The 144,179-nt window shown below is 43.4% G+C and overlaps 2 protein-coding genes and 2 pseudogenes across 8 annotated transcripts in view; 2 read left to right on the top strand and 2 right to left on the bottom strand.

The window, feature by feature from the left end:
* Positions 1 to 42,272: 42,272 nt before the first annotated feature.
* On the top strand, positions 42,273 to 107,093 carry AK4 (adenylate kinase 4; the record flags this gene model as incomplete). Of its 4 annotated transcripts, none has more annotated exons than XM_084871388.1 (6): positions 42,273 to 42,680; positions 43,216 to 43,492; positions 76,665 to 76,784; positions 97,612 to 97,784; positions 100,005 to 100,123; positions 101,882 to 107,093. In XM_084871388.1, the coding sequence occupies exons 2-6, from the start codon at positions 43,348 to 43,350 to the stop codon at positions 101,994 to 101,996; spliced, it is 672 nt and encodes a 223-aa protein (XP_084727514.1). In that variant the 5' UTR covers positions 42,273 to 42,680; positions 43,216 to 43,347. The 4 variants fall into 4 exon arrangements, with proteins under 4 accessions (XP_084727514.1, XP_084727513.1, XP_084727512.1 ...); XM_084871387.1 differs by having other exon boundaries at positions 42,273 to 42,915; XM_084871385.1 differs by lacking the exon at positions 42,273 to 42,680 and having other exon boundaries at positions 42,956 to 43,492.
* Positions 58,205 to 58,769, bottom strand: LOC311617877 (large ribosomal subunit protein uL11-like; annotated as a pseudogene). The gene has a single exon. The product of its transcript is annotated as a large ribosomal subunit protein uL11-like (transcript).
* A 4,929-nt stretch (positions 107,094 to 112,022) lies between the features above and the next one.
* Positions 112,023 to 113,144, bottom strand: LOC311618048 (small ribosomal subunit protein eS6-like; annotated as a pseudogene). Its single transcript has one exon. The product of its transcript is annotated as a small ribosomal subunit protein eS6-like (transcript).
* Positions 113,145 to 127,712: 14,568 nt separating this feature from the next.
* The window catches only part of DNAJC6 (DnaJ heat shock protein family (Hsp40) member C6), a 128,379-nt gene continuing 111,912 nt past the window's right edge, over positions 127,713 to 144,179 (top strand). The window contains exon 1 of one of the 2 annotated variants that reach the window (XM_084871363.1): positions 127,713 to 127,929. In XM_084871363.1, coding sequence (XP_084727489.1) covers positions 127,815 to 127,929 — 115 coding nt within the window. In that variant the 5' untranslated portion in view covers positions 127,713 to 127,814. Of the gene's footprint in view, positions 127,930 to 139,675; positions 139,835 to 144,179 lie in introns of those variants that run through there. The other variant, XM_084871364.1, reaches the window with a different exon arrangement.

Raw genomic sequence — 144,179 nt, 5'->3', positions numbered from 1 at the left:
TCATGCATGGGTGGGGTCTGGCCAGCCTGGCCAGGGGGAGGGGACATGGACTGTTGGCCAGCCTGCCTGCTGATCGAATTCCTGGTCAAGGGGACAATTTGCATATTAGCCTCTTATTATATAGGACATAAGCTGAGTGGCAAGATTATTATGCGTTCAGAGATCATAATAATCTGGCCACTCAGTGTCTATAAAAACAAACAAACAATAGTGCCCTGAGCCAGAGTTATGATGCTAGAGGTTTGTGGCAGATAATAACTATAAAACATAAAAAGGGTAAGAAGCAGGATTCCCCACCTGGTGAAAGAATTAGACCTACAAGTCCAGGAAGTGCACAGAACCCCAAACAAAAGGAATCCAAAGAGGACCACATCAAGACACATCATAATTAAAATTCCAAGAGCAAAAGACAAAGAGAGAATATTAAAAGCAGCAAGAGAAAAACAGGTAGTTTCCTATAAAGGAGTACCCATATGATTGTCAGCTGATTTCTCAACAGAAACCATGCAGGCCAGAAGGGAATGGCAAGAAATATTCAAGGTGATGAATAGTAAGAACCTACAGCCAAAGATAATCTACCCAGCAAAGCTATCACTCAGAATCGAAGGCCAGATAAAGAGCTTCACTAATAAAAAAAAGCTAAAGGAGTTCATCACCGCCAAACCAGAATTATATGAATTGCTGAAGGGGGTTCTTTCAGAAGAGAAAGAAAATAAAGATAAAATTATAAACAACAAATACGTAACTATCAACAAGTGAATCTAAAAACCAAGGGAATTAAAAAAAAATCTGATGAACAATATTAACTGTTGAATATAATAGAATCAGAGGTATGGAAGGAGAGTGAACTGACGATTCTTGGGGAAAAGGGGAGTGGGGAAGAGACTGAACACAAACTGTGCACCTATGGATGAGGACAATGGGGGGTGAGGAAAGGGCAGAGGGTGGGGTGGGAACCTGGTGGAGGGGAGCAATGGAGGGGGCGGGGAATGAGGAACATTTGTAATAATATGAACAATAAAGATTTATTTTTTTTAAAAAGGTAAGTAAAAAAAAAAAAAGAAGAAGAAGAAGAAGCAGGATTGTGCAGGAAGAGCCTCAGACTATGATGTAGATCTGAAAAGTCTTGGATGACCCACTGGGAAGCTCTGGAACAAGATCACCCATCAGAAAAGTCCCATACTGAGCAAAAACAGCCAGGCCCTAGTAGTCCTACCATGCTTAGTTGTTGGCTGGAAGCTGAAAAGCTATAGCTAACTGCAAGGTCTCAGCTAACTGCACTTCTTGAAGTGGAGCAGCAACTTTTTCCTTGAAGGGAGATCTGAGTGATGCTCCTTTGTGGTAGCCACAACTCCCATAACACCAATTCAGAGATGAGGCAACTGACCCTGCCTTCCACTTCCTGAGACATGTCCCCACCTTTCCTCTGAGGAGGTGCATAGGAAGACAGATAGCTCCATTTTTTCAAAGGGTGCCTAGTGTTGACAACATGAGGCTCAGCTAACTAGAATTGTCTGCAAATTGCTGCTGTTATCCATCCCCAGTAGGAAGTGCCAAACCACAGCCAGGCAGGGACAGATGTGGATGGCAATCAACAACCCCAAAATTCCCGCTGGCTGGCTGCTCTGGCTTGGCCTTGTCATTTCAGTAATCTCACAATACCAAGACCTCACATTTTTATGCAATTAAATTTATGGTCCCTAGAGTACTATAATGGGGCTTTATTTTCTTCCTAACACAAGTCTTTATTTTATTTTTTTTAAATATATTTTATTGATTTTTTACAGAGAGGAAGAGAGAGGGATAAAGAGTTAGAAACATCGATGAGAATCATCGATCAGCTGCCTCTTGCACACCCCCTACTGGGGATGTGCCCGCAACCAAGGCACATGCCCTTGACTGGAATCAAACCTGGGACCTTTCAGTCCGCAGGCCGATATTCTATCCACTGAGCCAAACCGGTACTGGCAAGTCTTTATTTTTATTTTTTTAAAATATATATTTTATTGATTTTTCTTACAGAGAGGAAGGGAGAGAGATAGAGAGCTAGAAACGTTGATGAGAGAGAAACATAGACCAGCTGCCCCCTGCACAACCCCTTCCAGGGATGTGCCTGCAACCAATGTACATGCCCTTGACCAGAATCGAACCCGGGACCTTTTAGTCCACAGACCGACGCTCTACCGCTGAGCCAAACCAGTTTCGGCAAGTCTTTATTTTTAATTATACAAGTCAAACAAGCTCTTTGTAGGAAATTTAGACAATGCAACCTAGTCTACAGAATAAATAAAAATCATCCACAGTATCACCTCCCAGAAATAATTAATAGCACCTTTGTGTTTTCTCTCTCAGTCAAGTACATAATGAAATATCTGCCTCCTCTCCACCCCCCACCTTTTATCAAGTGTCACATGCATTTACCAAAGATAGACCATTCTTGTTTATTCTCTATTGCAGCCTGAGACCTGGGTTGGCAGGTTCCTAGTGCTAGGGTCAGATGGCAGAGTGACTTGGAGAGGGGGGAGTGGAATAGTTAGCTTCCAAATCTGTGTTGGGTTAGGGCACTCTCTGAGGGTAGATCTGAGGGTCCTGGGGCCTCATGATAAAAGGACTTCTTTCCTCTATTTGGCTTGGAGTCAGGCTAAGCTTGTAGATATTGAGCCTGGGAAAACCACAAGGTGAAGGCAAATCTACTCCTTGGGTCCATTCATGTGTATGACTGCCACCCCTACAACCGTACAGAATCGCAGCCTGACTCATCCAGGTGAGTACCTACTAGGTATGAAACATTTTTCTTGCCTTCAGGAATATAAAGTCTAATGAGGGAGAGAGAGAAACTGACCATTAAAATACATTCTGATAGCCTGGCTGGTGTGGCTCTGTGGTTGAGCATTGAGCTATGAACCATGAGGTCACGGTTGGATTCCCGGTCAGGGCACATGCCCAGATTTCAGGCTCGATCCCCATAGGGGGTGTGCAGGAGATAGCCTATCAGATCAGTGATTCTCTTTTCCCTCCCTCCCTCCCTCCCTCCTTCCTTCTTTCCTTCCTTCCCTTTTTTCTTTCTTTCTTTCTTTCTTTCTTTCTTTCTTTCTTTCTTTCTTTCTTTCTTTCTTTCTTTCTCTCTTTCTCTCTTCTTTCTTTCATTGATTTCAGAGAGAAAGAGAGAGGGAGAGAGAGATAGAAACATCAATGATGAGAGAGAATCATTGATTGGCTGCCTACTAGGGATCAAACTCACAAACCAGGCAAGTACCCTGACCAGGAATTGAACCTCCCCATTCATAGGTTGATCCTCAATCAGTTGGCCATGCCAGCTGGGCTCATCATTGATGTTTCTATCTCTCTCTCCCTCTCCCTTCCTCTCTGAAATCAATAAAAAATATTCAAAAAATAAAATAAAATACATTCTGTTATTCACTAAATAGTGAATTGAGAGAATAAAGGAGGGAGTGTTTATCTGTGATATACATCAGGTTTCAATGACTTTTTGGGGAAGGGACAGTCAAGGATGAAACAACACCATGTGTAAAGAAACACAAAAAATGAGAAATATGCTTGGGGAAGAGAATGGTTTTCAGTGAGACTGCAAATGGGGTATGGAAGGGACAGGGCTTTGGGGTGGTTGATTTCATTGCATTAAATAAAAGCAACAATTGATTGCTTGTTAGATGTTGGGCTGGGGATACAAAGTTAAATAAGATGGAATTATTATTTAATAACAAGGTCACAATCTTGCTAAGAATGAACCTAGAAACGTTGATTGAGAACTCGAAGCAGCCATAATTCTGGGAGTCCTAGTATGGCAGTTCATAATGTCCATATCAAGCCAGTGACACTTTTAGTAATATTAAATTCTTAGTCTTCCCACCAAAGAGAATTTATATATGAAATATAAGGATTAACCAAACAATTTAATTTATAGTAAATACCTCTTTAGCAAACACTTTCCAGAATGTATAGTTTTAATACATATCTAATGCACACATATTGTAATTGATGGAATTGTGTCTCCTCCCAAAATTTATATATTGAAACCTTAACCCCCAGTACCTCAGATTGTGACTGTATTTGGAGATAAAGCCCTTAACAATGTGATTAAACTAAAGTAGGCCATTGGAGTGGGCTCTACTCCAATCTGACTGGTGTCCTCATAAGAAGAGAAAATTGGATACACAAAGGGACACCAAGGACATGCGTGCACAAAGGAAGAAGCATGTCAGGACACAGTGAGAAGGCAGCCATCTGCAAGCAAGGGAGAGAAGCCTCAGGAGAAACCAACCCTGCCAACACCTTGCACTTCCAGCTCCAAACCTATGAGCAAGTAAATTTTTGTTTTTGAAGGCACCCAGTCTGTGACTCTTTTGTTATGGCAGCCCTGGTAAACTCACACACATCCGATCTGGCCAGATGCATATAGGCATTTAAAAATATTCACTTGTTTTCTCCTTAGTAAGAAGTCTGTACTTGATCCTGTAGAAACTGGCAACCGTGTAGAATTTTTGAGCAGAGCAATGACAAGATCAGATCTGTGTCCTCGAAAGAGAATTATGATGGCAACAGGAAGTGGAATTGAAAAGAGGCTGGAAATCCAATGAGGAGGCAGCTATCCTCAAGCGGAGGCACTAATCCTCTGCCTAAAGTTCCAGAAACATCTGGAGAAGAATGCCGAGGGCAAAAATGCATAAGCGAGTTTGCTATGGGGAACACAGGTTTGCCTGATTTCACCCTTAGGCCTGAATTTTAAACTTCCATCACCGGCTACACTAGCCTGGGTGGCGAAGCATTCCAGGGGAAGCTGTCTTCACTTGTCCACCAGGTCCCTGAGTGTTGGATGCCAGTCTCTTACAGAAAGTCTGGGTATTTTTTTCAAATGTTCACTGTTCTTTACTTTGTGACTTGCCAACTGAGCTATCTGCTTATTGTTTAAAAATAAACAAGTGTGGCTCAGTGGTTGAATGTCTGCCCATGAACCAGGAGGCCGTGTTTCAATTCTTGGTCAAGGCACATGCCCAGGTTTTGGGCTCAATCCCCAGTAAGGGGCTTGCAGGAGGCAGCAGATCAATGATTCTCTCTCGTCATTGATTTTTTTTTCCTCTCTCTTTCTCTCCCTTCCCTTCTCTGAAATCAATAAAAATACATTTAAAAAATAATTACTTCCTTAGTGGGTAGTTAGATTTATAAATCTAGCATGGGGGGAAAATAAATCATTTTGGACTTGAAACCAAGACATCAGGGGTAATAAATACAATGAAATACTATTCAGCCTTGCCCTAGTTGGTTTGGCTCAGTGGATAGAGTGTACAGACTAAAGGGTCCCAGGTTTGATTCTGGTCAAAGGTGCATGCTGGGTTGTGGGCTCCATCCCCAGTAGGCGGCATGCAGGAGGCAGCCCATCAATGATTCTCATCATCGATGTTTCTATCTCTCCTCCCATTCCCTCTCTGAAATCAGTAAAAATATATTTAAAAAAGAAGAAGAAATACTATTGAGCCTTAAAAAAGCAGGAAATCCTGCAATATGTGACAATGTGGATGAAACATGAGAATATTCTATTAAGTGAAAAAAGTCCATGAAAGACAAATAAATACTGCATGCTTCCACTTATATGGATATCTAAAATAGTCAAATTCATAGAATCAAAGGGTGAAATAGTGGTTGCCAGGGGCTGGGGATGGGGGTTGACATGGGTAGCTGCTCATCAGTGGGCATAAAGTTTAAGTTGTGCAAGATGAATGAGTTCTAAAGATATGTTGTACAACACTGCCTAGAATCAACAATAATATAGTGTACACTTAGATATCTTGTTAAGTGTTGTTATCACAATAAAATAAAACATGGTTGTTTTTTAAAAATATATTTTATTGGTTTTTTTACAGAGAAGAAGGGAAAAGAGAGAGATAGAGAGCTAGAAACATTGATGAGAGAGAGACATCGACCAACTGCCTCCTCCACACTCCACACCAGGGATGTGTTTGCAACCAATGTACATGCCCTTGACTGGAATCGAACCGGGGACCTTTCAGTCCTCAGATCAATGCTCTATCCACGGAGCCAAACCGGTTTTGGCTAAAACATAGTTTTTAAAGACATCAGGGTTCAAACTTGTTTTAAAAACTGGTGATTTGATATTGCTTAGAGCTTTCAGAAAGCTGGTGTATTTCTTTTTCAAATGTTTGCTCATCTGGGACTTGATTTGCTCACCTGTGACATGAAAACTAATAGTATTTCAGTCTTCTTATGTCCAAGGCCCTTGCTATCCTATTTAATACTTAGAATATGTCTGTGAACTAATACTGTCCTCATTTGACAGATAGGAAACCTCAGTTTATCCAAGGAGGTGGGATTCAAACTTAGGTCTAAAGCTCCAAATTCCAGGATTTTAAAGGCTCCTTCCAATTCCCAAATGCTGTCTGGCTGAATAACACTAAGGACTAATCAAGCTACAGTAATAAAGACAATAAGTTCTCTGGTGATTAGTAAGAGGCTACGAAGTACCACTTACCCTGCAGGGAAACATGACGAAGTACCACTTACCCGACCCTCGTAGGGAGGAGCTGAATAAAGCTTGTCTGCACCACCCGAGACTCTGCCCCATCCAAGCGGAGCACAGAAGCCCTTCCAGTGGCTAGCTTTCTCATTCGCAGTGAATGGGACTCTCTTAGGGAGTGACAGACAGGAATCTAAAGCTTGTCTGCGCCTATACCAAAGAGGTGTGCACGCCTGCAACCAATTGTGCAGGATTCAACAAAGCTTGTTTGTGCCACCCCGAGACTCTGCCCCATTCAAGCGGAATACAGAAACCCTCCTAGCTGAGACACTTCTGATCCTCATAGCCAATTGGCTTGGAGATCAATGCTTCCCAGTGATACCAACAACAAGCAAGGCTTAACAACAAGATTGCACACACAGCCCACAAAGGGCTACACCAAGACTGTCCACCTCAGGTAACTGGGAGGCTGACTCACTGAACCATATAGGACACCTTTGCACACAAAGCCACCCTACCAACTCAGGGAAGCTGTGAAAATGCCAAGACAAGGAAACAGATCACAAACAAAAGAAATGGAAGAAAAGAAGTGACTGGATATAGAGTTCAAAACCATGCTTATAAGGTTTTTCAAGAATTTCCTAGAAAAGGCCAATAAAATAAATGAGACCTATGAGGATATGAAAAGGGATCAACTAGAAATAAAAAATACATTGTCTGAAATAAAAAATATTATACAGAGTCCTAAAAACAGAATGGAAGATCGCAAGAATCAAGTCAAAGATTTGGAACACAAAGAGCCAGAGGACACTCCACAGAAGCAAGAAGATAAGAGAATCCAGAAAGTTGAAGATAGTGTAAGAAACCTCTGGAACAATTTCAAATAAACCAACATCAGAACTATGGGGGTCCCAGAAGATGAGAGAGAGCAAGATATCGAAAGAATACTGGAAGAAATAGTGACAGAAAACTTCCTCCACCTGGTGAAAGAATTAGACTTACAAGTCCAGAAAGTGCACAGAACGCCAACAAAAGGAATCCAAAGAGGACCACACCAAGACATATGATAATTAAAATGCCAAGAGCAAAAGACAAAGAGAGAATATTAAAAGCAGCAAGAGAAAAGCAGGTAATTACCTATAAAGGAGCACCCATACAATTGTCAGCTGATTTCTCAACAGAAACCATGCAGGCCAGATGGGAATGGCAAGAAATATTCAAGGTGATGAATAGCAAGAACCTACAGCCAAAAGTACTCTACCCACCAAAGCTATCACTCAGAATCGAAGGCCAGATAAAGAACTTCACCAATAAAAAAAAGCTAAAGGAGTTCATCACCGCCAAACCAGAATTATATGAATTGCTGAAAGGAGTTCTTTAGGAAGAAGAAGATATAGATAAAAATTATGATCAACAAATACATAACTATCAACAAGTGAAACTAAAAGCCAAGGGAATTAAAAAACCTGATGAACAATATTAACTGTTGAATATAATAGAATCAGAGGTATGGAAGGGGAGTGAACTGACGATTCTTGGGGAAAAGGGGAGAGGGGGATGTGGGAAGAGACTGAACATAAACTGTGCACCTATGGATGAGGACAATGGGGGGCGGGGAAAGGGCAGAGGGTGGGGTGGGAACCTGGTGGAGGAGAGCAATGGAGGGGGAAAAATGAGGAACATTTGTAATAATATGAACAATAAAGATTTATTTAAAAAAATAAAAATTTATAACATTAAAAAAATAAAGAAATAACTACTTTAAAATGGAGTCTATATAATATGCCCTAATCCAATATGACCAGTGTCATTTTATGAAGAGATTAGGACACAGACACAATAAACAGAGGGACAACCATGTGAAGACACAAGAAGGTGGCTATCTGCAAACCAAGGAGGCCTCAGAAGAAATCAGCTCAAGACGCCTTGATCTTGATCTCAAAATTCCAGCCTCCTGAATTTTGAAAAAATAAATGTCTGTAACTTAATCCACCCAGTATTTTGTAATGGCAGCCCCAACAGAATAATGCAGAGTTTTAATAATGCACTGCTAGAGTTTCCCTTTTGGTGGGTGAGACAAGGAAGGCAGCAAGCAACAGAGGGGAGCTCTGGAAACCATGGGCTTCCAGAAGTAGGCATCTGTGCAGACTGCAGAGGGTGGTAGTCAGGAAAGAACTCCTGGAAGAAGTGTCCCTGGAGGGGAGGACTGAAGGACTGGTAGAAGATTAGCCAACAGGAGCAGAGGCAGAGAGACAGAAGCATGGAGACAAGAAAGAACGCAGCACCTGCAGGGACTAGCCAGTCATTTGAAATTCAAGGGTGATTGAAAATGGAAGTGCTATGGTGTAGCTCTGTCATAAGCACATTAGTTCTGAGAAAGGAGACACGATGAACAACAACAATGATGATATCTTATTATTATAGCACTTTCCAGTCTGACAAAACACTTTTTCCCAGCTTATCTCTCAATGTCCACAGGAGAGTCGAACTATTGTACACACAAGGCAAATGAGGGTCAAGAGGCTAGATGGCCTGGCCAGGTCCCTAAAGGAAGTTAGTGGCAGACTAGTCTAAAGCTTGGGGTCATTCCTTCTCCATTGCGTGTGGGGAGGAGTGTCAGAGGGCCCTGTGCCAAGCACAGCTGTTTCCTTGCCTCTGACTTTGCTCCCGGAGCTGCATGAGGGGCAGCCTGGGGACAGAGTGGTTCAGGTGTGGTCGGTCCTAACAGACAGGAAGGAGCCAGAGGGTAGAGAGCAGAGGGATAACTAGACCATAACACGCTAAACACACCTCTGGGAGGGGGAAAGAGCTCTGGCCTCTGCTTATCTTCTCATTCAGTTCTGTCCCTGATTAAAGGGGGTTTAAGGTCTCTTCATTTGTCAAGTGGAGTCACAACACCTTTCAGGCAGGACATTCTGTAACTCAGAAACCCCCTCCGGGGATGGACATTGGCCCATCAGGGAGATGTGCAGCCTCACAGGGATATCCCCTCAGGGTTGAGGTGACAGGAAAGTGAAAGAAGCCCAGCTGGCACTGTTCAGTGGTGGAGCACCATCCTACGAACCAGGATTCAATTCTCGATCAGGGCACGTGCTGGTGTTGCAAGCTCCATCCCCAATAGGGGTCGTGCAGGAGGCAGCTGGTCAATGATTCACATCATTGATTTATTTATTTATTTATTTATTTATTTATTTATTTATTTATTTTTAATCAATCTTTATTGTTCATATTATTACAAAGGTTCCTCATTTCTTCCCCCCTCCACCAGGTTCCCACCCCACCCTCTGCCCCCTCCCCATCCCCCATTGTCCTCATCCATAGGTGCACAGTTTATGTTCAGTCTCTTCCTCCCTCCCTTTCCCCGATAGTAAATCCCTTTTCAGATAGTAAATCTGTTACTTAGCATTTTCTCATATCAATAATACCTCCACATGCCCAATGATACACTTCACACAAAAGACATTTCCAAATAGGTCAACCAGCCTCATCCAGGCCCCACCCAAGGCACTCACAGATCAACACCCCAGCGCTTTACTAACTCAACACATCCAGATATAAGCCTTCATCACTTGATTCAGCAGACCCTCAAGTTCCCGCAAAAGTTTCCAGCCATGTCTGAGAGGCAGCCGTGGGCAGGGACAGGCGAGGAGCGAGCTGTTTCGGGCCTGGCTGCTCCGGGCCTGGCCTCTGTTGCTCTGGTTCGTTCCACAACCAGCTGCTCCGGGTCTGGTCACTGCCGCTCCCGACCTAGTTGCTCTGGACTTGGCTGTTGCTGCTACAGGTCTGGCCGCACCTGACCCGGCTGCTCTGGGCCCGGTTGCTCCGGTCCCGACTGCTCCGGGCCTGGCCGCTCCCAGCCTGGCAGCCGCTGCTCCGAGCCTGGCCGCTCCCAGCCTGGCAGCCACTGCTCCGGGCCTGGCCACACCAGACCCGGCTGCTCCGGGCCTGGCCGCTCCCAGCCTGGATGCTCCGTGCTTGGCTACTGCTGTTCTGGGCCTGGTTGCTCCCAACCTGGCTGCTCTGGGCCCGGCTTCTCCGGGCCCGGCCACTCCGTGTCTGGGTGTTCCTGGACTGGCCACCCTGGGCTTGGCCGCCTCTGCCTCAGGCCTGGCTGCCACTGCCCCAGGTCTGGCTGCTCCAGTGCTGGCCGTTGATGCTCTTGTTCTGGCTGCTGCTGCTCTGGGGCCTGGCCACTGCTGCTCCGGGCCCAGCTGCCACTGCCTTGTGCCTGGCCACTCTAGATGGCCAACATTCTGTCCCTTTTTTCTTTTTTTTTCTTTTTTAAAAAAAAAACACAAACGCATTTATGTTGCAATGTTGGCTGGTGAGTTGAGTTCTGACTTAGTCTTTGATTTTTCAAGATCTTCTTTGTATTCTTTCTTAAGTAATTTTACTATCATTTGCTCTCACTTGATTTCTTCACATTGAGAACTTCTTTGGTTTCTTTCTCCTTGTCCTGGGAGCTCAGCAGGTTGGCCTGTGGCACCCCTTTGTTCTCCGCAGGCTCCTGCGCTGCTTCAGCCTGTTACCGGGGTCGGCGCCGCCCAGGAAGCAGCCCCCGTCCTTGGCTCCGTTGCCCGCGCTCAGCAGTTGAAGGCTCAGGGGCACCCCCCCTCCTGGGGGCCCCGTTGCCTGGCTCCTTACTGGCGTCCGGCTGGCCGGTGTCTGGCAGGGGCTCCTGCTCCTCGTCGCGTTCCTCCAGTCTGGAGCTTTCTTTCTCCCTCCCACTAGGGGAGTCCAGGATCAGAGTCAACAGACTGTCCTCTGTGCACAGTGTGCGCGACTCCGGGGGCTCAGGCTTTCGTCGCGCTCCCAGGACTCCACCTCACAGCTCCGTCTCCCCCTGCCCGAGCCTGGGTCCCCAGGGACTGGCCCAGACCTGGGGTTCAGAGCAGTCCAGACTGAGGCTCAACGCCGCCGCCGGAGGCTTTGTTTCTTCCGGCTAGGGTAATCCAGCATCAGAGTCAACATTCAGTCCTCTGTGCGCCATGTGCGCGCTACTCCGGGGGCCCCGCCTTTCGCCGTCCCCCAGGATTCCGCCTCAAAGCCTGGTCTCCCCCTGCCGGAGCCTGGGTCCCCAGGGTCTGGCCCATAACTTGGGGCTCAGCGCTGCCGGTTCGGGGGTTCAGCCCAGGCTGGGGGTTCTATTTCCTTCCTGCTAGGGAACGCCAGGCAGCACCCAGCCCTCTCCTCCTCTCCGGCTGCGACCTCTCCGTGCGCGCGCGAGCGCGCAGCATGTCTCTGTACCTTAGGCTTTTTTTCAGCTCCTCTGATTTTCCTTCTGGTTTCTCCCTCCTTCCTATTGTAGAGTTTTCAGTCAGTCGACTACCTGTGGCTCTGGGCAATGTCCACTCTACATTTTAGTTGTATTCCATTGAAATTGTTGTGAGCTGCTGCGGCTAGGTGTCTAACTGAGCAGCCATCTTGGATCCTCTCTCCACATCATTGATGTTTCTCTCTCTCTGAAATCGATAAAAATATATACTTTTTAAAACAAGAAGAAAAGAGCCAAAACCGGTTTGGCTCAGTGGTAGAGCGTTGGTCTGTGGACTAAAAGGTCCCAGGTTCAATTCCGGTTAAGGGCAGGTACCTTAGTTGCGGCCACATCCCCAGTAGGGGGTGTGCAAGAGGCAGCTGGTCGATGTTTCTCTCTCATCGATGTTTCTAGCTCTCTATCTCTCTCCCTTCCTCCTCTCTGTAAAATATCAATAAAATATATATTAAAAAAAAAAAAAAACAAGAAGAAAAGAAAAGTGAAAGAAGAATTAAAAAAACGCAAGGTGTTTTACAAATGTAAGGTAGTTCTTTCATCTACTTGAGACGGGTTTCATTTAGGACCTGGGGACGGGGAGAAAGGAAAGGTCTCCAGCAGCCCTGTCTCCCTCACTCCCCTCTGTGTCCCCGCAGCAGATGCTATAGGTGCCCTGCCATGTTCCTTGACCTTAACCACATCCCTGGTTTCTGATCTGAATATCAACTGCCAGGGCCCAGGCCTCTTTGCCAGAGGACATTCTCTCGATGTCAGCGACCGCTATGCCCTCACTAGCTGACGGCTGGAACTCCCATGTAGGTAATACTCCCAAGGAGCAGCTCTCAGCCATAGTCTAATAGGATTTGGTGGATGAGTACCCCAGCTCCTTCCTCTCTTGTCAGGCAATTACATTGGCTCCTAACAGTTCTCCAGTTGAATTAAGCAAGACAAACACTATGGCTGTCCATTGTGGTGACTTGCTTAATAGTACAACTTTTATTGGTATCTGTTACTTTCTTAGCTCACTTCTCCACTCCTAAATGTTTCCTAGAGCAGCTCCCAAAGAGGCAACTTGCACTCCAATTCTTGACCCACCCACACTTTGCTTTGGGGAATCCCAAATTAGGATAACCCTCCCTGTCCAAAGAGTTATTTATTGCTTTGGACATTGTGAAAGGGCACAGAGAGGAGAAAGGAGAGAGATCCAGAGATGTAATTCATTCTCTCAGCAAATACTTATTGTCTATGCCAAGGACCATGCTGGGGACCAGCTAGAAATCTCAAGTCCTAGGGCTCTGAGGAACCATTCATCATTTCAATCACAGCTCACACATGGTAGCCAGGACAACCTGGATTGGAGGTGGGAGGGAGAGAGTGTTATGAAAGGATGCTTAATGGGAAGGAGGAGTGTCTCTAAAAGGGAAGGAGAAGCCTGGCCAGACAGGCGTGGCTCTATGATTGGGTGTCAACGCGGTTTGATTCCGGGTCAGGGCACATGCCCGGGTTGTGGGCTCAATCCCCAGTGTGTGGCATGCAGATAGCCAATCAGTGATCCTCTTTCATCATTGATATTTCTTTTTTTTTTTTTTAAATATATTTTATTGATTTTGTACAGAGAGGAAGGGAGAGAGATAGAGAGTTAGAAACATCCATGAGAGAGAGTCATCAATCAGCTGCCTCTTGCACACCCCCTACTGGGGATATGCCCGCAACCAAGGTACATGCCCTTGACCGGAATCGAACCCAGGTCCCTTCAGTCCCCAAGCCGACGCTCTATCCATTGAGCCAAACCGGTCTCGGCCATCATTGATATTTCTATCTCTCTCTCTCCCTCTCCCTTCCTTTCTGAGATCAATAACAATAAAATAAAAAGGGAGGAGAAGTGTAGGGGAGGTGAATGGCAAGAGTCAATAAAGGCCAGTGGGTGGGAAGGAAATTCACATATGAAAAGAGCAAAGGCTACCTGTCATCACTCAGTTATTGGGGGCATCAACTGTCAGAGCTGAAAAGGGCCTCAGAGACTACGGGCATCTCCTTCATTTTACTCCTGTGGAGACTTATGACCAAAAGAAAAAAACAACATGACTTCCATAACCCTTTATGCTGAGAGTGCTCTTTCTCTTGTGGGAAATAAGGCTCGATCATTATTTCTTAAACTCTTTTTCATTATTGGTCAGGAACCTTTTATAGACATTTTCCCCCCCAATTATCCACTCCAATGAAATCTTAATATCACAGACATATTGTATGTCTGTTATATACTATAGATCTGTTTATGTTCTATAGCCATGAAGAGTAATATTCCCCCCCCCCCCAATATTGCTCTTATTGAGAATGCATGGAACAGAGGGACCAAAAGTGCCAGGTTACAGAGGTCTTGAAATTCAGGCACAAAAACTGAATTTGGTGCAGTTAGCAATAGGAAGCCACATAGGTTTTTGAGCAGGGGATACACTGAGGAAAGAAGTGAAGAGCCTATGCCATTAAACACTATGTGCCAGCTACGCGGACTGGGCTAGAAGATTCTTATTTTTATTTTATTTTATTTTATTTTATTTTAAAATATACTTTATTGAGTTTTTTTTTTTTTTTTTTTTTTTTTTTTTTTTTTTTTTTTTTGCCTGTTTGACTGTAAAATTCATGATTCCATGATTCCAGCCCTGGCCAGTTTGGGCTCAATCCCCAGTGTGGGACATGTAGGAGGCAGCTGATCAGTGATTCTCTCTCATCATGGGTGTTTCTATCTGTCTCTCTCCCTCTCCCTTTCTCTCTGAAATCAATTAAAAGAAAACATTAAAAAAATAAAATAAAATTCATGATTCCAATAAAAAAAATTTTTTTAATCCTCACCTGAGGATATTTTTCAATAGATTTTTAGAGAGGTTGGAAGAGAGAGGAAAAGACAGAAATATCAATGGGAGAGAAACATTGATTGGTTGCCTCCTGCATGCACCCAGACCAGGGTCCGGTTGGGAGGAGCCTTGCAACCAAGGCACATAATTTATTTATTTATTTATTTATTTATTAATTTTTAAAGTATCTATTTAGGTCTGTTGTCCATTTTTTAAAATATACATTTTATTGATTTTTTTTTACAGAGAGGAAGAGAGAGGGATAGAGAGTTAGAAACATCGATGAGAGAGAAACATCGATGAGAGAGAAACATCGACCAGTTGCCTCCTGCACACCCCCAACTGGGGATGTGCCCGCAACCAAGGTACATGACCTTGACCAGAATCAAACCTGGGACCTTTCATTCCGCAGGCTGATGCTCTATCCACTGAGCCAAATCGGTTTCAGCAAGGTACACTTTTTTTAAAAAAAAGTCACTTAATGCCTTTCACTCAAATTTTGAAACAGAGACTTGATGACAAACAATTAGGATAGTTATATTTATTTTTATTTAATAGGTGTATAGTGCTTATTGTGAAGCAGATATTGTTCTGAGTACTTTTACAAATATTAGGCCATTGAATCTTATGAGGTAGATATTATTGCTCTTCCCCACTTTTCAACAAGGAAACTTAGCCATATAGATGTGGTAGGCAGTTGGAGAGATATGAGCAGAACTAGGACGATGGGCCAGAGACAGAAGTTCATCAAGGTGGAAAGCCCCAGGTGCCTAGCAATTGGCAATCAATTGTAGGGTGGCACCTCACCCCAGGGTGACTTTTCCTCCCCTATCACATTCCTGGCCATGCAGTTTGGACTCCCTGACCTTTCCTCCCTAGAGATACTATCTAGGCCTCTGTTGTATTTCAGCTCCAGGCTCAGATAAGCAACAAAACCAGCCTCAAGACCAGCTGCCCTGCCTTTCCCTTTCTTATTTTCCCCCTCCTTCTCTCCTTCTGGGGTCCTGGGCACCTTACCTTTAGCTTCCTTACTGCCAAACTCCTAGAATTCTTCTAGAATTACTCCTTCTACCTTTGTGATTTGTCCAATAAATGTTCTCTTACAGTTTGAGTCTTGACTCTGAATTCTTTCCTACCCAGAACCCAAGTCACTGAATCCAAGTTTGGTCTGACTTCACGACACCTGTCACACAGAGAGCTTAGGCCAAACCTTAAGAAACATGTAGTTCAGTCAAAACCATTTGGCTCAGTGGATAGAACGTCAACCTGCGAACTGAAGGGTCCCGGGTTTGATTCCGGTCAAGGGCATGTACCTTGGTTGCAGGCACATCCCCAGTCTGGGGTGTGCAGGAGGCAGCTGGTCGATGTTTCTCTCTTATCGATGTTTCTAACTTTCTATCCCTCTTCCTTCCGCTTTGTAAAAAATCAATTTTATATATATATATATATATATATATATATATATATATATATATATATATATATATATGTAGTTCAGTTGGGAAAATAAGTTCCATAGAGGTGAAAATATTTGTGCAGAGTCCAAGGGAAGCAGGAAGAGATTAGAGTTCCCGTTCGCCTGAGCCTCAGCTCACTACATTTTCTTTTCCCCTTGAGAATATTTATGTTCCTATCTTCCAGACTAGACTTCAGGCTGCTGGGTAGCAGCATGTGCATCTTTCTCCTTCCTGCTTGGGCAGCAGCTGAGCACAGCATCTGGCTTATACAGGCCATTCTATAATGTTTATTGAATAAGTGCATGGATTAACACCCCCACACTCCCCACCCAAACCCACCTTGATTCTTTCCTGCCTACAGGTGTGTTGTTGTCTTGGATTTGTCTTTCTGACACCATGGAAGCCTGGCCCAGAGGCATTGCAATGTCACCTGTCCTACCTGATGGCTCTCTGTGCCCCCAACATTCCATAACTGCAGACTGCATGTCGTTTGTTCTGGGCCTGGCACTATGCCAGGGAGACATCTGACTGAGTGGCTTTTTGCAGAACAGCCTTGATTTGTTTTTCTAGTTGTTTTAGTTCCAAGATTTTGTTTTCTTCACATAAACACCAGGAGTTTTCTATGTTCTTTCTCTCTGCTTTTTCAGATTGAATGCAATGTTCTTGAGCGATTAAGCAGCACATATAGGGTGGGGCAAAAGTAGGTCTACAGTTGTTTCTATGGAAAATAATAAAGAAGTAATAAAGAAGTAATAACAAGAATAAACAGTGTCTCATGTCCTCACAACTGTAGACCTACTTTTGTCCCACCCTGTATAGTATAAGAACTTAAGATAGAAATTTATGTTGAGTAAATTGACAATTTGTGAAGTATTTAGATTTTATGGTGGGCACCTTGTATCTATTATTTCACTTAATCCTCAAGAAATTTCTGTGAAAGAAACATTATTATCTCCATTTTACAGAAGCTGAAAATGGAGGCTCAGAGGGAGTAAGTCAGTGTTTCCCAAAGTGTGGTACACGTACCCCCAAGGGTACGGGAAGAGTTTGGTGGGGGTATGCGTTGCACCGGAGTTTGGTGGGGATATGCACTGCACCGTGCTTAGCTGCGCCTAATTCTACGTTCTCATCAGTACGAGGGGTACTCAGCGTTACTAAACTTATAGAAGGGGTACACATATTTCAAAAGTTTGGGAAACAGCCGAAGCCCGTTTGGCTCAGTGGTAGAGCGTCGGTCTGCAGACTGAAAGGTCCCAGGTTCGATTCCGGTCAAGGGCATGTACATTGGTTGCGGGCACATCCCTGGTAGGGGGTATGCAAGAGGCAGCTGGTCGATGTTGCTCTCTCATTGACGTTTCTAGCTCTCTATCTATCTCCCTTCCTCTCTGTAAAAAAATCAATAAAATATATTAAAAAAAAAAAAAAGTTTGGGAAACACTGGAGTAAGTGATTGATCGAAGGTTATGCAGCCAGTGAATAGTAAAGCCTGGATATGCATGTATGTGGCCAAAGATTATGCTCTTTCCACTACAGCACACTTTCTCTAGGGGCAATAAATTAAAACAAGTCTATTTTACACACACACACACACACACACACACACACACAAAACAAACAAACAAACAAACAAACCCAAAACAAAAACAAAAAACAACAACACAGTTTTGGGAAGGCCTGCCTGGCTCTGGGTCCGTATTTTAGAGAGATCCTTAGTGATTGGGGTGACAGCGAACTCGGGGTATGTTGTCAGTGTCGAGGTGGAAGAGCTGCCAGTGAAGGTGGCAGAGAGCTAGACTGCATTAGCTAACTTCGCAAGCATCCGGAATGAGACAAGAGTCTGGCTCTATTTGGGGAACAAGACAGATACATTCCCTCCCATCATGGAGCTTACAATTGGGTATTGTTTGCAGTTTTGGCTGTGCAGTTAAGTCGAAAAGCTGACAAACAGGAGAGTGTACAGAGAAGTAGGACCAGAAATGGTGAGAAACAAAAAGAAACAGTTAAAAGAATTAAGGACAGATCACAGAGATCTAGAGATTAGATATATTCTGGTTGGCACTCCAAGGTATAAAACTGGCTGAACTGAAGACAGCCAGCATTAAAAAAAGAAAAAGAAAAATGTTCTTAGTTAGCAATGAATTGCCTCTAAGCATAGTGAGCCGCCCATTACTGTCCAAGCAGAGACTGTGATCACTTTACAGTGACAGAACGCGCGGCGGGGGACCTGAGCAGAGGCGAAATCGGTTTACTGCCTGTGTGACCTCGGAGAGTGACTTAGCCTGTTTCTTAGTCTAAGCTAAGAAAACGAAGCCCCTGCATCTGAGGGCTACTATGGGGATTGTATGAAGTGTCAGGGCACCTGGCTGATAGTAAGCCTTCAGGAAATGGAGTCCAGTATTATTAGTATATCAGTAGAAATTGGAGTAGACGAGTCCCTTCCAAGCAGACAATTCTATGGCTCCACGCCTACCACTGAATTTGCTTGCAAGTGAAAATTTTTAAAAATATATATTTTATTGATTTTTTTACAGACAGGAAAAGAGAGGGATAGAGAGTTAGAAACGTCGATGAGAGAGAAACATTGACCAGCTGCCTCTTGCACACCCCCTACTGGGGATATGCCCGCAACCAAGGTATAGGCCCTTGACCGGAATCGAACCTGGGACCTTTCAGTCAGCAGGCTTACGCTCTATCCACTGAGCCAAACCGGTTTGGGCATTGTAAGTGAAATTTTACAAAACTGGCTTCTGAATGTCCATAATTCCTGTTCCAGTGCCCTGGCTGGGAGAGAGAGGGAGAGGAGGTCGAGAGGAGCTCCCTCTTGTGGGCCCTCAAGTCCCCCCAAACTGGTGGTGCAGTTTGTTTTACGAAGTAAAAGAGAGAAAAGTATGATTCTTTTGGAGGATGTAACTATCCTTGCTAAACCAATAGTTCTTTACGTTTGTTTGTCCTGACTTCCTTGTGTACTTAGTCTAATAATGGTCACACAGGCTCTTCTCTGGGGCTCTTCTCTAGTTTTGTTTTGGGAAGAAACACCTTCAAACTTGAAGGCAAAAAGAAAGATAGAGATGAGAGAGAGAGAGAGAGAGAGAGAGAGAGAGAGAGAGAGAGAGAGAGAGAGAGAGAGAGGGGAATAGAGAGAGAGAGAGAGAGAGAGAGAGAGAGAGGAATAGAGAGAGAGAGAGGAATAGAGAGAGAGAGAGAGAGAGTGAGAGAGAGAGAGAGAGAGAGAGAAAGGAAGAGAGAAAGAAAAGATTTATAATAGTAAAAATCAAGGATGACCCAATGAACATGCTCCTGTTATGAGCAGCAAGGGCCCCCAAGATCTTCCTGAATAAACAGGGTTCTGCCTGTAGGAAATGTGACCTGATTTTTCCTCTTCCTTTGCCATGGAAAATTCCACTCCCACCACTTGCACTCCTTTGGCTCAGAGCCAAGAGGCAATCAAAGTGTCTTTTCCTACTTTTCTCCTTCCCTAGAACACAGAGTTTGGGTGGGCTATTCCAGAGCATGGGCTTCTACAACTTTCAGCGCTTTCACTCTGCAGGCTCATCAGTTTAAGAAAAGATTTATGGAGCCCAGCCACAGGGTTTAGCTTCAGTTTCCCTCTTTTTCTCCAGGTGTGTGTGTGTGTGTGTGTGTGTGTGTGTGTGTGTGTGTGTGAAATTTGTATTTTCATTTTGAAATACAAAACTAATGCCAGCTTGAGGCAAAAATATAAAACCATTGTGCCAATCAGTCAACAATATCTCCCTCTTCTGTTTAATCTGCCCCCCTTACAAATGTAAATATTTTGGGCTATAATCTCTTCACACCCTTATCTATGTGTATGTGTGTGTATCTATATATACATATTATATATGTGGTATATGCATACCTCTCTCTCTCTCTCTATATATATATATATGCCATATACCTGTGTGTAATATATTAACATATTTAAAAATTTTTATGCCAAAACCGGTTTGGCTCAGTGGATAGAGCATCAGCCTGCGGACTGAAAGGTCCCAGGTTCAATTCCGGTCAAGGGCATATACCTTGGTTGTGGGCACATCCCAGTAAGGGGTGTGCAAGAGGCAGCTGATCAATGATTCTCATCGATGTTTCTAATTCTCTATCCTTCTCTCTTCCTCTCTGTAAAAAATCAATAAAATATATTTTTTAAAAAAGATTTTTGTCATACTCTTGTTAAATGGGACTTATAAACTCATTTAAAAATAACTTGTTTTTTTTAATAGTTCATTCAAACCATATATATATATATATATATATATATATATATAACTTATTTTATGCATAATATCCATAGTTTATATATAGAATTATTTATGTATTCCCCTATAATACATATCCAAGTAGTTTCTAGTGTTTTTGTCTTTTGCCACTTCAAATCATATTCCATAAAAGGGTTATGCATCTATGTTCTTATTTATTCATAATTTTAGTTTAGTGAAGAGATTTCCCAGAGTCTAATTTCTGGGTTCACCGGAGGATTTTAGATATTACCAGAGAGAAAGATTCAGTGCCTAGCATAACACACAGTCCTTTGCCAATAGCTTTTTCCTCTTTGTTGGGAAGAAGGCCTGGAAAAATACTGTCCCATTCTTTTCCTTCCCTACACCATTATTCTCCTGCAGCAGAATGGGCAGGGATAATATATCCTGTGTAATTCAGCAAGGACGAAGAATCCCCAGTTTGCTGGGTCATTAGAGGATACAAGAGAGACCCAAATTAAACAACTAAGTATTCCTTCAGTAAGTCTTTTGTCCCCCCCCCCCCCTTTTTTTTTCTTCCATGAAAATGCATATAATAAAGAAGTCAAATAAAGAGAGGTTGTGCATTGCTGGGCTTTAATAGGTAATTAAATAATGGCACCTGTAAAATCTCTGGCTTATTCCTCATTCAGGATCTGAACATAGTTTTCTTTCTGCAGACCAGAGAAAAAAAGGGAGCAAGATGAATGAGATGAATCACACCAAATGTCTGCTCTCATTATGATTTTTGAGTTTTCTCATCCCAGAGACTCATAGCTTAAGGTTGGAAGCAAACTTAAGACATCTGGTCTGTTTTCTGTGTCTGGCCTCTTGTTCCTACTCTCTGCATTCCTCCTTAACACAGTATGTTTGGTTATTTCTTTCTTCCCTCCATGCCTTCCAAAGAACATTTATTGAAAAGCTTTCTGTGTGTCAGACCCCAAGCTAAACTCTGGGAGTAAAGAGGAAAGACACAGGCCTGTGCCTGAAAGAGCTTACAAATAAGGGGGAGAAAAATCAGTAGACTTAAAATTAGAAGAGGACAGAAATGTGAGTATTCAGGAAACACAGAACACAGAGGAGAAGCACCTATCACAGCTACACCTGGGAGTGTGAGAAGAGGCTAGTGAGATTAGGCTGTGACTTTAAGATAGAGTAGATTTTTGCCAATACTGACTATGCAGAAGGTATAGCCAGTACTGGCAAAGTACTAACTATACAAAAGCCTGCGGCGGATGTGAGGGCGATCTGGCTGCGACATCTGTCACCCCATTGATCGCCAGGGTTGATTCGGCTGATCTGGCTGGCTAGGCAGGTGTCCCCCTCCTCCCTCACCGATCCATGTGCGTCCCTCCCGAAGCTGCGTGCTCGGTCGAAGAGGACGACTTTCCCCCAAGAGGAGAGGACCGGTCTTCGGTCAAGGGTATACCAGTAGCTGCGCTCCCCTGCTAGAACCTCCAAACAAGCTCTCAAAAGCCTGCGGCATATGCAAAGCATATATAAAACCCTGGAGATCAGTGAGAACACCAAATATTAAAGCTGTGATTGTAATTAAATTAGAGAGGAGTGGAGGAATATGAGCTTGGAGAGGTAGGTAGGAGCCAGATCTTGAAAAACCATATGTTCCTCGATAAGGAGTTTGTGTTTTATCCTAATGCAAATGGGGAACCTTTTAAGTGTTGAGTGACAAGATTAGTTACACATTTCATAAAGACCTTTTGAGAGTCAGCGCAGGAAATAAGATCAGGGAACATGAAAGAAGAGTTTGCTAGTTTAAGGGAAGTTGGTAAGAGAGGAATGGACAGATCTGGAGGCAAGTTGGATGTATAGTTGATTGTGTGCAGGCTTTAATAAAGAATTAAGAAATTAGCCAAGACCGGTTTGGCTCAATGGATAGAGCGTCGGCTTGGGGACTGAAGGGTCTCGGGTTCGATTCCGGTTAAGGGCATGTACCTTGGTTGCGGGCATATCCCCTGTAGGGGGTGTGCAAGAGGCAGCTGATCGATGACTCTCTCTCATCGATGTTTCTCTCTATCTCTCTCCCTTCCTCTCTGTACAAAATCAATAAAATATATTTTAAAAAAATAATTAAGAAATTAAAGACCCAAAATGAGCCTTCTAGTTCTGGTTCATACAGTTACACTGAAATTCAGTTGTGGATATACATTGAACATATAAACCTGAGGTTCATAGATAGGAGTCCATGAGGAATTTGGGGATTTTTAGCATAGGAATTAATACCTTAGGAATTAATACTATGAAACAAAAACCCAAACAGACTAGACAGGGAGACCAGCGGGGAAGCTGGCAAGTCAGTAAGAAATGGTGGGGAAGGATCTGCCTTAGGCAGTGGCATTGGGCATGGAAAACTAGATAGCAGATAGAATAGACTGGCCCTGTGACTCTTTAGACATAGAGGGAAAGAGAGTGGGAGTGAAACCAGATAACCAATGGGTCTGGATTGCTTGTCACTACTTGAGGCAATTAAGCAGAGACATGGTTGAATCATCTATGAGTTTTGATTCCAATAATGCTGGCAGTATGGGAGAGCAGCAGGTCATCCATGGAAATCTGCTCTGTACTCCCAACCCCCTAAGCTAGCTGCCTGTATTGGGTAGGACAAAGATTATATGGAGAAGTAGGCAAAGGAATAAAAATAGGTACACAAAATGGGTACAGGTATGGGGAGTAGGCAATGAAGGCGGGGTTGGGACTCTGTTTTTTGGGCAGCAAAGTGCTAAGCTTCCCAGGATAATAGACAATTCTTGAATGAGAATGGACCACATTCCAAGGTTGATCCCCAGGTCCAAGGGGTGTACAACTCGAAGCCAGGTTAGAATGTGCTTCCTTTAATTAGAACAAAACAAGGTTAATAGCATGATTAATATTTCTTACTAGAAGCTCTGTGCATAAGATTCCTGCACTCAGGGGGCAGAAGGGTTCCTCAGCCCAACCTGTGCCCTCTCACAGTCCAGGAGCCCTCAGGGGATGTCCGTCTGCCGGCTTAGGACATCATTAGCACTGCCTAAGTCGGCAGTCAGACATTCCTAAATTGGACGTCCTTAGCACTGTCACCAAGGCGGGAGAGGCTCCTGCCACCACCGCTGTGCTCACCAGCTGTGAGCCTGGCTTCTGGCTGAGAGGTGCTCCCCCTGTGGGAGCACACTGACCACCAGGAAGGCAGCTCCTGCTTTGAAAGTCTGCCCCCTGGTGGTCAGTGCGTGTCATTTGCATATTACCCTTTTATTATATAGGATAGCTATAGCTAGTCCCCGATATCCTATTTCTTTTCCTAATAGGAGGAATCCCAGAGGTTTCTGGTTTAGGCAACTCGCATTCATTTTGGATAGGGAATACTACACAAGAAGTTGCTCTAAGAAAGATGATGAACTCATCTGTAGACAGAATGAGTTCGAAGTTCCTGGGCTATACCCAAATAGAGGTAGGCATAACAATTAGCTATATGAGTCTGGAGTTTAGAAAAGAAGTATGGGTTAGAAATATAAACCTTGGTTTCAACATGTCAGCGGTAGTTGAAGCCAAAACTATGGCTGAGATCACTCAGTGAGAGACTACAGAGTGATAGAAAAGCATGTCAGAGACAAAGCTATAGGAAAATACTTTTCATATATAAGAATTAGGTGCCATTTTGACCACATGGATGAATCTGGAGGGCATTATCCTACGTGAAATAAGCCAGACAGAGACAGACAAAAAAATGTATGGTATAATTTTTCTGTGAAATCTTAAAAAAAAAAAAAAAAAAAAAAAAAAAAAGCCAATTTCATGGAAACAAATAATAGAATGGTGGTTGCTTGAGGCTGTGGGGAGGGAAAAGTGGGATGATGCAGATCAAAGTGTTAGGGGCAAAAATAGAATATTGGGGACTAGCTATGGTTATAGGAAATATAAATTATACTCTATTTTTTTAATATATATATATTTTTTATTGATTTGTTACAGAGAAGAAGGGAGAGAGATAGAGAGCTAGAAACGTCGATGAGAGAGAAACACAGACCAGCTGCCCCTTGCACACCCCCTACCGGGGATGTGCCCGCAACCAACATACATGCCCCTGACCAGAATTGAACCTGGGACCTTTCAGTCCGCAGACCGACACTCTACCACTGAGCCAAACCGGTTTCGGCTAAATTATACTCTATTAACCATGATTGTTGTGTACTGGTTAAAGAAAGGACATTCTAATGTGGCTGGAGTTGTATGCCCTTGGACCTGGGAGTCAACCTTGGACTTGGGAATCAACCTTGGAATGTGGTCCATTCTCATTCAAGAACTTCCTATTATCATAGCAAGAATAACAACCCTGCTGCCTAAACAATGGAGTCACACCCCAGCCAGCATTGCCTACTTTCCCATGCCTGAAATTCCTACTTCCCCATATAATCTTTGTCCTACCCTATGTAAACTGGCTTGTGGTGGGCTGCAGAGGAGATTTTGAGAATGGCCTGCTGCTCTCACATACTGCTGGCAGAATTGGAGTTAACACTCATACATGATTCGACCCTGTCTCTGCTGAATTGGTAGCGAAGACCCATGGATTACCTGGTTACAAAAGGGTACACATTTTCAGATATAAAAATAACAAGTTCTGAGGGTCTGATGTGCAGTGTGGTGACTACAGTTAATAATATGGTATAGTGTACTTGAAAGTTGCTCAGAATAGATCTTAAGCATTTTTCCCACACCAAAGGAAGGGTTAACTATGTGAGGTGTTGGATGTGTTAATAATCTTGATCTTGGTAATCACTCCACGACATTTATCAAGTCATAACGTTGTACATTTTAAATATATGCAATCATATTTGTCAATTATTTCTCAATAAAGTTAAAAAATTAGGTAGAAGATGAGGTGCTTAAGAATACAAGTGAAGTGGGATGAACAGATAAAAGACAGGAAAACTAGAGGAAAATGACATGGTAGATGCCAACAGAAAAAGAATTTTCAAGATGGAGGGAAAAGTCAATAGTTGGTGCATGTTGCAGTGAGTCAAGTAAGGTTAATATTGAGAAATGTTATTTGATTGGATTTAAGAAGTAGGAGTCCCTCTTCCTTTCTCATTTGTCTCTGCCTCAGGATCTTTGCACTTGCTATTCTCCTTTCTTTTTTTTTTTTTTAAATTTTTTAAAAATTCTCCTTTCTTAAACTCCTTTTATTTGCATGTCTTACATCCTAATTTTGGTCAGATTTCTGCCTCACGCATTACCTTTCAAAGAGGTTTTTTTCTGAGCACTTTATCTTATCTAGCATCCCTGTCCCACTTCAGCCCCTTATCCAGTTTAGTATAGCACTTAGCTCTACTTGACATTAGAATATTTATTAGTTAATTGTTTGTTATCCCTACTAGAATGGGAAATATGTAAGTACAGGGATTTTTTTGTTTGTTTGTTTGTGGCTGTATTCCCAGTGCCTGGTCTAGAGTAGGCCTTGAGAGAGAAGTGATTGACGGGTCATCTTGATAAGAGGAATTTCAGTGAGGTGTTTGAGACAGAAGTCAGACTGACAAAGGCTAAGGCAGATAAGGACGAGGAGCTATGGAATGAAAACTTCTTTCTGAAAGGGAAAGAGAAACAGCGAGGGAAGAAGAGAAGCCTCAAGATATGAGCGGCTTGAGGAAAGGGTGCAGCACTGGGGTAAGGAGGCTTAGAGGCTGTTTGTCAGTTGTGTGTCTTTGAGCCAGTCACTTGACCTCTCTCAGTTTGGTTTCCTCCTCTGTGTACGCCATCGTTAAGATGGATTTAATAATAGCACACACTTCATGGGGGAGGATTAAGCAAGATAAGACACATAAAGGAGCCTGAAATATGGTTAATGCTAAATAGTACTTCCTTTCTCCTTACAACAATGCTGCAAGAAGGTATTGATTGATTCACTCAACAGCAATTTTTAGCATCCAGTTCCTATTCCAGCATCTGGAAATACAGGCTGTATAAAGCAAGCAAGGTCACTTGGACACGGAGAAGAGTAGGCTCTTCTAGATTTGAATCTGCTCTTCACTAGCTGCATAATCATTGACAACTCACTTACTGTACCTCGGTTTCAATCCCAGTAAAACAGGGATGATAATAGCACCTTGAAGGGTCCGGTTGTTAAATTGTAAAGGAGTTAGCAATGTGCCTGGCACATGGTAAGCACTCAGTAAATGTTAGCTAATGAAGTATTTTTTCCTGAAGCTTGCAGTCTAATGTGGAGAGAAGAGGGCAATGATATTTGCCTGATTTTATAAGTAAAAAACCCTGAGGTCCAGAGAGGTTATAAGGAAACTGCCTAAGTCAAATAGATAGTAGGGATGAAGGTGAAACTTCAAAGCCTACACACTCTGGCTAGCCCTGCGGACTCTTTCATGGGAGTCTTCTCTAGGGCATTCCCTACTATGAATTCCATGGGTTTTGAAGAGTTTGCAGTGGAGGACTTAGAAAAATCCAAGAAAACCATTTATAAGCCCCCAGAACCCTTCATATCTTGGGTCTGTCCACTGCAAAGTCTAGCCTCTGTCTCTTTGGGTAAGATAGTGCATCCCTCAAACCAGTGGTCAACAAACGCATTAGTCAACAGAGCCAAATATTACCAGTACAATGATTGAAATTTGAGAGCCAAATTTTTTTTAAACTTAAACTTCTTCTAACGCTACTTCTTCAAAATAGACTCTCCCAGGCATGGTATTCTTTGGAAGAGTCATACACAAAGGGCCAAAGAACCACAGATGGCTCTAGAGCCGCAGTTTGCCGACCATGGCCTCAAATCATCAAACAAGTGACCTGGAAGGAACTCAGAATGAGTCTCAGGAAACATGCCATTCTTGGAGGTGGTGACTGCCATTGACTCACTATAATATCAATTGGCCCTTTGCTTGTTTGTTTGAAATTTTGAAACTGTGTCATGATCTAGGCCATTGGTTGACAAACTGCGGCTCGTGAGCCACTTGCGGCTCTTTGGCCCCTTGAGTTTTTAAGCAAAGGCCAGCTTAGAAGCACCTTAATTAAGTTAATAACAATGTACTTACCTATATAGTTTAAGTTTTAAAAATTTGGCTCTCAAAAGAAATTTCAAGCATTGTACTGTTGACATTTGGCTCTGTTGACTGATGAGTTTGCTGACCACTGATCTAGGCACTTTCGTATGTAATGAGATTATCAGGTCAAACACAACGGTCCCTGACTCTTCACAGTGAAATCAGAAACTCTAGCACAATGTGTTATATCCCATGATAAGTGTGATATAAAAAAACCAGCACTAGGAGTTCTGAGGAGGACGTTCTTAGTTAAGAGCTATAAGGGTGAGATTCCAGAGGAGGAGATGGGTAAACTGACTCTGAGGCATGAGTAGGCACCCTCTCGTCGGATAAAGGGTAGCATATTCTGGTCCTGAACAAAAAATCCTGAAGTCTGGGAGGGAAGGAGAGTTAGATGGAAGGGGCTGGAACACACCATTTAGGGGAAAATTCTGTGGCCAGGCAAAAGGTGGTGCGCCATGAGAGAAGGGACTTCCTTTACTTGTCCCGATGTCTAAAATGGTGTCTGACACGGAGTTGGTACTCATTCATTACTGGTTGGTTAGTGCAAAGCTAAAATATTGTATCTGCTCCCAGAGATTCAGACTCAGTGGATCTGGGGTAGGGACAGGGTGCTGGTGTGGTTTAAAAAACTCTCCAGGTGATTCTCATGTACTTCCAGGCTTGGTACCATTAGAGCCACCCGTGGTTCTTTGGCCCCTTGAGTGTGGCTCTTCCACAAAATACCACAGCCTGGGTGAGTCTATTTTGAAGAAGTGGCATTAGAAGAAGTTTAAGTTTAAAAAATTTGGCTCTCAAAAGAAATTTCAATTGTTGTACTGGTGATATTTGGCTCTGTTGACTAATGAGTTTGCCAACCATTGCATTAGACTAATTGAATGGGCTCAACCAGTGGAGATGAGAAAAATGTGTATTTATAGTTTTCTGTGGGTCAGAAAGCTAAATCTTTGGAAATACCTAAATGAAAGTACAGTGGGATCTTATTTATTTATTTATTTAATTTATTTTTTTTAAGTGACAACTTCCTTTTTTTTTCTTCTTTATATTTTATTGATTTTTTTTTTTTTTTTTTTTTTTTAACAGAGAGGAAGGGAGAGGAATAGAGAGTCAGAAACATCGATGAGAAAGAAGCATCGATCAGCTGCCTCCTGCACACACCCCACTGGGGATGTACCCACAACCAAGGTACATGCCCTTGGCCAGAATCAAACCTGGGACTCTTTTTTTTAAAATATAGTTTATTGATTTTTTTACAGAGAGGAGCAGAGAAGGATAGAGAGCTAGAAATGTCGATGAGAGAGAAACATCGACCAGCTGCCTCATGCACACTCCCTACCGGGGATGTGCCCGCAACCCATGTACATGCTCTTGACCGGAATCGAACCCTGGACCCTTCAGTCCGCAGACCGATGCTCTACCACTGAGCCAAACCGGTTTCGGCAAACCTGGGACTCTTGAGTCCACAGGCTGATGCTTTATCCATTGAGCCAAACCAGCTAGGGCAGAACACAGTGGGATTTTAAAAAAGCCTGGCAGATATGGTGAAATATTAATGGTAGCATCTAGGTGATGTGTTTACAGGTAGGTAAATAACTTAAAAAATTTAGATGTATTTTAAAAGATTTTTTAATTTATTTTTTTTAATGTTGGAGAAAGAAATAGCTTGAGCCAGAGATAAAACAGGAATTGAGTCTCACTGAAAAATGGAGAGACATCATTTTAGTTCAGCCTTCTTTGAAGAGGCAGAGAGGAGAAGCAGAAGCCTTCCGGTGCAGAGGCAGAGAGTGCTGGGCTTGTGTGGCATTCTGCTTGGCTGCCGCAGAGGCCGGCTGCTCTGCGGAAAGAACCCAGGATGTCCATTCAACTGGGGTCAAGGACTGTTGTTAATTGGGTAATGCCTGTGCACCTTCGTTTCTTTACCTGCTTACATGAGAGTCATGTTAATAGCCGTTTTACGTACAGAACTCACAGAGCAGCTGTGGAGATCAAATGGTGCAAATGGCATGGATCAAATGGTTTTCAAAGACTTTCCAAGAGGTAGGACCGCAGAGAGCATTTTAGAGGAATCAGTTCTTGGATCTTGTTTTCCAAATGTAATTTTGCTAGAAAAGATTTCTCCGAGAAGACGCTGCGTGTTGAGGTGTTATGCCAGTTTTCTTTCTCAATTCCACTTTCAGAACAGCCATATCCCACTTGATAAAATAAAAAGGTTTACTTGTCCCCATCCTATTATGTACCTTGCACAAAGACCCAAAGAGACCATTCAAAACACTGGGCGAGGCTAACGCTTTTCTGGTCCAGACAAGCATGCACCCAAAGCAGGGCTTGTGTTTTTTCCCTGGCTTGTCCACATGCTGTGAAGAATGAAAGGCAGCATCTGGAATGGTCTATTTTGCCCCCGTTGGGATGTTTTGAATCCAGTTACACAATTTTTATTTAACTACCTCAGCCTTTCCATCCCCTGACGGTTGTCAAAGAATCTATCACTTCTGACAGAGAGTCTTGTGACAGCAGAAACACACACACAAACAAAAACCCCTAAACAAAAGGGGGGCATTGATTAAAAAAATATTCAACAGAATTATATTTTATATATTCTGTTTCATTCGGGAACAAATTCTCTGCAGGGTTCTCCTCACTCTCCTTTTCTCTCTCTCTCTCTTTGAATTCAGAAGTGAGATGGTTGTCATGGGGATGTGTCTTAACATGTTTATTTGAATAGAAAAATTTAGTCAGATCTTTTCTGACACAGAAAAATATCTGATTTGGCCAGCTGGTTTGACAGTGAGGGCTGACTTTGGCAGTTAGGTGGTAGGTGAATATTTTCCATAAATCAAATGAGCTGAAAATACAGCACCAAGATTTTTGAATAAATTATATTTAAACTACACAATTTAAGCGAGAAAAATTCCTTGCCAAAATTGTTACTAAGGTATTTTGCAATTAATAATATTTTTCATTTGCTAATCCTTTCTAAACATATCTGGTTAATCAAAAAGGCTACATGTGGAAAAGTAACAAGTATGATTTAATAATCATTTGAAAATTCTTGAGAAAGTTTTTTTGATGAACCTCCCAGAAATCCAAAAAGGTGAATGACTGGATCACAAATCCTTTTTCATGACTGGGTAACAAAGACTTTTGCAAGTAAGGTGCTTGTAGTCATTTTTTGCAACATAATTAAAGGAAGAATCAAGTTTCAGCTAGTAGTTGACTAAAAAATGCACATTAATGATAGGTCACTCCATGATTTTTGGAATATAATTTGGAAGGTGTTCAAAAAATTGAATCGGAGAAGCGGCTGCCAGGCTGGGAGCGGCCAGGCCCGGAGCAGCCTGGTCTGGTGCGGCCAGGCCCGGAGCAGCGGCTGCCAGGCTGGGAGCGGCCAGGCCCGGAGCAGCCGGGTCTGGTGCGGCCAGGCCAGGAGCAGCGGCTGCCAGGCTGGGAGCGGCCAGGCCAGGAGCAGCGGCTGCCAGGCTGGGAGCGGCCAGGCCCGGAGCAGCAGCTGCCGGGCTGGGAGCGGCCAGGCCCGGAGCAGCCGGGTCTTGTGCGGCCAGGCCCGGAGCAGTGGCTGCCAGGCTGGGAGCGGCCAGGCCCGGAGCAGCAGCTGCCGGGCTGGGAGCGGCCAGGCCCGGAGCAGCCGGGTTTGATGCGGCCAGGCCCGGAGCAGCGGCTGCCAGGCTGGGAGCGGCCAGGCCCGGAGCAGCCAGGACCGGAGCAACCGGGCCCAGAGCAGCTGGGTCGGGTGCGGCCAGGCCTGTAGCAGCAACAGCCAAGTCCAGAGCAACTAGGTCGGGAGCGGCAGTGACCAGACCCGGAGCAGCTGGTTGTGGAACGAACCAGAGCAACAGAGGCCAGGCCCGGAGCAGCCAGGCCCGAAACAGCTCGCTTCTCGCCTGTACCTGCCCACGGCTGCCTCTCAGACATGGCTGGAAACTTTTGCGGGAACTTGAGGGTCTGCTGAATCAAGTGATGAAGGCTTAGATCTGGATGTGTTGAGTTAGTATAGCGCTGGGGTGTTGATCTGTGAGTGCCTTGGGTGGGGCCTGGATGAGGCTGGTTGACCTATTTGAAAATGTCTTTTGTGTGAAGTGTATCATTGGGCATGTGGAGGTATTATTGATATGAGAAAATGCTAAGTAACAGATTTACTATCTGAAAAGGGATTTACTATCGGGGAAAGGGAGGGAGGAAGAGACTGAACATAAACTGTGCACCTATGGATGAGGACAATGGGGGATGAGGAGGGGGCAGAGGGTGGGGTGGGAACCTGGTGGAGGGGGGAAGAAATGAGGAACCTTTGTAATAATATGAACAATAAAGATTGATTTAAAAAAAAAAACAAAAACAAAAAAAAACCAAAAAACAAAAAATTGAATGATATTGCTACGACAAAACTCCTCTTCCCAACCTCTAATTTATGTGAACAAATTTTCTCAACATATATTTATAAAAGGATATATTCTGCTGTTCAGTTGATACTATGCAAATCGATTGAACAGCAGAACGACCAGTCGTTATGATGCACACTAACCACTAGGGGGCAGATTCTCAATGCATGAGCTTCCCCCTGGTGGTCAGTGCGCTCCCACCGCAGGAGCGCTAAGCGGAACCGCTAAGGAGCAGCGAGCAGGGAGGTGGTAAGGAGCGAGAGGTCCTGGACTGCCAGAGGGCACAGGCCAGGCTGAGTGACCCCCCCCCTCTCAGTGCACAAATTCCATGCACCAGGCCTCTAGTCAATGATAAGAGAGAATCATTGATAAGCTTCCTCCTGCACATCTCCCAAGGCATGTGCCCAGACTAGGAACCAAACCTGTGGCCTCTCAGTGCATGGAACAATGCTCAACTAGCTGAGTCACACCAGCTAGGCAGGGAGTATAATTTAAAAGGTGTACCTAGCCGGGACCGGTTTGGCTCAGTGGATAGAACGTCGGCCTGCGGACTGAAAGGTCCCGGGTTCGATTCCGGTCAAGGGCATGTACCATGGTTGCGGGCACATCTCCAGTAGGGGTGTGCAAGAGGCAGCTGATCGATGATTCCCTCTCATCGATGTTTCTAACTCTCTATCCCTCTCTCTTCCTCTCTGTGAAAAATCAATAAAAAATATATTTAAAAAAATAAATAAATAAAAGGTGTAACTTGTTGGAGAGTCCAGTATCAGGACTGTCTTCTGAGAGTGCTCATGTTATTTGTTTGTACAATTTGTCTTTCACATACTTTCATATTTTTGAAAACAGACATCTTGTCCCACATAGAACTTCTCTTCTTTGTGCTGAATATTCTGAATTACTTACTCAGGCATTCCTTAAGTAATATGGTATTTTACTAGAACTAGCACAATCGTGTATATTTTGCTGCATGAGTAAGAAAGAGCATAAAGTTCTCCTGTTCATCCTCAAAAGATTTATAAATAGATAACATATAAAAAGATGTTTTTCTTCTTAATGAAATATAATAACTAGAGGCCCTATCAATGAATTCGTGCACAGGAAGGATCCGAACCCGCCCGCCTGATCGGGTGATCGGGGGCAGAGCTGGCCAGGGGGAGAGGCATGGACTGTTGGCCGGTGGCCCTGCCCCCTGGTCAAACTCCTGGTCAAGGGAACAATTTGCATATTAGCCTTTTATTATATAGGATAAGAGCTAATATGTATAATAATAAATATTATTATGCTATATACTAGACTTCATTTTGAACTACACAAATCTCTAGGAGTTCTTGAATGATCCATCAAGGATCCCCAAAGAGGATGATACAGAACTTTCTACATAGTAGATTCTACTTCTGTCCGTGAAATATTCTGATTTTCCTCATGAAATAGCCCTCTCCATCCTGTTATCTCAGGAGTAGCCATGTGACTTACTTTAGCAATTGAAAGTAGAAGCTTTAAGAGCCAGAGTTCCCCATGTCCCTTTCTACTTTGCCACCATGGTCAGCAAATGACTTGAATCCCAAAGAAAGGTGACTCCACCTACATAGAAAAAACTGAACCATGATGGACATGTAACATGAACAAGATATATATTTTTATTGTTGTAAGCCACCAAGATTGAGGTCATTTGTTATCACAGAACAAGCTAGCTTGTCTTTTTTTTTTTGTTTGTTTTGTTTATTTTTATTAATTTCAATGAGGAAGAGAGAGGGAGAGAGAAACATCAATGATGAGAGAAAATCATTGATTGACTGCCTCTTGCATATAACTCTTTTATTACATAGGATGTTTCTATGTCTCTCTCCCTCTCACTTCCTCTCTGAAATCAATAAAAATATATTTTTAAAAATAATAAATGAATAAAAACTCAGGGCAGAGACAAATCACTGTGGCATGCCAATGAAGACCTTCCCTTAAGTTCCTTGTGATCAGCAATTTAGGAAGGTACAGGCAGGTACACATTGACTTATTTGTGCATCCTTTCCCTCTGCTATAAAATGTTTCTATTTCATTGATGTTTCTATTTCTCTCTCCCTCTCCCTTCCTTTCTCTCTAAAAAATCAATTAAAAATTATTATATTCCCTTTCTACCCTTTAAAAAAATGTTTTTATTTTAGAAAGAGAGAAAGAGAGAGAGAGAGAGAGAGAGAGAGACAGAAATATCCATGAGAGAGAGAAACATTGATCGGCTGCCTCCTGCACCCTCCCTCCCTGCCCCCCACCATGGGCATGTGCCTGCAACCTGGGCATGTGCCTGATCGGGAATAGAACTGGTGACCTTTTAGTTCATAAGCCAATGATCAGGGATTGAGCCACATCAGCCGGGCCCTTTCTACCCTTTTGATTTGTCTCTCAAAATGACTTGCCCATAATAAGCCCTCAGGTAAGTGGAATCTATAACCTGGGCTGGGAATGTGGAGCCAAGTTTGGGACTGGTGTGGTAGACAGGTGGTGATGGCAGTGGAGGAAGACAGCTGAACTTGACCCTAGCATTTGTAGGTTGGCCTGTAGTCATGGAGTAAAAGACAAAGTGGGAATGCCAGTTGACAGCCAGAGCAACAGTGAGCCAAGTCAAAGCGGTCTGGAGGCAAGACCAAAACCTGGGACACAGCAATAATTTGGCAGGAGAAGGCTGACAGATGAACTGGCAAGTTCAGGAGGAAAGATGTAAGTTAAAACCTGTGGAGATTCTGGAAAGAGGGACTAGTGGGAAGAACCTAGCTGTTGACATGAGTGGCTTTCTCCTTCCTTTTAGTATTTCTCTATATAATCTGGTGTAAAAATCTCCTGACAGTCTTAGAATCCTCTTTACTCAAGTACTAAGGAGACTGGGAAGAGTGGAGTGGTTATGTGCCTTGACCCTGATGCGTGGAATCAAATCCCAGCTCTGCTTACTAACTGGCCAATGACAATGGTGGATAAGTCACCTAACCTCTTAGTGGTTTAGTTTCTTTATCAATGGAATACAGAAATAACAGTGTTACTCCAAAGGTTTCTGAATCAACATAGCACAGTGATTAAAGAGCATGGACTCTGGAGTCAGAATGCTTGGTTTATGTCCTTAATCTTCCACTTATGCCTATGGGGTTCAGGCAAGTTACCAGATGTCTTGCTTCAGTTAATAATCTATAAAGTGTTCACACACAATTCTCAGCTATCTATGGTATAGTACAGTGGTTGGTAAACCTCAGCTCGTGAGCCACATGTGGCTCTTTGGCCCCTTGAATGTTCTAAGGCCACTTCTTAAAATAGACTTGCCCAGGCCGAAAACCGACTTCTGCGCATGGGCCACAAAGTTTCAATCGCACTGTACGTGCGGGCCTGCATGTGGTATTTTGTGGAAGAGTTGCAGTCAAGGGGCCAAAGAGCCGCATGTGGTTCGAGAGCCACGGTTTGTTGATCACTGGTATAGTACTATATAATAACATATGTTCACACAATTATAGGCTACGTATGGCATAATACTATATAATCACACACACACACACACACACACACACACACACACACACACACACACATATATGGCCTGGTGCCTGAAATTCATGTGGGGGGGGGGCGAGGGGTGTCCCTCAGCCCGGCCTGCACCCTTTACAATCTGGGACTGCTGGCTCCTAACTGCTAGCCTTAGTGCCTGCTTGATCTCCCCTAACCACCTCTGCCTGCCTGTCTGATTGCCCCTAACTGCTCTCCTGCTGGCCTGATCACCCCAACTGCCTCTGCCTCACCCTGCACCTAGGACCTGGGCTTCCTTCCCTCTGGCTGGCAGTAGGCACCAAGGACCAGGGCCAGCTTTGCTTGGGCCGGCCACAGCCATAGGGGACCATCGGCAGGCTGCTTCACCTGGGCTGCAGCCACAGGTGCCCAAGATTGCAGGGCGGGCAGCTTGTCCCTCTCCTGGGCAGCGGGTGCAGGTGTTGGTGCCCGGGACCACAGGGTGAGAAGCTTGTCCCTCTCCCAGCCCACAGGTGCAGATGCAGCCGCTGATACCTGGGACTGCGGGGTGGGAGGCTTGTCCCTCTCCTGGGCCGCAGTGCAGCTGCTGTCACCTGGGACCATGGAGACTTCCTGGGTCAGGCTTCAGGCACAGACGCAGCTGCTGGTATCTGGGACTTCGGGGAAGGCAGCTTGTCCCTCTCCCGGGCTGCAGCCTGGCTGGTTTCCATCCCTCTCTCCCCAGTGTTGAGTGAGCCATTAAGGCATGCATGATGACCATTTGCATATTAGCTCTTTATTATACAGTAGGTCCTCGGTTACGTGGGAGATCCATTCCTACTATGTCACATGGAGCATATACACAGCAGTAATGAAATGAAGTAGTAAAAAAATTTAAAAGAAAGATAACTTTCTGATCTTAACTTGTGGTAAATAAATAATAAAAAACATAAAGCATATACATACATACATACATACCTACATAGGTCAAAATGACAGAACTTTTTTTTTTAATAAATAAATGGGAGATAGCGACGTAACCACGAAATGAAATGATGTATATCTGAGTCCAAGGTAACCCAAGGACCGCCTGTAAAAAATTTGGAGAGAGAGAGAGAGAGGGGAAAAAAGAGAGAGAGATAGAGAGAGAGAGAGAAAGAGAGAGAGAGGGAGGGAGAGAGAGAGAGAGAAACTGGCTGGCCTGTAGCATAGCAAACACTCAATAAATGTTAATTATAAACTTTACTGCCCTTATTAGAAGACCAAACTTAGAAGACTTCCACAAGTGGGATCCTCTCTACCCACCCCACCTTGATGAGCTAGACTTGAGCAGGATAAACTCAATATTCGGTTCCTTTATTCAATTGGAGCAGAAAGTTGCACTTTTTCCTTTTGCACAGAGGAAAGACACACCCAAAGGCATCTGATCTCCAGACATGCCTACTAACCCCAAGGCAAGGTCTAGAAGGAATTCTGCTCATGGTTGTGGTTAGAAAGGTGAGATGAAGGGAGGGAAAGGTGAGACACAGCTCTATTCATCCCTCTACGTGATGTACAAACCAGAGCAAAGATACCATCATGCTATCATTATATTTGGAGGAGAGAACATAATGGATTGTTACTTAGCACCTCCATCATAAACTCTTATGCAGGAGCGATTTGTAAATAGTCTGTTGCTCATGAAGCATAAGGAGGCATGACAGGTAAACACAAAGAATGTTGATTTCTTTCCTCCAGTTCTTTTTGTAACTCCTCGGGAACTTGTTTGAGAGAGCAGGCTTGTAAAATAAATGCTGCTGCCTCTTTTCAATAACGGTTAAGAATTTATAGGTTAATAACCATGTGGGTTAGTAAAATGTGGAGATAAAATGATTCTTTCACTTGTAAGAACAGACTATGATCACAAATAATGCCATGTTAGTTCTTTATCCATATCCATTTATTTCCTCAACCATTTGGCTTCTTGAGTATTTAATGATTGCCTTCAGGCAGAAAGGAGCTAGGTATACTCAGGACTGAAGTCTTATTTCTTTTCCTGTTATTTTCAGCTTTCTTTTTGAATCTTGGCATATCCAAGTCACTAGCCTTTCTTCTGTATATCCAGAGAAGCTTCACAGAGACAAAGAGAGAAATAACCATCCACTAATTTGGTCATCAGTGACTCAGTCATTCAATGATATTTTATCTCCATGTCTGAACTCCATACCTAGCTGTGTAGAGGCCATGATGAAAAGATGAAGCCACGATATTCAAACATTCTACTGTTCTCACCAAATACAACAGAAATATGCCTAAAATTATTATGAAAAGTGACCAAGAGGTGATAGCTAGAAGAATTGGGTTTACTTTTTGAAGGAGGATCAGTGTCCTATCTGAACTGTGGTTGGGATGGTCGATCATTTAAAAAATGCCAGTGAGCCGAAACTGGTTTGGCTCAGTGGATAGAACATCAGTCTGTGGACTGAAAGGTCCCAGGTTCGATTCTGGTCAAAGGCATGTTCCTTTGTTGTGGGCACATCCCCAGTAGGGGGTGTGCAAGAGGCAGCTAATCGATGTTTCTAATTCTCTATCCCTCTCCCTTCTTTTCTGTAAAAAAATCAATAAAATATATTTTTTAAAAATGCTGGTGAGTTATATTAAATTACATTTCAAAGGTATAATTTGAGGTACAGTAGGGTATGTGACCTATATCCCTGGTGATGTAAGAGATAATTTGATATAGTATTAGAGATAGTTGTAGGTGGTACATGTGTGGTAGGTAGTTAGACGGATGTGAGCAGAGCAAGGACGATGGACCAGGTATAGAAGGTCACCAGGGTGGAAAGCTGTAGAGAGCCGCCTGAGAAGGCACATGGACATTCTTTTAATTCTTATCAGCTGAGCCCGAGGGCACTGGCAGAATCCTGTTATCAGTACTGATTTCTTATTTTTATCCATGTGCTTGGAATGAGGAACAAATAAGACCTTGACTCACCCAGGTATTGATATGCTAAATCTTGTACCAAAAAATAAGGAGCTTCCCCAGATTTTGATGAATAGGATCTGGGCACACCCGAAACTCCTTTTGACCTTAAACTCCCCATTGGAAGCCAATAAATATGCTGTGTTGTCTGTGGTGAGTGTGACTGTCTCTCCATCAGAGAGATGGCACCCACCTAGCTCCCAGCTTTATGAATCTATTTCTGCCTCTTGTCTCTTTCTTTCTCTAATTTCTTAATCCCCAGCTCCTCCCCTCAGGAACCTGTCTTTTTTTTCCCGTGTGGGATGTGGAAAAAGGAGAAACACCACAGAAAGCCTCAGAGGCCTAGCAATGGACTATCAATCCTAGGGTGACTTTCCCCACCCTAGCATATCGCTGGTCATGACCTTTCCTCCCTAGAGATAACACCCGTGCCTCGACGTATTTCAGCTCTAGGCCTGGATAATTAATAAAATCAGCGTTGGCTGACATCAGAATCAGCTGCATTGAATAGTGACCCCTACCTTGGTGCTGGCCAATCAATCAGTGGAGACCATAGCCCTAAAAGGACACACCTGGAAAACTGAAGAATATTCTAGAAGACCTTCTCCTGGGATCTCCCCTAAAATCTCCACCCTTAAAACCTTGAGGCTGGAGGACCCAGTGTGCTCTCCTTCCTAGGAATACGTCCCTGCCTTCCCTTCCCTACTCCTCCCACCTCCCCCGCCTCCTCTGTGGCCCCAGTCACCTTACCATTGCCTTCCTCCCTCCCAAGCTCCAAAGGCCCATCTATTCTACCTCTGTGATTTACCAAATAAATGTTCTGGTACAATTTGGATCTTGGCTCTGAATTCTTTCCTAGCCAGAACCCAAGTACCAACTTGGTTGAACCCAGTTATTTTCTGACCCCACTGGTCAGACACCTGGCGCTGTTCCCACTGCCTACAGCACTTGGATCTGGCTTTGGATAATATTAAACTGAATATTTAAAAGATGTTCCATTTCTAATTTCATTTTGAGTTACACAATCACAGATAAACAAAGTCTCATTTAGATGCTATATGTCTTAAATACCTCTCTAACACTTGGTAAACAACCCACTTCCTTTATGTTTTAAATAAATTTTAAACTCAAACTCAATGGGTAGTCGGTCAATAGAGTCCAGTTGGAATATGGTCCCCTATTTTATTTTTCTTGTGTCCATTTTAGTTTATCTTTTTATTTATGGTTTGTGAGTTATATATAGTTTCTTTTTCAAATAAATTATTTAAGCAAATTGAGTCGATCTAAAGAAACAGGATAAGCAGATCAGAGCCGAGGTGAAGCAAGGTCATGGGAAGATTATGAAGGTAGAATAGAAATGGCTGAAGTTTAACAAACAAGAATGCTATACTTGAAAGGAGAAAATCTGGGATTGAGTCCTGCTCCACCACCTGCTAGCTGTGACCTGGGGCAGTTTACCTAACCTCTTAGAACCTTTCCCATCTGTAAAATAGGAGCAAGAACATTACCTTCTTTGCAAGCTTGTGAGAACTGATGAAGGAACGTGTCAATGTAGTGATGTTGCAGAGAGGCTATACCACTTAAGGTGAAGTGTGTTGGTAGGAGGAGGGAGACTTGCCAACATTAGCAGAATACTTATTACAGGCAAAGTACAGGAGAGGATAATGAATAAAACTTGGCCACCATCCTTAGAGTTTAGTTTTTCTATAGAGGAGACAAACACAGAGATGTACATTATTTTGCAGACTGTGATAACTTATAAATGGGAATAAAACTATAGGTAAAGGAAATAGGGAGAAGTTGATTGCATGACTATATGTGATAATAGCTGCCATTTCCTAAGGCCAGGAAGCCTGCTAGGTTCTTTGCCACATTAGCTCATTTGTTTCTAACAATTTGGGAACTGAGATTGAGGAGGCTAAATAATTATCCCATTTTTAATAATGGTGATAGTATTTATGATGGAAACTTATGATATGCCCAGCACTGTGGTACATCCTTCATGTGCATTCTCTCATTTCAGCCTTACCCCCAGTCTATGGGATAAGTCTGTCTCTCTTTTACAGAAAAACAAACTAAGGATCGCAGAGCTCAAGAGCTTGCAGATTTAGTAAATGGTGCTGTTGCAGTCTAATCCCAGGGGTGTTTCACTCCAAAACCCATTTCGTCTGATTCTCCTGCTTTCAGTCAGCAGCTGAGCTTTGGGGCCCTGATGTGACTATGCACAGGGAAAGTCCTTTGAGTGCTCTGTTGTTAAATGCTAGGTTCCATTCCGGGCTGAGTTTCTCTACTAAGTTGACCTATGTCACTACTCCTCTTTCTGTTTCACAATATAATCTCCTAAAGCAGTGTTTCCCAACCTTCTCTCATGATGAGAATCACCTGGTGGAGTTGTTAAAACACAGATTCCTGAATCACAACTAAGAAGTGCTAAACTAGAATTTTTGGGAACATACAGGTAAAATTGCATACCTAACTTAGTGCTCTGTATATAACATCTGTGTTAGAGCACTAGTTAAGTATACAATTTTACCTGTATGTTCCCAAAAATTCTAGTTTAGCACTTCTTAGTTGGGATTCAGGAATCTGTGTTTTAACAACTCCACCAGGTGATTCTCATCATGAGAGAAGGTTGGGAAACACTGTCCTAAAGTACAAAGTCCTAGGACCATATGAGTGGCAAACACCGCTCCACTATAAGGTGATGTTGGTAAGACATTTCAAAGGCAGGCAAAAGAACTGAGTGATGACAGGTTAAGGTTTTGGGGGGGGCTGGAAGCTGTATTTTCTGTAGGAACTCACAGAATTAATTTTTGATAGATACAAAGGGCCTAACATCCCACAGCAGGCAGAGGAATCAAGAGACCACACGTCTCCCATGTCTCTCAATGCTTATTTCACCAGAGCAGTGGTTTTTAAAGTGTGGTCTCCAGAATCACCAGCTGCAGCATTACCTGGGAACTTATTAGAAATGTCCACCTTCGACCCACAGAATCAGGAACTGGGATGGCACTCAACAATCTGTTTTAATAAGCCCACGGAGTGATTGAGACAGGCTCAGGTTTGCAAACCAGCACATAGTATCTACTATGGATGATAAGGCACGTGGCAGGAAGAAGAGGGGAGATGTAACCCATCCTTCTCCCTGCCTCAGCTCCTCTTTGATCCAGGTGAAGGGGTCTACAGCAGCTCTGATACATTAGAGAGAATTAATGCTGCCCTGGACTGGTCGTTCTTGTGTGCTCCCAGGTAGCCAGGCGCTAGGTGCCGCCTGGCTGTAGGTGTGTGAGGAGAACAAGGGCTGCTGCCAGGGGCAGGAAGAATAGGTGCTAGGCTCTTCCCCCACCCCAACCTCCCAACAGCCGCCAGTTCTCCAGGAACCCAGAGGAGGCTCCTCTCCACACTGTCCCTCCCTATCTGTGCGCCATGGTTGGTGGCTCAGAACCTTGCAATGGATTCTCAAAGGCAGGAAGCCTGTGGAAGGAGAAAATGGGAGTTGGTGGAATGCAAATATACATGGAAGGCACCTGTTTTTCTCTGCCGGCTATTTTTACTTTATCCTGAAGGGACCAAATACCAGCGGTGGGGAAATAATAGAAATTCATTTGCACTTTAGCAATATCTCTGGCAGCTGTGAGGATGGATTGACAGAAGCCAGAGACCAATGGGCAGGCAGTTAACACACTAGTCCCAGCGGGCAATAAAGGCTGTGCGGGTGGGAGCTGATTTAAGATGCTATGAATTTGGATATGCATGGAGAGGAGGGGAGGAGAGGGAGAAGATAGCACCCATTTGGACTTGATTAGTTGTAAGTATAGTGTCAACAGCTGGGCCCTGAAGTCCTGGAATCAGCTGCCAATAGGATCCTGAGCGCACGTGAGTGCTGGCCCCACCTCCTTCCTCCTGCCCCCGAAGCCTTTGGCTTTGGAATCAGGCAGACAAGGGTTCAAAACACCCGCCGGAACGTGGCTTCCACGAGAGCGAAATTCCGTCTCTGGTTTTTCAGCTGTAGGCTAGGCGCCTGTGTCTGGCACACCCTGTGTCTGGCACACAGTAGGCGCTCCATAAACGTTTGTTGAATGAATACACGAATGAAAAGTGAATGGCCACACGCCAGGCCTCCTTTCCTCACCTGTGCATACCCGACCAGGCAAGGTCCTTGCCTAAGGAAAGCACCTGGCCCCCAACTTGACGCACCGTCGGCCGCTCAACAAGTTGTGTTATTTCCCCTCCACAGTAGGTCGTGCGCCTAGGCGACCCCAAGAAAGCGCTTTCTGTCTCTCGTGTCTTCCCACCTCCCTTCGCCCCTGCAGCCCCTACTGGGTTTTAGGGAGAACGTGGGCCGAGAAGGCGGGGTGGCGGCGCGGTGGGCAGGGGGGCGGCCGCTGGCTCCCGGGCTTACGTGAGGCGCGGGCCCTGCGCGAACGCCGGGACCGAAGTGGGGGCGGCGGGCGGAGGCGGCCCCGCCCGGCGGGCTCCGGGCTGCGAGCGGTGGGGGCGCCGCGTCCCGGCCGTGGTGTGTGTCTCTGTGGCTGCTCCGGCCGGAGAGGCGCCGGCTCCGGCTCCGCGCGGCGGGGAGCGCATCCGTCCACCCGCGGCGGAGGCGGGCGCAGCGCTGTCAGTGCCGGCGGCGGGCGCAGCGGCCACCGCGACTCCCGGGGATGTGACAGCCGCGGGGAGGGCCGGGGCGCGGGCTAAACGCCGCCCACGTGCGAGGACCCGGGCAAGGGGCTCAGCGCCCAGGCCGCCCGGTGCGAGGGGCGACGGGGGAGAGGGTGTGGGACTGGCTGGAGGGGGCCGGGCTGTCCGGCCCCTAACTCGGATGCGGGGTGGGGAGCGAGATGGAGGGATCAAGGTGGGGCTGCTCCGGCCCACTTCGGAGCCCCCCAAGGCTGATGGATGGTGCCTGGGGCGGGGACGGGGGACTTCTCCCCGCTCCCGGCTTGGGGCGCGGAGGGCGGGGAGGTGCGGCGTGGCGCCTCACTCCGCCTTCCAGCCGCCCCGCCGCGGGTTGGAGGGAGGGGCTGCCTTATAACTCTCCTTCCCCGCAGGGCGGCCGCCCAGTCCCCCGCGAGCGGAGCCGAGCGTGTCCGGAGCCGCCGGCGCAGGAGAAGCAAAGTTCCCGGCGCGTCCCCGAGGCCGCCGTCCGGCCTGCGCGCGGCTGCCCGCTCCCCGCGGAGGCGATGGCTTCCAAACTCCTGCGCGCCGTCATCCTCGGGCCGCCCGGCTCCGGCAAGGGCACCGTGTGCCAGCGCATCGCCCAGAACTTCGGCCTGCAGCATCTCTCCAGCGGCCGCTTCTTGCGGGAGAACATCAAAGCCAACACCGGTGAGGGAGGGAGGGAGGGAGGTTCGGGGGGCGAGGGGCTGGGGTGAGCCCAAGCGGGTTAGGCTTAGGCCGGGGAGGCTACACGGCTGATCGGAGAGGGGTTGGGGCTCCCTGGGCCCCGGGCGCCCTCCCCCCGCCCGCGTGTGGTCGCGCAGCCTCCTACGTGCCGGGCCGCATGCAGCCGGTGGCCCGCGGCGGTGCGCCCGCGGAGAAGGCCGGCGCCCGCGGGGAGGCGGGTGGGCGGTGCGCGCCGCTGCTCCGCGCCCGGGCTCCTCCTGCCTTGGGGAGAAGCCGGGAACCACCGAGCTGTGGGAGCCGACAACGCCAAGCTCCTTCTCTGGCCCCGATCCCTTAAGGCAAAGCCGACCCCACTCCCCGGCGCCTCGCGTGGACCCGGGAGCCCACTCCGCTGGCCCGGGCCCCCGCGCCCCCCGCGCCCCGCCGCGCGCCGCCCACCTGTGGGAGTCCGCCGTGCGCGCTGGGAACCTGTGGCGCCGCGGTGCCCGGAGCCGCTCGCTGTGCCAGCCCCTCCGTGTGGCCTCAAGTCTCCGGGCAGAGCCCAGGGTGGCTCTGAAAGGCCTGTCTGTTCCGTGGCCATTTGCTAAGGTAAATTCTCACCACGAGCTCCCCCCTTCTCCAAGTCTGGGCCTGGCCGCGAGGAGACTAGATCTGATACATTACATATTGAATCCAAGCCTGGGCCTGGCCATGAGGAGACTAGATCTGATACATTACACATTGAATCCAGATTGCAAAGAGCTGGCTTTTCTGAGAATGCCTCCCGTGGCTTGCGTGATGATTTGGGGGATAAAGATCGCCTGATCTCCCAGGCTTTCAGGACGGCCCTCCTCCTTTTCCTTCCACCCCACCTTCACACGAGTTAACTGGCATTGAAAGGCGAGAGGTAGCTGTTGTGCTGCCAGCGAGGTATGTAACCCTCCTGGGATGCAGATGCTTATAATTAGCAACTTCTTTATGAAAAGTTATTGCAAATGGGATACTTGACAATCGCTTCTCTTCCCAATGTCCAAGGTGGTTATTATCCAGGGATCTTTTTTATTTTGTTTTATTGATTTCAGAGAAAAAGGGAGAGGGAGATAGAAACATCAGTGATGAGAATTATTCATTGATCGGCTGTCAACTGCACGCCCCCTACTGGGGATAGAGCCCTCAACCTGGGCTTGTACCCTTGACCAGAAGTGAAGCCGGGACCCTTCAGTCCGCAGGCGGGTGCTCTATCCACTGAGCAAAACATCCAGGGATCTTGATTACAGAAGCATATAGTGGTTTGCAAAATTAGGAATTAACCTATCTCAAAGACAGAGTTTATTATGTCAAGCTGGTAGTATTTTCAAGAATACTCCTGTTCCCTCCCCGCCAACCTCCCCTCCCCTATCCATCTCTTGAAAGGAAGAGCCCTGGTTACACCTGGAATTTTCTCAGGGAGGTATAGTTATTTAAATTAGGTCTATTTTAATTTTAATACCACATTCAAATGCATCTTATTTCAGAGTTTGGGGTAGTTCTTTCTGTTTTGGGGGAGAGGAGTGTGAGGGAAGGCTGGCTTTCAAGGGTTTTGTGATGAGGTCCCTTGTCCATGATAGGTAGATGAAGGCATAGTGAGGGGAGGAAATGCTAGAGTGGGATTGAGCCTATTTCTTAGCGTTCTCTATATCTGACATTGACTAGTTTCCTTCTGGCATGAAGCACTTCACACCTTTCCTCCTGGGGCTGGCTTATAGGCCCTTTCCTAACCCTTTCCTTATTTATTTATTTATAAAATGTTTTCAGTAATTTTTTATTTTTTTAATATATTTTATTGACTTTTTACAGAGAGGAAAGGAGAGGGATAGATAGCTAGAAACACCAATGAGAGAGAATCATTGACCAGCTGCCTCCTGCACACCCCCTACCGGGGTGTGCCCGCAACCAATGTACATGCCCTTGACAGGAATCGAACCTGGGACCCTTCAGTCTGCAGACCGAGGCTCTATCCACTGAGCCAAACCGGTTTCAGCTGTTTTCAGTAATTTTTTAGAGAGGAAGGAAGGGAGAGTTGGCTGCCTCCCCTTCCCCCCACACCAAGAATCAAACCGGTGACCTATTGGTGCACAGGATAGTGCTGAACCAACTGAGACACACCAGGCAGGGCTCTTTCCATTTTTAAAGAAAATGTGATGGGAAAGGGCATATTTCTGCTTTCTTAGAGGTTTTGAAAAATTTCCACTTGCTCTTTTCCTTATTCTCATTTGCTTTTTCATCTAACTTTCCTTTTCTCTGAATTTTGAATTTCAGTTGTTATTCTCTTTCAAATACTTTTCCCTCCCCCGTTTCTCCTTGGAATAAGAAGTGACTATGAAATGTTTAGATTACCTTTCCTTTTTTTCTGTTGGGAATCAAACAATTTTTGTATGAACCCTTTTAGAGAAGAAAAATAAAGGACAACAATTTGTAAAGTGGCTTATTTCTAGTAGATTTGGACACTGTTTTTGGATTATATTTCTCAGAAGGTCTAAGAGTCTTACTGCCTAGTAAATAAAACATTCCACAGTATTTATTTTTGGTTACCTGCTGTTTTCTTTTAGCTCATTTCCTGGTAGAGAAGCACAACAACCCCTGAGTATGTACCCCCTTTATGGTTGAATGTTTGAAGGAGATGATGAAACAACAAACCCCCAGGAAATCAAACCTTGGGAGGAATTTGAATTGGAAAGGAGCTCCGCCATCTGCTCCGGCTTCCATTAGGGCACATCCCTGTCCACATGGCTTTCTGGCAGCCTCTGCCTGGTGAAAAGCTGCTCCTTCAGGGAAGAGCTGCTCTTTGCTTCTGGGAAACCTTCCTTCCTCCACCTACCCTGGCAGAATTGGTCTCTTTTCTGCACATATCTTGGTTCGGTTGCTGAGGTCACAAACAGTTATAACAAAGTGCAACCTGTGCCAGCGTTTCATCCTATAGATACTTACTGAATACCTGCTATGTGTCAAACAGTGCTCTAGTGTTACCGGGGAGAAGCGGAGATAAGGATGAAATAGGACAAACAGTGGGTCTGGGCTGCCTGTCACTACTTGAGCCAATTAAGCAGAAGCAGAGTTGACTCATCCATGGCATTTATTCCAATAATGCTGGCAGTATGGGAGAGCAGCAGGTCATCCCCCAAAATCTACTGTGCATCCCTCCTCGGTGAAGCAGACAAAAGAAATAAGAATTGTTATGCAAAATGGCTATTACTGGCAATGTGGGCTGGGGCGGGACTTGATTGGGCTACAAGGTTGTTAATCCTTAATAATAGGAGAATGGACTTCATTCCAAGGTTGACTCCCAGGGCCCAGGGGCATACAACCCCAGGTTAGAATGTACTTTCTTTTATTAGAACAATCAAGGTTAACAGCAAGATTTCTTATGTCTGTAGCTAGTCCCCAATATTTTATTTCTGCCCCTAACAAGAAGACCTCTGTTCTTGTCTTCCTGAAGGAAAGATTTCAATCAAGAGACAAAGTGTAGAAAAGTAAGCAAGAATTTATTGACCACAGCAAAAACATACTTAGGAGAATGAGACAAGGAAGAGCATAGGAGAAGCAGCAGGAGAGCCTAGGTTGGGCTGCTTAGCTCACCAGGAAGTCAGAATAGGGGACCTTGGAGACAAGGTTCAGGGAGTTAAGTTAGTCTGGGATAAGTTGTCTCTCCCCATTGCTCCCCTGGTTGTAAGCCTCATGGGGTCCCTTAGAGATTAGGAGATATTTTTTTTATTTCCAGGATTTATTTTATTTGGGGACTTAGGGGAAGGCTTAGGGTGAGTTAATAGAATATATTATTGATTTCAGGGAGAGGGAGAGAGATAGAAACGTCAGTGATGAGAGAGAATCACTGATTAGCTGCCTGTTGTCTCTCTGAGTAGTGTGGTTTAAGCTATTTACCCTCTGGTTGGGGAAAAGTGCAAACCACTTATTCTTTTTCTTAAAAAATATACTTTTATTGATTTCAGAGAGGAAGGGAAAGGGAGAGATAGAAACATCAATGATGAGAGAGAATCTTTGATCAGCAGCCTCCTGCACATCCCCTATTGGGGATCGAGCCTGCAATGTGAGCGTGTGCCCCTGACTAGAATCAAACATAGGACCTTTCAGTCCATAGCCTGAAGATCTATCCATTGAGCCAAACAACTAGGGCTCATTTATTCTTAAGTATCCTTGGTTTAGGAAAGATAGGAATTAATAGGTGGCTGCAAACTGCTCTTTAACGCTTTCTTAGTTTCCCTATTCCACTTGTCCTGGAATTTTACTAGCTTCTTGCTATTCTATGGCACCAGGTTCTGGGGGCTATAGCAATATTTGAGATGATTTTGTGCCCCTTGTCCTTTCTACTTTCACCATGTTTCAGTTCCCACTGGTAGAGGGATTTGCAAGCAAACAAACATAAAAGGAGTTCAACAATGGGTCAGGAATTCTATGGACACTTTCCCCAGAAGGAGTCAAACAGCCTCCAGCTAGCAAATCAATTCTGTTAATTAGCTCCGATTATTGGTAAAAGTTTGTACTTGCTATGGGTCGGCAACTAAGTAATTGCGGATTTCACACACATATGCCTTCAGTTGAATTTTTAGGTTTGCAGACGTAGTACAAATGTAAAACACATTTTGTATTTGATAGTTGGCTATTCAGCTGTTAATCAGTAAAAAAAGTTTTTTGATCTGTTTTGTAGTTTTTGTTTGGCGTTCGTTGAAAAATGGAAAATCAAAAGGAACATTTTCGTCATATTTTGCTTTTTTATTTCCGCAAAGGGAAAAACGCATCGCAAGCTCATAAAAAGTTATGTGCTGTTTATGGTGACGAAACCTTAAAAGAACGGTAGTGTCAAAATTGGTTTGCCAAATTTCGTTCTGGTGATTTTTCACTCAAAGATGAAAGACGCTCTGGTCGTCCAGTTGAAGTTGATGACGCCCTAATCAAAGCAATAATCAATTCGGACTGTCACAGTACAACACGTGAGATTGCAGAGAAGCTTCATGTATCACATACATGCATTGAAAATCACTTAAAACAACTTGGCTATGTTCAAAAACTCGATACATGGGTTCCTCACGAACTGAAAGAATCACAGTTAACGCAACGCATTAGCAGCTGCGATTTGCTAAAGAAACGTAATGAAAATGATCCATTTTTAAAACGACTGATAACTGGCAATGAAAAATGGGTTGTTTACAACAATATCAAGCGGAAAAGATCGTGGAGCAGGCCAGGTGAACCAACTCAAACAACATCAAAAGCTGATATTCATCAAAAGAAGGTTTTGTTATCAGTTTGGTGGGATTACAAAGGAATTGTCTACTTTGAACTCTTACTACCCAACCGAACGATCAATTCTGATGTCTACATTGAACAACTAACGAAATTAAACAATGCAGTTGAAGAAAAGCGGCCCGAATTGACAAATCGAAAAGGTGTTGTATTCCATCATGACAATGCAAGGCCACACACATCTTTGGTCACTCGGCAAAAATTAATGGAGCTTGGTTGGGATGTTTTGCCACATCCACCATATAGTCCTGACCTTGCACCATCTGATTACTTTTTGTTTCGATCTTTACAAAACTCCTTGAATGGTAAAAATTTCAATAATGATGATGATGTCAAATCGTACCTGATTCAGTTTTTTGCTAATAAAAACCAGAAGTTTTTTGAACGTGGGATTATGATGCTGCCTGAAAGATGGCAAAAGGTCATTGATCAAAATGGGCAATACATTACAGAATAAAGTTATTTAGTTCCATGAAAAAATTGTCTTTGATTTTCTTGAAAAAATCCGCAATTACTTAGCTGCCGACCCAATATTTTGAGGGAGGAAATTTTTTCTTCTATCCTTTGTTAGAACATAGAATTGGCTTTATTAAGTACTAGAGGCCTGGCACATGGACTTGTGCATGAGTGGGGTCCTGCCGCCTACCCTGAAGGGGCCCATCAGGCTGGGCCAGCCAGGGGGAGGGATTGGGGTAGGTTGATTGGCAGGCCCTACCTCCTGGTTGAACTTCTAGTAGAAATCCCTGTGGAGGGGACAATTTGCATATTAGCTTTTTAATATATAGGATTCATGAAGGGGCAACATCCCATGTAGCAACCAGAAGGGCATTCAGAAGGATTGGCTAAGGGAGCCATTAACAAAAGAAAACAGATTTATGTTTTCTTTGGAAGGGATTGGGGGTGGGGATCATGGAAAGGGTTTTCATCATGCACATTGTTTTTTATTTCTATATTAGAGGCCCAGTGCATGGCATTTGTAGGGTCCCTAGCTGCTGCCAGCTGCTGGTCGGTGCCTTTTTTCTGTGTTGACCCCTGGACACTTTGCATATTAGGCATATATATATATATGTAAATATAAATATATTGGTCTTTATTTAAATAAAAAATTTATCTTCCAATTACAGTTGACATGCAATATTCTATTAGTTTCAGGTGCACAACCTAGTGATTAGACATTCATATATCTTACGAACTGATCACCCCATAACTCTAGTACCTATCTAACACCATACATAGTTGTGCAGTGTTACTGACTGTATTGCCTATGCTGTACTTTATATCTCCATGACTCTTTTTTTTTTTTTTTAACATTTATTATTGATTTCAGAGAGGAAGAGAGAACAGAGAGAGATAGAAACATCAATGATAAGAGGGAATCATTGATTGACCGCCTCCTGCATCCCCCTCACTGGGTATCGAGTCCACAATCCGGGCATGTATCCTTCAGTCTGCAGGCTGAAGGATACATGCCCGGTCTATCCACTGAGTCAAACCAGCCAGGGCTCTGTGACTTTTTATAATTGAGGCTAGAAGGCCACTGCCTGAAAATTCATGCACTGTAGGAGGCGGGAACAATAACATGTGTCTGACCTGTGTGCTCAGACCAAACCTGGGTTCAGTAGCCTCGGTACAACCCTTAAAAATGTAAATATGCTTTACAAAGGCTAACTTATATTTATTTTTCAGAGCTCCTCACATGTCTGTTCTTTTTAAAATATATTTTATTGATTTTTAACAGAGAGGAGGGGAGAGAGGGATAGAAACATCAATGATGAGAGAGAATCATTGATCAGCTGCCTCCTGTGTGCCCCACAGTGGGGATTGAACCCACAACCTGAGCATGTGCCCTGTGACTGGTAACCGAACTGTGACCTCCTGGTTCATAGGTTGACACTCAACCACTGAGCACACATGCTGGCCGGGCTTATGTCTGCTGTTCTTAAAATTAATCAGCCTAAAATAATATCCCAAAGAGTCATATTTTGGTGTGACAAACTCTGCTTCCCTTCACTGTAGACTTGAGATTAGCCTTGTTAGCTGTCACACATTAGCTTTGCCTCATCTGCCTGGAGCTATGCAGGCTGAGACTTATCAAATACCTTACTTGAAGACTCACCCCAAATTTTTGGCTCACTGCATAAGTAAATAGAAAAGGGAGTTCTCTTAGATTGATAGGAGCTGGGCCCTCAGTCATAAGGAATATTAACGTGTGTGTGTGTGTGTGTGTGTGTGTGTATAGGATTGTATGAGTGCATGTGCACACGTGGACTCAGTTCCATTAACACTTTTTATGTGTAGTGAGAGCTTCCTTTGTTCAGTGATGGTTGACTGCAACCTTCCTCTGAAGGATGTGAGAATCCTGTGCTAAGATTTGTACAAATAGTGGTGTATTGAAAATCACATTATCCTGGACTGGATCTATCTTAAGTGCAGGAAAGTTAGCGAATTTTTTTATTTTAAGGCATCCTGGATTTGGCTGAGGGAAAAGATGCTCAAGAGTAAGCCTGTTTCTGCTTTTACTTATTAGCTGCAGCTCTTGCTGGGGTTTGCAGATGGGACTAGCATTTTAAATTAGACTATGGTCTGAGTCTCTCTTCTCTGAAAAGATGACCTACTTCAGAGGGCTCAGGGTTTAGGGTATTTTTAAGGGGTACTTATTAAATATAAGTGTATCTAGGAAGTGCCCGGCTAGCTCAGTTGGTAGAGCATGAGACTCTTAAATATCAGTGTATCTTTCTGTGTAAGTGAAAACTTATATTTAAAAGATATATTGAAGGTTAGAGAAGCTGTGTTAGACTCGAGAGACAGATTTTAACAATATACCTAAAACATATGGTTAGCCTTTGTGTAGATCCTACAGGGTTCTTGGCTTATTATAGGATTTATAGAATAAGCTACTATATTCTATTTTTTTTCTCCAGCTTGGTGAGAGCAGGGATGTAACCTATGCCAAGGAGTCTGACCAATTTTGAAGCATCTTGTCAGTCTGCAGGTCCACTCCACACCCCCTTACCTTCTAGTTCCTTTGAGAGTTTTCATATATTGTAGAGAACAATTTGTGACTTGAATGAATGGTTCCATGACAGTAGGTCTCATCCACAGGAGCTGCTGAATCTTAGCATTCTTTCAGGGCTGTCATTTTTTAAAATATATTTTATTGAATTTTTATAGAGAGGAAGAGAGAGAGATAGAGAGCTAGAAACGTCAATGAGAGAGAAACATCGACCAGCTGCCTCTTGCACACCCTCTACCGGGGATGTGCCCACAACCAAGGTACATGCCCTTGACCGGAATCGAACCTGGGATGTTTCAGTCTGCAGACGGACGCTTCACTGCTGAGCCAAACTGGTTTCGGCAGGGCTGTCATTTTTTTAAAGTGGCTTTTTCTGAACAAAGCCATGCCTTTTAGAAGAATTAGTAAATGTGAAAATGGAAGTAAATGAAGAGGCAATAAAAACTATCCATAATACTAGTACCCTGACACCTGAAAATTGTTATTTTTTTCTTTCCTGTGTCTACCCCAAACAAACTAACTTGGGGTTATATTATTTGATAACTTTTGCCCTCCCACTTAGATAGATGTAATTTTTAAAAATATATATTTTATTGCTTTTTTTACAGAGAGGAAGGGAGAGGGATAGAGAGAAACATTGACAAAAGAGAAACATCAATCAGCTGCCTTCTGCACACTCCCTTGCTGGGGATGTGCCCGCAACCAAGGTACAGAATCAAACTTGGGACCAGAATCAAACCTGGGACCTTTCAGTCCACAGGCTAACACTCTATCCACTGAGCCAAACTGGTTGGGGCTTTTTCAAAAAAAAATTTTTAAATGGATTTTCTTTTATAAAAAGAAGGGAGAAGAAGAGAGGAACATCAATGAGAGAGAAACATTGATCCGTTGCTTTCTGCAAAAATCTTCCCCTGCCCTCCTCCCCCACTGGGATTGAGCCTGCAACCCAGGCATGTGCCCTGACTGGGAATCATCTGGTGACCTCTTGGTACTTGGAATGATGCTCAACCAACTGAGCCACACTGGCCAGGGCTTTTCTGTGTTTTTAAATCTTCTTAAAGCATTAAAAAAAAAAATCCTTACCCAAGGATATGTTTTTAACTGACTTTAGAGGGAGAGAGGAAGGGAGGGAGGCAGGAAGAGAGAGATGTGAGAGAGAAGCATTGATCAGTTGTTGCCTCCCATACACATTCTGACTGAGGATCACACCTGCAACTTAGGTATGTGCCTTGACCAGGAATCAGCCTACAACCTTTTGGTGTACAGGATGATATTCCAACCAATTGAGCCATATGGCTAGAGCTCTTCAAAAGCATTCTTAATTTCTGTTATTCCATTTATTCAGCAGATATTTAAAAAAAAATATATATATATATATATTATTGATTTTTTTACAAAGAGGAAGAGAGAGAAAGAGGGACAGAGAGCTAGAAACATCGATGAGAGAGAAACATCAATCAGTTGCTTCTTGCACACCCCCTACTGGGGATGCGCCTGCAACCAAGGTACATGCTCTTGACCGGAATCAAACCTGGGACCTTTCAGTCCACAGCCCGACGCTCTACCCACTGAGCCAAACCAGTTTCGGCTGTGTGCATTTTATCTTTTAGTCATCACACAAATTTACAGAGCTATTGTTACTATGTCACTTTGAAAATAAAGAAATGGCCTCAGAGGTTGAGTTACTTGCCGTAGGTCAAACGGCCAGTTGATAGAGAAGCTTGCATTCCAACTTGGGACTCTGTAGCTAGGGATAAAACTTCCCATGCTACCACTCAGGTACTCCAATAACCAGTGAAATGTCCACTTCATGTCTCATACATGCCACTCTCGGACAGTGGACGGCAGGGAATTACTGCAGCCAGGTTATCCGCAGGTGCACAGAGATTCAGCAGGTTCTTTAAGGGTAGGCTAGAGGTACGTGGTTTGTTGTTGTTCTGTCCCCAAAACATTAAAAATCTAAAAAAGGAAACATCAGCTTCCTTCTCCCTCCCCCGAAAAGGACTAAAAAAGGTCTAACAGAGAAACCATATGTTACTGTGTGGAGGTAGAAGTTGCTTTTTATCATAATGGTGAGAGTTGTGGAATAATACCTGACTTTGGTATTTCATTAGTCAAGTGACAGGCCTTTCTGTGCCCACATTAGGTGTAGGGAGCCAATGAAAAATAAAACATGGGCTCTCACCCACAAGACAATTACAATCTAGGGTTCAAGTTCTAGGTTCTGTATTATGTTCTCATGAGTCATGGTGAGATATATGTGTGTGAGTGAAATGTTAAAATCATGGACCAGAAGGGGAGGGCATTGTCCAGATGTTACCTTTCTCCAGTAATGCCTTTCACACTTACTCATCTCTTCAAGTCCCTTTTCCATTCATCACCTCCGTGAGGCTTTTTCCACAGCTGTTGCAGCCTACATGTCATTTTGTTTTCTTTCTTTTTTTAAAAAAAATATATGTTTTATTGATTTTTTATAGAGAAGAAGAAAGAGGGATAAAGAGTTAAAAACATCGATGAGAGAATCATCGATCAGCTGCCTCTTGAACACCCGCTACTGGGGATGTGCCCGCAACCAAGGTACATGCCCTTGACTGGAATCGAACCCGGGACCTCTCAGTCTGCAGGCCGACGCTCTATCCACTGAGCCAAACCGGTTTCAGCCATTTTCTTCTCTGACATTTCTTTTTATTACTAATCTGCACTTATAATATGGTATTCATCATCAGCTCCCTGTAAGATGATCTGTTTCATAACTTTAGTTATAGTCTGTTGCCATCTGAATAGGAAATCCATTAGTGGCAGATCAGTTCAACAAATTGTTTTAGCAGGAGGGAAGATGTGCTATATACAAGGGAAAATAATCAAGATAACCTTGTATTTCTTATGTCTTAGACCTTATATCTTGTGAAAGTACTACCAAGAAAACATAACAGTGCAATGCCGTATAAGTACAACCAATGGACACAAAACTCTGGGGAGGGAGGGGATGTGTGGGAGGGAGGGTGGGGGGCAAAAAAAAAATCAATAAAATATATTAAAAAATAAATAAATAAATAAATAAATAAATAAAACAGGAAAAAAAAAAAAAAAAAACAGTGCAATGCCGGATAGTGCCTGGGGAAGGTTGCTTTAGACTGAGGAGCTGAGGAAGGTCTCCCCGAGGTGATGTGGAAGCTGAGCACTGAATGAGGGCAGGAGCCAGATGTGTGAAGATTTGGGGACAGAGGGAACAGCAGGTGGAAAGAGCCTGAGGTAGGAGTGAGCTTTCCATCAGTGGAGAGAAGAAGAAGCCGGTGTCTGGAGCCCTGAGGGAGGAGACGGTAGAAGATTTTTAATTCTCATTACTTCAGTGGCTTAGTAATTAAAATAAAAAAATCAAGAATCTCAGCTTGGAATAAAATAAAAGCATAAGACCTCCTTTCCAGTAAGCTTATGGCTTTGTTTCAGTTTTCTAGGGTTTTTAGGAACTAAACAGTATGCATAACAATGAATGTGTTAAGTTTAATTATTTGTTCCATTGCTTAATGTCTTAGAGTTGGAAGGGATTTTAAGTCCTTCTGTCCAAGTGGCCCTTCTGTGCTGGGTCCTTTGGATCGTTTCTATAGCAGCTGACAGCCAACTTGCCTCCTCTGGATCAGGCTCTTTCATTGCTGGACAGGTCTAATTGTTGGGAGATTTTCGCCTTGTACTGAGATGAAAGCCAACTTCTTGAGACTGCTACCCATAAACTGTCATCCACTTGTCCAACGTAAGTCTCTTGGAGCCACATAAATTCAATCCATTAGTTCTTTAGATAATTGAAAATAGTTGCTAGGCACCACCTCCCTGACTTTTCGGTTGTTTCCACCCCATCCTCTCTCCCACAAGAAAAGTAGTCCTAGTTCCCTCAACCATTCTTCCCACGATATCATTTCCAGATTCTTTTTTATTTTTTTGTATTTTTTATTTTTAAAAAAATATATTTTATTGATTTTGTACAGACAGGTAGGGAGAGAGATAGAGAGTTAGAAACATCGATGAGAGAGAATCATCAATCAGCTGCCTCTTGCACACCCCCTACTGTGGATATGCCCGCAACCAAGGTACATGCCCTTGTTTGGAATCGAACCTGGGACCTCTCAGTCCCCACACCGACGCTCTATCCATTGAGCCAAACCGGTCTCGGCCAGATTCTTTTTTTAATTTTTATTAATTTTAAAAATTTTTAAATTGATTAAGGTATCACATATTTGTCCTCATCCCCCCATTCCCATCTCCAGATTCTTTTTCAGTTTGTTTCATTGACCCCCCCCCCTTTTTTTTTTTTTAAGTTTCTTTATTTTTTATTTTATTTTTTAATATATTTTATTGATTTTTTTACAGAGAGGAAGGGAAAGGGACAGAGAGTTGGAAACATCAATGAGAGAGAAACATCGATCAGCCGCCTCCTATACTCCCCCAGAGGGGATATGCCCGCAACCAAGGTACATGCTCTTGACCGGAATCGAACCCGGGACCCTTCAGTGCACAGGCCAACATTCTATCCACTGAGCCAAACCGGTTTTGGCTAAATTTCTTTATTGATTAAGATATCACATATTTGTCTTCAACCCTCCATTCTAATCCCCCTACCACTCCCCACTTATGCCCCCACCCCCTATTGTCCTTGACCACTGGTTAAGCTCATATGTATGCACACAAGTCCTTTGGTTGATCTCTCCCTTTTATCCCCACCCTTCCTCTGAGGTCCTATAGTCTGACCCATGGCTCCTTATCTCTGGGTCTGTTCTTGTTCATCAGTCTATGTTGTTCATCATTTCCCCTAGATGAGTGAGATCATGTCCTACTGGAAATATACTAATAAGAATAAAAAATGAAACAAACAATAATGGTTATGCTGAAAGGCAAATGAATCAGTTTGTAATGAGTTTCTTTCTGGGCCAACAGCTCTTTTGAGACCCAATTTCAATGTCAAACAGTTCCTTATGTGTATATGTCAGGAAAGATATTTCAATTCTGGATGGTGGATCACTGACCCTTTTTGATGGCAATGTCCATCACCACTGACATCTGCCTAAATGTGATGAGACCATTGTAGCTGAAGTGGATTTATTTTTAAATTTTACCCTCTTTGTAAATGAACACATTATTTGGGAGTTTTTGTGAACATTGCCCTGCAATGCACACTGTAGATCAATTAGCCTCCTAATACTGATAGTATTTGAGGGAATGTACCAGGGTCATCTCAGAACCTAATTACTGGCACCAGCTACTTTAGGCCACTCAAATCTGTAGTCATGTCCTCTCTTTTTTTAAACTATCACTTTATTTTTAAAAATATTTTTATTGATTTCAGAGAAGAAAGGCTAGGGAATGAGAGAGAGGGAAGTGAGAGAATTGTTGATTTGGCTGCCTCCTACACGTCCCCTACTGGAGATCGAGCCCATATTATGGGTATGTGCTCTGATCAGGAATTAAATTTACGAACCTCCTTGTTTATAGGTTGACGCTCAACCACTGAGCCACACTGGCTGGGCTGTGTAATCTTGGCCTTTTAAGTGAGGATCCAGACATACCTTCTCTCCTTGGCTCATTCCAAAAGTTGGCTAAAGATTTAAGGGTTAAATTAGAAAAATTCCAGGAGTTTGGTGGGATTAACTCAGTGTAAACATTGCAGGGCATTGTTTGGAGATGAATAAGTCAAGACTAAATTTGCCCAAATTGTCATTAATTATAGTTTATTTGGATTGTTTTCCACATATTAAAATTAAGGCCTGTATAGATTTATGCTGAATGCCTTAGTGATACAAAGCTCTGAGAGGCAGTATGGTGTCTTTAGAGCATAGGCTCTGAGCCACATAGCTGAGTTTGGAATATGACTTGGCTACCCTAGCTCTGTGGTCTTAGGCAAAGTAGTTGTTTTTGTTTACTCACTTACAAATGAGAGTAACTGTAGAGCTACTTCATAGGGTTTCCTGTGAGTAGTAAGTTAATACAAGGTGGCAGGGCTGAGGCAGGGTGTGGGCAGTCTTCTTGAATGAAAAATTTAAGGGGGCACCAAAAAAAAAAAAAAAAAATCTAATAATGAAGAAATAGTTTGAAGCAATTAAATGGAAAAACAAAACAAAACAAAAAACAAAAAAACAACCCACCAATATTTTACCTTTTTTTTCTTTTCTTTTCAAATGATCTTTATTATTTAAAAAAATATATATATTTTATTGATTTTGTACAGAGAGGAAGGGTGAGGGATAGAGAGTTAGAAACATCGATGGGAGAGTCATCGATCAGCTGCCTCTTGCACACCCCCTACTGTGGATATGCCCGCAACCAAGGTACATGCCCTTGACCGGAATCGAACCTGGGACCCTTCAGTCCCCAAGCCGACGCTCTATCCATTGAGCCAAACTGGTTTCGGCTCAAATGATCTTTAATTGAATCCTTTTCCTTTGTAGTTCTTAACTAGCCAGACATTCCACTGCACTACTGTTATTATCATCTATGATGTCATGAGGGTGGTGGCCATCAACATGGCACCCCACAAGACTGGGCAGTCCCCAGGATCTCTTTAATGGTTCCAGAGAGTTCTCTAGCCGCATCTGTCGAGCAATGCTGATAATCTCATCGAAAGTGATACTTCCACTGTGCTTAATTTTTTTTTGCTTCTTTCTCTTAGTGGTTCTTTGAGGGCTTTGATGATCAGGCCAGAGGCAGAAGGAACTACTTCAATCTGGGCCTGTCTGTTCTGAATGGTCAGTTTCACTGTAATCCTCAGACCCTCCCAATCGCCTGTTGCTTTGAAGATGTCCTCACCTACCTTTTTTGGAGACAGGCCCACGGGTCTGATCTTGGGGGCCAGGGCAGACATGGCACCCACTTCCCCACCGGTGCACCTCAGGCATATGACTTTGATCTTGTTGGGGTCGAACTTGGGCGGCATGGTGGAGGCAGCTGGTGTCGGATGAATCTGGATTAGGGACGACCGAAGAAAGTTGCACCTGAGTCTCCTAGCCGAAAGCCGAAAGCAATATTTTACTTTTTATTTGCTGTTTTTTAAATTTTAATTTAATTTTTAATTTTTATTGAATTTATTTGAGAGACATTGGTTAATAAAATTACATAGGTTTAAGATGTACAGCTCTATAATACATGATCCATATATTGTATTGTGTGACCCCCTACCCCATGTCAAGTCTCCTTCCATAACCATTTATTCCCCTTACCCTCTTCTATTTCTATAATAACAACCCCTTTTGTTTTGTTCATGCTAAATCCCTTAATCTTTTTCATCCAGCCCCCCATTCCCCTTCCCTCTGACAGCTTTCAGTCTGTTCTCTGTATCTGAATCTGTTTGTTTTATTCTGAGTATTAGATTCCACATATGAGTGAAATCATATGGTGTTTATCTTCCTCTGACTGGCTTATTTCACTTAGTATAATATTATCCAGATCCATCCATGAGGGTGAGATTCCCTTCCTTTTAAAAAAAAAAATTTTTTTTATGGCCAAGTAGTATTCTATTGTGTAAATGTACCACAGTTTTTAATATCAATATTTTAAATAAATACTAGATTCAGTAGGACTGAGTAGGGTATAGTCAGTGAGTTGTACAAGAGCAGGGTTGGATCCTGTCTTTATTTAAAGTTTTTCATAGCCTTTCACCATGGTTATTTTGTATTAATTTTGATATTTTAAAATATTGCAGCAAAATGTTGTTTTGATTACTGGATGTGTCCCTGCCTCCCCCCGCTTCAATTTTTTCCCCCCAGGTGAGTGCCTCACTCATCTCACCCAAGTAGCAGGTTGGTGCGTTGGTGTTTGTTGATGGTAGTGGGCTTCCAGCTGCCCTCTATGTCCTTCTGGCTGGACTAACTCAGGCTAACATGAGACAGATTAACAAGGCAAGGAACCAGATTTATTGCATATGTACATATGGGGGTTCCTAAGAATAGGGGACCCAAGAACAGATGGGGCAGTTAAAAGCTTTTATGCCTTCAAGAGCTAAGGAGAAGGGGGAGGAGTTGTTTTTTTTTTTTTTTTTTTTTTTTTTTAAATATATTTTATTGATTTTGTACAGAGAGGAAGGGAGAGAGATAGAGAGTTAGAAACATCGATGAGAGAGAGTCATCGATCAGCTGCCTCTTGCACACCCCCTACTGGGGATATGCCCACAACCAAGATACATGCCCTTGACCGGAATCGAACCCGGGACCCTTCAGTCCCCAAGCCGACGCTCCATCCACTGAGCCAAACCGGTCTTGGCTTTTTTTTTTTTTTTTTTTTTTTTAAATATATTTTATTGATTTTACACAGAGAGGAATTGAGAGGGACAGAGAGAAACGTCGATGAGAGAGAAACACCGACCAGCTGCCTCTTGCACACACCCCACTGGGGATGTGCCCGCAACCAAGGTACATGCCCTTGACCGGAATCGAACCCGGGACCTTTCAGTCCGCAGGCCGACGCTCTATCCACTGAGCCAAACCGGTCCCGGCAGGAGTTGTGATTTGGGACTTAAAAGGGCCAGAAGGCAATTCACATGGAGATTGAAAAGCAAATATTTGATAAATAAGTGTTTGCTGGGTCATCTTGACCATGGGAACTGGGAGGACTTGTTAGGTTCCTCACTATCACACTTTGTTTGTATTAAGCTATAGTTATCTCTGATAATAATTCCTTCTTGGAGTAGGTCCTCTCTCTAAATTTCTTTTAGACAGAGGGAAGGTCAATGGTTTTTATCGAGTTTGTTTCTTAAAAATAGCCAGCTTAAAATGATCAATATCTCAAAAGGCATATATATATTTTTAAATATTTTATTGGTTTTTTTGTTTTGTTTTGTTTTTTACAGAGAGGAAGGTAGAGGGACAGAGAGTTAATAACATCAATGAGAGAAACATCAATCAGCTGCCTCCTGCACACCCCCTACTGCAACCAACATACATGCCCTTGACTGGAATCGAGCCCAGGACCCTTGAGTCACCAGGCCAATGCTCTATCCACTGAGCCAAACTGGTTAGGGCTCAAAAGGCATTTTTTGGGGTGGCAGATGTTGTTTTATGTTAATTGCAATGATATTTTGTAGAGGAAATGAATTCTAAGAGCCCAGTGGAAGGATTAATTTTCTCCCAACATGTTATTTCTATTGTCTCAGTGCCAGTCTAAATCTTATAATCAAGGTCAGTTTTAGGTTCTGAATGTCATGTTTCAAACTCTGCTGGAGCTCAAACCCCCAAGAATAAAAAATGGGAACACTTAGCTTATGTCTGGAGGAACCTAGCCAAGCCAAACAGCACTGAAATATTGCTTGTCCTTGATGGCCAGGGTTGTGAAAGACAGCCACAGATGGTGGCTGAGCCATAGCTGGAACTACTGTTAGTCTGTTCGAGATGCTCTCAGTGATAGGAGCCAGGAATCCACCCACCAGGGCTGGGGGAGATGGGTGGGAAGTGGCGTTTCTAGAAGTTAAATTATAATGATAGAAATCTTTCTATAAATCTGGATCTATTCCAATTTGCTTTCAGTTATATAGACCTGATTATAAACATGTCTTAGAAATCTGTTTCATAATTAGTGGCTCTTAAAAGGCAGAAAAAAAAAAGTTGCAGAAACCATTTTTTAAAGCTTTAATTTTGGTAGTCCAAGTGTTACACAAAGGCAGGGCAGCTATTATCTGTTGGGGCATCATCCCTATTGCCGTGGTCTCTCCCTCCTTCCCTACAGTTCTCTCTCTGATCCTTTTTTTCCTTTTTTCCCTTTTTGACAGATTTATTCAATGATACTTTTCTGCACAAAATAGTAGAAATAGTTGCTCTTATATGAACTAGATATTGTTGATGCTTTGTATAAAGTAGGTAGAGGTGAATAAACTAATAATCATTGTAGCTGCTATCATTGGCTTTGGTTTAAATTTATCTGAATCTTCTTTATTTTTTGTTTATTTTTAAAATATATTTTTATTTCAGAGAGGAAGGAAGAGGTAGAGAGAGATAGAAACATCAATGATCAGAGAGAATCATTGATTGGCTGCTTCCTGCACACCCCCTACTAGGCACTGAGTCTGCAACCCGGGTATGTGCCCTTGACCAGAATCAAACCCGGGACCCTTCAGTCCATAGGCTGATGCTCTGGCCACTGAGCCAACCAGCTAGGGCTATCCTTTTGTTTTTAGATTTCAAAGAATGCACTTGAGAATTGGAATGAGTTTAAAACACAACTTTATTTTGTTGGCTGCTGCCAGATATTGCTGCCTTGCTGTGGCGAGCTGACTCAACTGCATAAGTTTATTTTCCCTTAAATCTTTTTATTGATTGAGAGAGAGAGAGAGAGAGAGAGAGAGAGAGAGAGAGATGTGAGAGCAGAACATCCATCTGCTGCCTTCTGCACGCCCCTACCTAGGATCAAACCCGAAATCTTGGCATAGCCAAGATAGCCACACCAGATTTCTCACATCAGGTCAGAGTGAGTTTGATTATTTTTAGAGACTCCAGGTATCTTCTGGCTTTGCATTAAAAACAACAACAGGGTTGGGAAATTCTTGTCTCAAAAAGAATGTATGTCACCTTCTTTGTACCAATTTTTAGAGCACAGCTGTGGCAGCTGAGCTACTTATGCCTGCTTTGTTTTCCTTCTGTCATTGGGCAGGTGGAGAATGAGTGAAAGTTTTAAAGTGAGTCTAAAATTAGTATATCTGGTGCAGCCTTCAGTTTCCCATATATGCTATTTGGAATAGCAATATGTAGTAGAAGAGGACACAGATTTGAGTACAGAAGAAACTTAGAGGTTGAAATCCAGGGGCCAGTGCAGTTTGATTCATGAAGGCAATATTCTCAGACATCTAGGAACTCATGGAATAGAAGCCATTGTGCAAATATATTGTCTTACCCGCAAAGTGATCCTTGGTTTGATGGGCAGGGTTTAATGTTTCCTATTGAGTAATGTAGCAGCTCATCTCGAGATTAGTGAGTGAAGTAGGACTTCCTAAGTTGCAAAATGAAATCCAATGCTTTCTCTTCTTTCCCACTACTACTGCTCTGGGGCCGATGTGCTCTTAGAGTGGGAATGACTGGTGACACTGGTTAACGGTCGGTGCCATTTGGCTGGCCCTCCAGCATTAACTCTTGCATTAGTAAGATTTGGATCCCCATCACCTGCTTGGAAAGCATGTAGTATTTTACTCCACTCCACTGTCTATGCGCCTCTCCCTAATCACCTCTTTCTCAGATTTCATGCTTCTGGAATTCTTCACTTCTGCTTGCAAGTCTCTTGTAAGGGCTGCCCTTTTCTGCACTCCTTCACCTGTGTTGGATACTACCTTTATTTTCCTCTCCTAAAGGACCCCCATATAAAGTACTTGTATGGAGGGTTTGTGGGTGATAAGGATTCGACTCTGGCATATGTGAATGTCCCACGTGGTTGAGGGTTTGGGCTCTGGAAGAGGGCCTACATGCAAATGAAAAAGACAAGACGAAATGATTTGAAAACTGTGTGTGTGTGTGTGGGGGGGGGGTTAGCAGGCTGGAGCCCAGATCTAGAGGACTCCACTTGGGCATTGACCTCATCCTTTTATTCATTTTGGGATCCACCTATAGCCCTTCGGCAGGCAATTTCCAGTAATAGGCAGACTATCTTATCAGTAAGGATTTACATGACAGTCTGGTGGGGAAGTTGCTTCAGCTACCTTTGTCTGGACTAAACAATGGGTGTACAGTCTGACTTTAGCAGGAGCTCAAAGGACAACAGCCTCTCGGGTTCGTTTTCCATACCTCTCCGTTAGTGAAGACAATGGGCGGCTTCCCACATGTGTAGGCAGCCTCTTGACCTGTCTTATTAAACACCTCTGCCCTATGACCTGTCAGTCATTCCCTATACATTTTTCTAGCTCTGCCCCTCTCTCCCCTAACTTAGAGTTCAATTTGTTACCTTCTTGCACTTTTCCTTTCTGGAGAATTTGTTCTTTTTCTGATTCCCAGATTTCAATCCAATACTTTCTTATCCAGAATAGTTCACATCTTCACTACTAACCCCTCAGTTGCATGCTCCATTCCCAGCCCTGGTTGGCGGGCTAGGGAGGGGTAGGGGAAGTACTTTGAGGAAACCAATCGATGTGTCTTTCATATCAATACTTCTCTGTCTCTCCCTCTCTTGTCCACTTTCTAAAATTCAATGGAAAAATAACCTTGGATGAGGATTAACAACAACAAAAAAAGACTGTTTCCCTTTGTCTTGGATAGACCCTCACGTTCAATGTTTATTACTTTTTTTTCTTGCAACGTTTTATTTTGCTTTTCTTTTAAAGAAACAAAAAGAACAACCCATCTTTATTAATTTATTCAACTTAAAAATGATTGAAGGTTTCCTTAGCTCCCCGAGGCTTAGTGTAAGTCACTCAGGTGAACAAGACATGCTCTATGGTATTTAGAAGGGGAGGAGGTGATTGGTGGAACAGAGGATTCCAGTGTGGGAGTAATTGGGAGGAAGAGACTAATTAATTGCTTGAGGAAATGGAGGAATGCTTTGGAGGCTGGGCCTGGGAAGACACCCGCTGTAGGCCTATGTAAGAATGCAGCCTCTGGGATTGCACTGTCTGGGCAGCTGGCCAGCTAGTTGCTCAAGCACTACATATCTCCATTTCTTCCACTACCACCAGCAACAATAATGGCACTGCCCTCTCAGTGTTGTTTTAAGAATTAAATGAGGTAATGCATACAAGGGAGTAGAGTAAGGCTTGGCCCAGTGTTTCTGTTTGTTTTGTTTTTTGGTGTGTTTGTTTTAATTTTTTAAAATGTGACTAGTAATAATGTTGAAATACATTTTTCTCTTGGCCCAAGATGGAACCACATCACCACACTGAGACTTAGATAACTTTCATGTTCTGTAAATACTCTGCTTGATACCTTGGCTATTGTCAATATCTTGACTGCAAGGAACATGGGGGTGCATATATCTTTTTGACTTAATGTTTTCATTTTCTTTGGACAAATACCCAGAAGTACTTCCATTTAAAAAAAAATTTTTTTTTGGGGGGGGGAACTTTGATGTTGTTATTCTTGCTGGGTGTTAAAGGATGATAACATCTCACCCTACCCAGTGGACCTTATGACCCCACTGGGAGCCCAGTCAGAAAAGAATGTTAGCATCAGCTTTATGTCTCCTTCTCTTTCTCTTTGTTTGCAGGAAGGTCTGCTGCCAGCTCTGGTAGGCTGGTGAGCATGGCACATCTTTGGCGTCCTTGTAGTTCTCCACCAGAGCACTGCTGGAGAGCTATGACTGAGTGAGGGAGGAGGGAGGGAGAAAGGGAGAGTGAGAGAGAGAGAGATGGAGGCCAGTCCCTCATGGCAGCAGTAGCAGCCCATCATCTGAGCAGATGGCACTGGAGGAAACAGCAGTTTCCCTGATCTGCAGCCAAGAACCTGCATGGAGAGGCAGCTGAAAAAGGTGTCTGGCAGAGCCAGACCCCACACCCTAGGCCTTCTGCAATGGGAAGGAATTTCTTTTTATGTTGCTTTAAAAGTGAAATTCCTCCCTGCCCTCTGAATGGGACTGGTAATGGGTTTGTGATAAGGTTATAGGGGAGGCAGAGAAAATCTAGAGAGCTCAAGAGATTTGAAGTATGGCCCTCCTCCTCAGGATTGAAAGTGCCTGGTGGACATCAAAGCAGACTAGCAGAATGTGGGCTTGAGGAGATGCTTAAACATTTTGGGTCTAAAACTCATCTGTAATTTTGGCAGACCTTTCAGATGACTTGCCATTTCCCACTTGTTCCCTTGCCCAGCGTCTGTTGCCTCCATCCCAATCTGCTTTTTCTTCTTTGCTGCTTATATAAGGCGGCACATGGTCCTACACCAGATGTTCATGGTGTACTTATGAATGTTCCTATCCTCGGCCAAGAAAATACTCCTGATGTAGGACATCCAATATTTTTCAGCTTATGTAACCCCAACTCTTTCATGATTTATTTAACAGCTTAAAATGGGATTACTGCACTGTTTTATTCTTTGAATCTGTGTGGAGGGTCAAATAGTAACGGACCTGCTAAAGGAATGAGAAAGCTTACGGAAGAAGAATCTGCTGGATAGGCTTTGTGCTTCGATATTGTGTCACTGTCGTTCTCAGTAATGCTAGCCGCTTCCTTACCCATGCATATTTTTATCTTGGCTATTATAGAAACACACCCACTGCCAACACGTTTCTGGACCTAAAGTTACAAAATTAGATGGAGTGTAAATAACCAGTCTGGCTAGAGAGAAAAGAGCAAAGAGGCATCACAAAGCATTGGCCCTTATTCCAGAAAGTCTTCCAGGCAAGGAATGAGAGAATGCTGACAGATGATTCAGGTTGGAGTTCTGGTCCGGACTCCACTCCTCACATCTAGAATGGGTTTAATTATCCATGCCTTGGCTTCTCGTGAAAGCAAGGAGAGTTCTTAACCTCTAAGGTCCCTTATATCACTGCAAAGGTGAATCTCATGATTAAGAGGACACGAGTGTGTACCCTGGCTGGTGTGCTCAGTGGTTAGAGTGTCACCCCATTGATTGCAGGTCAAGGGCATGTACCTGGGTTGCAGGTTCAATCACTGGTCCTCAGGGCGTGTTGGGGAAGCAACCAATCAGATGTGTCTCTCTCACATTGATGTTTCTCTCTCCCTCTTTCCCTCCACCTTCTACTCTCTTTAAAAATCAATGGAAAATATATCCTCAGGTGAGGGATTAGCAACAAACAAATAAATAAAAGGGCACCAGTGTAGTTTGAGGCACACAGGGAAAGCTAGTCCACTTACCTTCCCACCTGCCCACAAAGTCAGGGATAGGAAATTGGAATTCACCTCTGAGAGGAGAGAGGTAGAGGGGTCCAGCTCTCTTGTGCAGAAGAGGAAGCTTGAGAGCACAATAAGTGAAGCACACTGATGTGTGCAGTCATGCAGAAGCAGAATTGAGAGCCAAGATTCTTGATTCCCAGTCTGATGTAATTCCTTGTATCATGCTGACTCTGCCTCATGATGAAGCCATTTCAGTGTTTTTAAAGAGGTTTTTCCCATGATCAAAAGGCAGATAACAAGAATAAATCAAGTAAAATGGTACTTTCTATGTGGTACTGTATTTAAAAAACAAAACAAAAGACTTAGCTGGTTTGCTCTGTGGATAGAGCATCAGCCTGCGGACTGAAAGGTCCCGAGTTCCATTCTGATCAAGGGCACATGCCAGGGTTGCAGACTCGATCCCCAGTAGGAGGCGTGCAGGAGGCAGCTGATCAATTATTCTCTCTCATCATTGATATTTCTATCTTTCCTTCTCTCTTTCTCTCTGAAATCAATAAAAATATATGTTAAAAACAACAAAAATACCAGGCTCATAAATACAGAGAACAGATTGATGGTTGCCAGAGGAGCGTAATGATGAGGGTGGGCAAAATGAGTCAAGTGGGTTAAAAGGTACCAACTTCCAGTTATAAAGTAAATAAATCATGAGGTGTAATATACAGCATGGTGACTATAGTTAATAATACTGTATTGCATATTTAAAAGTTGCTAAGAGTAGATCTTAAGAGTTCTCATCACAAAAAAATAATTTAACTGTATGATGACACATATTAACTTTACCTATTGTGTTGAATATTCTGCATTTAATATACAAATAAATCATTATGTTGTATTCCTGAAACTAATTTAATATTTTGTCAAGTGTACCTTTATAAAAAAAAATCACATAATTTTTTTAAATCTTACAGTTAGTGGAAAAGAGATACACATTTGTACTTTACATAAATTTGGGTTCAAATCTAGGTTAAAAAATTTTTTTTTCTATTAACCTTCTTTTGACATAGGAAACGATTAATTACATAGGTCATAGATTCAAATAATTTGAGCTACAGTTTCCTTGGGTTAATATTCCGTATGATAGGCTAAATATTGTCCCCTAAGATTAATAGCAACAGAAAGGTGTTGAAGACAGGTGTACTCTGTTTGCAGTCACTGTTCCTCCCGAGAGACATATGATCACTGACTTGGGGATCTTAGTCTGATGTGCAAAGGAACAAAGAATGAATAGGATTCAAGTCTTGATTTATAGTTTACCAGGAGCCCAGCGCGTGATTTGAAATCACATGGCGCTGCCCACCCTCGAGTTGCTGGTCTGGCCCTGCCTTGCTCCCCGGACCCCACAGCAGCCATGGCCGCTGCTGATCAGAACCTCCTCCAGTGCAGGCATGTGGAGGCCCCTGTCACCCTCTCCCCGACCACTAATGCTGCATGCACAACCTCCTCCTGTCTGGTCGGCCTATTACAGCGTCCGGGTTAATTAACATATATCTCTATTTTTATATTTATTTTATAGTATTATTTTGTATTAAATAAATTATAAGCCTATCCTTCTTACCTCCTTTAGAAATAGTTTACAATCCCTAATGTCTTGTGATTTATCACCCAGACACCCAGTAGGAGAGTCAAAGACAGGCAGCATGGGATTTGGGTGGTCTAGTTTAGTATAAATCCTCACTGGGGGTGATAAACTTCCTGTTTCTTTTGTTAAAGAATATTTTGGAGTTGTAAGGTAAGACATCTTTAAAAGTTGACTCATACACATTTTGTGGGCGTTTAAAAATGTCAGATAGCTCCAGGAGGAGCAAGCGTCTCTTGTAGGAACAGATCTTTCTTGTTAGGAGGTCAGGCTTGGGATCCAAATGCAACCTGTGGAAATGCTCTTTCTGCACCAGCTTGAATAGGCTGAAGCAATCGTGAGAACTGTTCATGTATGTAGACTGATCAGATAACAGAGTGTTGCTTAATTCAATACATTTATTTTACTCAGTTGTTTAAGGCCTGCCTGGCAAAAATTAAGGTCATAAGATAACATTTAAAGGAAACAGTGAGGCTCATAATCCTCATTGTGTGGTTGGGACGATTTTTCTAAGTTTTTATTGCCTTAAAAGTCACCACTATGATTGTCATGACTGTTGAACAATACAGTAGATACAAGAAACGACAGGAGATGCAGTGAAAAGAGTTTCGTCTAATAATTTGTTGGACCTTGGGTACAGGAAAACAGAGCCCAAAGATAATGATAGTATCTTCAAATAGTATCTCAAGTAGAATGGCCCTTATTGATCCTTAAAATAGTCTCTGCCCTCAAGGGGATTATAATCTGGTATGGAGGATATGTAAACTATCTCCACTTACAAAGAAGAGTGAGATGTAGGTACAGGTACAACCACATAAGGTTGTACAGAGATGTGGCAGGGCACCTGGCTAAGGGGTGTGTATGGGGCCTGCAGTCCAGCTTGGTTCTGTCCACCAAGCTGTTTCCTGGCACACAGTCGAGTCAGCCTGGGGAAGTGGGTGTCTTCCCAAAGATGCATCTTTTGTCTAATCTGTGCAGATCATTTATAGACTAGCTTCAGTCCAGGTTCTGGTAGACTGTAGAAGAAGGGATTACTACTCTGAAGGAAGTAGAAAATTCATGGCTCTGAGGTGATTGGCACATGTAGTACTTGAAGGGGTGCCTCGTTCAGCCAACTTTTGCTAACCCTTCAAATTCTAGCCCTAGGGTGGGAAGCTTTCCTTGGGTCTGAGTATGGATCGAGGTGTCCACCTCTGTATCCCTGTCCTGGGCACATAACATCAGAGCACTGTCTCCCTCCCAACCTGCCTTTCCTCCATGAGACTGTACTCTGCCTGAGGGAAGGGAGCACAGCTTTTCTCAGCTTATGCCTGGCGCAGCGAAAGGGTCTGGGATAAAGGAACTCTGTGGTGGGAGGTGAGGCTTGTGGAGTAGTGCTTCCAGGCCAGATGGGAGTGATTCTGAATGCTAGCCTAAGGAGTTTCCATGCCATCCTGTAGGCCAGGGAATGCATTGCTGGTGTTGGAGGAGGAAGTGACCTGCACTGACTTGTGAGTTGGGAAAGTTCCTCTGGAAGTTGTGTGGAGGATGGATTAGGTGAGGGAGAGCGCCCTGGGGAGAGGTTGACTAATTGGTCAGGTACAGGATTGCAGGGTACTTAGAGTTTGGTAGGAAGTAGCTGCAAAGAAATGCAGGCTGTCAATTTATTTATTTAGTTGAAGCTATAGTGCCTAAGAGAGCAAAGTGGTTGCACAGGGCAGGACAAGGTATTTCCCCACAGGGCATACTATCACTGAGTAGGTAAGTTTTGCCAGAGAAACTCACTTCTCGCTATACTCTTGTCCCTTTAGACAGGTGCTTCACTATTCCAGAAGGTTAAAAGGTTCTGCACCCAACTTCCAACATTGGTGTGTGTGTAGAGGGGGCTGGGGTGGGGGGAGGGGGAAGAGGGGGTGGCACAGGGGGGGGGGAGGGGGGGAGAGAGTTTGCATATCACCAAGTAATTCTCCAGTACCAGCCAGATGTCTTTTTTATTTTTTTTATTTTTTTATTAATATATTTTATTGATTTTTTACAGAGAGGAAGGGAGAGAGATAGAGAGCCAGAAACGTCGATGAGAGAGAAACATGGACCAGCAGCCTCCTGTACATCCCTCACCAGGGATGTGCCCGCAACCAACGTACATGCCCTTGACCGGAATTGAACCTGGGACCTTTCAGTCCGCAGACCAACGCTCTACCACTGAGCCAAACCGGTTTTGGCTCAGCCAGGTGTCTTACATTTCAACTCAATCCTGACATTGTCTGGAGTGAGGGTCAGATTTCATAGGTTAAAGCAGTGGTCGGCAAACTCATTAGTCAGCAGAGCCTAATATCAACAGTACAACGATTGAAATTTCTTTTGAGAGGCAAATTTTTTAAACTTAAACTTCTTATAACTCCCTTTCTTCAAAATAGACTCACCCAGGCTGTGGTATTTTGTGGAAGAGCCACATTCAAAGGGCCAAAGAGCCACATATGGCTCTTCGAGCTGCAGTTTGCCTACCACGTGGTTAAAGGGTTCAGTCTTGTAAGTTCACCCTCTCATTCAGATTGTCAGGCCAGTTGGTCATCTGTGCTTCTGACCTGACTATAAATCAGAAGTTCCCATGACTTCTGCCTTGGGTTTTGCTGCGAGACCAGCTCACAGAATTAAGGAAATCCATTCACCTACGAGATTATCAGTTTATTACAGAATATATTAAAGGATACAAATCAGCAGCAAGGTGAAGAGATACAGAGAGTAAGGTGCTGAACAAAGGAGCTTTTGTCCTCATGGAGTTTGGGGTTTGGCATGTTGAAGTGTTGTTCCCCAGCCAGAAGCTCTCTGAACCCCCTCTTTTTTTTAATTTTTTATTATTTATTTATTTATTTATTTATTTATTTATTTATTTATTTAATGAAGGCATATTGCATAGGCATTACTCATTCATTCATTGGCCTCTGATGATTGAGTCAACTTCCAGCCCCTCTCCCCTTCCAGGAAGTCAGGGGGTAGGAGTGAAAGTATGCCCCACTATTCATGGTTGTTCCTCTGGCAACCAGTGCCCACCCTTAGGTGCTTTCCAATAGTCACCCCATTATTATAGACCCAATTGTGGGAATGGGGCTTATTATGAATAACAAGACATAATAATTTGTGGGACCTTGGATACAGGAAATAATTTGAGATACTATTTGAAGATACTATCCTATCCTATCATATCATATCATATCATATCATATCATGTTTCCCATTTCACTTTTAGGGCTCCAGAACATTTTCAGGAATTAAGGACAAGAGATCAAATATTATAATGAAAGATGCTCCCATTGCTCTTACTACTCAGGAAATTCCAAGGCATTGGGAAGCTCTGGGCCTCACTTTGGACCATATATATTTCTTATAAATCACAAATTACACATGTACTCTACCATTCAAAGTGCTTGTGTTCAAGGAGATGCTCACAAACATTCAGAGATAAAGAAAAGGAACTCTGGTACCAGCCTGCTTGAGTTTGAGTTCTGGCTCCATCATTTATTAGCTGAATTACTTTGGGCAAGTTATTTAACCTCTGTGCTTCTGTTGATTTATGAAATGGGAAAATAAAAATTTAATCCTAGATGTTAGGATTAAATGAATTCATGTATATAAACTACTGAGAATAACACCTGCCACATAAGAGCAAAATACTATCTCCATATTTTTGAATGAAATTTGCAAAAGGGTATTATTCCAAGTCCTTTACCACATATTAGCCACATACAACTTTTAAAACAATCGTAGGTGACGGTATTACCTATTTACAGATAAAGAAACTGAAGCAAGAACACACAATGTGACTAGTCTTAAAAAGCCTTTAATGTAAAAAAAAAAAAAAAAAAAGCCTTTAATGGCAGTGTCAGAATTTGAACCCAGGAAGTATGACTCAGAATGTTCTTCATACCTACCAATAGCAAGTGTCACGGAATGATTAAAGACCATGTCTTTTTGTCGTGAAGGAAAAGAAAGCATGCTTTTAAGCAAGGCCAACTGAAGGGTGGATACTGGACGTCGGAAATGAGTCATTGAGTTAAGTGCCTCCCTCCTCCTAAAATTAGGAGTTTCTTCCATAATTCTCACCTCTAAAGGTCTTTGGTATTAATCTCTAAACCAAGATTTTTTTAAAAGCTTATTATTATTTTTAACCCAAAGACATTCCTCAAAATGATCTCAAGGATAAATAGTTTAGAGAATGAAGTTTTTCTTTGTTTTATTAATCTTTTTAAAGTAACTACTTCAGTGTCAAAATATTCTTAAGAGTGGGGGGATAAAGAACTTGTAGCTGGCAGAATCACAAAGCGATAGTTCATTTTGACCACTCCTCAGATGGTGTGTGTGTGTGCTTTGGCATTTTCAATGACCTTTTGAAGAAGGGCTGACACTGGGAGTGGCAGTGATTTCTCCTGGTTCTAGGCAGCTTTCTGAAGAAATCAGGCTGTTTTTACAGGGTTCTTTTATTCTCAGTGTTTTCTGGCATGGACAATTAAAAGGACATTGAGCCCAGCTGCCGTGGCTCAGTGGTTGAGCGTCGACAGGGCACATGCCCAGGTTGCGGGTTCGATCTCCAGTGTGGGGCTTACGGGAGGAGCCAATCAGTGATTCAGTGATTCTCTTTCATCAATGATGTTTCTGTCTCTCTCTCCCTTCCTCTGAAATAAATAAAAATACTTAGAAAATAAAAGGACATTGAGTTGTTATCTGTTTCTGGTGATCTGGCTAGTCATCTTGGGGAATTTGCTGCTTTGTGTACACTTGTCCAGTTCTGTCCAGTTTTCCCTTAATTTATAGGTGATCAGAACAAAAAAGACAATGTGTGCTTGTCTGCAGACTTTCTTTAGAATTTTACTTGAAAAATTGGAGCAGCCATGTGTTGTATCCAAATGTGCTAGCATTAGCATTTTAAAATATTGCTTTTCTTCCCAGCAAACTGACCTGGGAGGTGAAGGTCATGTTTCCCGGAATGGGCCTTTATCTTCTGACCATCGTTGTATTACTGTTTGCTGTTGAGCAAGGTCTTCATTTAGATGTAGATCTATTAAATCCATTTTGCTCTGGCTGTTGACCTTTGCAGGTTTGCGTGGCGGGGATTGAGAGATGTGGTGGAAGTTTGATTTTGGAATCAGATTGAGGACATGCCTATTCTGTCCGAGAGAGCCAAGGATGCCCAAAATAGTTGGAAAACCATGTTGCCCAATCCGAGCCCAGTTGTCAGAACCCCTCTACAGTATCCCTTCCTAGGTGGTGTTTGAGTCTCCATTCAGACATTTCCTTAGGCAACTTTATTGAACCACTTGTAATTCCCACTACTAGTCCTAATTCTAAATCCTAGGCTTTGAATAAAACAATGCCCTTCCCATGTATCAAGTATCGGGTCATGGGTAAAGTGTTATCTCCTTCTCTGGGTCTTCTCTTTTCCAAAGAACCTGCTATCTACTCTTTCCTCTTGGGATGTCTGGTGCCATTTCACATCTTGGTCTCTCACCTTGGAAGATGTGTACTTGTTTATATCTACCTTAAGGTTTGTTGGATGTGACTAAGAATAGGGCTCTGTGGCTGGTTGGCTTGACCATTGCAGAGTAGGACAGCACCAAACTTGTCAGATATTCCAAGCCTACTATGAAAGTGATTTTTTTTCAGATACAGAACATACATACCCTACAGCAGTGATCGGCAAACCGCAGCTCGGGAGCCACATGTGACTCTTTGGCCCCTTGAGTGTGGCTCTTCCACAAAATGCCACGTGAGGGTGCTCACGTAGAGTGTGATTGAAACTTCATGGCCCATGCACAGAAGTCTGTTTTCTGCCTGGGCGAGTCTATAGTGAAGAAGTGGCATTAGAACACTCAAGGGGCCAAAGAGCTTCATGTGGCTCGCGAACTGTGGTTTGCCAACCACTGCCCTACAAGTATTACTTAAGAGAACTGAAAGCATATGTTCAGACCAAGACTTGTGCATGAATGTTCACTGCCGCATTATTCATCATAGCCCTGAAGTGGAAACAAACAACCCAAATGTTCCTCAATGAACAAATAGCTAAACAAAATATGTTCTATCAGTACAATGGAATACAGTATTTGGCCATAAAGATGAATAAAGTACTGATACATGCTACACCATGAGTGAACCTTGAAATCATTCTGCTAAGTGAAAGAAACCAGACACAGAGTGCCACATGTTGTGTGATTCTGTTTATATGAGATGTGCAGGATAGGCCAATCTTTAAAGACAGAATGCAGGTTAGTAGTTGCCACATGCTATCAGGAGGAGGAGGAGATGGGGAGTGACTGCTAATGGGTTGATAAAAATGTTCTGGAATTAGGTAGTGGTGATGATTGCACAACACTAAGAATGTATTAAAAACCACTGAGCTATACATTATAAAATGGTCAATGTTGTGGTGTATGTTATGTCTCAAAAAGCTGTCATAAAAAATGACTGTTACCTTATATGAGGATGAAATGAAATGCCACATATGATACTTAAAGGCGCATAGTATATATTAATGATCGCTAGTATTGCTCTTAAGGAAATTAATACTGCTTAAATATCAGTACTTTTCTTTATTGTCACCTCTCTAGAATATTACCTGTTACGTAGTATGCAATCAATCAATATTTTCCCACTCATGTTCAGCCACATTCAAGAATGTGCTTGTCTTTTGTGTTCTGCTTCTTCAGGGAGTTATTGAATACGCATCTCCTGGGGCCTAACTGGGCTGCTTTGGTCCAGGAGGAGTGGAGTGATATGGAGCTCTTCACAGCTCATGTTTCAGTGTGTAAGTTGGAGTTAGGCATAGAGTCAGCCTTTAGAAGGAAAGGCTCTACCTTAAATTCAAGGTGAAGGTGGGGGGGAAATGATTCTTGATTTCCCCCCACCCCCACCCAGTAATATGATGCTGCTTTATGTTTCTATAAACTTCATTGGCTCATGGTTCACTAACAGTTCCCTAGAGAGCAGATGACTTCATTTTTTAAAAATTTCTTTATTGATTAAGGTGTTACATAAGTGTCCTTATATCCCCATTATCCCCCCAACAGCCCCCCCCCCTCGCCCCCGCTGTTGTCTGTGTCCTTTGGTTTGGCTTATATGCATGCATATAAGTCCTTTGGTTGATCTCTCCCCCTTACCCTCACCCTCCCTACCTTCCCTCTGAGGTTTGATGGTCTGATCGATGTTTCTCTGTCTCTGGAACTGTTTTTGTTCATCAGTTTATGTAGTTCATTATATTCTATAAATGAGTGAGATCATGTGATATTTTTTATCTTTCTTTGACTGGCTTATTTCACTTAGCATAACGCTTTCCAGTTCCATCCATGTTGTTGCAAATGATAGGAATTCCTTCTTTTTTAGTGCAACGTAGTATTCCATTGTGTAGATGTACCACAGTTTTTTAATCCACTCATCTGCTGATGGGCACTTAGGCTGTTTCCAAATCTTAGCTATGGTCAGACCAAACTAAGATTTGGTCTGTAATACCTTAATCAATTGTGCTGCTATGAACATAGGGTGCATATATCCTTTCAGATTGATGTTTCTAGCTTCTTGGGATATATTCCTAGAAGTGATATTACTGGATCAAATGGGAGTTCCATTTTTAGTTTTTTGAGGAGAAAAACAATGGCTGTACCAATCTGCATTCCCACCAGCAGTGTGCCAGGCTTTCTTTTTCTCCACATCCTCCCAACATTTGTCATTTATTGATTCAGATGACTTCATCTTGGTTAAATAAAAACTCAGTGCCTAGAAATTTAACCAATTTAAACTGATCATTTATTCTGCTGAAGCCAACTCACAACTTCTACAAGTAAGGAATTGTTATTTTAAATTAAGTTAAAAGCATTTTTTCCCCTGAAAATAATCTTTAAAATCTCATTCTTTTATGAACTTGGCATTCCACTGATAACACTGACTTAGCCTTTTTTACAATTATGTCAGCAAGGTGCTATTTGCTTATACTGAGGCTCCAGAAAAGATATAGACCTGTTGTGTATACTATCCAGCATTCTTTCTGGAAGAACAGTGGAAATGTTTTTCCTTTGGTCTCTAAGGAATGGTTGTGCTTCGCAGCTTCCTTCAGTCTTCTGTATACTATGTCGTGTAGTTGGTCATTTTTCCTTGTTACCATAACTTGTTGGGAGGCTCAGTATCCTGTTTCTGGCTCACCTTCAGGGAGTTGCCAGAATTCCTCCCTGGCCTTTTGTGTACCACCCTCTTTCCAGACTCCAACTTTGTTTCCTACTCTTGTTTTCACGTTATGTCTAATTTATATTCTTTTATGTTTATTTCTTCAAGAGCTGCTTTTGTAATTCTTTGGGAGGCAGTGCCTCCATCACCGAAGCAATATTTAAAACTTTACTCTAAAACCTCCCCCTGCCCCCACATGAACCAGGAGGAATGGGAGAGAAGGCAAAACTGTCCAAAAATAATTTGTAAGGTTTTTATTTTTATTTTAAAGCCTTTTCTGAGAATCTTTTTTCTCCGGTCTTTTTAACAGAAGTTGGTGATGTGGCAAAGCAGTACATAGAGAAAGGCCGTTTGGTTCCAGACCACGTGATCACACGCATGATGCTGTCGGAGCTGGAGAACCGACAGGATCAGCACTGGCTGCTAGACGGTGAGTGGGACTCATGGGTAAGCTGGATTTCTGGGAATAGCTTGTTCCTAATAGAATTCCGTTATTGTTCCAGTTTGATGATGCCTCTTCTTTCCATGACGAAGTTGTTATAAGTATGTCTGAAACCAGAGGTTCTTTCATTCATAATTTATTTTCCGGCGTATAAGACGACTTTTGAAACGAAAAAAAGTCAACCGAAAATCGGGGGCAAAAGACCAAAATTACACAAAAATTACCTGCAGATCTTGACGGCAAAGTAAGCCTTTTCTTTGAAGTGGGGGATAGTCTTATACAGCGAATATAGGCCTAAACGTATGTTTTAACTGTAAAATTAGGGGGTCATCTTATACGCCGGAAAATATGGTAGGCCATAAAAATTTAAGCCAGGAGTTACCATTTTTCACCTGTCAGATTAACAGAGATAGAAAATTTGAAAATCTTGTATTGAGTATGTGGGAAATAAGTGTTGAGTATACAATGCACAACCTTTGGAGGACGGTTTAACAGACTTCATATTTTTTGTTTCAGTAGTTCTTTGCTAGATTTCTTGCCTAAAGATATAGCTTCAAGGATGTTTATTTTCAGCATTATTTATAAAGCAAGACATTGGTAACTATCTAAGTATCTATCATAGGAATGTCTCATATTTGGTATGTACCTATGTTATAATATGAATAGATCTCAACATAAACTGCCAAGTGAACAAAGCTAGTTGTAGTATAGTGTACATTGCATATCATTTATGCAAAAATAGAGGGATGGCATAATATTACTGTATATACTTAGAAACACATGCATAAACTATCTTTGAAGTATTAAACACTGGTAACAGTGGTTGACTCTGGGCAAGTATTAGGATTGGGAGACTTACTTTTCACCATGTATCCATACACCCTGGTACTGTTTGATTTTTAATCTGTATTTAAATAATACATGGACCTGATCTGAAAACTGAGTGGTTCCTAACCTTTTTAGGCATTATAGATCCCTTGATGACAACTATGATATTTCACCTAAGAAAATACATACAGATGCTCACACACAAAACACTGCACAGTTTTATACTTGAACAAGCTGGAATTCAGAATCTTCTCCTTTAAGTTTGCTGATGAACATACTGCTTTCTATGAACAAAAAAATGGATTGTGAAATTTAGCTCAAACAAACCTCTTTCCACTGCAGGGCTGCTTTTGTCTAGTTCACACAGTGCACACATTTCTGTCTTAATTTGGTGAAACTGAAACCTCGGGAAGCTGACAGTTGAAACCTTGTTTGCCAGCTACAGAGAAACCAGAGGAAATGTCCCACATTCAAGCTATTAGGTGGCCTGTATTTTTCAGTTAAAGTCTAGAGCCACAAACCTCTAAAATGACTGATATGGTGGAGTATTTATTCTATGACATTGTTTCTCAGTGTATATAGCATGCAGTGCTTTTAATGGCTAGATCAGAAAACAGACTTTGTGTTCAAATATATTTAGAAAATGTCAGTTTAAATATTGATTGCTAACACTGTGTGTCGAGAATTATTCTGAACACTTGTAGGGTTCCATTACCTGCCCAGAATTGCTAGTAGTGTCAAAGTTAACCAATTTCCTTTACTTCAGGATTTTGCCAAACTTACTTTCTTTTTTATCTTCACCGGAGGATATTTTTCCATTGATTTTTAGAGAAAGTGGAAGAAAGGGAAAGACAGAGAGAAATAGTGATGTGAGAGAAAACCATCGATTGGTTGCCTCCTGCATGTGCCACGACCAGGGCCCCGGGCAGGGGAGGAGCCAGCCCTTGATTGGAATCTAACATGGGACCCTTCAGTCTGCAGGCTTGCCAAACTTTTTTTTATATATATATAATGTATTTTTATTGATTTTAGAGAGGAAGAGAGATAGAAACATCAATGATGAGAGAGAATCATTGATGGGCTACCTCCTGCATGCCCCACACTGGGGATCAAGCCCACAACACAGGAATGTGCCCTTGGCCAGAATCAAACTCTTCAGTCTGCAGGCCGACGCTCTATCCACTATGTCAAACTGGCTAGGGCCAAACTTTTGATATGATCATGTGATTTAATGCTTCACGGAAGGAGACATCATGAGGTATTTTTAAATTTTACTTGACCCTAGAATCTCCTGCCTCATTCCCAACACCCAATAGGATTTGTTCTGTGGAGCATTCTTATTTTTATTTTTATATATTTTTTTGATTTCAGAAGGGAAGGGAGAGATAGAAACATCAATGATGAGAATCACTGATCAGCTGCTCTCCCGCACATATGACATTAGATTTGTGTCTCAGAGAGACTCTTTGCTTAGCAGCAGAGAAGGTGTAAGGTGCTTGGGCAGGGAGGCAGGCGGTGGTGACTAGAAGCCAAAGAAGAGATTGGTAGAATAGTTGGACCAAGGGATGTTGAAGGTCTGCATTTAAACAATAGCAATGTGATGGAAAGGAGACATCATCTGGGAGAAGAGTTTGAGCAGGAAGAATTGACAGCATTGTGACTGATGTTAGATACCACAACCCCAGGTTTTCTTTTATTGTCGTCCAAGCCTTTTGAGTTTCTTGGCTACCATCACTTCTTCAGCCAGGTTAACTTCTCCAGACACTATGCATTTAACTCACAAGAGTTAGCCCTCCAATACTTCTTGGGTAGGTATTTGCCATGACTCATAAACTTTGGCTCCACCACCATCTAACAGTAATTTCCCAAGTTTAAAATTCTTTAATGTAAGGCTTCTCAACTTATAAAGCGAACTTTTTTAGTAAACTTAAAAAAAAAATCTGTTTTAAAAGGGTATCATCTGTGTTACAGGTTTTTGGGAAGGTGGTCAGTGTAATAATAATTAATCCCAGGTCATACCAGGCTGCTCATTCCAAATCTCGGCTCTTTCACTTACTGGCAGTGTGTGTGACCTCTGGCAAGATACCTGGCCTTCTCCGCATCCTATTCTGCATGGCAAGCGGATTAGAAAAGGGTTTATAAGGATCAAATGAGTGAATATATGCCAAGTGCTTAGAGGAATGTTTGCGTAGAATAAGTGCTATATAAGTTTGAGATTCTGCTGTTATTATTTATTCCTGATATTTCATGGTGACTTTATGAAGTGTTAGGTTCAAATGTAGATTTAAAAACGTTTAGCTATGTGAAGTCAAAAAGTCAGTTCAGCTATGGAGTGTTTTATATGTCTTTTCAGTGCTTTGCTTTTGCCATGACTTCCTCTCAGGGTGAAAAACTGAAGTTCTTTTACATCCTAGGTCTGTTTTTCATCAAGTACGTCAGTCTCCTAACTGACTTCGTTTGTATGTTTCTCCTTGAACACCCCATCTGGTCACTTCTTCAGTCGTGATTTTTCTGTAAAGCTCTGGAATAAATCCATTTGGCAAAGTGAGGAGTGTCAGGAATGCCAAGCTCTTGTGTTCAGCCTTAAACTCCGGGTGCAGGGCACATGCTCTCCCGAGATGTGCCTGTCGAATGTGCAGAAGGTGACTGGGTGTGGAAAGGTCAAGCAAAAAATTCTGGATGATAGATGACTCATCATCTTGGTCCATATGGCTGTACAGAGGCATCCTGCAAATGGTGGGTGGAAATGAGTCCAGTGGATGCAAGCCAGGGGAACAGCAAGGGGGTTGGTTGGATGATGGGGTTGGTGAATGCTCTGTGGTTTGGTCAGCTGTGTCCTTGCTAAAAAAAGTTCAGCACTGCCTCGCCTTCACAGAGTACTTCCCAGTTGGGAAAGAAACATTCTTTTTATGCATTAATATGTGTATGTATGTGTGGGTTTTCCCCTAAAATTTCCCTGGAAGTTAAAAGTGTGAGAGCAGTATTTAAACAATGGTTTTCTTTAATTTTTAAGAAAAATATTCTACCAGAGGAATGTAATGCCCAAGATTTCTAAATTTGTTATAAGACCAAGTGTTTTTTTAGCTTCATAGAAAAGGTATTTCCTGCTTAATGGGTGATCTTAAGGTGAAATAGAAACGAGGGAATAATAACCAGCTCTTTAAAACAAATACAAATTCCTTACTTTTCAAAAGAGGGCTGGCAATAAGAGGGGCCAGTAGGGAGGTTTGTGGTATTAGGCACTTTTCATTTCTAAATTTGAATGTCATCCTGTGCATTTAAACAGTAGTCCTAATTGATCTTCAGGTAGCAAGATGTTCCAGAATTGCCTGCCAGATGATTTTAGGTGCAGTGACCAAATATTTTAAACTAGAGGCTTGATGCATGAAATTCGTGTACAGTGTTTGTGTGTATTTGTTTTCCCTGCAAAGAAGGGCAGTTGTGGACAATCAGGCCAGCAGGGAGGGCAGTTAAGGAAGACCAGGCCAGCAGGGTAGGGCAGTTGGGGGAAGGGGAAGGCCTGCAGGGGAGGGTAGTTTGGAATGACTAGGCCTGCAGGGGATGACAGTTTGGGGGGACCCAGGTCTGCAGGGGAATGCAGTTGGCGGCGGCGGGGGGGGGAGGGGGGGGCGGGGCAGGGGAAGAGGAGAGCAGTTGGCGGAGACCAGGTCTGCAAGGGAGGGTAGTTGTGGGTGATCAGGCCAGCAGGGAGGGAAGTTAGGGTTGACCAGGCCAGCAGAGGAGGGCAGTTGTGGAAAACCAGGCTTTCAGGGTGGGATAAATGGGGGAGGGATGTAGGCCTTCAGGGGAGGGCAATAAGGGATGACCAGGCCAGCAGGGGAGGGCAGTTAGGGGCAATCAGGCTGGCTGCTGAGCAGTTAGGGGGTGATCAGGCTGGCAGGCAGAAGTGGTCAGGGACAATCAGGCAGAGGCAGGCAAGTGGTTGGGAGCAGCAGTCCTGGATTGACAGATGGTTGGACATCCCTCAAGGGGTCCCAGATTGAAGAGAGTGCAGACTAGGCTGAGGGACATCAACCCCCCACCCCTGGTCACCCCCAACTGCCCTCCCTTGCAAGCCTGATTGTCCCCAACTGCTCTCCCCTGCAGGCTTGCCCCCCCCCCCCCCCCCAACTATCCTCCTTTGCCAGTCATCTTGTGTCCACATGGGAGGTGGCCATCTTGTGTCCTGGAGTGACAGTCAATTTGCATATTACTCTTTTATTAGATAGGATTTATTGTCAAAGTTTGGTGTCACAGAAAGCAGACTTAAAGTTAGGAATTATAAGTGGAATATAACTTAAAGCCTTTTCAGTGGAGAAAAAGATACCTTTAGAGTGAGAGTCCTCATTCATCCATGGTTGCATGTTCCATATGTTCTTTTCTGCTGAGCAGTTTTGCTTTCTGGTGCTTTCAGTAGGAATTCTGGGATTTTTTTTTCTTTTTTTTTTTTTTTCTAAAACAGACGTCTGAGCTGCTTGAATGTGTGCAGTGTTTTGTGTATATTTGTTTTCCCTGAGGTTAGATGACCTCATACCTGAACTATTTTCGGGTACATACTCACTCCGAATCTTAGGTGTCTAAATAAAGGCCGGCACTGGGAGACCAGACTACAGATGCTGGACCTGGAGTATTTTGTTCTGGCTTTGGAAACGAGTTTTACTGTGCTTTACATAACTGCTCTGACCTTATCCCCTCCATATTTTTCTTTCTGAATCAGATACTCTGAAGAGTGTCAGATCCCACTGGGCAACATATGCCTTCAGAAAAAAAGCCGATAATCACATAACTCCTGAATCACATCTTTGAAGAAATGCCAAGGGCAATTGTTTTTTCTGTTGCCTTTGTGAATGTAGGGTCTATGATAGGTTTACTTGGAAGGTCACTGAACAACAATAACAGCAGAAAGCATCAGGCTTTCTCTCTCTCACCCTCACTTTGTGTGTATTTGTGTGCCTGCACACATGTGTATGAGGGTAATACATTATGTTACTCATTTTCCTTCAAATGTGTAGTCCTGAAAAATAATATTATCAGATAACTTTTGTATCCTTTTCCCCCATCACCATTTATCCTCCCTATACCCTCTTCTACTTCCACACTACCCCCCAACCCCACACACACACAATCTTTGTATCCAAGGTATTGTTAAGGCAATTATGTATATTCTGATACTCTGAATGCTGAATGGAAGATGGGAAGAAATTGGAATGGTTCCTGGAGAATGGATGGGCCTCTGCTAGGCTACTGTGGCAGTTATGTCTCTGCCAAGCAGAGATTGAACAATCAGAATCGTTGATTCCTCACTAGGCTTGTCCTTCTGCCACACTCATGACTCACCCCTCATTGTAGTTCTATTCGTTCATCAAACATTTTTTATATACACCTAAAAAGATGAAATACCTGTTACATTCTGGTTATTGCTAAAGTGACTCAAATATAGCTACGTCTGACTTTGCAGTGGGATGGTGTCAGTGAAGAAAAAAAAAGAGGGAAAATGATTGGAGTGACACTAGAGGTAGAGTAGATTCACCAGGAGCTCCTGATGATGTATGCAGCCAATCATGCCACAGATGGCATCTATTCTGAGAGATTAATGGCAATATTTTTTCAAAAAAGACATAGTATTCTTTTAAAAATATATATAAATTTTATTGATTTTTAACAGAGAGGAAAGGAGAGAAATAGAGAGCTCTCTATGTACATGCCCCTGACCAGAACTGAACCTGGGACCTATTGGTCCGCAGGCTGACGCTCTATCCACTGAGCCAAACCGGTTTCGGCAAGACATAGTGTTCTTGATGAAATGACCAAGTGGATGTGTGTATAATTAGTCTAAGCGCCCAGACATCACAGTGCAGCAAAAGGATGGGCAGGACCCGGCCCTCTTGGAATTAGAATCTAGTAGTGGCTCAATCTTTGAGCTACCCTAGGCAGTAAGGGTCATCTTTTATTTCTTTGATTTAAACACAAACTATATGAACTTGGATTTTACCAATTTTGTCAATATGAGGTCAAGAGTATCTAAATGAAAAGCAAGGTCTTTTCTTCATTTGGTTGGATTCCCTCCTGAGACCCTAATCCCATGTCCATTACTGTATAGTAGACAATCCTAACTGTTTATTTGGTCTGTTTTTTTTTCCAGAGAGAATGACTATCTAAGCATTAAGGGACATATGGAAAACATGTGTGTCCAGATATTTGAGCATACCCTTGAAAAACTTGGTTCTGAGATCAAAAGTGAATTGAGTGCACATTTTGTGTGTCCTGATGTGCTTGGCACTGGTCCATCTGAGGAGAGAAAAGCACTTGTCCTGACCTCATAGTCCAGGGGGAGCAAATGCTGCATAAGCAGCTGCAAGTCTGGAATGTAGTAGGTGGTCAAATGGTAGATATGTGAATGTGTTATAATTATTATCAATGTAAGGAGATAGAAATATATTTTTTATTTTTTATTTTCAAATTTAGACAGGAGATACTGTCTCTTTACAGTAGTAACCTCATGTACTTAATATACCTCCTTCTACCTACTCTTCCAACTTTTGTTGGCTTTGTTATTAATATTTATTCTTCTGTATTTTTAATTCCCCATTATTTGGTCTTACATTAAAAAATTTAAATGAATGTTCTGTTGTGTTCTTCGCCCCCTTTCAAGCCCTCCCCCACCTCACACCATTTCTCTGTTCATTTTGTTTTGATGATATCTGGTGATATCTTGGTGATATACCTGTGATTACTAGAAATCATTGCATTGTGCACTTTAAATTAATGAATTGTGTGGAATTGTATGTGAATGAAGCTGCACTTCTATTTGACCAAACATTTCGTTACTTAATTGACAGGATTTTTAAAGACAGTTTTTCCTTCCTTTTCTTTTTCCTTCCCTCCTTGCTTATGAGGGGCTATGGTCACGAGCTTGCATGTTTGAAAACGTCTTTTTGTTGTTCAGCAGTCCCGTGTCCTTCAGAACTTAGTAGCCATTGTTTCATCTGCTCCTGGCCTGAATTATTGCTCTGTAGAAGCCTTGGGCCAGTCTAACCCTCGCCTCCACCCATTTTGAATAGCGTATTTTTTTCTATACAGACTTCCTGAAGAATTGTTTCTTCTTACAGAATGCCTAGTGTTCCCTCCTCCGTCCCCCCTTTACACAGTGTGTCCTTTTGATCTGCAATTCAGCTCGTTGTTCCCTTTAGGGAAGTTCTCCTGTATTCTATAATTTTTTTTTATCCATATTGGATATCTTTGAATATTCTTTGTTTTTATTATATTTTGTTTAAATTTTTGTTCTGTGTTTCCTTCTGCCTTCAACCATGTTCAGATCTTTTACATGAGGCTAGGGTTGAGCAAAGCTTTGTTCATATTCTATGGCTACTTCGTAATTTTCCTACCTGTTTATGCCATGCATGCTCAAGCTGCAGAGCCTTTGCAGGTCCTCTGCCCTCTGCCTGTAGTGCTCTGAGTGCAGATATCTGCATGGATTGCTGTGTTCAGATCTCTATTCAAATATAGTCAGCTCTGAGAGTCCTTCCTGTACCATCCTGTCTTTCCATGCTGCCTCTATTCTTACCTTACCATCATGTGACTTTACACATTTATATGTCTATTTGGTGTTGGCCACCTTCCTTATACCCTCATCCCCAAGGAAGGCCTCAGAAAGCAGATTATGTCTGTTTTGGCATGGCCATCTTGCCAGTACCTACAACAGTGTTTACTTTTTATTTTTTATATAAATACTTTCTTTTATTGATTTCAGAGAGGAAGGGAGAGGGAGAGAGAAAGAGAAACATCAATGATGAGAGAGAATCATTGATCAGCTGCCTCCCGCATGCCCCCTACTGGGATTGAGCCCACAGCCTTGCACATGCCCTTGACCAGAATCAAACCCGGGACTCTTCAGGCTGCAGGCTGATACTCTATCCACTGAGCCAAACTGGCTAAGGCTACAACTGTGTTTGATACATAGAAAGGCTGATAAATATGTGTCTGATGATAGAGAAGTCACACCTGCAGCCTGTCACTGAACCTATGCAGTGTGTCCTCAGCCTCTGTGTTTTCCTTGGAGCAAAAATATAGGCCTATGGTGAAATTATTTAAAATTCCTATTATGTTAACTTAGATATTATGGGGCCAGTCTTTCCCTCATTGTTTATAAAAACTTATGTTTGAAGAACCAGCAAGCAGAATTCTTCAACAGAAGAGCCGTTAAGGAAGGAATTTGCAGACAACAGATCCTTCCTTAATGCAGTGCGCCTCTCCCTCACTGGGAGAAGGGTTAAATGGTTTTCGTATACTGCCTTTAGAAGCAAAGGTTATAAGCTAGTGTTCACCTACGTCCTTAAACAGGAAGAACCATGCTGATGTCAGAGGATCTCAATGCCATTTAGAAATTTCCCCGGAATGTCTAACTCATAGGAATTCGTTATTTATTTTACGAAGCCTGTTTGAAAAGGCAGACATTTGGTTTAAAAACAAATTTTCTGGAATATTTATCTTGTCTTTATCAGTGAGTCAGTAAGTAGTGGTAATAGCATATCTAGGTTTTAAAATTATTTATCATAACCTACAAGCTCCTTTGGAGCAGGACCCATTTATTACTCAGAGTCTAGTAATAGAGGAGTCAACCAGTGTCTCAGGGGGGTTTCAGTGGGTCGGAAGTGGGTCCCAGGGCTCTCCGTGCAATGGAAATGTGGAACTCACAAAGTGATATGGTATAGCCTGAGCTCTGTTTGCCAACATCTGGAGCACAGCTGCTTCTTATTTTTTTCCCTTCCGCCTGTCAATAAAAACTGGATGAAGTGGAATATGGATGTCTTAGATAAAGATAAAGTAATTATAAAATGAGAGACAAGGTCCTCATAACACAGGTTTTGATGGGGATTACTTTTAAAAAATATGTATGTTTTATTGAGTTTAGACAGAGAGGAAGGAAGAAGGAGAGTGAGAAACATCAGTGAGAGAAAATCATCAACATCCATTGGCTGCTCACTGCATGACCCAGGCATAGGCCCTGGTCAGGAATGGGCCACACTGGTCTGGCCAATTGTGGATTACTTTTAACTTGCTATCGAGGCTTCGGGTTGAAAGCAGCCTTCCCTAACCCAACGGAAGACTGTGGAAGAATAACTGAACTGCCTGCTTTCAACTTCAGCTAATCACTCGGTTATTAATTGGGATGAACCATGGGTTGCCTTTGCAATTTGGTTCTTGCTTTCCCAGCGAACTGGGAAGAGATAGGTGGTCTCTTCCTTGTTGGCCCCAGATCTTTATTTTTTCAATTACAGTTTACAATTAGTATTTTTTTAAATTAGTTTTAGGTGTATAACATAGCGGTTAGACAATCATAAACTGCACGAAATGTTCCCCTGATATTTCTAGTACCCCCTTGGGACCATACATAGTTATTACAGTAGTAGTGACTATATTTCCTAGGCTATACTTTACATCCCCATGACTATCTTACAACTACCAATCTGTACTTCTCAATCCCTTCACCCTTTTCACCATGTTCCCCAAACCTCCTCCTCTCTAGCAACCATCAGTCTGTTCTTTGTATCTATGAATCTGTTTCTGTTTTATTTGTTCATTTCTTTTGTCCTTTGGATTCCTCATCTCTGTGAAATCATAACGGTGTCTGCCTTGCTCCGGCTAACTTATTTCACGTAGCCTAACACCCTCTAGGTCCATCAATGGTAAGACTTTGTTCTTAACGGAGGTAGGAAGGGGGCCTGATGTTGCGTGGCCTTTTCACAAGCTGCCAGTCTTAGGCGGATGCTGCCCTTCAGAATTTTGTTTTCATCGAGTGGAGGGAATGTGGCAGTGGACTCTGGCTCGGCGCCCTTCCTCTGGAGTGAATGCACTCCAAATTAGAAAAACAGAAGCGTCCTGGTTCTCTGTTTCCTTCCATCGCGACAGCTTGTTGCTGTGGCACCAGCTGCCCTCCTCTGGTGCTTGGTATGGGGCTGAGGGGAGCACTGGCCAGCACTTCTGGGAACGCAACGCCAGTCAGGAATGCAGTGACATCTCCCTGCACTTAGTGAATCTTTTTTTGGGGTGATGGTGATGGTGGTGGTATCTAAAAATGCAACCTACTGTAGGAACCATAATTCCTGATAGAGCATGCCAGATTTGGGGAGAAGGTTAACTGCATACAATGTTAGCTTTCAATGCGGATTGGCTGTTTGATTAATCAGGACAGAGCAGCTTTTCTAGTCTGGGCTGTGAGACGAGGGATTGCCTAGCCTAGTACGGAACCATGAGGTCAGTTTTTCACACTCCTGGTGAGAAAGCAAGCGATGGAACAGTGTCATGTGTAGTTAATGGGAAGGGAAACAAGCTTTCTGTGTTTAAAATGTGATCTCTGTTTTACGGAGCCTATTGATTTTTTTGTGTGTCCTCAACAATTACTAGACTATATGCACTTAGAATAGGTTGTCTAAGGAAGCTGGAATATGCTAGTCATTTAGAAAGCACATCTTTTGAGAATTACTTTTAGTAAAACTAAAACCGTACCAGACTTGGTTGCAGTTCTTTCTAAAAGGAAACATTATTAATGCTGCCACCTGTTGACAGAATTTGAGTGTGCATCTAGTCCACTGGGTCCATAATCCTGCCCACCAGGAATACAATTTCAGGAATAAACACAGCCTCAAACCTCAAGGAGCTTCTATTTTTTAATAGAGGCTATAGCAAGCACATTTAAAGAAGAATACACACCCTCAGCTGGAGCGGAAAACTCTCCTTGGGCTTACCAATGTAATCAAAGCCTGCCTACTCTAAATCACTTGAGAGATAATATCTTATATACTTTTACACATGCATTGAAATACTTTCATGTTCAAAATGGCCATTCTGTTACAAGATTTCCACAGATCATGCTTCATTATAACACTAGTGACCTGGTGCATAATTTGTGCACGTTGAAAGGAAATTAATTAGAAGGTGCCTGGTGGGATGGGACTGGGCAAGAAGGCTGGACATGCCCTGGAGCCAACCTTCCATGGTCCCTCCCCAGTGTCTGCGGAGTGGGTGGGGTCTCTCCAACTGGTGGGGTCCCTCAGCGTTTGGGGGATCTGGCCAAAATTGGCTCTCCAACATCTCCCGAGGGGTTCCAGAGTGTGAGAGGGTACTCTGCAAAGTTTCTGTCATATCGGGTGTGCAGTAAACCACATTTGGGGCCAACAGTGCCCCAGCAACAACATAACCCATGGCTGAACACGCGGCCCTGCGAGGAACTGGGCTCCCTTCTCTCTGGTTTCAGGGTGCATCACCTGAGAACCGCTGCTGTCAAGTCACTGCAGCTTGGCAACTCCTGCATTGAGCATCTGACCACTGGTGGTCAGTGTGTGTCATAGCGACAGGTTGGACAGTTGGACACTTAGCGTATTAGCCTTTTATATATATACTAGAGGCTCAATGCATGAAATTCGTGCATGGAGGTATGTGTCCCTCAGGCCAGCTTATACCCTCTCCAGTCTGGGACCCCTTGAGGGCAGTTGGACATCCCTCTCATAATCCAGGACTGCTGGCTCCCAACTGCTTGCCTGCCTGCCTGCCTGCCTGCCTGCCTGATTTGCCCCTAACTGCTTCTGCCTGCCAGCTTGATCACCCCCTAACCACTCCCCTACCAACCTGATTGACACCTAACTGCTCTCCTGCCGGCCCAATTGCCCCTAACTTCTTTCCCCTGTCCTCCTGGTCCCCCCCAACTACCCTCCCCTGCAGGCCTGGTCACCCACAACTGGCCTCCTCTGCTGGCCATCTTGTGTCCACATGGGGCAGCCATCTTTGACCACATAGGGGCAGCCATCTTGTGTGTTGGAGTGATGGTCAATTTGCATATTACTCTTTCATTATATACATCTACTGTTTGCATATTATTCTTTTATTTGATACGTCTACTGTTTGCATATTACTCTTTTATTTGATATGTCTACTGTTTCCTTACAAATCCTAATATCCTAGAAATTCAAAGTACTAAGGAATTCCGTCTCAAAGCTGGAGTAGTTCTCTAGAAGAGAGCCTGGATCAGTGGATAGAAATTGTTAACTAAATGTATTCAAGAGCAAAAAATCATATCTCTTCCAAGTTAATATGACCATCTCATGTCCTGATGCAGGGACATTCTTGCTTGACAGATTTCCCCTAGTCTTGATACTGTGCTCCTCTGACATTTTCACTTTTCAAAATGTGGACAGATAATGATGGCTTAAAATGTGCTGGTCAGATTGTTCCTTATCTGACCTTTGTTCTTGGCAGCTGATCGATGTGAAAATTACACCTGTACTATCATAATTTGCTCAGCCCAATTTGAGACACTGGAGCTGCTGGGAGGCTGGAGCTGCCACACCTGCAGTTTCATATGGGGTGCCCTGAAGCCTTTGAGTTAGGAACTATAGGCTGGAGAACCTCCTCAGAGTCTTGCAGACAAACAAACACTGCTATTCACTGCATGGAGCCTTTGCTAAATCAAGTGACAGAAAGCCTGACTCTAGACTGGTGACACTTCACCCCAAACTTTAGTGGGAGCCCCAGCCCATCCTCAGGGCCTTGGTGACAACTCCAGAGATTAAGACACCACATCCACCTTGAAAATTATGCTGTTTGGGGCTAGTCACTTTCAAATGTGCTTTCATCCCTATGACACTAAATGTCTTTTTTGAATCCTCTTCCCATTACTGACTCTCCTTCTCCTCCTTCCTCCTGATTTTCGACTCTTTCACTGTCCCCTCTGGAACCCTCTTTTCTTATAGTTTTCTCCACGTGCTCCTTAGCTGTTTGCAGAAGGCTCCTTTTCTGCCTTAAAGGAAACCTGGTTTTCTGTCTCCCTACTGCCTCTTTGGTCTCTGGCCACACTTTCTTTAGAGGTTAAGACCGTGGACAGGAATGGGATAAACAAGTGACTGGTATTACTGAATCTGGAAAGATTGGCCTCCAATTGGGACCTCCCTTCTTTGTTTTCCTCTCATGAAATGGTTTGTATCTGCTTAGAAGTGGTATAAAGCTTAACCCACAAAATGGGGCCGATGAAAGAACTTACCACTACACTTCCACTATTCTTGCCACTGAGAAGTTTGGTGGTTTTTTATCAAACGGGGGAAATATTAACTTGACCTGAATACTTTTAAAAATACCCATCCTGATCCTGTGCCTAGATGCTGCAATCTAGGAAGCCTGGGATGGAATGTGGACACCCATAACTTTTATGTTCTCCTTTAAATCTTCCCTGACAATTTTGATGTGCTCCATCAGTTGGGAAACCCTTGAAGTTGTGGAATGATTGATTTCTGTTGTTGGTACTTTGTAACCAGTGATTTTCAACCCTTTTCATCTCATTGCACACATAAACTACTAAAATTCTGTGGCATACCAAAAAATATATATTTTTGCCAACCTGACAGGAAAAATTGGTATAATTTTGACTCATTCACACTAGATGGCTATTGTTGTGTTGACCATTGTTATATTTTTAGTTGACAAAGGGAAAAGAGGTCAGTGTCCATGACTAAGTGGTCAGGTATTGCATATTGTAAAAAGTCTTGGTGGCACACTGGCTGAAAATTGCTATTCTAAACTATTGAAATGGTTGCATTCCAATAATTTTTAAAAAAAATAGTTTTTTGTTGTTCACTGTTTTTCTTTTCTTTTTTAAAATATATTTTATTAATTTTTTACAGAGAGGAAGGAGAGAGATAGAGAGCTACAAACCTCGATGAGAAACATCGACCAGTTGCCTCTTGCACACCCTCTAGAGGGGATGTGCCCGCAACCAAGGTACATGCCCTTGACCGGAATCGAACCCGGGACCTTTCAGTCCGCAGACCGATGCTCTACCACTGAGCCAAACCGGTTTCGGCGCATTCCAATAATTTTAACTTTCCTTAGATTTTTGTATTTTCCATGGTTCTTTTAACTTGAACCTATTTTGAGGTTGGAAGGACATAAAAGCCACTGCCCTGTCAGAAGACCTGTAAGACTCCAGAGTTAACTATTTTCTCTGTCCTTAGCAGTTCAGAATGTGAGTGCCCAGTAGGTAGGGGTTACCCAAAATAAATTTCAAAGCTGTTCATTCTGAGTTCAGTTTATTTTGTGTGTATGCGCATTTTCCAGCCATTCCTCCAGAGGGCCCCCGACTTCAGAAACAGCTGGGAAGCTGAGCAAATTGGCTTGCAACCTCGTTAGACAAGAAACATTAGCCAGTAATAAGATTTGAGCTTTCATTTATTGGGACAACTCCTATTCTTTCCTACTCCTTTTTTCAGCTGTCAGCCTCTATCCGAAGGAGAGCAAACAATGTTTTCTTGTCAGGGTAGTGACTTGTGATGCTAGAACACAGGACTATTGTGGCTGAGAAATCAGGCCTGTGGTAGCACGATCTTTAAAATTCTTTACTCAGACTTATCAGTATAAAAATGTTGAGTGTATACAACTTCAATATGTAGAGATTTATGTGTAAATTGTGTTCATACAATTTGATTATATACCTTATAAAATGTGTCCTCCAAACAGAAGCTTAAAAAGAATGAGGAAAAAAACACAGTAGAAACTATTATCCTCCTTCTGTGCTCTAGTCAGGGCCACTGGAAGCTACTGCTTTACAAAATGGCCTTTTAAGAAAAGGATCTGAGAAAGGAACATTTTAAAATATATATATATTTATTGATTTCAGAGAGGAAGGGAGAAGGAGAGAGATAGAAATATCAATGATGAGAGAAAATCATTGATTGCTTGCCTCCTGCACAGCCCCTTCTGGGGATTGAGTCCGCAACCCAAGCAAGTGCCCTTGACCGAATTGAACCTGGGACCCTTCAGTCTGCAGGTCAATGCTCTCTTCACTGAGACAAACCAGCTAGGGCTGCAAAAACATTTTTAATTCCAGCTGTCATCTTGAAGATTTGTGAAGAGTGGGCAGGGTCTGGCAATCATTGAGAGAGTGCTTTCATGTGGAAGGCTCACTGTCTTCTCTTTGCTGGGGTTTCAGTGAAGAATGTACCAGGCCCAGTACCAGAAAGCTCATCTTCTAGGCCGGCATAGGGTGCAGCGTAGGGGGAGTGAGTCTAGTCTAATAGACTAGACGAGTGGTCGGGAAACCATGGCTCACGAGCCACATGCAGCTCTTTGGTCTCTTGAGTGTTCTAATGCCACTTCTTCAAAATAGACTCACCCAGACTGAAAACTGACTTCTGCATGTAGGCCACGATGTTTCAATCACACTGTACATGGTATTTAGTGGAAGAACCACACTCAAGGGGCCAAAGAGCCAAATTGGCTTATGAGCCTCTGTTTGCCGACCACTGGACTAGACTAATAGACAGCATAGCACCAAGGCCTGCTCCCAAGATTTTCTCTGTGGCATCCCCAATCCGGGATCTAGCGAGATGTTGGGGGAAGGAGTAGTTGAAAGGATCTGTTTGAGGGTGTGTGTGTGTAGTATTGTAAATGTATTTTCTGGGAAAGATAAAGGAGGCTTGGCTTTATCAGGACTCTTCTTAGACTCTTTTCCCACCCTCCAGCGTAGATTGAATTGAGCCCTGAGGGCCCATGTGGATCTAAATCATGTCCTTGATAACACAGACAATCACATTGCTATCTTCCTGGTAGTTATTATATGTCTGGGGCTCAAGAACACAACCAGGTGCTATAAAGCCACAATTATAAAATTCAGTTTGTTTTTAAATTTAATAAGCAGAGAAGTTATTTAATAAATTGACATTTAAATCAGTCAAACCATTTCATATTAGAAAGAATGTTATATATTGAGTTTACAGAGCTCAAAAGAGTAATATAATTTCATATGATTAAATTAGGGTTTTAAAATGAGTTAGACTGGTCAAATAATATGGTCCCTGAATGGAAAATTGGAAAAATGGAAAACCAGTGTTACATTCAAATGTTGGCCCACTGTGTGGCAGGCATTACTACCCAAGGCCAAGGTTTCCATGGTGTACTTGATTTGGGCAAACACGATTTGACCTTTCACTTCCCTCAATGCCAGCTAGTCATAACTGGATCTAATAGAAATTATGTTGAGATTTTTAAAAATCTAAAAGTTAGCTATTCTTATTTTAAGAAAAATTTTTTTAACATTTTCATTAATTTCAGAGAGGAAGGGAGAGATAGAAACATCAATGATGAGCGAGAATCACTGATCAGCTGCCTCCTACACTCCCCACTTTAAAGAGCCCCACACTGGGGTCAAGCCTACATGTGCCCTGACAGGGAATCGAACCATAACTTCCTGGTTCTTAGGTCGACACTCAACCACTGAGTCATGCCAGCCAGGCATAGTCAATAATTCTTTATTTTTTTTTTTTCCCCATTCTGAAAACACTATGTTCACAATTAGAAGGAAAAAAAAAAGTGTGGAAGAGTAGAAAGGAATCACCCATATTTTTGTTGCAAAGGAAAGCCACCATGAACATAACTTTCCAGCATAATTTCCCAATGTGTGGGTGCCTTCATATGAGGGGGATGCTTAGCCAGAGGCAGTGTGACTGGATGCTACAAGGTCAGAAACACAAGGTCTCTGTTGAATTTCTGTGTTGAAACCAGCCTGAATGCAAGCTAGGTCAGAAGAGGATAGCTATAAGGACATGAAAGCAGTTTCTTCTAATGCTATCTGTGAAGCTGGAACAACCGTTTTGCATAGGGGGAACACGTGTATACCTCGGGTCAGGCACATGAAAACCAGTGAACTCAGATGTTACCTGCAAGATAAGCCTTTTCCCACTTCTGTGTGAACTTGTTCTATTTTTGCTTGTCATGAGAATAGTGTTGGAACATACTGCATGTTTGGTTCTCTCTGTTGTTGTGTCTTTTTTTGGGGAAAGAGACGCAACTTAATTTATATCCCTTCTGTAATACTAGTAAACACCATCAAAAGTTATATGCTAGTGCCATTGGATAGTTTACCTCATTGGAGAAATTGGAAAGGAAGTCCCAAGGGAAAACCGGAACAAACTATCTATAGTGAAAGTTCAAATTTATTTCCCCCCCAATTGATTGCAAAACAGTCCTTTGGTCAAATATAATAAAAACAAATTGCTAGAAAAGAGTAGAAGAATTAAAAATTCAACCCCTAACTGACTCTAGAATTGCTATGAAATTCCTGACTGCTTTGTTTTGTTTCTGTACTTATTGTGACCCAGACTTGCCAATATTTGAATGTAGCAGTAGGGTAGTTGTCTTCAAATTTTCCACTCAGTAATCATACTTATTTGACTAGTCCAACTCATTTTAAAAGTCCTAATTTAATTCCATGAAATTATATTACTCTTTTGATCTCTGTAAACTACAACCTTATAATAAATATAAGCAAGTTTAACAGGGCATAAACTTTGGAAATATGGCCCTCTACTAATTTGCCCATCTGTGCTGATTGTTTTAAGAAGGCATAGCAATGATCAAAAGTCCCTTATCTCAGGAAGTGATGTAGGGATAGAAAATAATTCTAACAAATTATTTATAGTAATAAATAATAGAAAATAAAAAGAGTAATGAGATAGAAAATGGGAGAAGAATGGGGCTATTTTTAACAAATATATTTTTATTGATGTCAGAGAGGAAGGGAGAGGGAGAATGAGATAGTAACATCAGTGATGAGAGAGAATCATCGATCGGCTGCCTTCCGCACGCCTCCCACTAGGGATTGAGCCCACAACCTGGGCATGTGCCCTTGACTGGAATCGAACCCAGGACCCTTCAGTCCTTAGGCCAAGGCTCTATCCAGGGGTCCTCAAACTTTTTAAAGTGGGGGCCAGATCACGGTTCCTCAGAGAGCTGGAGGGCCGGACTATATGAACTACTAATCCCTACTGTAACACCTTGGCTGTGCTCACTGCCCAAAAAACCTGGCGGGCAGGATCAGACTCCCCTGGGGGCTGCATGTGGCCCGCGGGCCATAGTTTGAAGACCCCTGCGTCTATCCACTGAGCCAAATTGGCCAGAGTGAGAATGGGGCTATTTTAAATTTACTATTCAAGAAGTCTCACTGAGAGATATGCACATATGTCCCAAATGATAAGGAGTCAGATCTGCAGGAAGAACATTTTGGGAATACAGCAAGTGCAAAGGTCCTATGGCAGAGGTATTCTGTGGCACCTTCAATGACAGAAAAAGAGCTAATGAGGCCTGCAGAGAGCAATATCGAAAGTAAGCTGATGTGGCTGAAGGCAACTTTGGGCTTCCTGTCACTTGATAATGGGCAAATGAAGAATAAATTAGAGAAGGGTAGATAAGGAAAATGGTATCATAGGCAGCCTGAAAGTGAAATTGTGGGAACAGGTGAGCTAGATTGCAACTGGGAAACATGTAGAACCCAGGAAAGGCAGGAATTTCATGCACGACTTAAATAAAAAAGTCCTGCTACGTGGAGAGGCGGCAAGAAAGACCGTTTCTTTATGGGGAAGATGATTGATGTGGAGCCTGAGAGGGATTTGGAGAGAGGGGGAGTCAATAAGGAAGGCTTGGAGGGGCAGTACTGGAGTTTTCAGCAGTCGTTGGTACCTGAAGCTGTGGGGGGATTTGATCACATTTAACCCATAAAGCACTCTGAAAATCTTGACATTGATACCACTTTAGAATTTCAACACAGAACGTAAGCCATTCATGATTGAACAACTGACTTCCTGCAGTAGGAAAAGGAGTTCTTTGAACAGCGAATGTTCCAGGGCCAGGAAGACCTTTCTTTACATTGTCATCTTGTTATTTCCATGGATGGAAAGGTGGAGATAGGCTGGTGTCCTTACCTGAGTGGTTTAAAAAGTTTATCTTCTGGATATTGCACTTCCTGTTATAATTTCCAATCAGCTTTCCATTCTCCTAACTCTCCTAAAATGTTGTAAAGGCCATTTAAAAAAAGCAAACCTGATATTAGATACAGAAAGATTTCAGGAGCAGACAGCCTGAAGTGATTCTTCTTAGGAAAAAATATACCACTGTGTAGTCCAAGTTCACCCAGCCAAACTTGGAGTAACGTTTAGTGTAGGTTAATCCCTGGGGGCAGAGGTAGGGGCGGGGGAGAGAACATAATTTAGAGTTATCTAACTCCTGAGGTTGCCTTTAAGAAAAAAGGGAAGAGATGTGCATGAGCCCAAATTCAGTTTTGCTGTTTTTGTTTTCCCACCTGTGGAAAACCGAGCTGGATTCATAAATTTTGTAGTATCCAGGTAGTTTTAAGACCACCAGTTCTTTTTGAGAATGGACTTTTGCCCACCTTGTTAAGGTACAGGCTCAAATGAAGCCTGGGTGAAAGCCTACTTTAATCCTACACACACACACACACACACACACACACACACACACACACACACACTTTTATGGTAACCTAGGAATAATATACAGTGGGTCCTTGGGTTACGTCGGAGATCCGTTCCTGTGGCGACATAATGCGATTTTCACCGTAAGTCAGAACCTACCTATATGAGCGCCTACATCACTCACATGGCGCACCTACACAGCAGTAATGAAGTGAAACAGTAAAAAAATTTAAAAGAAAGATAACAATTTCTGACCTTGTGGTAAATAAGTAATAAAAAACATAAAGCACATATACATACGTCGAAATGACAGAACTTTTTTTTTTTTAATAAATAAATGGGAGATGGGCCATGTAACCACAAAATGACATAGGTCGAGTCCGACGTAACCAGAGGACTGCCTGTACTTAAAAGTTTAGAGCTAAGAAGGCGCAAACACCGCTTTGACCCTTCACTTCTTTAGCGGAAGAGGAGCTGGGGGTGATGTAACTTGTCCAAGTCACACAGGTAGTTAAGAGCAAAACTGGAACTGGAGCTGGGATTTGTCTAGTGACTTTTAGTTTATTGCACTTTCTACTTTTATCATGTGGCTCCTTAGCCCCGTGGACTCCAAAAGCTGGACCCACTTTGGAAAGTAGCCTGTTTTCTTCTCATTAATTTTGGGCGTGGGTTATATTTCAATGACTAATTGGAATTGAGAAATGTCTTGTGTTTGTTGTGTTCTGTTTGGCATTTAGGTTTTCCCATGACATTAGTTCAGGCTGAAGCCCTAGACAGAATCTGTGACCTGGACCTCGTGATCACTCTGAACATCCCATTTGAAACACTCAGAGATCGTCTCAGCCGACGTTGGATTCACCCTCCTAGCGGGAGGGTGTATAACCTGGACTTCAATCCACCTCTCGTGCACGTAAGAATATACAAAGTGCGCTCACAAACAGGACTGAACCAAGACATTTTAGTTTTGAGAAGTGGGTAAAAGATAGGAAGGGACTATTGAAAAATGAGCAAATATACACAGCCAACCAATATTTAAGAGGCTTATTTACTAACTAGTTAAGGAATGTAAATTAAAGTTTATAACATCAATTGCTGAATGGAATTTTAGAAAATTAAAACATTAAGGATGCCTTGCTAGCTAGAAGTTCAATAAAGTTCCAGTGAGTCTTGCTCATTTGGGCTGCACACTAGTCTCCATTTTTTAAAAAAATTGATATTCTTTTTTTAATATATATATTATTGATTTCAGAACGGAAAGGAGAGAGTTAGAAATATTAATGATGAGAGAGAATCATTGATTGGCTGCCTCCTACATATCCCCTATTGGGGGGGATCGAGCCCACAACCCGGGCATGTGCCCTTGGCCGGAATTGAAACAGACTCAATCTGCAGGCCAATGCTCTTATCTACTGAGCCAAACTGGCTAGGGCCTAGTCTCCTTTTTAAGTCTTCTTTTTAAATGTCAGTAGCTCTGGAATTTCTTTATCAGATTTTTTCTCTTTTCCATCCCAAGAAGCTGCCAGCAGGGGAAAACATTGGGTGGGGAAGAACGTTCTGAAATGCATTGACGTCTAGCACAGATGCTTCGCATTTTGGCTCTGCCTAGAACTGCTTTTGCAAAGATTCTCATAAAATTTGAGAAGATTTAACACTTTCCAAAGACTGGGTTTCCCAAAAAGAATACCTGCAGTTACATTGCCGCTTCCAAAGACAGCAGTAAAAGTGCTTGTCTGGGCCAACTCGACCAGCCCCTGGGGTCTGAGAGCTCCCCCAGAAGGACAGTGCTGCTGCCCTCGCATCCTCCTGCTCTTTCCAGAAGCAGCTGTATTTGCTGGTGCTCTGAAGGCCTGGAAATGACTTCTGAGCTTTGCAGCCAAAGAGGGGAATATAGGTGATGTATAGCCTCTCCCCTCCCCATCGCTCGCCTATTGTGTCAGGGTAGCAGCAGTGGAATACACACGTGGCTCACCAATAAGTCATCAGTGTAAATTATGTACCAAGACCCTGAGCTGTAATGGAATTGTAGTGAGTTTCAAATTTATAGCCAGTTTCTGATTATCCAGTTGAGTTGCCTGAGCACTTTGGTTCTGCTCTAGCCTGCCTTTTGACAGATTTATTTCTTTCGACTATCTCCCCTGGTGCAGAATGGCCCTGGACTTGGGAGGCAAAATTCTGATCTGTCCAATTTGCTATTTCTATGTAGGATTCCTAAGGAGGTTAAAATACATTAAAAAAATCAGGGTTTTTTTTTTTTTTTTATTGTCATTTTTCAGTTCTCAGAATGTTTGTTCCTGATTATCATGAGTGTATGATTCATGCCTATTTTAATTTACGTTTAGTAAGAAAATTCTTTTTTTAATCCTCTCCCAAAAATATTTTCCCCATTGATTTCTAGACAAAATGGAAGGAAGGGAAGGGGAGAGAAACATCAATGATGAGAGAGAGGCACATTGATCTGCCATTCCCTCGCATACATTCTGACTGGGCCTGGGATTGAACCTGCAACCTAGGCAGATTCCCTTGACTGGTAATCCAACCCATGGCCCTCTGGTCTCCGAGCTGATGGCTTAACCACTGAGCCAAATCGGCCAAGGCTAACTTACCTTAAGATAAACCATTATCTGATTTAGTAAAATAACCTGTGTGAGAGTACTCTTAGAAAAGCTACATGATAGAATTTGAAAGTTTGCTGAGACAGGACTGAAAAGATCTTCTTGGTTAGTGCTTTCTCTGAGTAAATGAATTGTTTCCTTGAAACAGTTCATTTTCTATATTAAGAACTCGGGCTTTAGAGAGCATCTCCATTTTGTTGAAAGGTTGCTTGTTGGCAGAAGGAGGCTGCATGGAAATTTAAACTGAATTGACGGTATCATTTATCAACAGCACAGGAACCTGTTTGGAAAGATCTGAGAAGTTAATAAAGATTTAATGTCAGCTCTCATGAAGTAGGGTTTACATGCTGCTAAGAGTGCCATTTCTTTTCAAGTGCCTTCCCTGTTACCATTGGTGCCCAGGGATAACCATTATGTGGTGGGAATCAAAGGTGAAGACATGGTTTTCACAGGAAAGTGTTTTACTATGGAATGGCCTGACCAATGCCCATATTAACATGTTTCTCTGGCATTTGTAGGGGGTTGATGACGTCACCGGTGAACGGCTGGTCCAGCAGGAGGACGATAAGCCGGAAGCAGTCAACGTCAGGCTAAGACAGTATAAAGAGGTGGCCAAGCCTGTGGTTAATTTATACAAGTGAGTGCGCTTCAGTGTTTTTGTGGCAGTCGGCCAATTAGAGAGGTCTGGAGCCTTGTGGGAAGGGTCTTGGGTAGAAGTGGGGGGATGTTTCTTTCAGCGAAATAAGCCCTAAAAGCCTAGCACCGTGGTCGGCAAACTGCGGCTCTTGAGCCACATGTGGCTCTTTGGCCCCTTGAGTGTGGCTCTTCCACAAAACACCACAGCCTGGGCCAATTTATTTTGAAGAAGTGGCATTAGAAGAAGTTTAAGTTTAAAAAATTGGCTCTTCATTGGCTTGAGGACTGGAAGGTCCCAGGTTCGATTTTGGCCAAGGGCATGTATCTTGGTTGCGGGCACATCCCCAGTAGGGGGCATGCAAGAGGCAGTTGACTGATGTTTCTCTCTCATTGATGTTTCTAACTCTCTATCCCTCTCTCTTCCTCACTGTAAAAAATCAATAAAATACATATTTTAAAAATAATTTGGCTCTCAAAAGAAATTTCAACCATTGTACTGTTGATATTTGGCTCTGTTGACTAATTAGTTTGCCGACCACTGGCCTAGCACATTCCCAGGATGAAATGCTGGAGTTGTTTGTGGGAGACAATGTCCAGTATAGGCTCTGACACCTGATCATCCCTGTCCAGTTGGAAATTGCATCTAGACTTAATGTCAAAATGTAAAGCATTATTTCAGCCATTTAAAAAGGAAAATGAAAATGCCACACACAAATATCTTATTCAGATATAAGATTAGAAGGGACTTTTTAAAAATATATTTTATTGATTTTTTTTTTTTTTTAAGAGAGGAAGAGAGAGGGATAGAAAGTCAGAAACATCAATGAGAGAGAATCATCGATCAGCTGCCTCTTGCACACCCCCTACTGGGGATGTGCCCGCAACCAAGGTACATGCCCTTGACTGGAATCGAACCTGGGACCTTTCAGTCTGCAGGCCGACGCTCTATCCACTGAGCCAAACCGGTATCAGCTAGAAGGGACTTTTGGCCTAGATGTGTCTGGAAGGAGTTTTACAAAGAAAAGCTAAAACTATAAGTTGTGGATTACAAATTCAAATGGCTAAAGGGGCCAGGCAGGTCCTGGAAATGAATGTCAACAGAGAGGGTGGTGGGGGATGGGGGAGGTAGGAATGGGGGTGTGCAGGGTCAGTTGAGTGACAGTTGAACTGTGTGGCTTCTATGCAGTTCCAGTCAGTTATCACCACAGGGGTCCCCCCAGGCTCCGTGTGACCAGTGATTCCTGTTTTCCAAGAGAAGCAGACATCTGGCTCTTGGGTGGGAAAATTCCCAGTTTTTATATTAGCAACAATGAAACCCGTCTGCGGATCTGCATTCTGAACAACAGTGGACAGCTTGTGCTGTGATCCATTTCTGGCCTGTAGCCTCCAAACAACTTAGCCATCCTTTAGGTCAGAGGTTCCTGATCAGATTACTGTGACTCATTCCATATTTTACCATCATGGTGGTAATTTGGGTTTTAGAGTACCAAATTTTGTCCGTGGTTCCCTTTTGAGAAATGTGTCCTGAGGCAGACTTGATATTGTCCCCAAAGAGTAATGCTCTTCGATATGTTTTAAAGGGGAGGAGAACAGGGGGCACTGTGGCCAGCATGCCAGAATTGTGAAAGCTATGGCCTTGGTTAGACCCCACAGTGGGGGGTACTGATCACGCGGGAAGGGGCCACTTGTGCGCTTTGCAGCGTGGGATAGAGACTATACAATGGTGCTGGCATTGTACCTACTGGGCTTTGTTTTTCAGGTCCCGAGGAGTGCTCCACCAGTTTTCTGGAACGGACACTGACAAAATCTGGCCCTGTGTTTACACGGTTTTCTCGAACAAGATCACGCCCATTCAGTCCAGAGAAGCATGCTGAGCCCGGCCAGGGGAAGAACCTGCAAGATGTGTTTTCTCCCCACAGGTGTTTCCGTTGTATGTGTAGTGTGGTCCCCAGTAGAAGCCAGCTGACAGAGCTTGCAGTATCTTTTCTAGTTTAAAGGATGAACTTATGTGAAGACTGATGAGTGAAAGGAGGCCACGGAGGGGCTGTCCTCTGCCCTTTGGGAAGAAGGGTCGCCCGCACACGTTGAAGATGCCTCTGCACCCGCCCGGCAAGCCCTTCGCAAGGAAACGAGGACAGGCTGGATTTCAAACGCTGTATAACCCAAGCTCCAGCTGATTTTTGACCTTCATGTTGCCATAGTGGCAGCCTTTTTACATGTGGTGGTGGTCTCTTGGTTCTCCCCACCCCCTAATGGCTGTTGAACCCTAGCACCAGTGGCCTGAGGATGGCAGGGCTGTAGGCCAGGCTTTGTCCACGTTCTCTGGTAGATCTTCCCCTGGAGACAAAGAGGTTGAAGCCAACTGCTCGCAGTGGTCACTTCTCTGACTTTGAGTGACTGTACCCACAACTCATTTCATTTTTTATTTTTTGGTTAAGAGAGGCATCTCCCTTGCATCCATGCTCCATAGAAGCTCTGCTCTTCAGACATCCTGGAATGAAAGGATTTGGCTCCTGCTATTTTTATTAGATGGTTGCCTCCCCTCACTTTCTCCCTTCAGATACTTATTGCTTTTAGCCCGCCGAGATTCCTTTGTAAGAGCGGAGAGCGAGGGGATGATGTCAGATCACCTGATGCACCAGAACTGAGCTCTTTGAGGATCTACTTTATACTGCTGATCTGACTCGCATGGGAGGGCACTGTTCCTTTTTTTTTGGTGGGGGGGGGGGGGGATCGTCCTTGTAAATCCTCAAAGTAAGAAATACTCACCTACATAAATGTTAAAAGATCATATCTTATGTACTAGATGTAATTAAGACCATAGGGAGTTACTGGACTAGAAGAATTGTTTACTTTTTATTCAAGATTTAAGAAAAAAAGTATTTTGAAAATGCTGCTAAATGTTGACGCCGACCGTGTTTTTCTCCCGTGAGTGAGGTGTTGGCAAAGGGAGTGGAGCCTGTGGGGTTGCCGGAACACGTTGCACTAGCTGTGCCTAGACTAAGGACGACAGCTTTACAATGACGAGAAGACAAAATCTTAATTTTTTTTCTTCTCCAAAGATTCTATAGGGTGGCCATAAAGTCTAAAAAGACAGATAACACTATTCTGTCATTCGCTGTAATATAACATCAATAAATCACTTGTTAACTCTTTGCTTGGTTTTCAGACTTGGTGGCCACCTTGTATAATTCTTGCTCTCCTCTGGGAAGAATAATGAAGTTTATTCCTGTTGCCTTAAAAAAAATATATCCCTCTTCATGCATTGTGATTTTCCCCAGCAAGGGTCCTTTACTGTTGTTCCTGGGAGGGCCTTCAGTGGACTTAGCGCCTTTGGCCTCTTTGGGAAAGGGTAGGAAATGACCTGATCCCTGATTCCATCTTCCTTCATCCTTCACTCCCATCTCCCTTCCAGGAAATAACAACTGCAGCCTGTGACACTGTGTCCCACGGTGTTGCTGTTTCTGAGACTGCCCACCAACCGGGGTGGCCTTTTGCTAGGTGAGACCAAAAAAAGTCACACACCTTTTCCATGGTCTTTGGAAGACGATGCTTGTTTCATGCTCAGTGGTCTCAAAAAATACATATTTCTGGTTTTCTTCAGCACTCCTTCAATGATTTTGTAAAAAAAAAAAAAATTTTGAAAATATTTTGTGAAAAGTAAAATCCAAGGGACAGCTTTTCTTTTTTTTAAATAACTTTTTAAAATATCTTATTGATTTTTTTACAGAGAGGAAGGGAGAGGGATAGAGAGTTAGAAACATTGATGAGAGCGAATCATCGATTAACTGCCTCTTGCACACCCCCTATTGGAGATGTGCCCACAACCAAGGTACATGCCCTTGACTGGAATTGAACACAGGACCTTTCAGTCTGCAGGTCGACGCTCTATCCACTGAGCCAAACCGGTTTTGGCAAGGAACAGCTTCTCTTGGTTTCCATTCTAAGGAGCCCCACACACAGCTCCTTTACCATTATGCAGAAATCGTTTGGATAGTCTGAGATACCTCCCTGTTCTCACATGCTGTGATTCTAACCAGCTCTCAATTCACTTTCTCTCCATTATCCTGAAAGATGTCCCACTTGTTTAGAACTTGACTGTTGCTGTGTCTAATACCCATTAACTTTAATGCAAGCATTAAATAGGTACCACTTATCAAAGGCCTACCGACTGACGTGCAGTTTCAGGGCCTTTAGTTGGGACAGAGATAGGTTTATAGCTGTTCATGGAAAACAACACAATAATAAAAAATGCAGGATCAAACTTTCATGCCCTCACAACTGTGACCCACCCTGCAGTTCATGTTTCCAGCATCCTAGGAGATAAGCACGATCCCACATTTATAAAAGAAGGCTAGGTCAGAGAGGTGAGGGGTGTGGCCCAGGCCCCTGCTGCCAATAAACTGTAGCCAGGACTCACGCTCAGGTTTTCCTGACTCTGCAGCCGGAGTTTGCTCCTGGATGTCAGCCATCTGTTTTCTGAGAGAGCTTGCTTGTTTTTTTTTCTTGTATTCAAGAGTGGCCTCACATAAGAAATAGTCCCCTAAGTGACATTCCACTTTACATGGTACTGTTCTTAGTTTTCCCTTTGCTTACGCAAAGGAAGCTGCTAGAGGAAAGTCTGAGCCTTAATACTCCTCAGAAACGATTCATTTATAAACAAAATAAAAGGCTGTTACTGTAGGCTGGCTTGAGTCCTGGCTAATCTATGGAGAAGGGAAGCTCGTGTCCCTCACCAACTCTTGTGTCCATGATTTTGTGTCCTTAAAGGGACCATTACCCTTTAGCTACCCTCAGCCATGCCGCTCACAGGTAGGTCACGGCTCTTGGGAGCCTCACTTCTTTCCTGAGATTAAAACAAAGCACTCGCTGTGACCCCAGACAAGGCCCTGATAAACTGGTTCTCCCTAAAGTGCTAGTAGGTGAACCAATGGTGAGTGTGCACCTAACAGGGTAACCCTGGCTTGACACCATTGTTCTCTATTACATTACCGGGATTTGAATGCCAAATCCACACCGTCGCCTGCCATCTGATGTGGTGGCGCTGCTTACCATACACAGTTCTGGTCAATCTGGAGACTGACTTCCTGTTCTCTCCACCTTCCCCAGGTCATTCCCTGTCCCCTCCAGGAGCCATGCTCAGATGTGTCCCCTTCCTTCCTTCCCCTCCTATCACCCTCCCCCTCCCCCCAACCCTCAGGGAAGGGAAAGGAAAGAAGAGCAATGAGTGAGAGAGGTGGTGCTGTGGCTTTTCCGCCACTCGAAATGTTGAGGCAATAATGTTGGAAAGATTTTAGTTTACTGGAACCTACGTTCAGTATTTGACTGTAGCAGTTTGTCCAAACAATTCACGGGCATGCTGGGGGTATTTATAAGCATCACCAATTTCCAAGTGTTAGGGTATAGGCATTCTTAGCAGGTGCTGGTCATTGCTATTTTATGCTAGGCGCATTACATGCATTGTCTAATGAAATCCTTAACAGTTACCCTAAATGATATTTCAATGATCTTGCCTCCTGGTATTTAAGAACGGAAATAATCCTGTTTACATGAACTCTTTTCATGGACCTATAGGGATTAATCAGGAAATGAAAAGGGCCTTTTAGGTACCTTTCTTTAGTTTGGGCTCTCCTTTCTCATTAGTAGGGAAAGCAACGTTATTTGCTCCTGCCTGGAACCTTTGTTTGTGGCGCTCTGGTGCTGAGACCGGAAATGGGCCCTCACGGGGGTCCCAGTGGTAGTTGCACACTGTATACATGGAGGGCACGTGTCTCATCTGTACTCTGCCTGCGTTACAGCATCTCGGGAGGTATCCGTACCTACCTGATGAATTTTGCTCATCACCTTTAACAGACAGCAGTTACATTTTCTTGCTGCAGTTAATTTTGCCAGAGGCCATTCATAAGGCAGATGATGTTCATCTCTTCCCCTCCATTTTTAGTAGCTTCCTTGTGTCTGTTTGGTGTCTCAAAAGAAGAATGTGGTCTTGTCATAAGTTGCCACCCCTCTCCGTATTTAACGGGCCCAGTCTGGTTTCCAGAGAGAAGTGTGCATGACCCAGATGTCAGTGACCCATGAGGCCATATTTCAGCTGTGAAGAAATATCTGCTTCCTGCACCTGTTGAGGTGTATTATAATTACAATTGTTTATAAGTGCCATATCTTATCTTTCTTTCAGCAAATTGCACAGTTCTTGCCAAAATAAATGCCATTATCTAAGTAGTGTGTGTGTGTGAGACAGAATGACAGAGATAAAGATGGTAAAACATTTCAAAAAAGGAGAAAGCTCTGGTATGGCATGGATATTTCTCCCTTAGTGATAATTAGGCTATCCCGAGAAGTTCCGTATCTTTGAAATAAAAGATTTCCTGCTTCAAACTTTTCGAACAGCAGGGCACCCCGATGATTCTCCCTGGGGTTAATTTTTTGCCTAACTCCATTCCATTAAAACTTTTTTCTTCATGTTGAAGCTTTGGATATGCAGTCAGAAATGTACTCAATAGAAACAAACTGAATTGTGTTTAATTTATAGAAAAGGGAAGAAAAACAAAAACTCGGTCTTTATGTCAGTGCCAAGGCATCAGGGGTCAGAGGGCCTTTCTAGTTTTATGAGAATTTGTACTACTGATTTTTATATACTCTTGTTTTTGAGATGAACGGATCTCTGGGGGAAATTGAGTTCCAATGGCATTTCACTGTGATCCCTCTCAAGCTCAAATCAGTTCTCCAACCCAAGGACAACTTGTCTCTGGTTTGCTGCCTGTGAACCCTCAGCTCGCTTTCCCAGAAGTCATGTGTTTACGATGAGTCAGTGCTTTTCCTCAGGAAGAGCCCTATGTGCTTAATGCAGACTATAGAAACCTAACCTGTAACTGTTCTAACTGTTCGTTGTATTATTATTTTTACTTTCTTGCTTGAAGCTTATTCATACTTTTTGATTTGATAGAAATAAAGTTGTTTTCTGCTTATAACTAGTGAGTTCATTTAACATTTGGATAGCTTTTTACACTTGACCATCTACATCTTCACACAGATATCCTCATCCGTGCCACTGCAAGCACTCCATTATCCTCCAGCTCACCGATTGGGAAAACAGAGAACACGGTGTTGCCTGGATAAGTTGGTGGCAGGGCAAGATCCTGAACCCGAGAGTCAGGATCCCCAGTCTCATTTTCTTTCCTGCTGCACCATGTTGCCTCATTTTGTGTACCCTCCAGCACCTTGTTTGTCCAGCACTTTATTTTTCACATGTTCATGGACATGAAAACCTTATTTGTGAAACAACTGCATGATGGGAGCAGGTCACATCATCATATCCTACACAGATTCTATGCTATAGATTAGGAGACTGGATCAAAGTATGTGACTCTTAGGTTGCAGCGTTTGGGGCTACCAGCAGAAGAAACCTCAGCATGCCCATCTGGCTGGGTTGGTTGGCGCTGGGGAGGAAATAGAGCCTCCACCGGAGGAACCCCCTACAATAGGGAGGGAGCAAAGCTCTGGCTTCTCCCAGCCTCACCCTCCCTTTTCTCCCGTGGGTGCAGAAGCAGCTGACAGAAGCCTGAAAACGTGTTCTACAGGTTTCCACGCCCCTGGAAAGTTGAACTGGATATGATGGCAGCGCGGCGAATTGTATTAAAGTTCAAGCCCTTCATCTTTTTGTTGTTGTAAATCCTCTCCCGAGGATACTTTTTCATTGATTTTTAGAGGGAGTGAAAGGGTGGGGAAGAGACCAAGAAACATCCATGTGAGAGAGACACATGGATTAGTTGCCTTCCTCATGCTCCCCAACAAGGGCAGGGATTGAGCCTGCAACCAAGGTACCTTGATTGGAATCAAACCCAGGATCCTTCAGTCCGAGGGCTGATGCTCTATCCACTTAGCCAAACCTCTGGGGCACGCCATTAGTATTTTAAGAAGATTTTTCATCTTTGCCCCATTGGCTTCTTGCTGGTGCATATGATTTGCTTTAGCCAATGGAATGTGAGAAGTGAAGTGTGTCACTTTGAAACAAAAGCCTGGGAGTTTTAAGAGCCAGAATGTGGACACAAATCTCATTCTGCAATGAGCCTGGAAGGCTCATGGGGCTTTTCTTTCAACCTGGATCTTAAAGTGAAGACATGGAGTCTGGGATGCAGCCGATCCACAATGCAAAAATAAACCTTTGCTTTTATAAGCCACTGAGATTTGGTACCACAGCATATTTAGCCCAAGCTGACTGATCGAAATGAGCCTAGTATATGTCATCCAGTTATAACTTTGATTCTTTATCAAGCACTATTAGGCTCTAGGGATGCAAAGACGAGTAAGACCTGGTTTTTACCCTTTACTTCCTCAGTCTCCTGGAGGAGATGGGCATATGATTACACAACTCTACACATAACCGTTGGATTTAGTCACTGAATTCTATCTGAAAGGACATGAAGTTGCTCTTGGATGACCAGGTAGAGACCAGGGAAGAGCTATTTGAGTTTAGTGATGCAGGAAGGGAAACCTAAGAGGAAGGTGAGGCAGGTCTGGGAGTTGAAGATAAGATTGAGTTGTATTGGGAAGTTGTGTGGACCTGTTCTTAACTGCACACAGTCCAGTCCTGTCTCTATGCCAGAAAGTGATTCATCAGGTTTGCACGATAGCATTGTAATTGTACTAGTGGTCTGACTAGGATGTGGACATTCAACAAAAGGGAATGGTTCAAAGAGTCCCAAATGCCTCCAGGCAAGAAGTCTAGAAGCTAAATGACTGAAATGGGGACAAGTATGAGGCAAGGGCTATGAGGAACTATTTCTAACTCGGGAGTCACTACTCAGCTCTGGATGATTGTTAGCACCTCAGGAATACTGCCCAATCATTCAATTTGTGAACAGAAACCAGAAATGTCTTCTTGGTGAAGTCTTATGTTTAAATGTTGCAATTTAAATTTCATAAAACGGCACAGGCCAAACAGCTTATCCATGTTGGGGCTTCTGCATTAGAGACATAGGAGGTAGGGATGAGAGTTTTTGTGGCTAGATAGGTATCTATGAAGTAAGGAGGTAGGCGTTATAAGGGCAGAGAGTCTAAAGGGGAGGATTTTTTAGCTTTGACAACAATGACAAAATGCATGGTTACATTCTCTGCTTTATCAGAGAATACCACCTATTCAAAGAAGTCACCTGAGTTTTTTACTCCAGAGTTAAATTGAGTGGGTTTTTCCCATATTCATTTCAGCCAGTTAGTACATAAACATCCAATACTAAATAAAAACCATACCTGTACTTGGGAGAAACTTATGTAAACTATATGTTTATGTATGTGTGTGTTTTATATACATACTAGAGGCCAGTGCATGAAATTCATGCACTCGGGAGGGTTTCTCTCAGCCCAGCCTGCACCCTCTCCAATCTGGGACCCCTTGGGGAATATTCAACTGCAGCTTTAGGCTCAATGGATCGGGATTAAGCTTGCAGTTGGACATCCCTCTCACAATCTGGGACCTCTGGCTCCTTAACTGCTTGCCTGCCTGCCTGATTGCCCCCTAACTGCTCCCTTGCCAGCCTGATTGCCCCCAACTACCCTCCCCTTTAGCTTTTCTGTAAATGGGAAAATTTCTAAATATTACCCATTAAAGATGCTATTCATTAAAAAAATTGCATTTCACTGTACCAAATGAAGAGAGCTGTCTTGAACTAAAAATAGTAAGCCACCCTAATTCTTGAACCACACCTGTAGAAACACTTGGTCCAGGAAAATCCATGTCTTAGAAATAAACAGAAAAGGGAAGTCAACATCCACACAAAGTTACTCTAAAAAGAAAATAAATTGAGAATAAAAATTCTTCAGCTGAAGAAAACAAGACCCAATCTTAAAGCAGAAACAGGGGTCCTCAAACTTTTTAAAGTGGGGGCCAGATCACGGTCCCTCAGAGAGCTGGAGGGCCGGACTATATGAACTACTAATCCCTACTGTAACACCTTGGCTGCGCTCACTGCCCAAAAAACCTGGCGGGCAGGATCAGACTCCCCTGGGGGCTGCATGTGGCCCGCGGGCCGTAGCTTGAAGACCCCTGGATAGCATAACATTCCAGTGTGAACAAATGTTGTTAGATAAGCAATAACAGATATGAAAAAGCACCACAAATCATAAAATCACAAATTAAGAAGAGAATTGGGCACAAAACAAAAATACATAAAATAAAAATTGATTGAACACAGAAAAGAAAATGAAGAAAAAAACAATCCTAATCTCAAAATTAGGATTAAATTAAAAGATGCACAAAAAAGTAAAAGTTTTAAAAAATACTGTATACAAAATAAATATGGAAAAGTGAAATGAAAATTTCCAAGATACTAAAACAAAAGAGGAAAAAGCAAAAAGCTTCGAAAGAAAATATAGCTATAGAAAACAAAGAAGATATAACTAAATTCTCTAGAGAAGAAAAAAAAAATACATCAAGACCAAGATTAAAAGCTACAATCCAATAAAAACATACAAAAACAAATAAATCCTGAATCTACATATTGAAAAATATATAGAGTGGAATGATGAAATTGACTCAGTAATGTCAACATTAGGACATTCTACCATGTCCAAGAAAACTCCTATAAACCTTCTGGCAAAAAGACCAAGCAATTTTATATATGACTAGAAACAACAAAGAAGCAACATTTTCATCATGGAAGGAAATTCTGAATCAAGGATTTTATATCCAGTCAAGCTGACCTTCAATTATCAAACAAATGTGGCAAAAAAAAAAAAAAAAAATGTTTATGGTTGTTGACTCTGGAAGAAGGGCACTAGAGGCAGTATTCCTTTAGCTTTTCTGTAAATGGGAAAATTTCTAAATATTATATTGGGGAAATTTAAAAAAATTTTAAATAAGTATTGACTTTTTATAGATCTCTTATTTCCTCCCTCTCCCAGCCCCTGACAACAACTAATTTACTTCCTGTCTATAGATTTGTTTATTCAGGACATTTTCAGTATAGAAATTTCTTTTATAAATCAAATCATACAAGTGGCCTTTTGTGACTGGCTTTTTCACTTAGCACAATATTTCTAGGTGTATCCATGTTTTACCATGGATTAGTACTTTCTTCTTTTTTATGGCCAAATAATATCCTGTTGTATGGATGTACCATATTTTGTCCATTCATCATTGAACATGGGCTATTTCCACTTTTTTGTCTATCATGAGTAATGCTGCTATGAATATTTGTGTACACACTTTTATGTGGACGTATGTTTTTAATTCTTTGGGGTGTCTATATAAAAGTCAAATGACTAGGTCATATGGCAACTGTTTAACTTTTTAGGAATATCCAAACTGTTTCCCAAAGTGACTGCACCATTTTCCATACCTACAAGCAATGAATGTGGGTTTCAATTTCTTCACATCCTTGACAATACTTGCTTTTGTGTCCTTTTGATTCTAGCCTTCTTTCTGTGTGTGAAATGCCATCTCATTTTGATTTACATTTCTCTGATGATACTGAACATATTTTCATATTTCATTATTGGCTATTCGTACATCTTCTTTGGAGAAATGCCTATTTAAATCCTTTACACATTTTATAACTGGGTTATTTGTTTTCCTCATTGACTTGTAAGAATTCTTAAATTTTTTTTTGAGATTTGCTGTTTATTTTTATTTATTTGTTACTCTTAGAAAATCTCAGGGTTTTTTTGTTTTTGTTTTTTTTAAAATATATTTTTATTGATTTTGTACAGAGAGGAAGGGAGAGAGATAGAGAGCTAGAAACATCAATGAGAGAGAGTCATTGATCAGCTGCCTCCTGCGCACTCCCCACCGGGGATATGCCCACAACCAAGGTACATGCCCTTGACCGGAATCGAACCCGGGTCCCTTCAGTCCCCAAGCTGACGCTCTATCCATTGAGCCAAACCGGTTTCGGCGAAAAATCTCAGTTTTGACTGGACTCATACTTAAAGGTAGAAGCTCTCAGAGAGGGCAGCCGATGTCTCTTGGCAATTTGTTCTTAGCATTTTTCTTTGGCCTAATCCATTCTCTTAGCTAAATGTTTAGCATATTTTATGGCATTTTCCTTGTTTTTTCTTAGTACCTTGTTTCTTTAGCATCGTATGCTGGCTTTGGCGTTGCATGACACATGGAGTAACAAGACGCTGAATCTTGTGTGCTTTCATCCTGGGCTTCTTTCCTTCTTTGTTTAGGGGCTTTCTCAAAACATACTGGCAGACATCATCTTCTTCAGAGAGATTGAAAAGTTTGCAAATTCTGCTAGCTCTTTGGGCCCAGGCAAAAAGGCATAGTAGTATCAGTGAGACCAGGAATGTCTCCCCCCGCCCCACTTTTTTTTGTTTTACCATGACCAAGCTGAGAATACTGAGATTGGCATCCACAATGCAAACCTCGAACAGATTTGTACTTTTCCTCCCTAGCCCTCCTTGGTCTATAATAGGATTGCCCCTTACTAAGTAGCAGATGGACACGGATATGGGTCAAGACACCCTGCTTCATGAGGGAACCTCATTTGTCCTTCCCAGCACTAATTCGAACCACACAAGTCTCCATTCTTCCCCCAGAGCATCAGCAGCAACTTCTATGGCCCCATGCTTCTCATAAAAGGTACTAAGTTTGTATTCATTGACAACTTCAAGGAGTTTCTGGCAGCCAATGGTTAGAAAAGAGATGTTCAGCATCATCCTGAAGCATCCAACTGCCTCTGAGGTGCCACAAAAAAAGAGAAGAATTCTTTATATATACTTTTATCTATACTAATATAAGGATAATATGCAAATTGGTCTGGACACCCTCACAGTAACAACCGAACAGCAGGCTACATGGGGCAACCAGGCCAGCAGGGGGATTAGTCAGGGATGACCAAACTACTGAACAAGCAGACTGCATGGGGTGACCAGGTCAGCAGGGGGGTTAGTGAGGGATGACCAAACAACTGAATAGCAGGCTGCCTGGGGTGACCAGGCTGGCAGGGGGGTTAGTGAAGGACGACCAAATGACCAAACAGCAGGCTGTGTGGGGTGACCAGGTTGGCAGGGGAGGCAGTTGGGGGCAACCAAGCCAGTGGGGGGAGGGGCAGTTGGGGTTGATCAAACAAGCAGGGACAACCTGGCTGGCAGGGGGCAGTTGGGGGCAACCAGGCCCACAAGTGGAATTGAGGAGTGACTAAGACAGCGGAAGGGGGGGCAGTTGGGGGCAAACAGGCTGGCAGAGGGGGGCAATAAGGGGCAACCAGGAAAGCGGGGAAGAAGTTAGGGCCAATCAGGCCTGCAGGGGGGGGCAGTTGGGGGTGACCAGGTTGGTGGGGCGGGGGGGGGGGGGGGGGGAGAGTTAGGGGCAATCAAGCAGGCAGGCAGGTGAGTAGTTAGGAACCAGCAATCCTGGATTGTGAGAGGGATGTCCAACATCCCCTGAGGGGTCCCGGACATCCCCCAAGGGGTCTTGGGTTAGAGAGGGTGCAGGCTGGGCTGAGGAATCCCCCTCCATGCATGAATTTCGTGCACCAGGCCTCTAGTCACCTATAAGATTTTCAACATTTTCTCTCATTATGTTGGTTATTTTTCACTTTTTTGATCATGTTCTTGGAAGCACAAAAGTTTTAATTGTGATAAAATCCAATTTACTTATTTTTAATTTATTATTTATGTTTTTGGTGTCTAAGAACAATTACATAAGTCATAGCCACATAGATTTGTCCCTATATTTTCTTCTAAGAATGTTATAGTTCTCACATTTAAGGCTTTGGTTTATTTTGAGTTAATTTTTATATATGGTGTGAGATAGTTCGGGAGGGAGTTTAACAATTCTTTTGCATGCGGTGATGTAGTCTTCCCAGCACCATGTGTTGGAATTGTCTTGGTACCTTTGTTGAAAATCAACTAACCATAGATAAATGGTTTTATTTCTGGAGTCTCAAGTCTACCTCATTGATCTATATCTCAAGCCTTATGCCAGTAGCTTTGCTATACATTTTGAAATAGAAAATGTGGGTTCTTCAATCTTATTCTGCTCTTTCAATAATATTTTGGCTTTCTCTGGCCTGTTGCTCAATGGATGGAAGGATCAGGGTTTTGATTCCCAGTCAAGGGCCTATACCTTGGTTGCAGGCTTGATCCCTGGCCCATTGGGGCACATGCAGGAGGCAACCAATCGATGTGTCTCTCTCACATCAAAGTATCTCTCTCTCTTCTCCTCCTGCCTCCCTTCCACTCTCTCTTAAAATAAATAAACAAAAATCAATGGAAAAAATATCTTTGGATGATGATGAAAAATAAGAATGTTTTGGCTCTTCTGTGTCCCTTGCATTCCTAGAAGAATTTTAGGATCAATGTCTCCTTGTCAATTTCTGCAAAAAAGACAGGTGGGATTTTGATAGGGATTATGTTAAATCTGTGGATCCATTTGTGAAGTATTGCTATTTTCATATGATCTTGTCTGATTATGGGTCTTCCCTTCCTTTTAATCCAGAGGTTTTCCCTGCTTCTTCTTCAGTCCCAGGACTTGTTTTGTTGCTCCTGCTTCTCACCAATGCACTAGAATGTCTGAGAGACTGTCTATGGTCAGCTTCCCAGGATGATAGTTCAGAGACAGGACTCTGAGCCCCTCACTCCAGGACCTTGCAAAATCTGTATCCTCACCACTTTCTCTCAGTCTCTCTGCTCCCCACCTCCCATGGAAGTGTCCAAGGGTAGGGAAAATGACAAGTGGACAATCACTCTGTCCTCAAATCCTCTACTTTTCTTATTATGTTTCTTCAAAGGCTTTATATACCAGGATTCATTCTCATTCCAAAGGTTTTAGACTTTTGAAAACCAAAGCCAGGAGAAGACACTCACAACCCTCTATATATTTTTTTTTCTCTTCCTTCTCTCACTGTGGCAATGAGCATAAAAGAGCCGAGCTGAATAAATCAGAGAATTGTAGCAAGGGAGGCATTTGCTTAATATTTCAAAATATTTTCTTGTGATATGTTTTACCCATACTTATATTGATGTAGAAGAAAGATCTGGAAAGGTATATATATTAAACAGTTAATAGTGACTGCCTCTGGGGAGGCCATGAAAAATGGGGAGCTGCAACCTGCCATGTGCCTGGAGGGAAACAGAATTTGACATCTGTGAGCCCCATTGATGACTTCACATACTCCAAATTAGAGGCTCTGAAAAAGCAGCATGCACAAGAGGTATGCCTCTTTCCACTTCGTGCTTGATTATATATATATACCACCTAATAAAAGAGAAACATGCAAATTGATTGTACCTTCACTACACCCACCACCCACGCCCACCAGCCAATCAGGGAGAGTATGCAAATTAACTTAACCAAGATGGCGATTAATTTGCATATCCAGGCCAGAGCACAGGCTGAAGACAGTGTAGAAAGAAGCCAAGCACTGCAGAAGGGAGTGAAGCTGCAGAGAAGCAAGCAAGTGGGGCAGGCCGGGGAAGAAGGGAGGGAAGCAGAAGGGGTGGCTACGGCAGCAGGAAGCCCTATTGCAGGAATCTATATCTATCTATATCTCTATATTTGTATCTATATCTCTATATCTATCTATATCTATATCTATATCTATATCTATATCTATATCTATATCTATATCTATATCTATATTAGAGGCCCGGTGCATAAAATTTGTGCACTTAGTGGGGGGCTTCCCTCAGCCCAGGCTACACCCGGACTGCACCCTCTTGTAGTCTGGGAGCCATCAGTAGGACATCCTTAGTGCTGCTGCAGAGGCTCCTACCACTGCTGCTGCACTAGCCAGCCATGAAGCCCAGCTTCTGGCTGAGCAATGCTTCCCCTTTGGGAGCACACTGACCACCAAGGGACAGCTCCTGCATTGAGCATCTGCCCCCTGGTGGTCAGTGAGTGCCATAGCGACTGATCATTCTGTTGTTCGGTCAATTTGCATCTTAACATTTTATTATATAGGAAGGATACACACACACACACACACACACACACACACACATTTTTATTGATTTTTGAAGAGAGAGGGATAGAAACATCAATGATGAGAGAGAGTCATCCATTGGCTGCCTCCTGCCCGCCCCCTACTGGAGATCGAGCCGGCAACCTGGACAGGTGCCCTGACCAGCAATCAAATTGTGACCTCCTGGTTCATAGTTTGATGTTCAACCACTGAATCACACCAGCCAGACTGCTTGTTGATTATTTACAAGGAGAGTGGGTATCCCCTGTCTTTCACCCTCTCCTGACTGGGTATATGATTAATAAGTAATGAATTCATCAAATGAGTTTCTGATCTATATTTAATTTCTAATTGGAATCTTCAGTGCACCCCTCCCACCCCCCGTATTTTATATTCATTATTTCAAACTCCTCTTGTGTTGAATTTTGTTTTTGTCACCAAAGCTATAAATAGTAAAGTAAACTGATATGTTCTCTCCTTCACCATTCTTGACTGTCTCTTGATTTTGGTGTAAACAGGGAGGTGAAGGAGGGGGAAAGCAAAGGGTCAGGACCCAGTAGAACATGTAGTCCCAGAACAACGTTCCTGCCAAGACAGTACAAGGGAAGCAGATCTATGTATCTGGAGCAAGGTCACATTTGTTTCATGATATACAAGCCTCTGTTCTTGGCCTTGGATGCTTCAGTGACATGGAAATAAAATCATAGTGACTATGTGCACGGCTGGGAGGGATCGCTGTCTCGATAAAAGACTCAAAATTTCAAAAGACCTTGAGTTTAGGTCAAAACAACAAAATGTAACTTAATGGAAATGAATGCCAACTCTTACATTTAGGTTTTAAAAATCCAGTTGCAGAGTATAGAATAGGAGGAACACAGCTTGTAACAAGTATTATGAAAAACACTCTGAGATTTTATATGACACTATACTAGTCCAATCTAATGCTAAAAAACCCTCCATCATTGCCCCCTTCCCCGAAAAAAAAACAAACAAAAAAACAAACAAACAAACAAAACAAAACAAAACAAAACAAAAAACAGCAACTAATATAATTTTAGCTCCTAGAACAGAAATGTAGAATTGTGTTCAGATTAATGGAGGCATCATATCATATCACTGTACTCAGCTTTGGAAATATTTCCAGATTTGTTGTTAATGAAAAATATGCACAATATGCAGCCTATGATACCATTTATGGGGGAAAAAGTGTGTGTGTGTAATTTTATAAATGTAATCTCACTTTTCATCTTTAAACTATTCCTCTGAGACATATTAATGTCCCAATTTTACAGGGGAGAAAACTAAGTCACAGAGAGGCCACTAACTTGCCCAGAAGTGATCAAGTCTGAGCCTTTAATCAGTCTTCTCCACTGCTCCTAAGCTCCAGATAGTATAGGAAAGACAGGGGAGGCAGATTCTGAGAAGGTTCCTTTGAGGAGGATGCGTGGGCCACACCAGGCTGCACATTAAGATCCAGGTCAGAAAACATTTTGAGGCAGAGATGTTTCTTCTCCTAGGTATCACCTTGGTTCCAGCATCTGTCTGGTGACCCCAACCCCTGGATTGTCGTAACTCCTCCTTTTGCCCTTCTAGCCCAGAGCATTAGGGACTGACTTTCTACTGTTGTCATTCTCAGACTAACTCAGGACCACCACTTCCCTGCAATAAAGTCTCTTTGTTCTGATTTAAATTGAAGACAGAGCACATATATTTGTTGAGAACCGACTCTTCGCCAAATCCACTGCTGACTGCAGGGAAACCTGTGATTTAAGCCCAGTGTCAGATGCAAGAATGGGGAGCCTTCGTCTGTGAAGGAAAGACAGATGTTTAAGTACATATTTTCAATATGAAAAGATCTATGACAGAGCTATGTGTAAGGTTTTGTGGGAGCACAATGTCAAAGTCCATTGGCCAAGCAAGAGCAATGGCCGTCTCATATATCTTCCATCTGTCCTCTGGAGGCCAGTGAATGATAAATCATCGCATCTAGACCTTTGAGAGCATGGATTCAATACCTTCTTGTTACAGAGGAGGATCTGCAGGCCATATTTCCTCAAGGTTGACTATCCCCCACCCCTATTTGCATCATCCCTCTCTGCCTCATAAAAAGGATAAGAATCTGTAGGATAATAATCCCAACTGTTCATTGACTCTTTGTATAACTTTTGTAGTTACTTAGCCTCTCTCAGCCCCAGTTTATCCATTAATTAATGGATCAGTAATGACTTCCATCATTTGCCGTTGGCTCCCATTTCACTCATCGGGAAGTTACAGCCTAGCAGAGGCCTACCAAGCTCTCCTCAATCCCTCACCGTGCCAACACCCAACCTCTTCTGCAGCAGACCTCCCCACCTCCTCTATCCCACCCACTCCTGTCCCCTGCTGTTCCTCAGCCCTACCAGGCTGCTCCCAAGCTCCCAAGGTGGGACCTTTAATGCAAGGGATTTTCTGCCTGAAATGCTCTTCCCTGCAGTGCTGATTGCTGGTTTATTTCTCGCCCTTGAAGACTTTGCTCAAATGTTCCCTCTCAACCAGGTCGAACATGACCACCCTATTTAAAACTTCAGCCGGGCCTAAGTCCTCCCCACCAGCATTCCTAGTTCCTGCACCCTGCTCTACTTTTTCTTTTATTCATAGCACTTACATCTTCTGTCAAACTTCACAGCCTACTTACTTTACCTATTGTTCGCTGTCTTCTCTCCATAGAGGAATGTGGGCTCCATAGAACAGGAATCTGTATCTGATTCATTCCCCATGGACCCCAAGAGTCTACAACAGTACCTGACACACAGTAGGTACTTAGTTGATGCTCATAGGCTGCTATCCATAAATAAGTCATGTCTGAGCCCTGGCTGGGTATCTCAGTTGGTTAGAGTGTTGTCCCAATACAACAAGGTTTCAGGTTTGAGATCATGGCATATCTAAGCATCAACCAATGACTGCGTAAGTGGAACAACAAATCCATCTCTCTCTCTTTCCCTCTCTCCCTCCCTCCCATTAACTTTCTCTCCAAAATAAATAAATAATATTTAAAGATTAAGCCATGTCTGTAAAGTTCTTAGCGCAGTGCACAACATCAGTATTATAAAAAAAACTCCGGCTCACACTTATTCATTGCCAGATGCTGTTCCGAGTGTTTACACACAACTCATTAGGTTTTCACAACAGTCGTAGAAAGTGGGCGCTTATTATTCCCATTGCCAGGTGAGAAATTCGGCACAGAGATGTTAATGCAACTCTCTAATGTCACCGTGCCAGTAAACTTTAGTCAGGAACAGTGTGGCACCAGGGTTTGTGCTTTCAATAGCTATGCCATACCATCTCTCTCAATAAACATTTTTAGGTCAATTTAAAAATGAATCAACATTTTAGAAGGCTTGAATTAGTACTATAACAAGGCACATTATAACAACATTATGGTATAATGCATGCAGTAAGCACACAAACGCCATACTGGACTTTTCTACCTCTTTTTTTCTTCTTCCCTTCACATTCCATCTTTGCACTTGCCACCTGCCCTGACAAATCTGCATTGCAGGAGAGGGGTTCAACCCACCCCAATGGTCCCCACCAGCTGGCTTCAGGCACAGGTGTGGCAGAAAATGATGTCTAGGGGATTTGTTCCCTTTAAAGTTCTGAGATCTTAAGAGTCAGTGCATCAGCCTACCTAATAAAAGAGTAATATGCAAATTAACCACCACTCTGCTCAAGCCACACCCACCAGCCAATCAGAGTGAGTATGCAAATTAACCCCAACCAAGATGGCTGCAACCACAGAGAGCAGTTGAGAGGCTTGGGTTTCAATAGAGGAAGCCAAGCTTTCCACACACCCTGGCTGGCCTAGGCCTCCACTCAAGGATACAAAGTTTCAATTATAGAAGATACATAAAACCAAATAGAAATGGCTGCAGCCACCAAGCAAGCAGGAGGCTTGGTTCCACTCCAGGCTACAAATTTCAATTGTAGAAGGTAAATAAGTTCCAGATACTAGGGCCTCTCTCTCTCCCCCCTCTCCCTCCTCTGCTTGGGTCTCCAGGGGGCATGGTTGGCCTGCAAACCACCACAGGCCCCTCTCCCAGGCCATCCCACATCCCATGGGAACCCCCACCTTGATCCGGGACACCCTTCAGGGCAAACCAGCTGGCCCCCACCCATGGCCTCTATCCTATCTCCTAAAAGAGTAATATGCAGACTGACCATCACTCCAACAACACACAAGATCCTGCCCCCATGTGGTCACAAGATGACCAGCAGGGGAGGGCAGTTGGGAGGCAGCAGGCCTGCAAGGGAGGGCAGTTGAGAGGGTCCAGGTCTTCAAGGGAGGGCAGTTGGAGGTGATCAGGCAGGCAGGCGAGCAGTTGGGAGCCAGCAGTCCTGGATTGTGAGAGGGATGTCTGACTGCCCATTTAGGCCCAATCAGTGGGATCAGGTCTAAACAGGCAGTTGGACATCCCTCGAGGGGTCCAAGATTGGAGAGGGTGTAGGCTGGGCTGAGGGACACCCCCCCATCCCCCATGCATGAATTTTGTGCACCAGGCCTCTAGTTTATTATAAAACATTTGTAAGGTAGTATATTGGATTGTCAACCGAGCACTTTCACACGTGCTTTCATTGGAATCTCCCTGCATTCCAGGGTAATTGGAAACATCCTGTTGTGAACAAGAAGGCAAATGTTATTATCCCCAAGTTACAGATGAGGAAAGTGAAGCTCAGCTAATGAAGTGACTGTGTGAGGACATTAAAATGGCAAGGAAACTAGGCTCAATCCAGGACTTTGTTACCAAGCCTGGGATTCTTTTCACTTCATTCAGTGAGAGAGAGACACGAGGTTTAGTTTCAGCACCGTAGGTGCTCAGGAAAGGTTTCTATGACTTTAATGTGCAATATGATTGTTGCCTTTGAATGACTGTCCCCTTTTTATGCCCATCTTCCCATTTAGTGGGCCTTTTGCAGAACCCCAGTTTCTGTGAGGAGTGTACATTCAGCTTCTGCTCTCTCTGAGGTCTAACCCCACATATTGTTGGATGGGGTTATTCTTTGGCTGGTGGGGGCCTGTGCTACCTAGTCCCTGAAGGCAATTTCAAATTACTCTGCCCTCCTTGTATGTGTATGTCACTCACCCTCCCAAGAGGTGAAGCCTATGACTTCTCCCTTGAACAGCTGAGCCCGTGTCTGAGTTGATCAATAGAATGTGCAGGAAGTACTTCTGGGGACTTGAGCCAAGGCCTCTGGGGACTTTTGAGCCAAGGCTCTAAGAAGCCTAGCAGTTTCACCTTTCTGGGAGTGACGACCGCCCTACAACAACATGCCTCTTACTAAGCTCTCCTTCATCCCGCTTCGGAAGAGAAGAAGAGGAAACACAAGAAGAAGTGCCTGGTGCAGAGCCCCAGTGCCTGCTTTGTGGATGTTAAGTGCCCAGGATGCTATAAATCACTGCCCTCCCTAGCCACGCACAAGTGCTGGTTTTGTGTTGGCTGTTCCCCTATGCTCTGGCAGCTGATAGGAGGAAAAGCAAGGCTTACAGAAGGAGGCTCTTTCAGCAGCATGAGAAGAGTGGGGAACTGTCCCAAGAAACACATTTTGCAAAAACAATGAAAAAAGAAGCCTAGCAGTTTCAGCTTTTTTTTTTTTTTTTTTTTTTTTTTCCTTCTGGAACCCAGCCACCATGCTGTGAGGAAGTCCAAGCAACCATGTGGAGAGGAACCAAGGCTCTTGGCGGAGCTCCCGGCTGATGCCAGCACCATCTTGTGAGCCATGTAACAGAGCCATCTTAGAAGTGGGTCTTCGAGCCCTGAGCAGCCCCGCTCACCTCCATCAGAGCAGAAACAGGCTGTCCCCTCTGAGTGCTGCCTAAACTGCAAAATCTCTTGCCAACAAGTGATTGCTGTCTAAAGCCACTGAGTTTGGGGATGGTTTATTATGCAGTGATAGGTGATTGAAACAGATCTCCTAGAAGCCCTGAACACATTTCCCGTGAGCAGTTTCCCCTCCTTTCACACTAGACACAACTGCCGAAGATGTGGTTGGGAGGCTTTCTGTAGGTACTGCTCTTTATCTTGAACATATCATAATTTTGTCAGTTTGGAGAACTTCAGATGAAAAAACAAGTTTAAAGTGCAGCCTGCACTAATAACAGTCCTATTGGCATTGCCAGCGGGGTCACACAAAACACCGGAAAGCACTCAAGGTGACTTTAGATGGTGCAGCTTTGTTTATATTCTGGAACTCTCTGTAAGGGAGGGTAAGCAATAGGAGGAGGCAGAATAAGACACACAGGCATAATAGGAGACCCAAAAAGTAATCATGAAGTTTGAAGAGTGTGACTTCCATCTAAAATTGAGATATTCCCATTTCTCTCTTTTTAGAAACACACACACACACACACACACACACACACACAATTATTTGTTGCAAAAGAAGGTGCCATTTGTTTATCTGTCATTGTCTCAATAGAAACAGTATTATAATAAGCTACCATTTATTGAATCTATTCAATGCTTTATACTTAATAGCTAAACTTAGCACAACCCTGTGAGGTAGGAACTACCCTGTTTCCCCGAAAATAAGACAGTGTCTTATATTAATTTTTGCTCCCAAAGATGCACTAGGTCTTATTTTCAGAGGATGTCTTATTTTTCCATGAAGAAGAAGATGGTACACATTTATTGTTAAATGAAAATAAAGGAAATTTATTACCTGTGTATGGTACGGTAGTACCGGTAGTTGTCAACACAAACCAGACAAACTGTGAATCCTACAGTATCAAGAATTTACCCATTTATTCAATGACAATCATGTCATCATCTTCTGGAACATCATCATAACAATCCAATTCCTGGAATTTCCTGGTGAATTTCTTGTGACTCCATTTCTTTCAGAATCAGTGGACCAAATCTCTCATGTTTAGCAATAGCTATGTCTTTAAATGAGTACTTCTTGTCAAGGCAGCCTGCTCGCAGTGCATTTGCAATGCAACTGTCAGTGATTTTCTCCCATGAATTCTTCACCCAAGTCACAACTTCTTGCAGTTTAGGTTTCACGAAGTTTCCACGCTGATTTCTCTCCATTCTATTTTCAATGTAGTCATTAATTTCCATGCGCAAATTGTCTTTGAATGGCTTGTTTATTGCAATATCAAGAGTCTGGAGATAGGTCGTCATTCCTGTGGGAATCATTAGCTGATCTATTATTTTTTCGTGAAGAAATGTCTTCATGTCTTTAGCGCGGTGAGTGCTGGCTGCATCCCAGACTAGCAGACCTCTTTGGCTCCTTTGCATAATAAGCGGCAGCATTAAATCGACCCACTTCCTTATAACTGCTTGTGTGGCCCAGGCTTTTTCAGTTTCAAGAATAAAAATGCTCAAAACACGTTCAATCTTTTTCTTCTTGCCCTTAGAAATGATTAAAGGTGGGATTTTAGTGCCATCCAGATGAATTGCCAAAATATAGGAAACACGTGCACTTTCATAAGCAGTGGAGGGAATGCACACTAAGGAGGCACCCCACTGTTCAATTGTTGTTTGAGATGATTGGCCCATAAACACTGCAGTTTCATCCATAGCAATCATGTTGGAAAGATTGTATTTAGAGAAGTCAGCATCATCAATAAAGGACTTGAATGCAAGTGCTCGCTTAATAACTGGAGTATCTTCCAACCTAAACAATGTTGTAGATCTTCTTAAAGACAGTTCACTTCACTGAAGGAAATTATCCAGCCAGTGTTGTGATGCTTTGAAGTCTTCGGGGGCTCTGTCAAACTGTGGTGCCACTGCAAGGGCAAATTTTTGAATCTGAGCCCTATTCACAACCAAAGCCTTTGCTCTCCTGTCAACAGCCCATTCACAGATCAGGTCTTCCAGCTCGGAAAATACTGGTTGCTGATCTGATCCACACTTGCGCTTTTTAGCATTTCCCTTGTCCACTTGTTCAATGAGGTTACCATACTCTGCTCGCCATTTTCGGACCATTCGGATACTCAACATCTTCTCTTTGCAGAAAGCAGTAAGATTTTGGCCCCAAGAGTCTTCCACGATTCCTTTCTTGTACTCCACAAAGTAGCTTTTTCTTTTTGCGCTCATTTCTAGTGGTAAAAAAAAGGAATTGGGGTATCAAGGTGATCACTTAAAATGACATGGGGGGATCAGAGGGGGAAATCAAAATGGCACAGGAGAATCAGAGGGGGGATTACCATTTTAGTAACCCCTTTTGTTCCTCCTGTGTCATTTTGATTGCCCACTCTGATCCTCCTGTGTCATTTTAAGTGATCCCTCCCCCCACCCCTGTGCCACTGAACACCTTCACCAGACATCCCCCCTACCCCTTTATCAGACATTTACCCTCTGAGGCCTGCCTGGGGACTGTCACTGGGCTTGCTGGGGCCTGGATCTGGGCTGGAGCAGGGTCTGCCACTGACTGAGAACCTTCAGTCATCATGAGGGCAGCCCTGAGCATCAGGTAGTGTCACCAGAGACAGACCAGCACTCACTACCTTTGCCGTGTCCCATCCGCTCTAATCCTCCTGTTCTTCTGCATTTGCGAAAGTCTCCTCCTCTCTCCCGCCCCGCGCTCACAGCTCACTCCGACCTCTGCTCCGTCTCCACACAGCAGTGATGTCAGGACTCCACGTAACGTCACTGGTTGCTAGAGGCCAGTCGGGGCGGCCCTAGCGACCAGTTTACGGTAAATTAATTTTCATTCTGAGACAGAGCCTAGGGGGGCCTTATTTTCGGGGGGATGCCTTATATTTCACACAGAAGAAAACCTGTAAGTAGGTCTTATTTTCGGAGGATGTATTATTTTCGGGGAAACACGGTACTTATTGTCTTCATTGTGCAGATGGGGAAACTGAGACTTAGAGAAGTTAGGGAAGCTGGGTACGATCACACAGTAAATGGCAGAGCCAGGATTCACTAAGCTTTCTAGCTGGAAAGTCTAGGTCATTTTTCTTTTAGCCCCCTCCTCTCTTTCTCACACACATGTGCGCACACACACAAAGAAGAATCTTGTATCTCATTGACTTTGAGGACTGTCAGTTTCATATTTCTGGACCTAGCTTCACAAGCACAATTAAGTGAATAAAATTCAAGTTTTTTTTTTTTTCCTTTTTGTTTTCCCCTTAAGCCCAGTGAGCCAGATGTACAAATAAGCGGGCTTGTTTTGCATGTGTGACATTTGAAAAGAAATTCCATGTTGCTGGTACTCATGAATGTGCCTCAGGGGCAGTTGGGTGTTTCTGCTCGGGTGGGAGGTCTCTCAGGCCGCATTCTTTTCCCATGGACTCCGAAGCCTGTGGGAGACTCCCCGCCGGATCTGCCCGGAGCAAGCTGTGACTGTGGGAGTCAGAGGCTTCTGGCCTTGTTTAGCTCCAGGCTGGACGAGTGCCACGGAATCACATGATGTTTGGACAGAAAGGGCAAACCAAAGAATGTTTCTTTCATCCTTCCCGAACCAGTGAATCTAAGCAGTGAGCGGGTGGGGCCCCCCCAAGAAGCTGCTCTGATGCACTGGATGTACCAGGACAGTGGAAAAAAAGATGGTTCTCTAAGCCCGGCCCACTGGGGACACTAACACTTAGCAGTATTCCAAAACCAGTTAGTGCGAGTCAGTTAGGGCATCCAGGGGAGGATGGTGGGACCCTGGAAGGAAACATCTGTGTCATCTTGTTAAACTCCCTCCATTAATGGGGCTGAGGTGATGGTGGAGATTAAAATAGGAAGCCAGGAGGGGAAGGGACAGAACCAATATTTCCCAGATGGTTTGGGTAACCAGGACTAGGTTCTAGGTGCCCTAACCCCAGGGACGGGTAAGAAGTCCAAAAGACAGAGCAAAACCCTTGTCTAGGGCAGTGGTCGGCGAACTCATTACTCAACAGAGCCAAATATCAACAGTACAACAATTGAAATTTCTTTTGAGAGCCAAATTTTCAAAATTTAAACTTCTTCTAATGATACTTCTTCAAAATAGACTCACCCAGGCTGTGGTATTTTGTGGAAGAGCCACACTCAAGAGGCCAAAGAGCTGCATGTGGCTTGAGAGCCACAGTTTGCCGACCTCGGATCTAGTTGGTGGTATGTAGCTGCTATTCCTGACTAACTTTGTTATTTAGGTTATTTCTTCTAAGAACCTATTTTTTTCAGACTTCAGTCTGGATGTCATGGTGTAGAAGAAAACTCAGCCTATTACTGACACACACACACACACAGAGAGAGGACACCTCTCAATGCCCACCCTCTTTTTTTTTTAAATATTTTTATTGATTTTAGAGAGGAAGAAGAGGGAGAGAGAGAGAAACATCAATGATGAGGATCGTTGATTGGCTGCCTCCTGCATGCCCCCTACTGGGGATGGAGCCCGCAACCTGTGCATGTGCCCTTGACTGGAATCGAACCCATGACCCCTCAGTCCACAGGCCAAAGCTCTAGCCACCGAGCCAAACCAGCCTGGGCTAGACGCTCTCCATTTTTACCTGCCGCCACTGGTGATTTTAATTTTGACCATCTAGTGAAGTTATTGTCTGACATTACAATACAAAAATGGCAATTTCATGATTCAACCTAACATATCACCTTTATTCATGTTTTATATGTGTAACCTGACCCCCATGACGCTATGCTTCTTCCATTAATTAAGCGTAGATATTAATCATTTCTCTTTCATGAATATCGTTGGGAGCGTTAAATAAGGTAATGTATGTAACATCTGGCCCATGAAAAGCAGCCCACAAACATAAGCTATTATTATTGTAACCAGGCCGTAGTAAAGGAACCTTGGTTTTGATCTTCCTCTCAGACTCTCCCAATTACAAGCAACACCAGGACAGAGACAAAATGGTGAGAATGGAGGCAAATGGAGAATGCGAAAGGCCTCCCACCCACAGGTGTGCTATGGAGCTGAATGACATGATGTAACAGTGCCCGGCCAGCACGGCCAGGGTGGCTCTGTGGTTGAGCATGGACCTCTGAACCAGGAGGTCACGGGTTGGACTCCCAGTCAGGGTACATGCCTAGGCACATGCAGGAGGCCACCGAACAATGATTCTCTCTGTCATCATTGATGTTTCTCTCTTTCTCCCCCCCTCTCCTTTCCTCTCTGAAATCAATAAAAAATAATAAATAAATAAATAAAGTGCTTGGACACAGAACAGGTTCTCAAAAAAAAAAAAAAAAATCACGACTGATTCATAACCTGTTGCACGAGGAAAACAGAAATAACTGCCAGACTTAAACATCGAACCTAATATGGGATCCTTCTCGGGCAGTAGCGAGGTATGAACAACTAGGGTTAGGGCCAGGACTTGAGAATGGTCACCCTTTAGCAGGTGTGTGATTCTGGGCAGACTAGAGAAACTCTCCGAGCTCCCATTTTATCGTTTTTTGGGACAAAAAAAATCACACCCCTTGGGATTTTCCCTGTTCATTAATGATGCGTAGCAGTTCTTGGCTTCTCCATGCACATCTCCTGGACCGATGACGAGCGGCTAAGGCCTCCCCCGTTAGGCGGCCAGGCACCAAGCGCTGCCCAGCCTAGCGCGGCACAGCAGCGCCCACGCCCAGGCCGGCCGCACCCCGCAGGCGCCGCCCCAGCAGCTGTCCCCCTCCTCCCCCTCCCTCCTTCGCTCTCCCCCCCCCCCCCCGCCACACTCCCACCCTCCCTGCCGCAAGCTCCTCCCCCGGCGGCCGCGTCCACCCGGGAGGCGGCCCGGAGGCGGCCGGCACCTGGCAGCGCGCGGCGGCGGGGGCGGCAGCAGCGACCCTCGGGCGGGCGGGGAGGCGCGTGGGCGCACCGATGGGAGCCACTGAGCCCGGCGGCAGGAAGAGCCGGAGGCTGCTTTCCTCTCTGCGGCCCTGGAAGGCCGCCCGGCGGCTGTGGAGGACGCGCTCGGCTCCCAAGGCGGCACAGGGTGAGTGTGGGCGCGGCCGGGGGACCTGGGACTGTGCGCGGCCGGTGCCCGCCTCCCAGGGCGGCAGCGCGGGCCTGGTTCTCCCACCCCGGACCTGCGGGCGGGGGCGGCGTGGCCAGGAGGTTCGGCCGGGCGATCCTGCAGCCGATCCTCGGCCGCGGGAACGAGACAGGTCCCCGAGCTCACCCGGGGTTGGTGGACCAAGCGCGGGGTCCGGTGTCGGCGCTGTCCCCGCGCCCTCTCCGCTCCTCGGCCCCATAGGCGTCTCCCGTAGGCCCGGTGTTTGCGGCTTATGGCCCGCAGAAGTCGCTGGCTGTGTATTTAGTGCTGGATTGCAGGGATCAGGGTGCTTCGGGGACACAATCTTAGGTTTGCATCCGCCGCCCCGCCTCCTCCCGCCTAGCACCTGGCAGGCACCTGCATTGCAGAGCCCTCTGGGGGTATGAATCTGGACCCGATGCTACTACCTTCAAGGTCCTTCCCCATCAGACCCTCCAGTTTCCAACCTGCCTGGTGTGACTCCTTGTTATCTCCTAAGCTCAAGCCACGATAAACTATTTCCCAGACACATCCCACCCTGTTCTCACCGGGGCCTTAACTCACATCTATTCAGTCACTGATTCACTCCATGCATTCATTCATTCATTCATCCATTCCATAATTTGTATCCTGCTCCCTCTGTGTGCCAGGGCCTGAGTGAACCACAGAGGCAAGGCCCAAGCTCATGGAACTACTTTTAGAGGGGGAAAGGGACATTGCACATATAAAACAGGTTAAAAATCTCCCCGTCAGCTGGGAGAGGAGGAAAGGAAATGGCAGGTGGATAGGGAAGAGCCCTCTCTCTCTCTCTCTCTCTCTCTCTCTCTCTCTCTCTCTCTCTCTCTCTCTCTCACTGAGGCAATGGAAGTCGAGATCTGAAGTCTTATTAGGAGCTATTCCAGTTTGGAGCCCGAGAGAGCAGTCCAGCCAGAGAGAATAACTAGTGGAGAGGTCCCTGTGTGTCCCGGGAAAGGGAGGGAAGCAGGGCCTGGATCAGGGTCTGGGTAGGCCACGATGAAGTGTTTGGAAGCCATTAATGTATGCTCTGCAGGGACATGGCATGAGCTGCTGGCTCACCGCCTCCTTTCTATCTGCAACGGCCCATTCCTAACCATCTGTCAAGCCTAACCCGTGAAGCCTTTCCTGGGGTTCCTGCCACCTGTAACCCCTCTTTTATCATCTCATCACCCGCCGGGCATGTGTTGCTGTTCATCTGTGTTATAGATTCCACGTGACAGGCTCCCCTCGGCTTCCTCTCTGCATTCGGCTTTAGGCTAGCTGAGGGCTTGGAACTTTGTAGATAACCTGTTTGCATGTGTGTGTTTGCGTGTGTGCGTTTACATATGTGTCCAATCTTGTCCTTTCCATCTGTTTCCATCATCTCAGGATTCTTCTTCTGAGACACCCACAAGCCTTGGCTTCTAAAATGGCCGATCTGAACGGGGCAGAGGCTAGATCGCACCAGAGCCCTGTCAATGCTGTAGTTGTCACCCTCTCACCCCTCAGGTTATTTTGAGGATAAAATGAATTAATGAGTTAATAAATGTAAAGTGCTGACACATGGTAAGCATTCTACAAATAAATTTGACAAAGAGCAGAAATGATTATCTTCCGGATATTTATTGCATTAGAAACAAGCTTTTCTATTGTTGGTAGTTGCAGGGGTGGGGGTGGGAGGGTGGGGGGAAAGGAGGGTGAGGGGGACGGGGGAGGGATTGGCACTGTCCTCTTGTGGCTTTCAAAGGATGTGTGATTATTTTGGTCAATACAGCAATTAAGCTCCTTCCCCACTGGCACCCAGAACTGTTGCTGAAAATTAGTAGGGCTGAAGGCTAACCACCGGTTTGTTTAGCTTGCCTGAGTTGTTCAACAGATTGGGAATTGCAACAAGTATTCCTTGAGTGATAATCACATTCCTAGTGTCATTCCAGGTGCGTGTGAATATTTTCAGAAGAGGAATAAATGGATATTGCCACTGTGCTAAATCAAGTTACAATTAGTTTCCTAGTTTTGTAATTTTTATTTATTTATTTAAAATATATTTTTATTGATTTTGTACAGAGAGGAAGGGAGAGAGATAGAGAGTTAGAAACATCTACGAGAGAGAGTCATCGATCAGCTGCCTCTTGCACATCCCCTACCGGGGATATGCCCACAACCAAGGCACATGCCCTTGACCAGAATCGAACCCGGGACCCTTCAGTCCTCAAGCCGACACTCTATCCATTGAGCCAAATCGGTTTTGGCCTAGTTTTGTAATTTTTAAAAAAATATTTTTCATTGATTTCAGAGAGGAAGGGAAAGGGAGAGAGAGATAGAAACATCAATGATGTGAGAGAATCATTGATCGGCTGCCTCCTGTACTCCCCCTACTGGGGATGGAGCCCAAAACCTGGGCATGTGCTCTAGATGGAAATCAAACCTGGGACCCTTCAGTCCACAAGCCAATGCTCTATCCACTGAGCAAAACCAGCTAGAGCAGTTTTATAAATTTTTAAGGAGAAAATGGACAAGTTTCCATTTATTTTATTTTTTAAAATGTGTTTTTAAATTGATTTCAGAGAGGAAGGGAAAGGGAGAGATAGAAACGTCAATGATGAGAGAGAATCACTGATGGGATGCCTCCTGCACACCTCCTGCTGGGGATCAAGCCCAAAACCCAGGCATGTGCCCTTAACTGGAATTGAATCTGGGATCCATCAGTCCACAAGCAGGCGCTCTATCCACTGAGCCAAACCAGCCAGGGCCTAGATTTATAATTTTTAAAACTAGTTCTATACTGCATATGCAGCCAACCTCTCCTTTCTTCCTGTTCCTCTCCTAGAGTTTGCCCATTGCCATGCTTTGCCTCTCTTTCCTGCGTTAGGATCTTGGCTGCTCACTACATTTCTCTACGTTCCCATCCTCTGTACAGCCTGGAGGTGAGGTCATTATAATGTCCATGTCATAAGACACGTTACAGTTTACAGAATAGGTCAACCACAAAATCGTGTTTAGATCTTGACAATGCACCATGAAGGAGGGAGGGCAGATGAGTTATTTTTTTCCCACTTACAGATGAGAAAGATGAAACAAAAGATAGAATGCCATGCAGGAGGTTATGTGACTGGTGAGTGGCAGGCTCAGGCATGGGTACCCATACAGCACACTTTCTGCCACATCTCCAATATCTATACTCATGGAAGGGAGAAGTAAAGTTAATAAATATCACCCAGCTGTGTGGTTCAGTGGTTAGCATTGACCTATGAACCAGGAGGTCACAGTTCAAGTCCCAGTCAGGGCACATGCCCGGGTTGTGGGCTCAATCCCTAGTGTGGGACGTGCGGGAGGCAGCCAATCAATGATTCTCTCTTATCATTGATGTTTCTATCTTTCTCTCCCCCTCCCTTCCTCTCTGAAACCAGTAAAAATATATTTAAAAAAAATTAATAAATATCATTCAATGAAGGAAATTCACATTCTAATTTCATTTGATTTTCTTAAATGGTAGCCTGAATTTATCATGAGGGTGTCACCATCACTTTAGGCGTCTAGATTCGCATGCTTTAGCATCAGACAGACTATGCATTGAATCTGCCTCTAATAAGTGCCATATTAATAAGCTTTGTGATCTTGGGCAGAGTGCTAAATCTTTCTAAACCTAAAACTCCTTTATATGTGAATGAAGGGTGCTAATGCCTATGTCATCGTGTTACTGTGATGATTAAATGAGTTTGTGTATATGAAATGCCTTGTTCATAGTGGCTCACAAGGTGGTGGTTATTTTTATTAATATTACTTCAGATCTTCCCCCATATGATCATATCCCAAATATGTTCAACTATGGGGCTGGAAAGTTCAATGGGCTATGGGAAAAAACCATGGCTAGAAGTTCCACTGGGGCAACTATCCCTTCTGGACTAACGAGAAGGCCTTCCATATCACCCTTCCTCTTTCCCATCCCCCCCACCCCCCCACTCCCCAAAGGCTGCAGTTCTGTCTGTGAGAAGTAACATATCTTTGGGGGACTCTTGACATCTTTTCAGCCTAACGCTGTTCTGAACCAGAGCAGACATTCAATTCAGAAAGTTTGTAACCAGAGCAGACATTCAATTCAGAAAGGGCTGTGGTCAGCAAACTGTGGCTTGTGAGGGCTTTTTGGCCCCTTGCGTGTGGCTCTTCCACAAAATACCATGGCCTGGGTGAGTCTATTTTGAAGAAGTGGTGTTAGAAGAAGTTTAAGTTTAAAGAATTTGGCTCTCAAAAGAAATTTCAATCGTTGTACTGTTGATATTTGCTCTGTTGACTAAGGAGTTTGCTGACCACTGCTCTAGGGGGTACATACAGGGTGTCCCCCCAAAATGTATACATACTTTAACAATTCTGAAAATGAAATGTATCTTAATGAACACTGCCTTGATCATTATTCAAAGTGTGTATTTACATTTTTTTTGGACACCTTATATATCTTCAAAGAGAATGAGTCTGAAATGTAACAGTTCAAACATTGCAAGTATAGGATAAATACCTAGAAGGATAGTTAACTGGGCTAAAAGGTATTCACTTCTTTTTATTTTTTTATTTTATTTTATTGATTTTTTTTTTACAGAGAGGAAGAGAGAGGGATAGAGAGTTAGAAACATCGATGAGAGAGAATCATCGATCAGCCGCCTCCTGCACACCCCCCACTGGGGATGTGCCTGCAACCAAGGTACATGCCCTTGACCGGAATCGAACCTGGGACCTTTCAATCCACAGGCCGATGCTCTATCCACTGAGCCAAACCGGTTTCGGCTGTATTCACTTCTTTAATTTTGAAAGATGTTGCTAAGTTTACCTCAGTATATTTTAACTAATTTACTTCCCTCCAGTAGTGTATGAGAGTCCTGGTTCCCTGCTTCCTTGTTAATACTGAATGCTTTCCAACTTTTTAGTGCTTGCCAGCTTGATGGGTGTGAAATGGTACTGCATGGTTTTATATTGAATTTCTTTGATGAATAATGAAGCTGGAGATTTTTCACATCGGCCTTGTGTGATCCTCTCTGAAATGCCTGCTCGTGTCTTTTCCTAATCCCCAAACCCCCTTTGGTAGTTTGTCTTTTCCTTTCCCACTTATAGGAATTCTTTCAATAGTCTGGATACTAATCATTTACTGGCTTATATTAAAAACTTGAAAATACACCTAACAGTGCAAGTGCTTCTAAATGGGAATGTGAGCAAAATGTGCCCAGTGGAAATTTACTCCCCATATGCTTCCATCCTTTCAAAAAAAACCAAACAAAAAAAAGTATTTTGATCAAATATCAAAGCTTTTAGGTGACAGAAAAGGGAGCGAGCAGCTGGTGGAAGGATTCTGTGAGCAGGAGATTTGCCTAGCCCTCGAAGCCGTGGTGTGCAATGGGTCCTGAGATCCTTCAGTTAGAAATTACCTCCTCCAAACCCTGCTGGGGGAAGAGCCCTTTCCCAGTTCTGAGCTTCCCTGGGAAGACACAGATTGGACCTGGAGTCAGTCTCTGTCAGCAATAATGCTTTCCAGGACAAGTTAGTTGGAGAAGACGACGGAATACTTGCCAGGTGATCTGTGGTTTGGTTTCTCACTGCCATTTTTTCTGGCCATATGTCTCTAAAAACAGATCACATTGAATGGAAATAATGATCACTACCTAGTGATATTGGAAAGACCAAATGAGATCATAAATGCGAAAGGCTATGTAAACACGTGGCATATTTTCTAGGCTCTTGAAGTAACTGGCACTGCCAGAGTGGGAAAACCTTGTTGAACTATAATCTTTGGGCCCCATCCCTTCTCCTAGCACCTGTTGGCCATTCTGGTGCGTGACCACAATAGCAGCAGTTTTCCCAGGGTGGTCTCTGAGCCAGCCTCATCTGCATCACCAGGAATTGGTTAGAAATGCAAATTATTTGCCCCACCCTAAGAGCTACTGAATCAGAAGCATTGGAAGTGGGGCCCAGCAATCTGTTCTAAGGAGCCTTGCAGTAATTCTCACCTGTGCTGAAGTGGGAGAACCACTGGCCTGGTGGGATGTGCCAGGGCTTTAAAGTCAGCGGGTATGGGTTTTAAATCTTAAGTCTCCCATTTGCCACTTGTGACACTAGACCCCTGTTGGGCTTACCAGCTCTCATCAATAAAAGGATGTGGTATCTCCCTCCTGGGATTGTGGTGAGAAAGAAATGATAGGAAGAATCCCAGATCTGCTACTTGTTAGCTGTATGTCCTTTGGCAAGTTTCCTTGCCTCTTTTTTCTCATCTAAAAAGATGAGATGGCCAAAACCGGGTTGGCTCAGTGGAAAAGAGTGTCGGCCTGTGGACTGAGGGGTCCCAGGTTCGATTTTGGTCAAGGGCATGTACCTTGGTTGTGGGCATGTACCTCTCTCATGGATGTGGGCATGTACCTCTCTCATGGATGTTTCTAACTCTCTATCTCTCTCCCTTCCTCTCTGTAAAAAATCAATAAAATATATTAAAAAATAAATAAAAAGATGAAATGGCAAGAGTTAACATGTATGCACCACTTACTATGTAACAGCCATGCTGGCTTTTATGTCCAAACAATTTAAAAAATATATCTATCATATGCACTGTCCCAAACCAGTGCATATGTTAATTTTATTTCATTTTTACAATAACCCTGTTTTACCATCTCTATTTTACAAATGGGAAAACTGAAGCACAGAGAGGTTAAGTAACCTTTTATTTTCTCTTTTTAATGTCCTTTTATTGATTTTAGAGAGAAAGGGAGAGGGGAGAGGGAGAGAGAGATGAAATCTAATTGATGAGAGAAAATCATCGATTGGCTGCCTCCTGCAGTGCCTAGCCTGGGGATCAAGCCCACAGCCCGGACATGTGCCCGGACCAGGAATCAAACCAAGACCTCCTGGTTCATAGTTCAATGCTCAACCACTGAGCCATGCTTGCGGGCTAAGTAACATTTTCAGAGTTACACAAAAGTTACACAGCTAGTGAGCTGGATTTCAAACCCAGGCAGTGTGCTGTGAAGTGTCCTTGCCTTAAGGATAATACTTGGAAATAATTGGTTCTCAGTCCTTGTGTGCTGATGGTGATAAGAAGGTTGCCTGAAGCACAGTAGGTACTTCATGGATTTTACTCCCTTTCCCTTGCTGGCTTCAGGAGAGCTTGCTAAGCTTTCCTGGTAGTTGTGCAGCCCTCTTCGGCCCTGACTCTATTTATAAACCGACACCCACCAGTGGTCCATTTTTCTCTTCTGACTCTTTTATGCTCACTTGGACGCTCTGAGCAAACCAAACAGGGACATGGCTTGATGGAAGAAGGCTGGATGAGGCGGTTTAGGTGAAGCTACCCTCCGGTCATGGTCACTTCACCCTATGTGTCTTGGGAATGAATGACCAAGCCAGGAGAGGTTCCAGGCAGGTGGAAGCTCATTGGGTCTGCCTAATTTGGGATGCAACCTCCAAATTTCTTTTGCTCTCCAATTTCTAAGAGAATGTAAAAGCGTTTTTTTTTTTTTTTTTTAAATTTTATTAATTTTCCACAGAGAGGAAGGGAAAGAAATAGGGAGCTGGAAATGTCGATGAGAGAGAAACATCAACTAGCTGCCTCCTACACACCCCCTACCGGGGATGTGTCCGCAACCAAGGTACATGCCTTTGACCGGAATCAAACCTGAGACCTTTCAGTCCACAGACCGAAGCTCTATCCACTGAGCCAAACCGGTTTTGGCTGTAAAAGCTTTTTTTTATTTCTTTTTCCCTTTTTGCACAGTTTTTCTTCAAATTAAAATCTACAACTGGGAAGTTTAACTCACAGTATTACAGAAGCATTTTGTTTTGTTTTGTTTTTTTTCTTTCAAAAATTTTTTTTGGGGGGCTGGGACAATAAAAAGCTTGTTCTCTTTCAATTCAGGCCCCACCGATTGTTCTTAAAAATTCCTTTTGGTTTTGCTCTCAAGATGGCCTCCCCTGCTGGGCATGACTCACCAGCTCGGTGACTCAGAAGTGGCTTCTAACAAGACCAGGACTGTGCAGAGCAGGGAGGGGACGTGGGGGCCGGTGGAGCCCACCTGGAGCTGTCCCTGAACCCGGTCGATGAGATGGAGCACCGTTTTCATGAATGCATGTTCATATGGCTTTTGGTGCCTGTTTATTTGAAGTCTGAGGTCTGCCAGAGACATTGCCTTGCTCTGGAAAGCTCCAATGCTCTAGTCCATCCTTGTCCCTCAACTGGATGTGGCCTGAGGGTTACCGTGGGGCATGACAGAGCTTAGGGAATGTACCTGATCTGGCTTGGAATGGCCACAGAATCAGGAGGTCTGTAAATATTGGGCCAGGAGGAAAAGTAAAGGTTCTTGTTATTTGGCGAGGTCTTCAAACCTCTTTCAAGTTAATTTTTAAAATAAACTATCAATTAAGGATGAATAGAGAGATTGGAGGATATGCAATAAAGAAAATACAGCAAAATGTACTTAAAGAGGCAGTTCATGGTGCAATTCTCCCAACTCCCCCCCTCTTTCCCCCCCACCTTCTCAATTCTCATCCAAGGACATGCTTAGAGATAGGAAGAAGAGGGAGGGAGGGAGAGAGGGAGGGAGGGAGGGAGGGAGGGAGGGAGGGAGGAAGAGAGAGAAACAGAAACACTGGTCAGTTGCCTTCATACACTCCCTGACTGGGGATCAAACCCGTAACCCAGAAATGTGCCCTGAACCAGGAATTGAACCGGCAGCCTTTCTTTCGGTGCACGGGATGGAGCCACTCCGACTGGGCTCTTCCAACCTTTTTATGTTTTATGTGCCCTGAACCAGGAATTGAACCGGCAGCCTTTCTTTCGGTGCACGGGATGGAGCCACTCCGACTGGGCTCCTTCCAACCTTTTTTCAAAATGCAATGTTGTGTAAAATGCCCCACACTCTCAAAAAAAAAAAAAAATTACTTCCTCTTTAATATAAATAGCTATCCTTCTCACACTTTCTGACTCCCCAGCTTTAGTCTTTTTCCCTGGGAAGCCTGCTTGAGGCTGGGCTGAGGCTGGCGGGGGGGGGTGAGCTACTCCTTTATGTCAAGGGCTTTGTATCATTCCTGATTTGTAATTCTCACAGTAGCACCGGCTAGTTGTTATTTTCTGCATTTTATGAGGAAACTGAAGTGCAGAAGGGTAAACTTGCTCCAGCTCACCAGGTACTAATGTCAGTCTTAGAGCATTTACGGAACCCTTTACTTTATGTGTCAGGCTGTGTGTACTTTACTTGCATTAAGTCCTCTGAACCTCACTCAAGCCTAGGAGGCAGGTACCATTATTACCTCATCAGGAAATAGAGGCTTAGAGAGGTGCTTTCTCTGGGGGCCAGTAAGGGGCAGGACCCATGTTTGAATCAAGTCTCTTCTGCTTTAGAGCCCCTGCCTCCCTCCGCAGGCCCAGGCTGTGGCATTCCTCTTCCTGGGTCAGTAAATCAGCATACCTTCTGGAACCCTCTTGCCCGGAGACCACAGCTCTTTGAGGACAGAGAATGTTTTGTTCAGCACTGTGTTGTTCCCAGTGTTCAGAGCAGTGCCTGGCACAATGAATATTTATCGAGTGAAAGGGTGAATGAATGGTGGCTTCTCACCACCTACTTCTTCCCTAACCCCCTCAGCCTCGAAGGGTGGGGTGGTCCTGCTAGGCATGTTGAGGCTGTGCCAGACTTGGTCCTTGGAGATAGAGATGCCTGTTCCTTTGACGTGATATGGACCAACATGGCTCATTTGGTAGCAGCAAGGAATTTTAATGAGGGTAGATTTTCTTCATTGGTCTTATGCTGTCAGAGGTGCAGAAACGTATTACCCACTGCCAAGTAGAGAGGGGAGCAAAAATTAAATACTCACAATTTTCCCCAAATTTCTGGGAGTCCTTAAATTGTGGCAGCTAGAAACCAACTCTAAAAACCCTAGTGCCCATGATAGTTTTCATTCTCTAGCTGTATTTAATATAGTAACGAACTAGTGAACACTAGCAATTAGTTCTTATAAGTGTGCCCAAGCATGTTGGTAATTGTATATTGTGTTTCTATAGTGCTGAGTTACAAAGTATCAACATCTGTTTTCCCTTTTGATCTTCTGAACAGCCTGGTACCTACAGAGGCAGGCCTGATTAGCCCCACATTGCAGATGAGGAAACTAGTGCCAGGGAGGCTAAGCCGCCTGCCCTCCACCACTCAGTTAATAGTGGTAGAGAGAGGCCTTCAACGCTCTTGCCTTAACTCCTACTCCAGCAAATTTTCCACGTCAGTATTGTATTTAACCCAACAATTTCGGGGGGCTGAGAGCAATAGGTAGGTATATACATATTTTTTAAAAAATATTTTTTAATTTTTCTATTGATTTCAGAGAGGAAGGGGAGAGAGGGAGAGAGGGAGGGAGGGAGGGAGAGAGAGAGAGAGAGAGAGAGAGAGAGAGAGAGAGAGAGAGATACAGCAATGAGAATCATTGATCAGTGGGCTGCAGACCTCATACTGGGGATGGAGCCTACAACCGGGGCATGTGCCCTCAACTAGAATCGAACCTGGGACCCTTCAGTCCACAGGTTGACGCTCTATCCACTGAGCCAAATCAGTAAGGGCTATATTTCTTTTTATTGCCCATCATCCAACTTAGTGAGGCCCTCAGTTGGGTCAGTTAATCGTTTTAAATATCAGTTTACCAATCTATATAATGGGGAATAGACAGCACCCACCAGTGAGTGCACTGGGAGCAGAGGAGTTTATGAGGATTCCAAACTTAAAAAAACAATCTCAGAGTGAAGATGTTTGGAAGGGACCATAATGATCCTAACCAATTTTTCATAAAATAAGTTAAATATCAACTTCCCTGATTTACTTTATAAAAAATGGCACTTCTGCTCCTTCATAATCATGCTTCATTTTTCTCCATATTATTCATTGACATTCATTATATGTTTAAATTGGCTTGTTTATTGTCTGTTTGAATCCTCCCACCAGAAGGTAGTAGCCATGAGAGCAAGGACTTGGTCTGTTTTTTGTATTCCTGGGTAGACTAGTGCCTGGCGCAAATACCATTTAGTAGGAAGTAAGAGAGGGGAAAAGGGAGGGAAAGAAGGAAAGAAGGAAGGAATCTTAGCTATGCAATGATTGAAAGTAAGCTTGCATTGTATGATTGAAAGATTCACTCAAAACTTCCTTGCCCTCCAACAAAGGTCTGGGATGCATGATCTGGTTTCCTCATTCTCATTCTGGCTCAGTGACTCAGTGGCTTAAAACCAATCATAAAGCCTCCTAGAGTATCAACTTACCTCAGGGTGAAGTGGGTTAAGGAACCCGTGTCCATACAGCATTCATAGGTCATTGCATTGCACTGTATGCTTCTATTGTAACATCTGAGAGCAGCTGGAGGACAGAGCCTGGTCCACAGAAAGGTAAAAGAAATGTTTTATGAATGCATGATTATGAAAGAGGAAACAAGGTACGGGGGTCTTCAGTCCCCTCCAGAGTTAAGGTCTCTATTTGAAAACAAGCCCAGTGCATGGCACAGACATTCCCCCTTGAACTTGAACCACATCTCTCCAGAGACAAGGAGGTGCTGAACAGCTGGTTTCTTAATCTCAGGGAAGGAAGGCATGTCCAGGCTCCAGATCCAATTCCATGCCATGTTTTGGAAGTTGTGTTTACGTCTGCCTTCACCTCTATCCTTTCGCTCCAGCATAAGCAAAATTATAACCCCGCACACTGACTTGCATGCAGTTATCCGAGCCCCGTGCTCCCGGGTTGAGGGACTTCGCCCCCGAGACCGCTGACTGTCTGTGAATGACAAATCGAAAGTCAGGGTTGGAGGATCTGCCGGACTTTCCTGCCCATTTGCAGCAGAGGGAGGAAGGAGAGGATGAAGGATTCTGAAAATAAAGGTAAGGGCCCAACGGCAGAGGGGAGTCAAAAAGATGCTGGAGATGCGACTGCCCTCCACGGACCTTAATGTGTATTAATGGCTAGTTTATCATTACGGTGCATATGTCATTTTAACAGCCTTAGTTACATAATAAACACGACTTTTTTTGAAAAGACTGGCTTCAAAAGAAATATACAAACATTAAAACGAGTGGCTTTTGGTTTCCAAATAGTGTGTCATTCCATTTTCCATTTTTTTGTGTGTGTGTGTGTGTGTGACAAAAAACCGTATTTTTGCATTCTTCCTTTCACCTTAGCCCAGGAACACATTTCCATTTCGCAGATTTCCTAATGCCAGCTATGGGGGTTTGGGTAATTTTATACTGGGAGTGTTCACAGTACTTAACGGCAGGTTTTTCAGTGCATTATCGGAGTTGGAATATCTGATATACTTTGGACTTAGGTCGTTTGGGTTCACAAGAAAAGCGATGGCTGAGAATCCCTGACTGAACATTCATCTTTTCAGGAGCGCCCGATGGGGCGCTTTCCCTGACCTTCAGAACTGTTTACCTTGCAGAGAGAAATTCGGATGCAACCCCCCCCCACATTCCGCCAGCTCCCACCCCCTAGATCCTCGGTCCGTTAACGTCCTCCCTCACCCCCTGTCACTCTAATTCCCAGGGAGGTTTGATAGAGGAGAGAAACGGCTTTAAATTCTGAGGCTGCTTAACATTTCTGCCGCAGTTGGGGGAGGAGCGATAGACCCCAAGGGCTCAGGAGGCTCCCTGTGCTCCCTGATCCTATTTCCAGGACAGAACCCCCCCGCCCCCCCTTCTGCTGCGTTGGTCCAGCTCCGGGGGCGGGGGCGGAGGCAGCGCAGGGGCCGCGGGCTCCCGGGCAGCTCCGGGGTGGCCGCTGGGCAGAGGACGCCATCTCAGCGAGCCTGTGCCCTGCCGCTGCTTCCTGAGCGCTAATTTTAGGGTTTGCCTGCTTCTCCCCTTTTTCTCCTCCCGCAGCGCCCCCCCTTCCCTCCTCGCACACTTTCGGAGATTCTTTCCCCGGAGCTACTGCGCATCCATTTGCACCGGACTGTGCCTGCTGCGTTGGGAGCCCGGGCGCTCTGCCCTTGGGGACCAACCAGGCTGGGGCTGCAGGTGGAGGCTGGCCCGCGGCTGCAGGCGGCCAAGTGGAGTTATTGGGGTGATCCCTGCAGCGCCTCCTTCCTGTGCGCAGGGCCTCGGCCTCCTGGCCAGTCCCCAGCCTCTGTCGATGGCTAGTTATAAGATTCCAAATTAAAAATAAGAAAAACAAAAACCATGCACAGCCTGATGTCAGCGGAGAGATGACATTTTAAGCCACCAAGCTGTTTGTAATGCAGGCTCTCAGCCACCCCACTGTCAGCAATCGAGGCTTAAGAGCGGGCTGGGGTAGCTGCTGTTGGTAGTAGTAACCTCTAGTAGTCTCTGGATCATTCATATGCACTATTGATCCATGTGGTTGGGATGTTAAAATTTTAATGAAGCAGCCCCAGCAGAGAAGAAAACAGCTATGCATGGGCCTGGTAAGTGGAAAGAGGGCCTGCCCACCCCCGTTTCTAAGCCAGCCTCTGACAGACAGACAAAACCTGTGTGTATGTGTCAGAGAAGTATTTTAAATGAACTCAAGAAAAACATCTGCTTTTCCTGTGTTGTTTTCAGTGGCTGGAGAAAGGGTTACTAGAAAGAGAAAAATTGTTTATGTGCCATGTCATGCTAGGCCAGTGGCATGGTTTCGGAAGAAAAAAAAGAAAAAAAGGAAGGCTGTCTGAATGGGAGGCTGAGGCTGTGGTTAATGTTCACCATGGTTTGGAAGTGAAGCGCTCCCAGTTAACAGCATGTTTTCAGTTTCCGATCAGCATGTTTTCAGTTTTCAGCTGCTTTTTTTGAAGTGAGGTGGTAGTTAGGACTTTTGTTTCACTTTGTTTGGTTGTGAGTCAGAATAGTTAGGTTTCTGGCTTGTTCGGCCGCAAACTCATTCATGACCTAGGACTTTTGTTTTTTTGGATCTCAGTTTCCTTATTTCAAAAATGGGGAAGTGTTAGACCAGATCACTGTTCTTCAGATTGTGGGCAGTAAGAAAGCCATGCAGTGCCCGAAGCAACATTTGGAAAGATGAAATTGGATAGAAAATGGTAGAAACCATTGCACATGGTAAGGGTAAATATTATTTCTGGAAACTTCTGTTTTAGATATTTACATTTGTCTTGCTATGTAAGTATGGGCTCTGTTGGTGTCAGGTTCTGTTTCCCACTGTGAGTCCTTGCTGAGTCAAAAGGAGAAACACTGAAATAAACCATAGGTTTTTTAATTTGGTTTGCAAGGAGCCTGTGAAATGCAATTGTATATGCATATCCTTTATTGCTTACATATGAGATATTTATAGTTTTCTTCAGATTTTCAAAGGGTGCATAAGCCCTCAAGTTATAAACTATTATATTTTTTCCAAACCTCTTCCTAGCTAAACCTTTCATGCTGGAAGGGTTAAGTCCCACATTTCAAGTGTTGGCAGAGACCAGATGAGAGTGTGATGTGATGGAGTGTGTGTGCATGTTGAAGAGAGGGTGTGATCCTGCTAAACATACCATGAGAACCCTGCAGGTTTGCAAAGAATCAGTTGGAGATCTGAATATGAAACATAAATATACTAAAAATTAGAGTCTTTGTGCTGAAAAGTACTACAGAAAAATTATTAAAATGTTGTGAAATTTTCAGAAGTCAACTCTCCTTGTAAAGACCAAAAAAGGAAGAGAGGTAACATTTAAAGGGTTTACAGAGGCAAAAAAAAAAATACTCAGGATGTTGGTAGGAGAACTGAATTTTTATAAGCTACCATCACATGACTTACGTTCAGTAAATGTTAAAGTGTAGTTTAATAGGTCATTCTTTGTCCTATTTTTGGTATATGTTGTCTTAAGACAGTTTGGTGAGGCTGTCTTTTTTATTTTTTTTAAAGAAGAATTTTCATTTTTAACATACATTTTTATTGATTTCAGAGAAGAAGGTGGAAAGAGAGAGGGATAAAAACATCAGTGATGAGAGAAAATCATTGATCAGCTGCCTCTTGCATATCCTCTATTGGGGATTGAGCCTGCAACCTTGGGCATGTGCCCGAACTGGTAATTGAACCATGACCTCCTGGTTCATAGGTCAATGCTCAACTACTGAGCCACACTAGCTGGGCTGAGGCTGTCTTATATAAGAGACGTTGTGTAACATTTACCTAGCATATCTCAAAATGCTTTTTAAGCCAGAAAAAAAAAATTGTATAAGACAACTAAGAAGAAAATAGTTGAATGAGTTACTAAGTGGGTATTGGCAAACAGTACAGCTAGTTATAATAATAACCATAGCTCCTATTTAACTGACAACTAGTACATGAAAAGCTTTCTGCAAAGAGCTTTACATATTGTCACAACATTGGTAGGTAGGGGGTATTTTATATGTAAAAAAAATGGATTGAGAATCTTGTACAGTGGTAAGTAGCAGAGGTCATTTTATCTCCCAAACCATTCATTCACATGGTAGACAAGGCTTGAGAATAAGTAGCATGGCGGCTTGCAGAACTTGTAATAAAATTTTCAACATCATTTATTATTAGAATTCATTTACTTATTATAAAGGAGAAATGTGAACCTTGGAGAATGATAGCTTTTGACTAATTTTCTAAATTGTGTTTATTTGCAAAGACATCTTAAGTCCAGCTCCAAATTTTTCTTTTATTTAGTAAGTTTTCTGAGTATTTTATACAACAAGGTTTTAGAAACAGATATGAAAAGATAAGAGTGGAGAATTTGAACATTTGGGTGGAGATTTTTTTTTTCTACAAGACTTCAGGACAAATAGTTCTTTCAGTTTTTCTGTTGTTTTTCTATATTTTATCTTAAAATAACAAATGACATTTTGTCAGCAAATAAAACTATGGATAGCATATTTTAATGTGGTAAAACTAGGATTAGAGCATTGGTCTATGCTAGTGGTTCCTGAAATAATTTGATTTTTTTATTGAACTTTATTACAGAGACTGTTTGAAAGTTTGAATATGGTCAGATCCAGACTTTTAGGCCCTAAATATTAAAAAGATTCTGGTGTTCATACCCATGTCTGTAATTCAAAATAAAATAAGTATAAGGAAGTCCAAAAACATTGTGTGTGTTTTTAATCATCACATCTACTTTGAAACTTTTAGAGAATTCAGATTCTTTGCAGGATTTTTTTGTTATTGCTTCTTGTGACTGTGTGGGTTGAGGAAGTGATGTTTTGGCTGGGATGATCTGTAAAATGGCTGTGTGATTTTCTTTTGGTTTCACAGCTAGTTTGTGATAAAGCT

The sequence above is a fragment of the Pipistrellus hanaki genome, assembly GCF_964339955.1.
Source record: "Pipistrellus hanaki genome assembly, chromosome: 2".
NCBI classification, from domain to species: Eukaryota; Metazoa; Chordata; class Mammalia; order Chiroptera; family Vespertilionidae; genus Pipistrellus; species Pipistrellus hanaki.
Note: the sequence above shows the minus strand (reverse complement) of the source record. Positions and strands in the feature narration are given on the sequence as shown.